Here is a 106,072-nt window from a genome sequence, read left to right as displayed (position 1 = left end):
AAGACTGCTATCATATGACAGGGATATCCTAGCATCTATTTCACAATCAATAAGGATAGATGGCAAACTTTGTGGCTAAGATTATTCTCAACAATTGACTCCTTATACACTCATGACTGTGTGGCCAAAGTCTGTTGTAACTCCATCTACAAGTTCTCAGATGGCACCTCTGTAGTTGACTGGATCTCAGTCAATGAGGCAGAGTATACAAAGGAGATGAGAGAGCTAGTGCAACATGTACAAGATGCTGGAGGAACTCAACAGGTCAGGCAGCATCTGTAGAGGGAAATAAGCACTCATTGGCTCATTATCTTGAAGATATTGTTGTTGCTGGTCTTGTTACAGGATTTAAACGTTTTTAAATTCCTAAATCCAAAATGCAATGCTTAATAACTGACCAGAAATGAGGAAAGTTGGGATAGACAAGTTTAAGTCTGGAGGGAGCTCAAATAGAGGTTTGTTATAATTTGGAGGACAGAGGAGAGTAAATGACTGAAGAGATTATTAAGCAGGGTAAAAGAAACTATTAAAGAGACATTGATAGGATGCAGAAGTGGGCTGAGAAGTGGCAGATGGAGTTCAACCCGGAGAAGTGTGAGGTGGTACACTTTGGAAGGACAAACTCCAAGGCAGAGTACAAAGTAAATGGCAGGATACTTGGTAGTGTGGAGGAGCAGAGGGATCTCGGGGTACATGTCCACAGATCCCTGAAAGTTGCCTCACAGGTGGATAGGGTAGTTAAGAAAGCTTATGGGGTGTTAGCTTTCATAAGTCGAGGGATAGAGTTTAAGAGTCGCGATGTAATGATGCAGCTCTATAAAACTCTGGTTAGGCCACACTTGGAGTACTGTGTCCAGTTCTGGTCACCTCACTATAGGAAGGATGTGGAAGCATTGGAAAGGGTACAGAGGAGATTTACCAGGATGCTGCCTGGTTTAGAAAGTATGCATTATGATCAGAGATTAAGGGAGCTAGGGCTTTACTCTTTGGAGAGAAGGAGGATGAGAGGAGACATGATAGAGGTATACAAGATAATAAGAGGAATACATAGAGTGGATAGCCAGCACCTCTTCCGCAGGGCACCACCGCTCAATACAAGAGGACATGGCTTTAAGGTAAGGGGTGGGAAGTTCAAGGGGGATAATAGAGGAAGTTTTTTTACTCAGAGAGTGGTTGGTGCGTGGAATGCACTGCCTGAGTCAGTGGTGGAGGCAGATACACTAGTGAAGTTTAAGAGACTACTAGACAGGTATATGGAGGAATTTAAGGTGGGGCTTATATGGGAGGCAGAGTTTGAGGGTTGGCACAACATTGTGGGTCGCAGGGCCTGTATTGTGCTGTACTATTCTATGTTCTATAAAGACATTAGATCAATGGAATATCCAGTTAGAAGAGAATGAATGTTAATTTTCTTTATTCTTTAATTTCCAACAGAGGGATTTGGAGGGTAAAAGAACTTCAGATCCTGGGAATGTGAGATATATAAGTTTAAATTGCTGATTATCTGAAACTGATAAAATACTTACAAAACGCAACTGCTGAAATATTAGAGCATTCATAGAGCTGAAAGTTTCTTTGAGCAGGGCTTTACAAGAGAATAAAGAGCCTCTTGAACCTGCTAAAGCCATTCTTATTAGAGAAATGGGCAGGGGTCTACAACTGAAGCTATCCATTGAATCCTCACCAATGGATTGGGTGTCCCTGGGCTCAAGAGGAGGGGAGGTCCCAAACACTACCTTGTTTCTGCATTGCTTGAAGTTTGCCCCACTGGTGGCTCCTGTCTCTGGTTTAGAGATTATAATTCAGGCCTAATATGAAGTGATGATTCCCAATCACTTTAAGAGCACTCACCATGAAGGAGGAGCATGCAGGTAAGTCTGTGCTTATCACTTGCTCCTAAAATGTGGTGAAGCATGGAATTTGGAATTTGCAGCATTTAGGCACACAATGCCTTGCACGCCATTCCATTTCCCCACGTCCTTTAGAAGATACTACGAGTCCAGTCTGCAGTAATTTAAATGCATGTCAGAAAGTCAGACTCATAGAATCAAACACAAGGAATTCTGCAGATGCCGGAAATTCAAGCAACCCACATCAAAGTTGCTGGTGAACGCAGCAGGCCAGGCAGCATCTCTAGGAAGAGGTACAGTTGACGTTTCAGGCCGAGACCCTTCATCAGGACTAACTGAAGAAAGAGTTAGTAAGAGATTTAAAAGTGGGAGGGGGAGGGGGAGATCCAAAATGATAGGAGAAGACAGGAGGGGGAGGGATGGAGCCAAGAGCTGGACAGTTGATTGGCAAAAGGGGATACGAGAGGATCATGGGACAGCAGGCCCAGGGAGAAGGAAAAGGGGGAGGGGCGGGAAAGCCCAGAGGATGGGCAAGGGGTATAGTCAGAGGGACAGAGGGAGAAAAAGGAGAGAGAGAGAAAGAATGTGTGTATATAAATAATGGATGGGGTACGAGGGGGAGGTGGGGCATTAGCGGAAGTTAGAGAAGTCAATGTTCATGCCATCAGGTTGGAGGCTACCCAGACAGAATATAAGGTGTTGTTCCTCCAACCTGGTGTGGCTTCATCTTTACACTAGAGGAGGCCATGGATAGACATGTCAGAATGGGAATGGGATGTGGAATTAAAATGTGTGGCCACAGGGAGATCCTGCTTTCTCTGGCGGACAGAGCGTAGATGTTCAGCAAAGCGATCTCCCAGTCTGCGTCGGGTCTCGCCAATATATAGAAGGCCACATCGGGAGCACCGGACGCAGTATGTAACCCCAGCCGACTCACAGGTGAAGTGTTGCCTCACCTGGAAGGACTGCCTGGGGCCCTGAATGGTGGTAAGGGAGGAAGTGTAAGGGCATGTGTAGCACTTGTTCCGCTTACAAGGATAAGTGCCAGGAGGGAGATCAGTGGAGAGGGATGGGGGGGACGAATGGACAAGGGACTCGCGTAGGGAGCGATCCTTGCAGAAAGCGGGGGGGGAGGGAAAGATGTGCTTAGTGGTGGGATCCCGTTGGAGGTGGCGGAAGTTACGGAGAATAATATGTTGGACCCGAAGGCTGGTGGGGTGGTAGGTGAGGACCAGGGGAACCCTATTCCTAGTGGGGTGGCGGGAGGATGGAGTGAGATCAGATGTGCGTGAAATGGGGGAGATGCGTTTGAGAGCAGAGTTGATGGTGGAGGAAGGGAAGCCCCTTTTTCTCCCTTTGTCCCTCTGACTATACCCCTTGCCTATCCTCTGGACTTCCCCCCCCCTCCCCCTTTTCCTTCCCCCTGGACCTCCTGTCCCATGATCCTCTCATACCCCTTTTGCCAATTACCTGTCCAGCTCTTGGCTCCATCCCTCCCCCTCCTGTCTTCTCCTATCATTTTGGATCTCCCCCTCCCCCTCCAACTTTCAAATCCCTTACTCACTCTTTCTTCAGTTAGTCCTGATGAAGGGTCTCGGCCTGAAACGTCGACTACACCTCTTCCTAGAGATGCTGCCTGGCCTGCTGCGTTCACCAGCAACTTTGATGTGTGGTGCTCGTAGAATCATATAGCACAGAAATAAGCCCTTCAAGTCCAATTGCTCCAGGCCGACCAAGGTTCCCATCTAAGCTGTTCACCTGTGATTAGCTCATATACCTTTCTCAACCACTTCCTGTGGCAGCTCATTCTGATCACCCTCTGGGGTAAAATGTTGCCCCTGAACCTCGTATTAAATCTATCCCCCTCTCCCCAATCCTGGAAAATGGACTATACACATTGACCCTATCTAAATCCCTCTATGAACCCCCAACATGTATATATAAATAGAGTCACATTACAAGGTAACAGAGTCTTCAGTCAATTAGGTCTGTGTTGGTCATCAAGCACTTATTGCCACTAATCCAGTACCAAAGCAGATTTTATGTTCCTCACATCTCTAACAATTCCCCACAGATTCTATCACAGCCCTACACAGATGGTGGCCATAAATCTATAGCATGCACATATTTGGAATGTGAAGGCTGGGTCTGGTGGGCAACCTGAGCCACTGGACGAAACCACTGGCGGTCACAGTGCGAACATGCAAACTTCACGCGGACAGCACCAGAGGTCAGGGTTGAACCTAGGTTCCTGGAGATGTGAGGCAGCAGCTCTATCAGCTGTGTGTCATTGTGTTGTGTGAGAACTTCCAGTCCATTGACTGCTGTAAGTACAGAGTTTCATATATTTAGCACAGATACAGTAATTTAAAAAATAACAATTTTGTCTCACAAAAAGTACAAATGAGCAAAATGTAATCCTCACTGTTTTGCAGTGGTGCAGCACCTGTGAAGTATTATACAGTAATGTTCAATAGTTCCATTTAAAATCAGAGAATGTATCTTGTTCTTCACAGACACCCACAGAAACAGAAGAGTTCCTCAATGAATGAGTGACTGTAAAAACTTTAGAACCCCAAAGTCCCCGACTCCTCCCTCCCATGCACAAGCATCAGCAGAGTATCAACCCAGCAAATAAAGCATCAGCACCATCCACCCACCAAAGAAGCATTAGCAAGGACCCCAAGATAGACCATGATCAGCAGTACAACAGAAACTAATCATTCTCCGGACAATTCAACATACCACAGGCTCTCTCTCTCCCTAATAAAGGCTCAGAGAGGTGTCACCCTCTTACAGCGAGTGAGGAGACCAACAGAGACAAATTGCTGGCTTTCTTTCCTGAGTTCAGCAAACTCTTCCGCACCAATGAAATAAAGAGAGTGCGATCCGAGCACAGAGCCCCCGACAGCTGATCCACTTTTCCCCATGTTCCATTTTCTCCTGCGATGCTTCAGTTGTTGGCACCAGCATAGAATCGGCTTGTGCACAGGGTCGCAAAGCTTCAGAACCCTGAAGGCACGCTCGTCTTCTAGATCGCGTACCTGCGATATCGAAAAGCAGCCGATCCGTGAGCCCCAGATGTGGGTTCCTTCAACACAATGAACGAAAGTTTGAATGTAGGTCTAGGTCAGGATCTTCAACAGAACCCCATCCACCTTGAAAAGGAAAAATGATAGAAATTAAGCTGTTTCTGCAGATGAGCTCAAAGAAGTCGCTGTCGAGAGCCATCGTATGAATTTTACATATCGTACATCGTACATATGAATTTTACTTAACTCCGAAGCTAATGACTCCAGGACAAGTTTGAGGAGCTCCATGAGCTCAGGAAACTCAGCAGCTTAAGTGTGGAGGTCGGAGCTAAATGCAACATTTAAGTACCTTTGCATCATAATTTGAAGGTCAGGATGTGTGGTAATGCTTTCTTTCAATCCCTTGAGTAAACCTGTTTCCATCCTAGCATTGGCTTCAGTCCCAAACCTTTCTACAATCCAAACTGTGCCCCCAACTATTAGAGTAATCCAGGAACTTCCATTTTACCACGTCTCATGATATACTTTTTTCTAGTTCATCCATAATCTTCTCCTTCTGCTTCCCTGCTTCCCAGATGTGGTCCAACAGCACAAGTCTCACAACTCCTATTCAGGATGGCAGCTAATCAAAGAATGGAGGGAAAAATCAAGGTACTGCCATTAAATTTAATAGGAGCTCCACATCAAGTGTATTTGCAGAATTTCCAACCACTGCAACCATATTCCCACTCTCTAACTTCGAATGACATAATATCTACCTTCTGCTGGTCGTTCCAGAAACTTGCAAAACGTCACTCAAAAATTTGTTTCTCTCAGTCTCTGTCTCTCAATTTAAACTTTTGTTCAATGCTGAAGTCAAATTATCTTTAAATGTGGAAAATCCCTAAACTCCTTCCTCACCTTTTGGTTTAGTTTTCAGTTGAAAGCAATGCCTTAAACTGGACTATGACTCCACAGATGGTGGAAGTCTGAAGGCACTCAGTAAAGAAAGCACTGCAAAGAGTGATAGGGAGAGGTCCACCTTGAATAATTAGAAAACAAACATTGCTGTACAATATGCCTGATACATGCAACACACAAGATGCCTGGAAAAAAAAAATTCTGTAACTGTAGAATAGAAAATGTCCATTCTCTTGCAAGGCATCTATATTTTGTGATATCCCACTGCATGACATTTATTTACTGAAATAAATATAAATCAATGTATTATAATCCAAAGACATTACATGAGACTATTTGGTTTTGTATTGTAGGAGTATCAATGGGGTGTAATGCTTCATATGTAGACAATTATGTGGAAGGAAGTCTACTCAAACGACATAAATGTAACAGACAGCTGAGACACACCTTCCCTATCAGAACACATGCAGTATGCACTCTTCAGTAGACTGCATCACAATGATCCGGCCGAAAATTGGCCGGAACTTCTGAGCAGAGACTGCTACTATGACAGTAACTCTTCTGTGCGGAATAGTACATGTATGCCACAGACAAACATGTTAACTGCCCAAAATGACAGACCTCCACAAAGAAATAACAAAAAGATCGGAAGCAGGCATCTGCAACTAATGCTTGAGGCTGAAGGATTTGTTTGCTTCTGCAATAAAATCTGAAATAAAATATTGTAATTTTAGCATGTTTCAAAAAAAAACACTATTTCATTTTTCAGTCATGTCGTTTTGTCTGTACATAGAGCTGAATACTGATATTAAAGGCTTTGAAGAGTAATATCACAGTTTCAATTGATCCCAAGCATCATAAAATCATAAAGAGATATATACTTTCACCATATATACTTTATACTTTATTGTTGCCAAACAATTGATACTAGAACGTAAATCATCACAGCGATGTTTGATTCTGCGCTTCCTGCTCCCTGGATTACAAATTGATAGTAAATATTAAAAATTTAAATTATAAATCATAAATAGAAAATAGAAAAATGGAAAGTAAGGTAGTGCAAAAAAATCGAGAGGCAGGTCCGGATATTTGGAGGGTACGGCCCAGATCCGGGTCAGGATCCGTTCAGTAGTCTTATCACAGTTGGAAAGAAGCTGTTTCCAAATCTGGCCATATGAGTCTTCAAGCTCCTGAGCCTTCTCCCGGAGGGAAGAGGGACAAAAAGTGTGTTGGCTGGGTGGGTGGTGTCCTTGCTTATCCTGGCAGCACTGCTCAGACTGCGTGCGGTGTAAAGTGAGTCCAAGGATGGAAGATTGGTTTGTGTGATGTACTGCGCCGTGTTCACAACCTCCTGTAGCTTGTCCGGTCTTGGACATATATATATAGCATGGAAACAGGGATTTTAGCCCATCAAGTCAAAGTTAGCCATCGAGCACCCACTTTTACACCTATCCTAATGTAACTCATGAATTCCTACCATTATAATCAATTCCTCCCAAGATTAACTCCACCAGATTCAATCACTCAGCTAAACACAAGGGGCAATTTACAGTAGCCATTTAACTTACTAACCCACACATTTTTGAGATCTTGTAGGAAACTGGAATAGCTGGAGGAAATCCATAAGGGGGAACATGTTATCTCCTGGCACTGATAGCAGCAGAGATTGCAACCAAACTGTTGGTGTGGGAGCTATGAGGAAGCAGATTCACCAGGTGTGTCACTGTACTGTCCTTGTGAACCATGTTAAGACAGTCAACTTTTTCTTCTAGGGTTTTAAGTTAGCTCAGAAAGTCTTATACAAAACTGTATCAGTTCTGTCATGAGATTGTAAGAACTTTAAAAAATATGAACAGGATTTGGCTACATGGCCCTTTGAGCCTGCTTCACCATTGAATAAAACTACACCCAGGTTAATCTTGGCCTCAGTTCCACTTTCTTGCCTGTTCACTGAAATGTTTGATTCCCAATAAACTACTGTTTATTCCAGTCTTGAATATATCCAAGAATTCAATCTCCAGTCCTCTCAGGAAGACAAATGAAATGTTGGCATTCATTTCAAGAAGACAGGAACAGAAAAGCAAGGCTTTGATGCTGAGGATTTATAAGGCATTTGTCAGACTGCACATGGAGTATTATGAGCAGTTTTGGGCGCCCCTTATCTACGAAAGGATGTGCTGGCATTGAAGGGGTCCAGAGGATGTTCACAAGAATGATCCCAAGAATGCAAAGGTTAACATCTGAGGAGTGTTCGATGGCTCTGGCCTGTACTCACTGGAGTTTAAAAGAATGCATTGGTATCTCATTGAAACATGTCAAATATTGAAAGGTGTAGATAGAGTGAATGTGAAGAGGATGTTTCCTACAGGGAGGAAGGGGTGTCTAGGACCAGAAGGCACAACCTCAGAGTGAAAGGACTTCTCTTTGGAACAGAGATGAGGTGTAAGTTCTTTAGCTAGAGGATAGTGAATCTGTGGAATTCACTGCCACAGATGGCTGTGGGGGCCATCATTGGTTATTTATTTATTGGCATACAATGTGGAAAAGGCTCTTTCGGCCCTTCTAGCTGTGCTGCCCAGCAAACCCCAGAATTAGTCCTAGCGTAATCACGAGACAATTTACAATGACCAATTAACCTTCCACCTGATACACCTTTGGACTGTAGGAGGAAACCGGAGCACCTGGAGGAAACCCACGTGCTCATGGGAAAAATGTACAAACTCCTTGCCAGAAGCAGTGGGAGTCGAACCCAGGTCGCTGGAACTGTAAAGCATTGTGCGAACCACCACACTATACTGCCGCCTGCTATCAATGAACATCAATGGAGAAGCTAGGAGACTGGGATTAAAAGTGATAATAAATAAGCTATAATGGAATGGCAGAGCTGAATGAATGGACTGAATATTTTCGTTCTGTCCCTATGATCTTACAAATAGCACTTGTGACACCCATGAAATGTACCTTCATCTGCGTAAATTCCATTTCCTGTGGCTGATGGTTAAAGACTCCAGCAATTTTTCAGTTTGTTCTTTTATACAGAAATTCGTATTAAAATTTATGAAATTGACTCAGTGCAGGCTGAAGTGACTTGTTATTCTTTATGTTTGTAAGAAGGTAAAGGACATTAGGAAATAGAAACATTTTGAAGTCAACACTAAATCAAGTGGCAAAAATCAAGAGCAATGTCACATGCTCTGAGATGCACCCCAAAAAAATTCTTAGGAAATAAAAGCCCTCTATCTAGATGAACACTAATGCACTAACCACCCAAGAAAGATACTGGTGAATGGCTGGCAACCACGTAACTGCACTCCAGCACCATGAGCATAAGAAAACTAGGGTGGATGGAATATCTCAAGAGAAAAGTCCAATGCTTGAACGAGTCTGCAACTGAAAAACAGAGTTAGAACAGTTCCTTGTTCTGAAGCCTTATGGTTTCATTTGGAAAGATCAGAAGCAGGAAATCTTTTGTCTGCCCATAAAGTAATAAGGATTCTCTAGCCCACCCAGTGGAAGAATGTATTCAACCAAGAAACAACATACTATCATCTGTTTCCAATGCGATTCAGACTACAGGAGTCTTTGGTTTTGAGTTTCCAATGAAGATCTGTCATATTTATTGCAGTAAACTGTTTACCAAGCACAGAGCTATATTAGGCAATGACCAATTAACCTTCCACCCGATACACCTTTGGACTGTAGGAGGAAACCGGAGAACCCGGAGGAAACCCACGCGCTCATGGGAAAAATGTACAAACTCCTTGCCCCATTTCACGTACATCTGCTCTCACTCCATTCTCCTATCACCCAACTAGGAATAAGGTTCCCCTGGTCCTCATCTACCACCCTACCAGCCTCCGGGTCCAACATATTATTCTCCGTAACTTCCGCCACCTCCAACGGGATCCCACCACTAAGCACATCTTTCCCTCCCCCCATCTCTCTGCTTTCCGCAAGGATCACTCCCTACGTGACTCCCTTGTCCATTCGTCCCCCCCATCCCTCCCCGCTGATCTCCCTCCTGGCACTTATCCTTGTAAGTGGAACAAGTGCTACACATGCCCTTACACTTCCTCCCTTACCACCATTCAGGGCCCCAGACAGTCCTTCCAGGTGAGGCGACACTTCACCTGTGAGTCGGCTGGGGTGATATACTGCGTCCGGTGCTCCCGATGTGACCTTCTATATATTGGCGAGACCCGACGCAAACTGGGAGACCGCTTCGCTGAACACCTACGCTCTGTTCGCCAGAGAAAGCAGGATCTCCCAGTGGCCACACATTTTAATTCCACATCCCATTCCCATTCTGACATGTCTATCCACGGTCTCCTCTACTGTAAAGATGAAGCCACACTCAGGTTGGAGGAACAACACCTTATATTCCGTCTGGGTAGCCTCCAACCTGATGGCATGAACATCGACTTCTCTAACTTCCGCTAATGCCCCACCTCCCTCTCGTACCCCATCCATTATTTATTTTTATACACACATTCTTTCTCTCACTCTCCTTTTTCTCCCTCTGTCCCTCTGACTACACCCCTTGCCCATCCTCTGGGTCCCCCCCCCCCCGTCTTTCTCCCCGGACCTCCTGTCCCATGATCCTCTCATACCCCTTTTGCCAATCGACTGTCCAGCTCTTGGCTCCATCCCTCCCCCTCCTGTCTTCTCCTATCATTGTGGATCTCCCCCTCCCCCTCCCATTTTCAAATCTCTTACTCACTCTTCCTTCAGTTAGTCCTGACGAAGGGTCTCGGCCTGAAACGTTGACTGCACCTCTTCCTAGAGATGCTGCCTGGCCTGCTGCGTTCACCAGCAACTTTGATGTGTGTTGCCTGAATTTCCAGCATCTGCAGAATTCCTGTTGTTTTAACTTCAAAGGGTGTTGAGTTAGAAATGCTTGGGCATTGAGTCACTGGAGAACACAATTGCAATGTTTTAAGAATCTATTAATGCAACATTTTAAATGATAAGCAAGGGAGATACCAAATCAAACAAAACATTAGTATGTACAAGAAAGATCAAAGGAAAGCCTGTTAATTACAAGGTGATGACTAATTGAAGGTTGAAAGACAGGACGGAGAAGCAAGCAAAGGAAGTCCTTCCTCAGATTTTGAACATACTGTGTACAGAGCAAAACTCTACTATACCTCTTCAATTTTCCAGATGATAAAAGGATCTCTGATCATGTGGATAAAATATTAAACCTCAATAACAAATATTGAAGTGTAGATATTATTGCAATGTTAGAAATCCATCAACCAATTTTAACAGGGCAGCCTCCAACATCAACAACATAAGCATGACTAGATAACCCATATATAAGCTGCTTTCAGGATGTTGCCTGAGGGGTAAATACAGTATTGGGTAGTGCACTGAGGACAACACCTCCAAAATAATGCCGTGTGAACATTCAGTTAGCAGATGAGGCTTCAGTGTAACTTCGATATTGCATAAGAGGGCCCACCGAAGTTGTTTTGTGTTCAGATTTTTGAAATGGGAGTTGAACCCAGGACAGGGTTAGAACGCACTCCTCTGAATGTGGAGTGTTTTTGAACAGTAGGAGGAGGGAAGAATTATTTTGATAAATATGTACCACACTATTTTATGTAGCTATCTCTTTCCTTGAGAATATGTATAATCTCACAAGAGTCAATTCTGTTCCCAATGACCATTCTCCCCCTGACTGTGTGGGTTTCTTCTTGGTGCTCCCATTTTCACCCACTGTCCAAAGGCACAGGCATTAGTAGGTTAATTGGTTACATGGATGTAATTAAGCAGCAATGGCTCATTTGCCAAGGAGTCCTGTTACTGTATCTCTAAATAAAAAATTAGATCAATGTTTACTTCTAGTTTTCTCAAAACTTACAAAACTCAAGCTCTAGTATCAAGACAGTTGTTTAGGAATAACAAATCATTTAGTTAAATTATGACTCAGCTGAGATAGTTTCTGACAAACTATTTTTCTCAATGGTGCAGGTCCTTCTCATCAGAAGACTCTCTCAGAGCGATTATTTGCTTCCTTGGTGCTTTAAAAATAGCGAGTAGTGTGATTAGTAAGAAGTAGCTCTAGTTGTGTCCATTGAGTACAGATCTGTACTTGTGCTGTCATTCATGTAAAACCTCAGAAGCCACAATGAACAAGCAGCTATTGAAGTACTTTCCTCATGGTGTCCTGTAATCCATTTATCAAAGTGGACTCTAAGCAAATCGATGATCATACCATTCCTCAGCCCAATAGCCTAGAGTTGAAGACACAATGTGTGGCTGATAAATCACAGAATCCCTATCACTGGGTTTAGAATTTACCTAGCCCGTTATAACCTACAGTAGCACCTTGAGATCTGTGAACAAAAAAACAGGAGTGACATTAATTGATACAATAAGAAGTTATAATTTGTAAAAGGATCTAATGCTTTTCCAGCATATATGACTAATAACCTCTTCTCAGGCTTCAAACTGGGTGCAGGTATTGATTATAACTGATATTTTGATGACAAACTCTACCATCTTCTTCAGGAATGATGCCTGGCATGTCTCAACCAGTGGTATTTAAACCTCTATAATCTGTCTCTCCTGATTGGTTAGTCCTCATCCAATCAAGTTTCCACTCTCCCACCTTGTTTACAATCAAATTCCAGTTCCTACTTAGAGCGAAACCTTTGTCTTTGTTAGAACTCTTTTGATCTAATTTTATTTTAATGACTTCTTTTACCAGGTGGTCCCAAAAACCATTGGCATGGCACAGTAGTTTTGTGCCGTCAAAGTCAATCCTATGGCCATTGTGAATGCCACGTTCTGCTACCACTGATTTCTCTGGGTAACCCAAACCTATACGCCTCCTGTGCTCCTTGATGCGGGTTTCCACCGTGCGTCCCGACTGGCCGATATATGCTGCTCCGCATTCACAGGGAATCCTGTAATTCCAGGTCATCTTTGATCCGCATCACAGTGACTTGAGATTCTTTCTGTATTTGTGGATTAATGCGATAAACCAACAGAGGTCTACCAACTCCTAGAGGAAGTTGCTACTCTTTAAATTGATATTGTAAAGATTGGGAGGAGAATGGAAAAGAAATACCCAGAGGAAACTGGGCAGATTGGTGAAGGGTAGTTTATATAACAGGCATGGTGGTCTTGAGATCCTGCTGGACTACAGTTAACTTTTCCAGGCAAGAAATTGCCATGGGGGCTTCTGTAAGGTCCTGACTACAGCATATGATTTCCACTTTGGGGAAACCTACCGTGGAGGCAAAGGGTCCCACTCGTTCTGCCTGTAGGAGAAGTAGGATGAAGTATTCTTGTCTATGATTATGAAATCTGGATGTACTCCATAATGTAATAATAAGCACTAAATGACAGCAGAGATGCAAAAACATCCATGATTGTGAGGCTAGGAAATTGGTAATGACTGTAACTCTGAGATCCACATTCGAAGCAGTCAAGGTTTACAAGTGAGATTATATCTGAAGTCATAGGAAGATGCAGATTTCAATAATAACTAAGAATCCCGTTTGAGTATTGGTACATTCAGTAGGATGGATCTTGAGAGAAAATAGGTGGGTAAGCTCCAACTGTTCTTTGAATAAATAAAAATGATCACTTACAGATGAATTGAATTCAAAATCTCACTGTAAGCAACTTCTACAATGTCGCATTACACCAGAAAAAATGCTATATGATATAAAAGTATAACCAAAGTATGAGGTGAATTTTCTGATGGGCATTAAGGTGTTCAGAAATGTATGTATAATTGCATTATTCTGTTCGAATCCACCTTCCAATTGCACAGCCCATCCTGCTGAAGGGTCTCGGCCTGAAACATTGACTCTACTCTTTTCCATAGATGCTGCCAGGCCTGCTGAGTTCCTCCAGCATTTTGTGTGTGTTGCTTAGATTTCTAGCCTCTGCAGATTTTCTCTTGTTTTTCTTTTGGTGCTTTATGACTGCAGTTATTGACCCAGAATGTTAAGGAAAACAATTAATTCTACACTCAGCTTACTCTAAGAACTGTTATTATTTGTTGCCACTCTGGATGCATTCTTGCTTCCCTGGGAGAACTCAAAAGAAAAGTATCAACAATATTCTTTGGCTGTTTTCTACTTTCTTCTTTTTTCTCCAAAGCAGAAATGGCCGATAGGAGAGGACATGATTTTAAGGTGATAGGAGAAAGGTTTTCTGGAGTGGGGGGAGGGAGAGGCATTCCGTATGTTTACACTGCTGGGGTGCAGCTATAGGTAGTTACATTAGAGGCATTTTAAGATAGGCACTCCTGCCACACTGGACACTCACCAATATGATTATCGGCAGAACCACTCTATGACAAATGCCATCGTATCTTTCATGCACCTGGCCCCAACACACCTAGAAAACGAAGGCACTTATGCCAGAATGTAGTTTCTGGATTTCAGTATGGCATTCAATACTATTGTCCCACAGCCCTTGGTGAACAAATTACGACTCCTCTGTCCAAGTACACCACTGCGCCACTGGGTATTGGACTTCCTAACCAACAGAACCTCCCCATCATCCTCAACATGGGTGCCCCCCCGCCCAGTACTGAATGACAAGCCATTTGCTGTATACACTGCTCACACATGACTGCGCGACCAAATATCTGGGTAATCACATTGTCAATTTGGTCGATGAGATGATAGTTTGCCTACAGAGAGGAAGTGGAAGAGCTTGAGGCCTGGTGGTAGATACTTTCTTACTCAATGACAGCAAGACAAAGGTGATGGTTATTGACTTTGGGGCAACTCTCAGCCATTCGTACCCTTCTTTATATCAGCTGCACAGCAGTTTCAAACTCCTGGGAGAACACATCTTGCACAACCTCTCACAGTCCCAGAACGCATCCTACATAATCACATTTCACGGAGACTGAAGAGAGCTGTACTATGCATGTCCATGCTAATAACCTTCTACAGGTGCGCAGTAAAGGGCATCCAAACATGCTGCAGCACTCCATGGTACGGAAACTGCACTCTGGCAGACAGGAAGGCTCTGCAATGGGAAGTAAAAGCTATATACCATCAACGAAAGGTACTGGCTTGATGAAGGATCCCACCCACCCTGCTCATGGAGTGCTTGTCCCACTCCCATCAAGCTGGAGGCAGCGTAGGTGAATCAGTCGTGAAACAGAAGGAACCCGCGAGAAGCACTAACTCGGAGTCCGCTTTAAATAATCACAGCACGCGGAAAACCCGTGCCAGTCTAAATAAACTTGACAAGATTAAACAGAAAGCAGAAGTGCTTAACGATTCTAGGTAAGACGGCATTTAACAAGCGCAGGTGCAAGGCCACCAGGGCCCATGACATCATTGGCACCAGCCTACCCGCCGCTAAGTACATTCAGTATATACAGAAAGGTGATGGGAAAGGACCAGTGACATCACGACGGATCCCACCCACTTGCTCATGGACTGTTTGTCCCTCTCCCATCAGGGAGGAGGCTACATAGTGTCTATGCCAGGACCACCAAGCAGTTAGGGCTGATCAACACCTCTACCCACTATTGCACTGCTCCACTCCCCACAACACCACTACTTTACCACTTCCTGTCAGCCATCTTGTGTACAGATGCTCCAGCATCACTTTATGGACATACAATAAATTTATGTATATAAGCTATCATATGTATTTATATTTGTAATCCTCTCACCATGGGTAGTGACAAACTTGGCTTGTCAGCCAACTCTGCTAATAGGCGCGTGACTCAGCGGTGAGAAGGCCCCCTTCGATAAACAGGAACGTTGGAATGTTCCGATGAGAGAACAAAAATTGTGGTGGATGCTGTGTAAATACTCCCCCATACAAAGCTATCAATCGCCAGGAAGTAACAGATCATGCACTGGCATGCAATTACAGTGGAAGAATATTTTCCAATATTTCAGCTTTAACAAACAGTTAACAGAAAGAGTAAAGAAAAGGAGTTAAAACAGTCCAAATATGACCTAAGTGTTGGAGCTCTTTTCTGTAGTAGTTGGTGTATTGTGTTACTTAAGGCGCTGAACTCACATCCCCGCCACAGGTCGAACTTCCTTCGAAGAATGTCCAGATGTATTGGCACTTCCTCTTTGAAATCATTTGTCTGAAAGAAACACTCCATGCAATAGGGTCTCCCCTTCAGGTGGGATCCTCCGAGCATCTTCCCTTGTGCTCTTCTCCACACCGCCTCACAAAAGGCCCCAAACCAGACTACTGTCCTGCAGAAATCTGATCCCACCCAGCCCTCTCGAATCTTCCATCGCATCCCACCAGGCAGAATGTTGCAACACGTTACCAAAATAAACCCGATCGGCTAACACAGCATTCCTAAATTGGGCAATTGTCTCCATATCTTTAGCTGAAGCCAAAATACTAATTTATGACACTTAACTAACAGAACACACTGTATTTGCAGAAAAACTGTAAAATAAAAATATTTCATAGCATAGCGATAGAAATATAGTAAAACCTATTCTAAACCAGGGCATTGCATTCTCCCCCCAACAAAGGGCCCTCCCGCCCTTAGTACTTTGTAACCTTTGGAACTTACCAAACTATTGTTAATAACACAGTAATCAAGTGAATTTTGTGATTTGAGGACCCCCAATCCATTTGAGAATGGAAGTAATATATCTGACCATTGGGATTGATGCAACACTCTGTTTCCAAGGTGCATCATATGCCAGGCTATCTGGAAGTTTCCAGAATCTCTGAGACCTCCTTATCTCATCTTCAGCTTCCTCGGCCTCAGCCACTCCTGTGACAGTTCATGTCTACTGGGAGATGCCTTCCCCATCTATCACTCATACCTTCTGGTGACTCAGATCCCCCTACCCCCGAATGAACTCAGTTTAATCTCCAATTGTGTTGGAGCCCTGTTTCCTTTCACTGTCTATCATCATGCCTGACTGTTCACAGGTGGTCGTCCCCACTATATCTGGGGCGGGACTGGGAGATTCAGATATCTCTTCACCAGTTCTTAGGATTTTGCATAAGGTAAAGCATACCACACTCCCATTTCCTCATTTTACAGCACAGTAGAGTCTGTACAGTATTCAGTGGTTGGATCCTTTCCACTGAAATCACACTATTGTCAGCTAGTTGCCTTTCTGTTCTCCTTCTTCGCAAAGAGCTCTTCTACTAGATGTAGGTTCTGTGTCAGACTCTGGGTCAACATGTACTTCCTGCCTTAGGGGAAAAAGATGATTCCAATAGAGAATTTTAACAGGACCATTCCCATCCTCTGGCTTCATTCGGAAAACTGGCACATTAGGAATCTGACTCTCCGCTACGTAAGGCATCAAAACCCAGTGGTTGGTCAACCTAGGCTTCCCTTGTATCCCCAAATTTCATATTAAAGCTCTGTCTCCAGACATCAGTTGAGAGATCCTGATCTTTTGATCATATCTCCTCTTGTTTCCTTGGTTTGTCTTGGTAGAAGAAACCACTGCTAGCTCATAAGCTCTTTGCAGTTCTTTCCTCATTGCCAAACACATACTTGAAATACTTCTTCTGCAGCAAGTCTTCGCTGGCAATTCCAAAACAAAGATCTTTCGGTATTTTGCTTTGCATTTGAACATCAAATAGTATGGTGAGTACTCAGTGGCTCTATTCTGTGTACAGTTTTAGCAGTGAGCCAAATAAACACAATGGTGGTTCCTCTTGCTCTTCTTGTTAGCATCCAGAGTTCCCACAAGAATAGAAGCTTCACCTTTTGACCAGATTTGGGCAGACCAACACTAGCTGAATTGACTACATTACTTACATCCTTCATATACATGAGGAGTAAAAATCTTTATGTTACATCTCCGTCTAAATCTGCAATGTGCAATTTATAAGTGATTTCTAATAAATAGCATGTACAACAGCATAGTCAATATAACATAAAAATACAATTTTATCGGCATGAATTAATCAGTCTGATGGCCTGGTGGAAAAAGCTGTCCTGGAGCCTGTTGGTCCTGGCTTTTATGGTGCAGTACCATTTTCCGGATAGTAGCAGCTGGAACAGTTTGTGGTTGGGGTGACTCAGGTCCTTAATGATCCTTTGGGCCCTTTTTACACACTTGTCTTTATAAATTAGGTTAGATTAGATTATGAAGACACTCTGTCCTCGTTTATTGTCATTTAGAAATGCATGCATTAAAAAACGATACAACGTTCCTCCAGAATGATATCACAAGGAAACACAGGACAAACCAAGACTAAAACTGACAAAACCACATAATTATAACATGTAGTTACAACAGTGCAAAGCAATACCATAATTTGATAAAGAGCAGACCATGGGCACGGTAAAAAAAGTCTCAAAGTCCTGATCATCTCACGCAGGCAGCAGAAGGGAGAAACTCTCCCTGCCATAAACTTCCAAGCACCGCCAACTTGTCGATGCAACACCATTGGAAGCATCCGACCGCAGCGGACTCTGAGACCGTCCGAAAACTCCGAGCCTCCAACCAGCCCCTCAGACACAGCCTCTCTGAGCACCATCCTCTGCCGAGCGCTTCGACCCCGCCCCGGCCACCAAGCAACAAGCAAAGCCGAGGACTCGGGGCCTTCTCCTCCGGAGATTCTGGACCACACAGTAGCAGCAGCAGCGAAGCAGGCATTTCAGAAGTTTCACCAGATGTTCCTCCGTGCTCTCACATCCGTCTCCATCAAATCAGGATTGTGCACGGCACCCTACTTGACAAATAACAGTCATCACCACTGGAGTGTCGCTGCGAACTGCACTGCGTCGCCATCTTCTCCTCCCACCATCCTGAATAATGGGAAGTTCACATCTACAGATGCGCTGGGCTGTCTGCACCACTTTCTGCAGAGTCCTGCGATTGAGGGAAGTACAGTTCCCATACCAGGCAGTGATGCAGCCAGTCAGGCAGCTCTCAGTTGTGCCCCAATCACTAATCTCAGCTACTTCACCTTCTTCCAAAAACTCCAGTTTCAATAGCAAGTAACCATCTTACAGGTAATCATAAGCATAAAGCTCCCAAATCTCAAGGGCACTGAGTTGCGTCGATGGTAAATGCATCAAATACCAGTTGTAAGAGGATCTTTAGAGTAAAGTAACTTGAGAACCTGTGAAAAGTATGGCTCCAGCATAAATGCCATCAATCTACATGGATACATCAGAGCTTGGTCCCTCTAAACCTTCAGGAATTGTGTTTTGCACTTAAGTATTTCCCTTGATACACTGTTTGGAACATGTTCTCTCTGAGACACCAGGTTGTTCCCTTACTGGTTTTCTCCAAAGTTTCCTTTTTTGTTTAAACAACTGCTGGGATACTTTCCAAAGGTTTTCCTGTCCTTCACACTCCCACTTGAAATGTCTATCCGCTCCACAGTGTAAGAGAAGATACAGGTCGCTTCCCCAGTCAAAAGACCCTTTTCAGTAGCATTCCTCTCCTTAGTAAGTCCTACAGGTGGGTTGGGTTTCCTAGCGGACGAGTCATATTTTGTTGCAGCATGAGCCGATGTCAACTGAGAAACCTCAGCTTGTAGGTTTTTCACTTTATTTTGCAAAACCCCTACTTGTGAGGCATCAGGGTTCACTTCAGCAACGGGGCATTACCTGACTGTTAGAAACCTACCACTCCTCCATCATATTCTCCTCCTCTCTTACTTTTCTAAGCTGCTCAGTAAAAGAGGGAGGGAGGCACATCTTGTGGTCATTTGAGCATAGAGCAATCACGTCATGTGACAGTGTGCCCCTTATAACTCGCCCCACCCGTAGCTGATTTATCTCAGCCAGCTGACCGGTTCCTTTACAGCACAAGCAATGCAGCTGTTTATCTAACCTGAAAAGGTAGGCAGAAAACTTCTCTCCTTCCTCCTGGAATGTGTGCCTAAACTTCATTATAAGATTGGTTGGGCTGTCCATCGTGCCAAAAGCATTTTCTGGAGTTTGCATATCGTTAACTGACAATACCAACAGGTTTTCTGCTTTAAAACCCTCACTCTATCAGCAGCTAGACCCTTTAAATGCTCTACCAGTCTCTATTTTTTCATATTGTCTGAACACTGTCATTCAGCCAGCAACTGAGATGTCTGTTCCGCTGAAGCCTCCTTTTCTTCTTCCCCATCCGGTGTGGGGTTGACTCGAGAGAACATTCTCAGCCTACGATAACTTTAGCTCTCCATGGGTACACTTTGGCATTTACCAACCTGTGATGTGCTAGCTGAAACCAGCTCAGAATTTAAATCATCCGCTGAAGGACCCATTAGACCTTTTACATCAGACACCCTCCTTTCACTCATTTCACAGAAAACAGAACATCTTGTCTTTAAAATCTTCTCACTCAGCTACATTTCCCCCTTCTCTAAAGATACAGACTGGCCATGGCCTCACCTCTCCAGGTGCCCCTATCCTATCCAGTAGTGTGTCTTCAGTCATGTCACTGGCAGTCTGGGTTAACAGAATGTCATTCATCAAAAAGCCAATCAATCAGTATAGCTTTCCTCAATACAGAACTCAGAACTCTAAGTAGAAGTTCATCGGGAATTTGGATGGCAACCCCACTTGGAACACAAGCATTACGTGAGGATATCCTCTCCATACCCACCAGACCTTAATCTCTGTGGCATCCATAATAAAATATCTTAATTATGACACACTTCATTTTCCACAAAACAAAAGCTTAAACACACAAATAAACTGCTTAATCAATCATTATACAGCATTCGATCCTGGACGGGCCCCCACAAATATAACCCTCTCAGCATGACTCATAACAAACTTGGCTCATTGGCCAACTCTGCTAATAGCCATGTGACTCAGCAGTGAGAAGGCCACCCTTAATAAGCAACACACGTCTAGGGTCGGTATGATTCAGGTTCAACCAAACAGGAACATTGAAAATTTCCGATGAGGGAACAAAAATTGTGGTGAATTCTGTGTAACTACTGCCCCATGCAAAGTTATCATTCACCAGGAAATAACAGATCGTACACTGACATACAATTACAGTGGGAGTATATTTTCCAATACTTCAACTTTAACAAACAATTAACAGAAAATGAAAAAAAGGTCCCATTGCAGTTAAATCAGTCTAAGTATGCACGTAAACGTTGGAGCTCCTTTCTGTAGTAGTTAGGTGTATCACTTTACTCACGGTGCTGAACTCCAATCGCTGCCACAGATTGAACTTCCCTCAAAGAACGTCACAAACAAACTGGCTAACTCAGAAGTTTTGGCACGTACTCTTTGAAACTATTCATCTGCACCAAACAGATGAATGGTTTCAAAGAGGGTGTCCCATTCAGGTGGGATCATCCAAGCATCTTCCCTTGTGCTCTTCTCCATACCTCCTCACAAAAGACCCCAAGCCAGACTACTGTCCCATAGAAATCTAATCCTACCCAGCCCTCCCAAATCTTCCATCACACCCCAATGGGCAGAGTGTTGCAACGTGTTACCAGAACAAACCCGATTGGCTGACACAAAACTTCTAAATTGGGTAAGTTGCACCTTACATTTAACCGAAGCCAAAACACTAGTTAATAAAGTTTAACTGACAGGACACACTGCATTTGCAGAAAAACTGCTGAAATAAAAATACTTCACAACATAGCAATAGAAATACAATAAAACATATTCTTAATCAGGGCATTACATATTTATTGTACTTTTTAAATATTGTTCTTTATCTTACTATGTTCTTTTTTGTTCTGCGTTAAATCCAGTGTAACAGTAATCTGTTCTCCTTTATACTTGTGTACTGGAAATTATATTAAATAATCATGGATCATGAATCACTTGAATGAAAGAAAAATGTGGGCCATGTGGGAAGAAAGGGTCATATTGATCTTGGTCAGCACAACATTGTGGGCAGAAGGGCCTGAAATGTTCTATGTTCTTCTTTATTCCAGGAGGCAATGAGACACATCATGGTGTGGGTTTTACTTGGCTTTCAAACATGAAATAGTCAGAAAACATACACATTTTTCAGTAGACATCCAATTCAAGGCCAGGGACAATTTTTGGGCTTTTGGGTGAGTCTTTTATTATGTTCATTAAGGGCCTTTAATCTTATGTCAATTACTCTGTATGGAATAAAGCAGTCAGACCTATCTCCAGCAAAATTATTTGTGGATGTCATTCAAAGATATGTCAGTTGATTTTTTTTTACTTAAAATTTTGTTGCAGAGTTGGAAAGTGATTCTTGATCCTATACACACACCACAGTACATCCAATTACCCACTTGAATCCTCCTACCTGGAATGACATGTGCTCCAGAAAGTGAGAGTATTAAACCAAGGTCTCGAGGCAAGCTGTTCAAAGATGTGCAAATGCTATTGATAGTCCACTATGATGATGTACGTGACTACAAAGAAATAAATGCCTGCAATCCCTAACATCTTACTTTGCCCTTAAATTGGTTTCACAGCCCTGAAATACAGTATGAACCTCCCTGATCATGTGATTCAGCCAGTCATTGTAATCAGGTATCTAACCACTAAGGAAGCAGAGTTAATTGATTTTTAAAATTTTAATCTACACAGATATATTGAAACAAATGCCAATCCAGATAAAAATCTTTAAAACTGACATTCAGAACCTTTGGCTTTATAGACCAAACCATTGATTGTAAAACTGAAAAAACATTAGGCGTAGTATTTATAAATTATTGTTTGTGTCCAGTCCCAGCTATTGCACTTCACAGGAAACATCAAGGTTTTGGAGAGAATGCAAAGAACACTTTTATGAGTACGTTGGTAGGACGGCTTCTTCACTTAATGGAGAGACAAGAAATCTGAAGCTTTTTCTGAGAGCAGAATTTAAAAGGGAATTTAGTATACTTTGAAGAAAGAAGAAACAGTCTGAACTAGTTTTTCATCGGAAGAAATAATTTTAAAGTGGTTGAAAAATGCAAATGGAGAACAAATACTATTTAACTTATTCTAAAACTCATTGTGTGAATTGTTGATGAATGCAGATTAAACTGTAAATTGTGAAAGAGCATTGTAAAAAGGAACTGGAATTGAACATTAACAAAAATGAAATAATAACCAACCATCTGCTTTAAATGTGGACTGAGGACCAAATGTTGTTCCCTAGAACATCTCTGTCTCAAAACTGAACATCACTTTGATTAGGGGAATAGATGCTTGACCTGACAGGACAGAAACGGTCTCACTTTAAAGTCATTTTCAAATTGCAAGGTTAATTTACTCAGGTATATTATAAAAACAATTAAAAATAAAACATTAAAAATCATAAACACTGTTACTCCCACTTTCTCCTTCCCCATCTCCTCCACTTTACTATTACATGGTACTTTTTTGGTTACTACATATCAAATTTATACTATAAATTTAGTCGTCAATTTTTGTTTTGTAATTAAAGTCAAAAATACATTTTTCGCAGGTAGTTTTGCTTTCTGCGGTGTTTCTTAGTTAAAAATTCATAAGGCATTGGGAGCAGGATTAGAAATAGACTATTCACTTTTGAACCATTCAACCTCTGCTGTTCAAGTGATTAAGAACAACCTGATCTTTAGCCTGAATGCACATTCCTGCTTGATTCCCCGATAAAACACATATCTGTCTATTTTAGCGATAAGTAGGCTTGATAACACATTTCAGACACAGGGCATTCCAATTATTCACAGCATTTTGAGAGAAGGAATTCCTTCTCATTTCAGCACTAACAGCCTCAGCTTATATCCTGAAACAACTTTGCTGAATTCTAAATTCCTCCCTCCAAGTCAAACATACTCAAAGCAACTTCCCCGGGTAAACTTCCTCAGAATGTTATGTTATAATAAGGTCACCACACATTCTTCTTGACTCCAAACAGTTGACAGTACAATCTTAAGTACAAAAGCAACACACACCAAATGCTGAAGGAACTCAGCGGGCCAGACAGCAAAAATGGAGGGGAATGAACAATCAATGCTCAGGCCAAGACCCTTCATCAGGACTGGAAAGGAAGGGGAAGGAAGTTATAGTAAGAAGGGAGGGGAGGGGAAAGAGTACGAGCTGGCAGGTGATAGGTGAAACTAAGTGAGGAAGAAAGTGGGTGGGTGAGGGAGGGGAGCTGAAGTGAGGATCTGGGAGTTGATAGGTGGAAGAGGTAAAGGGCTGAAGAAGAAGGAATTTGATAGGAGAGAACAGAGGACATGGAAGAAAGGGAAGGGGGTGATGGTCAGGTGAGGTAAAGAGAAGGGAAAGCCAGAAAGGGGAAACAAAAAAGAAAGAAGGGGAGGGAGAAGTTAGAGAAACCGATGTTCATGCCATCAGGTTGGAGGGTATCCAAATGGAATATGAGTTATTGCTTCTTCAACCTGAGAGTGGCTTATCATGACCATAGAGGAGACATTCGTCATGGGAATGTGAAATAGAATTAAAATGGGTGGCCTCCGTAAAATCCCAGCTTTTGTGGCAGACAGAGTGAAGGGGCATGACAAAGGAGTCCACTGATCTACGTAGGGTCTCACCAATGTAGAGGAGGCCACACTGGAAGCAGCAGATACAGTAGACGACCCAACAGACTCGCAGGTGAAGTATTCCTGCACTTGGAAGGAATGTTTGGGGCCCTGAATGATGGTGAGGGAGCAGGAGTAGGGGCAGGTGTAGCACTTGACCTGCTTGCAGGGGTAAGTACCCGAAAGGAACGAATGGAAAAGAGAGTCATGTAGAAGAGCGATCTCTGCAGAAAGCAGCAAGAGGAGAGAAGGGAAAGATCAGTTTACTGGTAGGATCCCATTGATGATGACAGAAGTTGTGGAAAGTTATGTGCTGGGTGTTGAAGCTCATGGGATGATAGGTAAGGACAAGGGGAATCCTATCCCTGTTATAATGGCAGGAAGATGGGATCAAGCTGGATATTTGGGAAGTAGAGGAGATGCAAGTGAGGAACAGATGATAGAGGAATGGAACCCTGCTGTTTGAAGATGGCGGACATTTTTAAAGAAGTTGTTGAGCAGATTGGCCTATATCACTGGAGTCTATAAGAATGAGAAATGATCAATATTTTCTGAGTAGCCTTGAGAGGGGATATTCTGAGAGGATGCTTTGCCTCATGGAGTAATCTAGAGCTATGTTTCAGGGCTGTCCATTTAAGGTGGAGATGAGGAAAAAACTCTTCTCTTGCAGGGCCATGAATCTCTGGAAACTTCTACTCCAGAGAGCTGTAGAGATGGAATCATTGCATAGATTCAAAATGTAGATTGGGTGACATTTGGGCCAAGGGATAAGGGAATAGAGTGGGCAAGAGTTGTTAAACCAAGATTGGACCAACCATAATCTTATCCAATAGGGTATCAGGTTGAAGGGGCTGGTTGACCTTCTCTTTGGTCCAATTTCTTATGTGGACTTTTTGCTGGTTGCTGAAGGCAGTTATTTAATGGTCTCAAGTGTTACTGCTGTGTGGCTTTAATTTAATGACATTTCAACAAATGGAGATGTTGGACCACTTAACAAGAGGCTTCTTTCTTTATTTGACTTTGGTTTTAAGGCAAGCATTTATAATGGTTTGAAAAGGAATTGCCTTTGAATAGGTGATAGTGGGTGACCCTCTTGAATTCCTGCAGTCCTTTTGGAGAATGTGCTACACAAGTACTTTGAGGAGGGCATTTCATCCTTTAGGCCCAGAGGCAATAAACAGTGTATCAAGTCCCTCCAAGTGGACCACAACCTTGTTGTTGTTTGAAGGTTTGTGACCTCAAAGACCCAGAGAGCTGTGTTTGCTGGAGTGAGGGCTTTATGCTTTGGCTGTTATAGGTTACCCACGACAAACGGATGAAGGGTAGAGGCTAGACTAAGAGTGGTCCACCACCCATCCAGGTTTGGGGGTTTGGCTCAGGGCTAATGATTCTGATTAGTAAAACAAAACTGTTACGGAAATAGCAAAAGATATATAGCAAACTTTTACATCTGAATGGCCAAGGACAGACAGATAGAGGATTTTCAATGCTACCCTAATAAGTAATAAGTAGTAAGTAAGTAAGTAAGTAAGTCAGGACACTATGCAGCTTGGTAGAAAACCTGCAACCGATGGTGTTCCCACACAACTGCTGCCCTTGACCTTCTCGATGGCTGAGAATGTGGATTTGAGAAATGTATTGGTGTAGCCTCAGTGAGCAACTGCAGTGAATTATGTAAGGAGCAAGCACTGCTGCCTCTGAGCCACAAGGGCTGTATAGTGGTCATTCCTACCTTTACTGTGATTTGCTACCAGTGGACTGATGAGGACAAAGTCAAAGAGGCTTTTCTCTCCTGTTGGTTTACTCACTCTCCATTGCACATTCCAAAGGCAGTTATGTTCTTCCAATTTTGGCCAGCTTGGTCTGTGGTAGTGTTACCAATCCACTTTCGGTGGTAAGCATTGAAGTCCCTAAACCAGGGTACAAGGTTCAAAATTCAAAGCAAATTTATTATCAAAGTGCATATAAAGGCATCCATTAGTCTTGTGAGACCATGGATCTATGCCTGGAAAGTCTTCACTCCTCAGGGCGCAGGCCTGGGCAAAGTTGTATGAAAGACCGGCAGTTGCCCATGCTGCAAGTCTCCCCTCTCCACGACACAAATATTGTCCAAGGGAAGGGCAAGGGCCAATACAGCTTGGCACCAGTGTCGTTGCAGAGCAATGTGTGATTAAGTGCCTTGCTCAAGAACACAACACGCTGCCTCAGCTGGGGCTCGAACTCATGACCTTTAGATCGCTAGTCGAATGCCTTAACCACTTGGCCACGTGCATATATGTCACCATATACAGCCTTGAGATTCATTTTCTTGCGAGCTTTCACAGTAAATACAACAAAACACTATAGGATCTATGAAAGACCACATCTAACAAGTCAGACAAACACGCATGAGAAAAAATTATAACAGAAATAAATAAGCAACAAATATCGAGAACATGAGATGAAGAGTCCTTGAAAATGAGTCCATAGGTAGTGGGAACAGCTCAGTGATGGGTTGAGTGAAATTATCCCCTTATTCAAAAGCCTATTCTTGAACCTTGTGGTGTGGATCTTGAAGTTCCTGTACGGTCCTCCTGATGGTAACCACAGGAAGAGAGCATGGCCTGGATGTTGGGGGTCCTTGATGATGGATGCTGCTTTCTTGTGACAGTGTTCCATGTGGATATGCTCAGTGGTGAGGAGGGTTCTCCTCCTGATGGAGTGGGCTGTATCCACTTCTAGTAGGCTCCTCCTTTCAAGGCCATTAGTGTTTCCATATAAGGCCATGATGCAATCTGTCAATAAATTCTCCTCCATACATCTATAGAAGTTTGTCAAAGTTTTAGAAACTTTTAAGAAAACAGAGGAACTGTTGTGCTTTCTTTGTAATGGCACTTATGTGAGGACTTAGTGGGCACGTGGCCAGGTGGTTAAGGCATCGGACTAGCGATCTGAAGGTCATGAGTTCGAGCCTCAGCCGAGGCAACGTGTTGTGTCCTTGAGCAAGGCACTTAATGACACATTGCTCGGCGACGACACTGGTGCCAAGCTGTATGGGTCCTAATGCCCTTCCCTTGGACAACATTGGTCTCGTTGCAGTATGGATAACTGCTGGTCTTCCATACAACCTTGCCCAGGCCTGCGCCCTGGAGAGTGAAGACTTTCCAGATGCAGATCCATGGTCTCGCAAGACTAACGGATGCCTTTTTTTATGTGAGGACCCAAGACAGAACCTCTGAAATGATAATGCTAAGGAATTTAAAGTTTCTGACCCTCTTCACCTCTGATCCCCCGATGAGGACTGGCTCATGGACCTCTGGTCTCCTCCTCCTGAAGTCAATAATCATCTCCTTGGTCTTACTGACATTGAGTGAGAGGTTGTTGCGGTGACACCTCTCAGCCAGGTTGTCAATCTGCTTCCTATATGTGGATTTGTTACCACTTTTGGTTTGGTGAACAACAATGGTGTCATCAGCAAACTTAAATATGGCATTGGAGCTTTGGTTAGCCTCACAGTCATAAGTATAAACCAAGTAGAGCAGGGTCTAAGCACACAGCCTTGTGGTGCAACTGTGCTGACGGCGATTGTGGAGATGTTGTTGCCAATCCAAACTGACAGGGGTCTGCATGTGAGGAAGTTGAGGATCCAGTTGCACAAGGAGATATTGCAGCCTAGATCTTGAAGCTTTTTTTCAGTTTTGAGGGGATGATAGTATTGAGTGCTGGGCTGTATTCAATGAAGAGCATCCTGATGTATGCATCTCCACTGTCCAGATGTTTTAGAGTTGAGAGAAGGGCCAATGAAAAGGCTTCCACTGCTGACCTGTTGTCATGGTAGCCAAATTGGAGTGGATCCAAGTTGCTCTTCAGGCAGGAGTTCGTAGATTTTATCACCATCCTCTTGAAGCACTTCATCACCATGGGTATAAGTGATACTGGGTGATAGGAACATTCTCTGCCCTTACTGTTTTCACTGATTTCTCCAGATGTTGTTTGACATGGAGGAACACTGATTCATCAGATGAAGGAGTACAGTTAGAGGGGGCTTGTTTGCTCCTTATTTGACCTGTTGCACGGCATCTGAAATCAACATCGAGGGCACCGAAGACGACTACCTCTTGACTATCAACCAGTGTTCCATCACTTCTGACAGGTCCTTCTTGCCGGTGGAGCAAGATTTGTCTAGAGATTGTGATGGGTGTGTGTGAGACACATATCCCGCAGAAGTGCTCTTTCAAGTTGCTGCTTGGCTGGTCTGTGGGACAGCTCTCCCAATTTAGACACTAGTCCCCAGGTGATTGTAAGGAGAAATTTCCAAGTTCAATTTGGAGCATCCAATCCAAGTCTGAGACTATTATATTAAACAATGCTGTAGGCCACTTCAAAGGACATCTATGAATCAACCACATAGTAGTGTTGGGAGTCACATGACCAGGCAGATTTTGTGCCTGAGACTAATAGTTTTATTTTGTTGTCAAATTCTAGATTATTAGCTGAATTTAAATTTCACAGCCACCATGATGGGATTTGAACTTGGGTCTCTAGAAGCTTAGGAATTTGGAAATGACCAAGAGCTGCAGAAAAGTAATTTGTTGCCAACACAACATAATGGTATAGTTTACTTACAGTAAGATGTAAAACCAAGTTATACTGTCACAATCAGACCGAAAGAAAAGCCTGTTAAATTACATTGTAATTTCAATATTGACATTTTTCATATACGGAATAATCTTCACTGTTCTTAGATTCAGTTCCTAGGTAATGGAAGCACACCAGAATGAATGAAGTTGAACAAACTGTGTGCTACTGTTCTGTCCTTGGCATAGCTATCTACGAGTCGTGATTTATCCAGTATCGAGTCATTTTGATTTTAAAAATGATCATTCTTCATATCTTCCAGAATAATCTATGGAATTTCACACTAAATGTCTAATACCCTGATCAATCAAAAATTATTTTACATAAATTACAAGCTTTTGCAAACTACAAATTCTATGCCAATTTCTTCATGTGAAAAAAAAACTTAGCAGGCTAATTATTTCCCAGTAATGAGGACGACTGGAGTAGAAACACAGACAAAAGACCAACTGCTGTTCAGGCGATTGAGAGCTACTGGAATACTGTACATTGTGATTTCACATGATGTTGTGTAAGATAGAATGTGCCTATTACTCTAGACAATTGACTGGTATGTCTGTAGAAGCAAAACTAACCCAAGATCAAAAGGAAACAATTGCCTCTAGTTTGCGACCACCATGGGGTTGTTATATTTGCATGACGCACCCTCAGCTCCAATGAAATGACTGTTCCAAAGAGTCAAATCCATAATTTTGATCCTTAATTAGCAATTAGCAAACATACGATCTTGAAGAGATGAACGTAAGCATACTCAAATGTAAGCTAAGCATTATTCAATGATATTCATTAGTCAGCAAAGATATGGCCTCCGCCAGTCCCAAGCTACAAACTGCCATGAAATAAGCAAGAATACGTAACATGCTCCCTTCACTTTTACCACGCCTCCACTAATGAAAACTAGTTACCATAATAAATGCACAATGCAGAATACAAAACAAATAGAGAATAGATACTTGGCTCTACAATGTTGAAACCCTGAGACCTAGGAAACTTTTGCAGGACAAAAAGAAGAAAATTGCAGGACAAAATTCTACAATGAGCCTATCATAGTAAACATAAAATTGTGTCATAATATCTTTTGGCTTAACCTTTGGAATGGCGCCTTTATTACATCGCCCTTATGTCAACACATTTAGTCTTTATTTATAACTTCTTTACACTCTATATATGTAAACTCTTGTTGTTCCAATCAGAATTCATAGACATAGAAGTACTGTATATACATAGAATCTCACTTTCACAGCTCACTGAATTAATTACAGTCTGCAAAATTGGGTAGTCTGCTTGTTCTTTTAACTTTCAGTAAATGGGTGACAGCTCCTTTTGTCTTGTCCTGTGATTTTTGCCTGTAGCTCGGCATTATGCAATCCAGTTGCCCAATACAATCTGAATAAGATCTGTTGTTCAATAGCTGTGTCACAGATTTATTAGTTGATGAAGCTATCCTTGAGCTTTCCCAACATTTTCACTTCTGCAAAGGGAGGTAGGTCAGTCAAGTGCAAGGAGATCAGAGAAGCTAGCAAGAAAATGAAATGCAAAGTGCTTCACAATGAGCTGCTGCTTTAAAAAAAGAACGAATCCCAGTGTGGATGCACTTGTAAGTCCGCAAACAGAACAATATATACTTGACTTTGATACTAACAGCAACTTGATGAAAGGTATCCAAGATTAACAGTAATCAACCAATCCCTTCATAATAAAGAAGAACATTTTATCCCCATACTAAAACATACAAAACATGGTATATTATTCCCCATTCCATTAGCTTGCTGCACCCATGTGTTGGCTTTCTGTGACTTGTATACAAAGACATTTTGATTGCTTTGAACATTAATACTATTCAATCCATCAGCACTGGATGGCATGGTGGCATAGTGTTAGCATAACTCTTTACAGTGATCGGGATTCAATTCTCAGTACTGTCTGTAAGGAGTTTCTACGTTCTCCCCCATATATGTGAGGGTTTCCTCCTGGTGCTCTGGTTTCCACCCATATTTCAATGACCTATAGGTTAGAGTTTGTGAGTTGTGGGCATGCTATGTTGGCACTAGAAGAGTGGCATCACTTATGGGCTGCCCGGCACAATCCTAGCTGAATTGATTTGATGCCAACAACACATTTCAAATAATTTTAAATCAAATCAGGTTTAATTATCATTCAACCATACATGGTACAGCCGAACGAAACAGCTTTCCTCTTGGGCCAAGCTGCAAAACATACACAGCACATTCAAAATAGCAAGCCAAAAAAAAAAAAAAATAGTCATGCAAAAACACAAACATCTAGTCCAAGACCTTGAGCAACATATCCTACAAATTGATGGTACAGTTCCCGGTACAGTTCACTGTATGTTTTAATATGCATATGATAAAATAAACCTAATTTTTACCATGTGAAACAGTATCCAGGTGGAAATCTTCACATTTACTCACATTATATTACGTCCGCCACTTTGTTGCCCGCACAGCTTATCTGTGTTCATTTAAAGCTCCTTTACATCATCCTCCCTCCCCACAATGAAACTTGCTGTTGTGCTACAAACATTTCAAAAGGTGATGTGCTCATTTGGGAATTAGCAGGTAAGTGAACGAGCTTGAAGAACAGGCATCCTGCTGAATTGAAAGGCAGGTCCTAAAAGCTGTCCTGCTTCGTGTTTCTATTTGTTATCTTCTTGCCAAATTTATTGAAGAGAACTGATAAGCAACTCTGCTTTCAGTTGCAGCCATATTTACTGTGGTTATAGGAAGTGTGTGATTGATGGAGTTGGGGTGACGTGGCTGTAAACCTGAAGATGGTGGTGTGTCTGGATCCAATCAAAGGTGTATTGGATCATCTTGTGTGTCTTATTTTAAGATCACAAGTCATAGCTGGATACTAACAACATCAAGTAATACAGGGCCATCAATTCAGTGGGTTGCTCGATAGTGATGGAGCTGGCTCGACTGCGTAACATTTTTGTGTTGTCACCTGGACTAGCTGTGTACTGTTGGACGGTGCACGGTCCTAAAAAAGGTGCGAGTATTCATCTTGGATGTTTTAATTGTGATCGCAAGACCCTGTTAGACATCGGTAACGTAGAATACTGTATGTCTGGTTCACTGGTTCATTGGCATGGCTGACGGCGGGGAAGCTGCGTTGTCTCAGTTTCGGCAAGGACTAGGCCTAGGTCATGCGGTCACCTGTTGCAGTGACCCAGTGATGCGGAGATGCTGCGGTGCTGTGGGAGCGGTCTCTCTGGACACGCTGGAATCCATTCTGGGTTGGCGGCTGGCCCCTCCCATCGGTGTTGCTCTGTAGTGTTCACTTGATGCTGCTCTCCAGTGTTGGCTCCGTGCTGCCCTCCGGTGTTTGCTCAGTGGAAGAACAAGCTGGACACTCGGAGACTCAGGGCTATATTCTTTGTTCGTGGTGATTGTATGTTTTTTTCTGAAAACATAGCCATATATTTTATTTGTGCTTTGTGCTATGTGTTATGTGCTATGTGCTGTGTGCTGTTGGTATTGAGCTTTGCGCCTTGGTTCTGGAGGAATGTTTCGTTTGGCTATATTCGTGTATGGTTGAATAATAATAGAGCTTGAACTTGAACGTGAAAATTATGGGAATGCCAAGGTCCTACCAAATTTAATGGAAGGACTTCACCATCACCATTTAATTCTGGTTTGCCGGCACAGCTGGCAAGATTGGTCATAAGGAGACACAAGAGATTGCAGATGATGGTATCTACAGCAACAAAAAAATTACTGGAGGAAACCGATGGGCTGAGCAGCATCAGTGGAGGGAAAGGAATCATCAAGATTTCAAGCCAAAACCCTTCATCAGACTGAAAATATAGAGGGAAGAAGGCTAGTGTAAAGAACATGGTGAGAGCAGTGAAGCAAGAGCCTGAGGTGATTGGTGGACTGAGAAGATGACAGGCAGTTTGCTCCAGGAAGGGGACGGTTGATGGCGGGTTTTCAGAGACAGTAGTGGTGGAACAAGCAATCCCTGCGCAGACAGCAGAGGCTACAACTAAATGCTGGTCCTAAAGCTATAAAACAGCAGCTTTACAAGCAGTGCACAATGCCTGTAGCATGAAGACCAGGAGAAGTTATGATACTCAATTTCCTTTACTAAATGATGCCAATTCTGCTCCACACCCAAACTCACGGCCCCTCCCTCAGCCTCCCACTTGTTTCTCCCTTTTTACAGCAGTCAGTCACCATGTATTAAGGTGTAGTGCGTCTACCTCTATTTGCTTTTGCAGTGTTCAGTTACTTTTGTAACTTTTGTATTTTTCTGATTCTGATATGGGTCTCTATTGTGGACTGAGAGTGAGAAGGAGGTAGAGAGAGGGGAATCATGGTTGGGGAAATGGGAATAGAGAGGGGAAGGAGCGGGAAGCACCACAGAGACATTCTGCAATGATCAATAAACCAAATGTTTGGAATCAAATGACCTGGCTTGGTGTCTCAGGACTGGGTGGGTCTGCACCCACGGCACCCCCTACCCCTGGCAATCCTTCTCTGCCATCTGTCCCACGGTGTTCAACCCTCGCCGTGCCCAACATCCTTTGCTCCCACCAGATTTATAAATTCGCTCTCCATTCCACATTGACAAATACAGTACCGTGCAAAACTCTTACGCACCCCGGCAGTATATATGCTCAGGACATTTGCACAGTACCTTATTTTGAAATACAAAGCTAAAATTAGCGGCAAACATAAAGACAGGCATAATGTAAAAGCAAGGTAGTGATTTACCTTGTCCTCACTTATTGTGTTTGGGGTTCTGGCACTATTCTCCTTAGTCCTTTGCCTTAGGTGTCAATAAAGATTTGTAAATTCCAGCTAATATAATTTATGCAAGCACTAACAAGAATTGTAGGTTTCTTTTGGTGAAATAGTCAGATTCAGATAGCAATCTACATGGAATCTGGAGCTGAATTGTTGAGAATAAAAACTTACTGTATATCTTAATGAGGCAATACCATAAAATGGTCTGACGGCATGGAGCCAGCACTAATTACGTATGAGGGAGTTAGAGAGCCAAATGCGATTAAAAGAATCAAACAGAAGAACAGGAGTAATAGTCCTCAGCTTCACAGATGCAACAGTGGGACATCATGCTTTGGGGCAGTTCACTTCTATTCAGCTCATTCATTTTGTTTTGCTTTCATTTCAAAAACAGCATGTAGCTTCCTTTGTCAATACTGGGTGCCTTTTTTAAAACCAAAGTAGAAATCAGGTTTAGGCAGTTAACTGGCTCTAAGCATTACATCAAATATTATGTTGATTTAAACAAACTAGGATATTGTTTGACCAATTTAGATTTACATCACATTTCATGTTAGGCAAATACCGGAACCTCAAAGAACATACAAATTCTGTCATCAACTGATGGCAGTTAGTATGGATATCAGCCTGATTATCATGCACAACACAATTCATATGGGGTTTAATTATAAATTATATATGGAATCTAAATTAAAATCTATATTCTCTGTCCATTGTAGTCTTAATGTTCAAAAAATATGTAATGTAATTACTTCATGCTACAAAATTAGACATGAGGAAGTGTGAACAGATTTCCTTTTTGGACAAGATGACAAACGATAGGAGTAATCCTTCGCCTTCTGACGGACGGTTAATATAATTGTGTGAACAGTAGGCTCTCCCTCTGACTGCTCAGCAGATGTCCTTCAAAATGCACATTCAACTGTGACTCTCTTAAGAATAACAATACATCATTCGATCTTATCTCAGGAAGAATGTTTCAGGGTGTGGTACATCTAAATTAAACTAAGATGTTCTCTTTGAAATAAGTGAGTAACAGGAAATGTTAACTAAGTATTTCTAAGAAGCACTCAATAAAAAAAAAGAGTAATTCCTTTGTTTTATTGGAAAAAGTAGTAACACTCCATGTCACTGACTGATCCAATTGTGCTATTCAGTGACTAATCTGAATTAACCCTGGTCACAGCTTTACTTTTTCTTCCATTACCCAAACCCTTGACTCACATATTCAATGACTCAGCCAAAGTGCTCTCTTGGTTGAGAATTCCGAAGATTCTCATCCCACTGAAAAAAGCAGTTCCACTCACAATCTGATAGCAAATCATTTAGAAGCTTAAGCATGTTATTAATTAAATGTGTATTCACAGGAATGTTATTAAATAAATATACTTAGTATTGCTATAACTTAATCAGTTGGAGAAGTCAAACACAGAATTCATTGAGTTTTTAATTATCAGTCTGAGAAAGACATATTATTCCACTTAGATAATTGACATGAAACTTTTTCTCTGCCTCTATGCAGGTGCCCAAAGATTGTTTCCAGCATTCTCTGCTTTTAACTCAGATATCCAGAATCTGCAATGTTTTATTTTCATTATTGTGGAAAACAAGAAGAAATAGTCTTGTATGATTATATTTTGAGTTTACAAAGTGTGGAGAAGGAAGGTATAAGAGTTTTATTAAAAGAAAAGAAATTGTCAGAAACACACTCCAGTTGCTGAAGAAACGCAGCAGGTCAGGCAGCATCTATGCAGAGGAATAAACGGTCATCAGGACTGGAAAAAAAGTGGGGAAGGAACTAGAGTAAAAAGGTGGAGACCGTAGAAATTGACAGGTGCTCTTCTTGTTCCATTGATAATTATTAAGTATGTTCATATGTTCATATTTATTTTAAATTTGATGATTGACATTTGGGCATGTGACCATTTTGCTAACTGTCAATTGTTCATGGCTGTTTGAACTATTGTCTTGTAAGTTGTTGATTGTGATAAGACAACTGCACTGCTCCAAAGAGCGCTATATGAGGTCATTCTTACCCTCGGCCATTAAGCGCTATAAAGGGTTAGCCAATAGCTAGGGAAGTGATGACCCCCCCCCCCCTTCTGTTAGACTGCTTAAGGTAAATTTTTTCAATTCTTACCTACTTCTCTTCTAATATTTGTATATTTGTATATCTGTGCACTTGCTGTGTTACTGTGACACTGTAATTTCCTTTGGGATCAATAAAGTATCTATTGTAAGGCATTGTCCTGTGTTTTATGCTTGGCACCAAACCATTATCAGTACTAATATGTTTCACATATTGGCAATAAAGTGATTCTGATTCTGAAACCAGGAGAGGAAGAAAGTGTGCGGGTGGGGGAGGGGCAATGAAACGAGAAGCTGGGAGGTGATTGGTGGATGAAGTTAAGGGCTAAAGAAGAAGGAATCTGATAGGAGAGGGCAGTGGACCATGGGAGAAGAGGAAGGAGGAGGGGCACAAGAGCGAGGTGATGGGCAGGTGAACGAAAGAGAAAGAGTAAGAGGGGAGCCAGAATGTGGAATGGAAAAAGAGGGAAGGAGGGGAATGGAGCTATTACCAGAACTTAGAGAAATAAATAATCAAAACATTAGGTTGGAGGCTACCCAAACGGAACATCAGTTATTACTCCCCCAGCCTGAGTGGACTTATCAGGGCCACAGAGAAGGTTATGGACCAACATGTCAGAATGGAAATGGGAAGTAGAATTAAAATGGGTGGCCTCTGGGTAATGCCACCTTTTGTGGCATATGGAGCAAAGTTTCTTGGAAAGGCAGTCACGCAATCTACATCAGATCTCCACAATGTAGAGAAGATCACACTGGAAGAACTGGATGCAGCAGATGACCATGACAGACTCTCAGGGACTTGTTGTCGCTCCTGGCAGAACCACTTGTGCTTAATAAGAAGTGGTGATTGTTGACAACCAGGGGTTCCCAACCTTTTTTATGCCATGGACCCCTACCATTAACCGAGGGCTCCGTAGAACCTCTGCAGCCAATGAAAATGTAAGTAATTACTGCATCAAGTAGAAACTTAAACAATACCATGAACTATTTGCTTTGCCTGTTGCATACAAATAAATGTTCCACTTATACTTTCTTAATGGTCAGTGTGCTGCAGAAAAGAGCACTCATCCAATTGTCTTTGGTATTTCAATCTGTCAAGATTTCCTTAAATTATTTTTGTCATGGAGTAAGCTACGTGTTCATAAAAGAGTAACATTAAAACAAGTAAAAATATAGTCAGAGACCATTCCATAAGACAATAAAACTACAAGATATAGGATCAGAATTACGTGATTTGCTCCATACAGAGGAGACAAAAGGATAAAAGGTTAAATAACAGGACAAAAATGTTTGATAACTGTTAAGTACAATTTTTACGTGTAACAAGGACAGACGATTGTAAAATTAGATGTGAACCAGGTTGTATCATATTCTACCTGCTGAACATATTGAATGACATTTAAGGTTGAAGATTAGCTTCATGTGTTACATGCTCATTGAAACATGCAGTGCAATGTGTCAACAACCAACACAATCCGAGGATGTGCTGGTGGGTTGGTGGGGGGGGGATTATGCAAGTGTCACCATGTGTCTGCCGCTAACATAACATGCCCACAACTCATTAATCCTTACTAACTCATAAGTCTTTGGAAAGTTGGAGGAAACAAGAACACCCAAGGGAAACCCATGCGGTCACAAGGAGAATGTACAAACTCCTTGCAGAAGGTATCAGAAATTGAACCCCGATTGCTTGCGCTGTAAGCATTATGCTAACCACTATGCTACTGTGCTGTCAAACCAGCCAGGAACTAATTGAGACAGCAACCCTGACATCCACGATCTTTTGGAGAAGGTAAAACCAAAAAAATGCTGTCTGCGCATTGACATATTAACACTGTTTGTCTTTCTCCCAATGCAGCCTGATCTGTTGAGTATATCTAGTGTTTCCTGTTTTTATTTTAGCTTTTTGAGTATTTGCAGTTTTCTTAATTTTCACATTTTGAATGAAGTGATCTTTAGAGGACAAAGAATCTGTAATTTCTGCCTCATCTTTATATACAAGATATTCTGCTGCATCAGTATATTTAATAATGACAATTCTCTGCATTGTTATACTCAGGATAGGGGAAGGATAAATGGAATTATTCCAGAATAAATCAATGGTCCAAGAAATCTTTATAATGACCTCTTTAGACAAAGTGATGGGCCTTTCTTTTTCATAAAGAAAACTGCAAAAACACCTTATGAATGTCTGATGGGTGGCTGTTCATGCTTTACACAATAACATAAAATAAATTATGTTAATGACAGCCCTATCTAATTGACTTCATTCGACAATTTATACCTTCCAATAATCTTGGAAAGCTGTCAAAAATTCTAGGGTGGCAGACAATCTAACTCTGTGAGGCTACCAGCTAACAAGCCTGAGAAATGAGGGGCCTGAAATTAAGCCTAAGATCATGACTGCTCCTTTTTACAAACATATAGACTTTAAAGATGGGTCCGTAGAGCCATACAGAGAGGAGCCACACTTTAAAACATACCCTGATGAATCTTCTTCACCACAACAGCCATCAAATACTGTACAATGATCAGTGATATGTTGCTTCAACACTTGAGTACCAAGTCCTTTCTGCATTTTCCTTCTTTATCACCTGGTATTTTTCAATCCCTCTGGTATCCAATCAAAACACTTATTTGTGTTGAAACATTTTCTGATTCTCTCCAAAGGAGTCAATTGTCTTTTATTATGACATTTCCACTTGGCCACATTTCTTAACCTTTTGTTATTCACAACTCTTCTTCCCAAAGTAAACTGATATAAATTGCAGTCACTGATAATGCTACAAATCTGTTTGTATCTGAGAAGACTATTGCACTTGCTCTTGACATTCTGAGTGGAATTTTCTCCGATTCTTGACCACTTGGAACTGACTTGAACATTATTTTATTGCTGATCAATAGCATTGTTTTAATACAATGATATTATTTATCAGCAATTTTATAATAAAAATTTGAAATTTTTGAAATGGTTCTGGCAGGTTGAAAAGTATTTTCATTAATCTGTCTACAACCAATGATTGCCTATATTGTTTTCTGGTCACCATGAATTTAAATGGATTTTCTTTGCTTGCTTTCATCTCCTCTCCCCAAACTGTAGTACCTCCAAATCTCCTCCCTACCACCTCACACACACTCCCAGTGCCCAAGGCATCATTTGTCCTCCAAACTTACAACCCACTGTCAAAGCCCAAAGAGTTTGGTCTTTCAAACACTTAATCATATGTTGAAGAAGGAAATTGCTGCAAAATGCTAATTTTCATGGGTTTATATCCTGGGTATGTATGCTCGTGGGAATCAACTCAAGCTTGAAGGACTGCTTGCAAACTACAGGTAGTAATGGGGCTACTTCACCTGCTGCATCATTGAACTGTTCCCACAACCTACAGCTTCACTTTCAAGGACTCTTCATCTTATGTTCTCCATATACATTGCTTTTTTTTGTATTTGCAGAGTTTCTTGTCTTATGCACACTGATTGAAAGCCCAAGATGGTGCAATCTTTCATTGATTCTGTTATGGTTATTAGTCTATTATGAATTTATTGAATATGCCCACAAGAAAATGAAGCTCAGGGTTGTATATGATGACATATATATGTACTTTCTGGTGGTAAGTTTACTTTGAACTTCAAATGGATGTGAAATGAGTTGTGAAGGGGCAGATTTAAGTGACTGATTTCTGCATTTCAACAATATATGCCAGTTGAACCACATTTGCCCATGTGAAACCTAAGAACACTTCCCTATACATAAAAATTAAATGCCAGATGTTAAGCACCTCATGACCAATGCCACAGATGATTAATATTACTAATAGATGTAAAACCATTGCAAAACACCACAAATGTTAGAAAAATGAAATAGAAACGGAAAACTGAATGTATTGAAGATTAAACATTATTTTATATCTCATGATGATTTTCATTATTCCTTGTGATGGATAGTCATCAACCTGAAGCGTTTGCTCTGCTATCTCTCCACTGATGCTATCTGACCTATTGACTATATTGTCCTTATTTAAATAAAGTTACATTTTTCTATACCTTATCTGACCATAGATGTCGAAATGATCTCGTGCTAAGTATTATGTATAGGTACAAGGGTGAGCCATACTACTGAGAAAAAAAATGAATTGTCATAGTAATTTTAAGGGAACTAACATTCTTCTGCCCTGACCAGAGGGAGTTCCCATTGACATTGCTGTTTCATTCAGTTGAGTAATGGGCAGGATTTCCCTTGTTGCCTCTGTCGATTTGTTTCCCTCTGTATCTATAAACAACGCAGAGACAGAAAGGGAGGGGAGAGGCTAACTGCAACCAGAGGAACTGAGTCACTGGTATTCCTGGATAGCGCTCTTTGCAATGATGCATCGCAACTGTGAGCGTTCCTGTGAGCGGGACAAGAACTTCTCCCAACAACTCACCGCAACACACCCATTATAAATTAACAAGTTTGTTATACTCATTCGTAAAAATCTAGGCTTTTTTATTTGCTTCATTCTGAGATGGGAATCATGAATTAAATCAGCAGATTCAGAGAAAATGCGCAAAAATGAAATATTCTAAGTGGGGTGTCGAATCCCGAAATGCGGCCGTTATTGGAGGCGTTTTGCACTACAGTCTAGTTTATGGCGAAGACGCGCGCTGCTTGCGTTGACTTTGCAGAGCTTGCTAAAACTGGCAGCAGCAACGCTGGCATTTCCTGTTTGTAGTTTGTTTGTGAGTCCTACAACCGCGGATGGTACAGTGGCCTGCCACCTATGGCTTAACAGGAGGGCAGCGCGAACGATGACGGGTGATCCCCCGGTAGCCGGCGTCCGACCCTCCTACCGCACACTGACGGGGATTGGAAAGTGGCTGTGGACACACCCCAAGCGCCGTGCGTAACCAGGGCGTTGGTCCCTACTAAAGAGGCCACTTCTTAGCCTCAAGTTTCTTTGACGGGACTTTGCTGTTAGCGTTGAGGTGTATCTGTCTCTCACACACGCACACATACACACTATTCGATTGTTAAGGATCTGTCACAGAGTAAGTTGGATCTCTGCTCTTTTTTCCGGATGAAAACGACTAAATATTTTATTTTCTTAAATTGAATGCATTCTTGTGTGTTTTGACAACTGTTGGAAAGTAAGTGTCAAGATCGTCTGAAACACCCAAACACTTTCATAGTGTTTGGTAGCTCATGTTCTTTCAGCCGATCGACTTTTTTTTTAATATAATGCGTTTTGTAAATCGAATCAACTTTGTGAAAAGCCAAGAAAGTTGGTGCGAATCTTTAATTATAGCCGCGCTTTTAATAGTAATCGTGCAGAGCACGACGGCGTGTGTAGGAGCAACCGAGTGAGCGGCAAGCAATCTTCTTGCGCCATAATTATTTTTGTGATATCTTAACATTCTTGTCTATTCATTTCTGTAACAATTATACATGTATTACTGGCTAACTCAAAGACGTCACTGTCATCCCACGAGTGGAATTTGAAATGACTTTCCAGATGTTGATGCGTTTTGCCACATGCTGCGATTTGTTTATTTAACGAATTGGTCGCTGGCTCCATGCCATCAATCGATTATTGATTGTAAAACGCCATTAGAGTTGGAGGTTAGCGGCAGAAGGTTGAGAATTTTTACCTTAATGCTAGGTTATGATCACCCGCCCTTGCTCGTTCTAATCGGCACCTAAAGTTAGGTATCAAAAATTGACTTGTTCTCTGACTGAATGGCGCCTTTGTGAATAGCGCACTGGGTTTTGGACTAAGAAAAACACGGCCCCTGAAACTGGCACCGCCGAGATCCTTCTCTTAACCGTTATTTTTCCGTTTCATTCACTCTGCATCCGTTATGGACTGAGAGCCACCAGCTTTTTTAGAAGGCTCACAGTTGGAAGGTTAAGTTAACCGTAACTGGTGGCTTATTTCGTTTAATTGATTGGATCAACACAGTCTAAAATAGATATTGGGATTCCTATGATCAAATTGTAGAGAAGGAACACGTTTACATTGGTAATTCCAATACGCCGTATATTTGGAATTTAGCTATTTGTTCGATCTCGTTTTACATTTAGGAGGATAGTAAGCTTTGGAATATTGCATATACAAATAGAAAATGTGTAGCTTTTTTAAATTATTTGACCTTCTTGTCCTGGAAATTTTTGTACCATCTTGTGTTTTTTTATAGGCATTCTTATGTTATGAACAACATAACCACAGCCGATGCAAACTTTCGGCACAGTCAACATTTTTAAATACTTACAGTTTGTATAAAGATTGAATTGTTTAAACAGTGCAAGTGACTATAGTCTACTCCCAATCTAACGGTGCCCGCAATGGGATCGGGGCGTCCTCTGTTGGGCATTCCGTATCCTGCCTTGTCGACACGCCCTAGTTTTAATAAGATCACTGCAGTGAACAGAAAACGCCAGAGATCGTCGCAGTTCTTTCGGGGCAGTTCGCAGGCAACTCACTCCCCTCTTTCTTGGTTCCCTCCTTTTTAGTTTTCAACTTGAAAAAGCATCAAAATGATCGTGTTGTTGGCGGGTATCATTGTGCTTCATCTGACCGTACTGGTTTTGCTGCTTATTTCTACTATTGTTAATGTAAGTACAGCCGAAATTTTCTCTTGGTTTAGGCTGACAGATGTGTATTACAAAAGCGCACTTCGTGTCCTGTATACTCTCGGCAAGGCTATTATGTAGAATTTGTTTTCGGTTTTAAAATCATGCAGAAGGTCAGATTTAATTATTGATTTACCTCGAAATATAATTTTTAACGCGGTGGAACGTATGGTATAATTTCGTTAAAGATTATTTGTTTCAGAAATTTAATTCCCACAATAGTTGCTTACAATTTCCAAGTGGAGATAATTTCGTAGTGACATGAATATCCTATTTCAGTAAAGTAGAAACTTAGTTTAAAAGTCTTTTTTAGTTACCAAGTCTAATGCATTTCCAATTAAGAGCTCCATATGCTGAATTCATGCTGTTCAAAACTAAATCTATATAGATCCGAACGCTTTCGTTAAATTGACTGGAATTTCATCTTCTGCAGAAGACATGTTTGATCTAGTGTGATGTTTGTTTTTTTTTTGGTATAGTCCTGGTGGTATTACAGCGACATCCATAGTTTAGATATTTGGCAGAATTGCACATGGCTTGAAACTTGGAACTGCACGCCCTATACTACGAACGGTGAGTGAGTGTGTTCTCTTCCAATCCAGTGTAAACGTTTACAATCTGCTCGCTTTAAGTAAAGGCAAGTCTAATAACTGGAAACAAACTTGGGCACTCAGCGTTTGTTTGTGCTTAAAGCTTGGTGATTAGAACGAGACGGTGCAGTGCACAGCTCAGTTGCAACCAGTTGGTTCAGCTCTCCTGGACAGTGTTTTAAGGTGGAGGCATCATGTGGGCGCGGTCTTGCGAGATTTCGAAGTGTGGGGGACGCCTAGTGGTGGAACTACGAAAGTGCAAATCTTGGCAACGCCCGCTGCTACAGAGTCAGCACCACGCAGAGAGGGCTGGGCTGGGATTAGACAGCAACAGCGCAACGTAGGCAGATTTCTCTCATTCATTCAAGTCCACTCAGTTCCAATTAATTTTTTCCCTAACGTGTTGCTTCTGTACTCTCGTCTGTTACTCTTGGCAATATGACATGATGTTCCAGAGTCAGGGGTTGACTACTCAAATTTAACTGCTGAAGAAGTAATTAATGACAGTCAAATCTATCAGTTAAAATAATTCACTTAGTTTTTATTCAAAAGAATTTTAAAACATTTTTGTCAATAATTCTTACAAGTGGAACAAGCTGTTCTTATTGAATATTCGAGATTTTTTAAGCTTGACGTGCTGGGGGGGATAGAAACAGTTTAGCTTTGAATATTAAATTACTGCTTGTGATGTGTAGATGCAAATAATTTTTAAAGATTGGTCAAATTAGAATGGGTGAGCTTGCCAATATCTGTAAACTGCATGACAAGTAAAGTTTGTTTCAGTGATGCTGTGTCATGGTAATTTCTGGAGGCTTGGCATGTTCAAGATGTCCATTTGTCTAGAACAATAGTGTCGTAGGACACTACAGTACAGAAACAGGCCCTTGAGCCCATCTAGTCCATGCAAAACTGTTATTCTGCTTAGTCCTGTTGACCTGTACCTGGACCCTAGTCCTCCATACCTATTCATGTAGTTGTTCAAGTTTCTTTCAAATGTTGATATTGAACATTGACCACTTGCGCTGGCAGCTCATTCTGCACTCTCACCACCCTTTGAGTGGAAAAAGTACCCCCCTCATGTTCCCCTTAAACATTTTACCTTTCACACTTAACCCATGATCTTTAGATCTAGCCTTATCCAACTTCAGTGGAAAAAAGTATGCATGCTTTTACCCTCTCTATACCCTTCATAATTTTGTACACCACTATCACATCTGCCCTCATTTTTCTACACTTTAGGGAACAAAGACTTAACCTATTCAACCTTTCCTTAGAACTTAGATCCTCCAGACCCAGAAACAAACTTGTAGATTTTTCTCTTCACTCTTTCACTCTCATTGGTATCATTTCTGATATCTGCAATGGCTGTATTTCACAATTATTTTGTTAATTCAAATCCTTTTAATACCGGTTGTCAGAAACACACCAAATGGTTATTTTACGGCCATTTTGATTTCTCTTTCATACCCATAGATTGCAATTGGCTTTGGAATTAGAAATCTTGAATAGCAAACCACTTCATCAATTTGCTGTACTAAAAGTTTAATAACTGTGCATGTTTAAAATTATACCACACCCACTTAAAATGAAACTCAAAAATAAATTGCAAACAAAATAATTGTGGTCAGTTTTATTTCCAAAGCGTTCTTGCACTGAAATTGGGTCCTATTTTGCAGCTGTTCATTTCATAGTCCACTATGAGCATCATAATTTGAAAATTGGGTTTGTGGCAGGTAGAGTTGAAAAACAACATATATTAAAGACTTCAGTTAGTTTCATGACATCAAACAGTCTCCCTGCTTTGAGAATGAAAAATTCATCGTGGTTGGTGACAGAGGGATACGAACCAGCTGTAGAAATAATGTAGTTTCAGCATGCTGATATTCCTTAAGAATAAAGAGTGGTCCAGTCTGTTTTAAAAATTGAGCTGACAAAAATTGGAATTGGTATTTTTGATTTTGCATTTAAAAAATTGCTAAATCCATTTCTTCCAAGATTAATATCCAAGTAATAATACAGGATTATGTTGAAACTTTGCTTAAAATAATTAGTATTCCTTGGAAAAATGCATTTTCTTGACAACACAATGTTCAGGAAAACTGGTTTTAAAAAAGTGCAATTCTTCAAAGTGGTTAAGATTTGCTTAGTTTTCTTTCTAACTGTCAAGAAACGGTAGGGTGACACTTAAAACCCATTAATAATTAATACTGTAGCAAATACATTATTACAGATATTCTGTTGCATGCCCTGCGTGAATAATTACCAATTAGCCCAGTAGTTTTGGTTATTCTTTGTTGCTTAATGCCACTTGCTGCAGGTTGCATTCCATTGTCTGCCTCCTCATTTGGCTGTCAGAAGCTTTGCATATTATTGGGCAGAATGGGTGGGAGGCAGAGTGACTACGCAAGCCATTATAAGAGTTAGACTGGCACCATCGGAGGTGGAAATAAGAATCTACTGTGACCTTTAAAAGTAGAGAATTTTTGTAACTAATCTGGAATACCAATTGTTGATACAAACAAGGGAGAGATTTCTCAATGTGACAAAAAAGTTGTCATTGCTCTGATAAAGGCTAGTTCACATTTTGTTTAGAGTCTCCTCACCAGAACATTAATCACTGTTCACTGCATCTGTAATCCATACATATGTGACTTTGAACACACTGCCACCATCAGGAAATGATTGATGCTGGCCTGGATTTGAGTATTCTAAGCTCTAAATTGTAATCAGTGATTCACTTTTTTTTTCTGAGCCATTGTTGCAAAATACCAGTGCCATTTAGTGCAGTAACAGAAAAGAATAAAAGAATTTGATCTGGCACCATTTTTAATTAAAGCAGCAATAATTGGTAACTATTGAATTTTAGTGGAACCTAATCACTTTTTAATGTATGTTTTGATTCTGAGACTCAAATGATTGAAACAAAATCTGCTGAGCAATCACCTGTTTAGTTCTGACAGTGCAATGTATTCAAATTCTGCTGTGTTAGCCAACAGACTGAAGCTAAAAGAGCAACCAAACACTTGTGCATGGGATTGCATTTTTTTTAAATATAAAAATGTAGGGCTGTCGTAGGTGGAACCTTAACACAATTTAACTTTGAAATCTCACCCTCCAATAAACTGAAAGATCTCGGGGCAGTATTTTATTCTCAACACAGGGTGAGCACCACCTTTTGAATGTTGGCACTGCTATTGCCCCTCTGTGTTAAAAGTTCTAACCCCAGAGATGTTGGGTGCATAACTCAGGCTGGTGTAAAAAAACTTTGAAGGTGGTGACCTAGATCCCACTTGGTTATTTGCCTTGGGCGTAAAAGGTCCCACAGAACTAATCGAAGAAAAAGATGGGTCTCCTCTAAGTCCTAGCCAACATCTATTCTTCAAGCACTTACGATGGAATTTCTGTATCCTACATTGAACATGGAGTAATTTTGTGCAGAAACAGATCCTTCATCCAAGAATGTGCCAGATTAACATAATGATACCTAATTAAACTAACTTCTGCCTGCACACGGTCCATACCCTTCTATTCTCTGTATATTCGTGTTTATCCAAGAGACTCTTAAATGTCTCCTTTGTATCTACCTCCATCACCACCCTTGGCAATACATTCCAGTCACCATCTTCCCCTTTGTGCAATGGAATATTACTATCTTTAAATCGGTTACAATGATTCCCCAAATTTGAAAATAATAATTAGAGGTCATGAAGCGGAAAATGAAAACCAAAATGGCTGTTGTTGGGAACATGTCCCTTGTGGCAAACTGATTTCAGCTGGAGTTGGGAGTGGTGCTGATGGTCTGTGCTCCTTCAGTGCCCGGATTTGAAGAACACAACAGGCTGTTGGATGGGGAAATGAAGTAGTTAGTTAGCACCAGTTAATGTAAACATGTGACATTTCTGCATTCACCATTAGTGCAGGCCAAGCATTGGAACCCGCAGAAAATCAGACATAGTGGGAAAGAAACAGTAATTTTTTGATCTGGGAGTTTAGTTAGTACCAGCTGGCACTGATAAGGATGTCATACCCTTTATGTTAATTTGTTCCTCCTCGAAAGACAGTAGAGGTTGAGTTGTGGAATTATTTTTAGGCAGAGTTAAGTGGTCTCCTGATGAGCAAGACAGTAAAACATTAGTGGTGGTAAGACTATGTATGCACTTTAGGTCACTGATCAGCTATGAACATGTTGAGTGATAGAGCACGCTGAACAGGCTAATCTCCCTATTCCTGCTCTGAATTTGCCATTTTGAGTTTCAATTTTGCAATTGTTCAGTGGTGCATTCAATTTTGCAATATTGCATGCTCCAATGTAGATATCCTAATATTAAAATGGATGTTTATCTTTACCACAATATTTGCAGAATTGTAAAGGAGTGAGACTATTCGGAATTAACAAAAAAATTTTGTGTTGCCCTTTCTTTACATTGTAACGTTCTTCCTTTTGCCCTGTATTTTCAGAATGGCTGCAAGCTGTTCAGGCAATGATGATTCTTTCCGTCATCTTCAGCTTTCTCTCGGTGATTCTGTTTTTCTGCCAGCTATTTACGCTCCAGAAAGGAGGTCGTTTTTACATCACTGGAATCTTTCAGCTACTTGCAGGTAAGCTTCAAAAGTTACCATTTATACTTTCACTATGTCCATGCAGCAGTGACGGTTAAGTAAAGCAGCTACTCCCTTGTTTTGTTGTTGGAAGAATTTTTCTTGTTGTGTACAATTGTTCTACAATAGTAAACGTGGTCTCTTAAGTTACTGGGTTGTACATTGTGAAGAATGAAACACACAAATCACTCACCTGGCACTCCAGATAGATTATCAGTACGTCATCCGCTTTGCTAAATATTGGCTCATGGTATTTGTAACTTGCTTCATCCTCTTGGCTAACCTCCCTGAATAAATTGGGTGGTGGACAGCAAGGAATGCTGTCGCAGCTCTGCTCTGTGCTCTGTTCAAACAGTGTGAGATCGATTGACTTTAAGAATCGTGTGCCAAAACAGGTTCTACTGAGAATTTTTTTTTTAAGGCAGAGGACTTGAGAGTTTGGTTGGAGTGCGCAGTTCTGTGATAGATGAAAGATACCGGTTTGTCCATTAAGACTGACCCTGAATAAAACTAAGGGCCACCCATCACTGGCTTCCATTGCATTTCTTGGAAGGGCAAAAACATCTCGCAGAGGCGATCAATGAAGAAAGAGCCTGAGGCTGGAGCTGGGATTTACTCAAGTGTTTTGAATCTTACAGCTGATGTTCTGGATATTTAAATATGTAAAAGATTGGTCAACTAGCACATAGCTTCTGCAGTCTAAATTATGTGCGCTTAGAAATTCATTTGTGCGGTGCATTGTGGGCTGGAGTGGCGGTCTTCCACCGGTTTAAATGTCTGAATCTGCAGTCATGTCTGCTAAGCTCAACGTGTACAGGGCTGTTGTCCTCACTATTCTTCCATATGGCTGCAAAACGTGGACTGTATACAAAAGGCAACTCAAACTGCTGGAGCACTTCCACGTGCGCAGCCTGAGATCCATTGTGGGCATCTGCCCGCTTGACCACATCACAAACCTGAAAGTACTCAATAGGGCAAAGGCAACCAATATTGAGGTCATGACCCTGAGAGCACAGCTTCATTGGACTGGACATGCTAAAGGCATGGAGGACCCCACACTCCCTAAGCAGCAGCATTATGGCCAGTTATCACGAGGAAGAAGAAACTGTGGTAAACCTCTTTAGAGATATGAAGTCTGTGAGTGAAAGCCAGCATTGCTCCCCAGCATCTGGAACATAGGATCTGAGAACTGGGTGGCATTCTGTGGTTAAACTTGCTCACAGCAACTTACGAGACAGGTGTCATATGGACCTGGAGACAGCCTGACAGAAGAGGGAAACGTCAGCAGCAATGGCCATGCCTGCAGAATCAGGACAACTTCCTTGACTATGTCATTCAAGAATTGGCCTCTATCGTCGCCTCCAAACACACATCAGATCATCTGCATGAACAGCATTGTCATCGTCAAAATCGACAGACAGACATTATAACCAACCAACGCATATACGGCACGGGCTACCCTGGAATTTGAAAAGTGGCTCCAGAGTGGATGTGAAAGCAGGCACTAATGGAAGCAGTTGTTAACAAGATGGACCTTGCCTGACTCTCATTTGGGTGTCTTCTATGAAAAGCTAACATTTGTTTAGCTGTACTGCTTTAAAAAGCAGGGATTCCCTGAACTTTGCTAGTGAGACCTTCCAATTTGTTATAGTGGGCTCAGACCATTTTGATCTTTGGATGTGCATCTTTGCATTGAGATATCCAACCAAGCAGGAAAGAAGCAAGGTAGCTGCTTCCACATCTCCCTGGAATCCTTGCGTTGGATCACGCAAAAGAACCAGCTCACTTTTACCGGTGATTGCAGCTGAGGACCTCCAGCAGGTAAGTTAGCACTCTGCATGTGACCCGGACCTGTGAGCACTTGAAGTGCAACTGTGCAAAGAAGCCATGACTGGCATCCTACATATGCATGAAGAATTGGAAATTATTTCCCTGAGTCAGGTTTAAAAATTGCAGTCTGTTCCCCTTTCGGCACCATTTTAGTTATAGTCATAGAACACTATAGCACAGAAATGGGGACCTTGGCCACATAGTTCACGCTGAACTATTAATCTGCCTAGTCCCATTGACACACACCTGGACTACAGCTCTCCATATCCTTCCCATCCATGTACCTATACAAATTTCTCTTAAACGCTGAAATTGAACCAATATCCACCACAACTGCTGGCTGTTCATTTCCCACTCTCATCACTCTGTGGAAGAAAGTTCCTGCTCATGTTTCTCTTTTACATTTCGCTTTTCACCCTTAATCTAGGACCTATAGTTTGAGTTTCACCCACCCTCAGTGGAAAAAGCCTGCTTGCATTGAGCCTGTCCATACCCCTCATAATTTTGTATACCTGTATCAAATCTCCCCTCTTTCTCCCAGGTTCTAGGGAGTAAAGGTCCCAAAGTATTCAACCTTCCCCTATAACTCAGGTCCTCAATAGTGTAAGTGCTGCACTGCTTTTAGCCCTCATCTCTTCATATATTTTAGTGCCCATTTTAGAAAACTGCCGCAGTAACAAGCTGCGCTTGATAAACTGTGTTTGATATGAAAGCATTAATAATAGTTTTCTTTGTATATTTTCAGACTGGTTTCCTCTGAGCTCTCGGTAATAATAGTGTAGAAATTTTAGCCTTGCCTGATCCTGAAAATCACTAATCTCAAACAAGGAAGCTGTTTTTGTCAGATGAGTAACATTTGGGTCAGACAGTTTTAATTGATGAATGTCGTTTCCTTTTACGTTTTAAAGATTTCCAGGAATCATCTGAAGTTAAACTCAAAATCAATCATCCTGTGCTTGGTGTTCTTTTATCTGGAAATTGCATGATTGACAGCTGAGATGTACTGTAGAATAAGTGCAGAGCAGATGTCTAATGTTTTAGATCTCAGAATAGTGCGAAGTGCCATGGTAGGGCACGCGCTAAATATCACTTACTCATATTTTTATGTTCTAGTGCAACAAGTATATAGGAACTCTGTTGTACTTTGTGATAGCCAGACCTAGAGCAATTTATTTTGAAATTGAGGTATTTTTTAATGTGCTCTACTGTGGAGAGTTTGCGCACACATGCATGGGTGGGATAGCGGTATGCGTGGAGAGATGGTATGGGGAGTGAGAGACTGCTATTTGAAGAAGGTCACTTGTTCTGAAATTTAATAAGTGAAGAAGCATCCTTGAATATTGCATAATTAGTTTCCTTTTATTTTGAAATGAGAATCACTGCAAAGAAGTTGAAGTTTATAGTTGTGGAGATCTGAAGGTTGAAGTATTTGGACATGCAGAAGATGAACTAGGGATAGAATTAGTTGGTTGGCATGCAAGATTCTGCTTTAACTGTTAGTAAGCTGACCTAGTTTTAGTAGTATGAAGAATGGCTAGGCTTAAACAAAAACTAGATATGCTGGAAGAACTTAGGTAGTCAAGTAGAAACTGTGGAAAGAGAAACCAGTTAATGTTCCAGGCTAAAAAATACACTTCACCAGAACTGAAAAAGAGAGAAAGCAAGTTAAACAGAGCAATAGAGAATGTTGAAGAGTGGAATTTTGAACTGCCCTTAACCGTCCATTATGGACGGTTTGGCCCTTATTGGCTTGTTATGATAAGAGTGTTGCAACAGGCTTAATTATCAATAAAGGACAAGTGCAAAGCTAATTCTGATGTTAAAAACTTAAATTAGGTTGATGTGGTCTTTAGTTTAAATATTGTTGTTGCTTCAGTAGATTCGTTGAACACTTGGATCCAGCAATTTATAAATAGGTCTGCTATGCCTAATAGTTAAAGGTCAGAAGAATGGCATTAACTAGCTGGATTCTGAATTAGAAGAAAAAAATTGACCTTATCTGAGTTGTGTGCATTTCTACGCTATATAACAGGAGTAATTATGGTGGTCCTTTTATTAAGGGACTGGGGAGAATGAGCTCCCGCTGCAGGGGATGCAAGAGAGTTGGATCAGCTGCTTTAAAAATGCTGGAAAAAAGTTGACCATTTTCCCATTTTCTTTAAATCACTTTCCTTTGCTAATCGTTAACCCGTCCTTGAAGCATGGACATCATTATCAAAAATAAGAGAGAAGAGGTGGTAGATCTTCTTAGGAAGCTCTTTGGGATTGAGGATAGCCGCTACCTTTTGTGGTTCTGAGGGGCACAATGAAGCCATAGTAAAAATAGTAATCCCATTCTTAGATGGGGTAGGGAGAGCTTAGCAGGGTGAATACTTTACTAATGTGATTTCACAAGACTTCCTAATAGCCTTGGGGTAATGAATATGATTCTGAATGGTGCCTCTTTGGATGAACTAGAGGTTCACAGGAGTTGGTAGGAATGTTGCATTTTTCAATAAGGCTTTAATCACATTGAATATTCTTCTCTGTACATCTGGTAATCTCATCCTCCTTAATAGAGACTCTGCTTCAGGAGTTCATATCAGGCACGGGAGGTGACTGGCCAAACTCTGCTGATGGATTGTAATCAAGGCCCCTAAGAAGAATTTGGTCAAATTATCAGTGTTGTCAAATAACACTAGAAGCAAACCAGTTTAATTCTGGAGTTCAGTAAAGAAATGTTAATGATTTCAAGTGCCAAGAGGTAACCCTTAGTGTCCTGAGAGTGTTCAAAAAAAGAACAAATAGATGAAGATATGGATTCTGAAGTCTTCAGAAAGAAACTGAAGATTACTCTCAAATACAAGAGTTATTGTGTTGACAAAGTGAGTTGAAAGTAAAGATGTGGGAAAAGCCAGTCTCCAAAGAAAAATCAGGAACTCAAGCATTGTTGATCTTTGAACAGAACAAGTAAGTATTCAAGAAAATGGGAGCAAGAGTAGGCCATTCTAACCTGCATGCCGTATAATGTGATTATGACCAATCCATGTTGGCTTCAACTCCTCTTCTGTGCTGTTTCTCCATACCTTTCTACTGTTCAATTTGTCAAATACTTATGCAGCTTCTCCTTAAATACTTAGTGATCCAACTTCCACCGCTCACTGAGACAGAGAAAGCCAGGTGATTCACTATTCCCTGCAAGAAGAAATTTCTATGTACTTTCCTTTCAACTAACCAGCCCCTTGTAGTTAGGTCCCCTTGTTTAACACTCCCAGTAGTGAAAATATCTCAATAATATTTCTGTCAAACTCCCTTTGGATTTTGTATATTATTTCCAAGGATACAGACTCAAATTATGTGGTTTCTCCTTGTAAAATGACCCAATCTACAAGGAATTAGCCTGATGAATAAGTCCTTTGTACAGTCTCCAATATTACCATGTCTGTATGGTAACGATGGCCAAAACTCTACGCAGTATTCTGAGGAAGGCCTCGCACTTCTTTAGAATTGCAACTAAATTTTCCCGTCTTTAATTGCAACCCCTGTGCAATGAGGGGCAAAATTACATTAGCTCTCTCAACTTCTTGTTGGACCTGCTGGCTTTTTGTTTGTAATTCATGCAATTCATGTAATCCGTCTCCACTTCACTCACTTGAATGATAAAGATAGTGTATGAGGTCTTACCATATTAATTAGAAGCAAAGATCAAATCTTCAGTTGGGAAGGTTTAAAAAGAACATTAGTAACGACTTCAACATTGGAATCACTTCAAACAATCTGATTTTGAAATGGCACAGATTTCATTTGTAGCTGAATGCTCAAGATCTTGGGGCACAAGATCTGAGATGGATTCAGTTTGCTATTGCGAGTAACAATTGTTTACTTTCTCTCCTTATCTTCAAGCTCCAACTTATCAAGGTTTGTAGAGTTTGATTTCATACCTTTGAATGGAGTAGTATCTCACTTGAATGTAGAATTGACACATAATTGAGTTTCTATATTTATTAAGAATATTGAAAGAAAACATTGTTTCAGTTGTACATTTTGGAAACTGCAATTGAATCATTTGAATACTGATGTTTACCTTGGTCATAGAAGTGAAAAGAGTTGAGATGTTTTTAAACAGAAGACTGAATGGCCTGCAGCATTGGACAACATCTGACAAACAGCTAAAGTAAAAGCAAAAGAGAGGGCATACAAGGAAGCCAAAGTCAGTGGGAAGATGGAGAATTGGGAAGCTTATAAAAACTTGCAGAAGGAAACTAAGAAGGTCATTAGGAAGGAAAAGATAAATTATGAAAGGAAGCTGGTGACTAATATTGAAGGAGATACTAAAAGCTTTTTTATGTATATGAAGGATAAAAGAGAGTTGATGGTAGATATAGGACCAATAGAAAATGACACTGGAGATACTATAATGAGAGACGCAGAGATGGCAGAGGAACTGAATGCGTATTTTGCATCAGTCTTCACAGTGGAAGACATCTGCAGTATACCGAACATTCAAGAGTGTTAGGGAAGTGAAGTATGCGCAGTGAAAATTACGACTGAGAAGGTGCTCAGGGAGCTTAATGGTCTGAGGGTGGATAAATCTGGACCTGATGGAATGCACCCTCAGGTTCTGAAGGAAGTAGCTGGAGAAATTGTGGCGGCACCGACAATGATCTTTCAAGAATTGATAGATTTTGGCATTGTACCAGATGACTGGAAAATTGTAAATGTTAATCCGCTATTTAAGAAGGGTGGGAGGCAGCAGAAAGGAAACTATAGACCTGTTAGACTGACATCAGTGGTTGGGAAGTTGTTGGAATCAATTGTTAGGGATGAGATTATGGAGTACCTGGGGGCACATGGCAAGATAGGCCAAAGCCAGCATGGATTCCTGAAAGGAAAATCCTGCCTGATTAACCTACTGCAATTTTTTGAGGAAATTGCAAGCAGGGTGGACAAAGGAGATGCAGTAGATGTGGTGTACTTGGATTTTCAGAAGGCCTTTGACAAGGTGCCGCACATGAGGCTGCTTAGCAAGATAAGAACCCATGGAATTACAGGGGAGTTACTAGCATGGGTGGAGCATTGGCTGATCGGCAGAAAACAGAGAGTGGGAATAAAGGGATCCTATTCTGGCAGGCTGCCGGTTACCAGTGGAGTTCCACATGGGTCGGTGTTGGGACCGCTGCTCTTTTTTAATGATGTATGTTAATGATTTGGACTATGGGATTAATGGATGTGTGGCTAAATTTGCCAATGATACAAAGATAGGTGGAGGAGTGGGTAGCGTTGAGGAAACCTCCTGCAGAGAGACTTAGATGGTTTAGGGGAATGGGTAAAGAAGTGGCAAATAAAATGCAATGTTGGAAAGTGTATGGTCATGCACTTTGGTGGAAGAAATAAATGGGCAGACTATTATTTAGATGGGGAGAGAATTCAAAATGCAGAGATGCAAACGGTCTTGGGAGTCCTTGTGCAGGATACCTTAAAGTTTAACCTCCAGGTTGAGTTGGTGGTGAAAAAGGCAAAGCAATGTTGGCATTCATTTCTAGAGGTATAGAATATAAGAGCAGGGATGTGATGTTGAGGCTCTATAAGGCACTCATAAGACTACACTTGGAGTGTTGTGTGCAGCTTTGGGCTCCTTATTTTAGAAAGAATATACTGATATTGGAGAGGGTTCAGAGAAGATTAACAAGAATAATTCCGGGAATGAAAGAGTTACTGTATGAGGAATGTCTGGCAGCTCTTGGGTTGTATTCCCTGGAGTTCAGTAGAATGAGGGGGGATTTCATAGAAACATTCTGAATGTTAAAAGGCCTGAACGGATTAGATAAGGCAAAGTTATTTCCCATGGTAGGGGAGCGCAGGACAAGCAGGCACAACTTCAGGATTGAAGGACATCCAATTAGAGCAGAGATGAGGAGAAATTACTTTAGTCAGAGAGTGGTAAATCTGTGGAGTTTGTTGCCATGAGTGGCTGTGGAGGCGAAGTCATTGGGTGCATTTAAGGCAGAGATAGATAGATGCTTGATTAGCCAGGGCATCAAAGGGTATGGGGAGAAGGTAGGGGACGGGGGATGACTGGAAGAATTGGATCAGCCCATGATTGAATGGTGGAGCAGACTTGATGAGCGGAATGGCCTACTTCAGCTCCTATATCTCGTGGTCTATTGTGATTTCAGCCTGAGAGCTTTAAATTCCTAGGTGTTGTTTTTCAGGGGACTTGTCCTGGGCCGAGCTCGTGAGTGCAATTAAAAAGAAAGCACAGCAGTGCCTCTACTTCCTTAGGAGTTTGTGGAGATTCAGAATGACATCTAAAAGTTAGACATCGCGAGATATGGAGTGGAGTGTGTATAGACTGACTGCATCACAGCCTGGTATGGAAACACCAGTGCCCTTGAATGGAAAATCCTACAAAAAGTTGAGGACAAGGCCCAATCCATCACGAGTAAAGCCCCCTCCCCACCAGTGAGCACATCGACATGAGACACTGTCGCAGGAGAGCAGCATCCATTAGCAGTGACCCCCACCATGCAGGACATGGTCTCTTCTTGCTGCTGCCATCAGGATGAAGGCACAGAAGCCTCAGGCCTCACACCACCAGGTTCAGCAACAGTTATTACCCCTCAACCATCAGGCTCTTGACGAAAGGGGATAACTTCACCCAACTCATTTGCCCCATTATTGAAATGTTCCTCAAATGAATGGATTCACTTTCATACGCTTCGTCTCATGTTCTCAATATTTCTATTGCCTATTTAGTTATTACTCTGTACTTGCAGAGTTTGTTGTCTTCTGCACTCTCTAGGTGGGCGGCGTTTCATTAATTCTGTTGTGGTTATTATTCTATAGATTTGTTGAGCTTGCCCATGAGAAAGTGAATCTCGGGGCTGTATGTGGTAACAAGTATATACTTTGATAGTAAAATTCACTTTGAACTTTGATATATAATAAATAATAAATTTCAGGTGGTTGAATTATATCTGAATATACAGTACTGTGCAAAAGTCTTGGGCACATATGTATAGCTAAGGTGCATAAGCCATTTACACAGACTATAGTAATTTTAGGTATTGTACTGCTGCCGCAAAATTTAACAAATTTCGTGATGTATGTGAATGATAAACCTGATTCTGATGTCGGTCTCTATTGTATATTGAGGGTGGGAAGGGGGCAGGGGAGAGGGAAATATCATGAGAAGAGGGGAGGGAGAGGGAAGCATCAGAGAGACTTCTTGTAATGATCAGTAAACCAGTTGTTTGAAATCAAATGACCTTGCCTGGTGTACTTAAAAAAGAGAAAGGCTCTACATTGATTACTTAAATGTAATAATACCTATCTACCTATCAATCAGGTCGCTGAGGTAGTGGTTAAATTGCAGTATGTTGGAACATTGCCTCATAAGATCAGTTCACAATTGAAAGGAACAAAAAGAAACATTTTCTGCAAAGGCTTTTAAGTCTGCAAACAGCACTGCTGATACAAAGAAGTCTAGCACTAGGATGCTTTATATTTTTGCACAGTACTGTGTCAACGTGGAGTTGGGAGCAAGTCTGTAAATCCGGCAGGAGCCAAGGATGTTGAGGGTGGAGCACCATGGGAGGGGTGCGGAACAGGTGGCGGAGAAGGATTGCCAGGGCCTCAGGCCTGGGTGTGTCTGCACCTGTGCCAGCCTCCGCAACGGCAGTCCTTCTGTGCCACCTGTTCCGCACCCCTCCCATGGTGCTCCACCCTCAACATCCTTGGCTCCTGCCGGATTTACAGACTTGCTCCCAACTCCACGTTGACAAACACAGTGCTGTGCAAAAATCTAAGGCATCGTAGTGCTAGATTTCTTTGTATCAGCAGTGCTGTTTACAGACTTAAAAACCTTTGTAGAAAATGTTTGTTCTTGTTCCTTTCAATTGTGAACTGATTCTATGAAGCAATGTTCCAACTCGAGCATTACCTCGGTGGCATGATTGATAGGTAGATGAGTATTATTACATTTACATAACCAATGTACAGCATTTCCTTTTTGAAGTGCACCATTAACTTTAAAAGGTACTAATGTTGGTTTTGCAATAAGCTGGATAGCATTTACCCTGGTCTTTTTGAGACCCTAAGTATGTATTGTTCATGCACTCAAGGCACTATACATTCTGTTGTCGATAATAATGCAGGCAAACAGGAAAATAGCAACTGTGGCACAGCAAAATGCACACTGTTGATACCATCCCAGGCTAGGATTCTAATTCAAATTATAATGAATTCAGTGAAGCAACAAAATAGGGTGAGCCTGAGCTGCTGCAGAAGACAATCATAGTAATGAGATTAAAATAATTCCGATGATGCAGTTATGTTTTCTGTTGTTATGGAAATGTAAAGATTTAAATTTGAACAGAAAACCTAATGCTGTACAGATTCAAGAAGTAGTTTTTATTACAGACTGCTTCCTACATGATGGACAGTGTGTGGGTGTGGTTGCTTTCAATTGGTTGAATTACCTTGGAACATGTTTTTATATGCTTTTAATAAAAAAAAGGATTTCATGATGTTGCAGTGTTCATTTTGTTACATTCCAGAGTTCTTTCAGTCTCTGTTCGTATTTGAGGTCTTGAATTTTCACAAGAATTACCTTTTTTGGAGATTTTCTAAGAAACAGTAGTGTATCTTCTGAAGATCTGTTAATAAGAGATTTGTTATATTAAGATGTACATTCTTGTCATGTGCAAGGGTGGTTATGAGGAACATTGCTGCTTGTACTCTTAAAAATAAATAAAAGATTTAGTTAATAGCTTTTCTTCAGAACTGACTTGATGGCTTTATGGACCAGGTGGAATACAGTAGATGTTCTTTGAGGTTATAGAGTCCATTGTTATATTTAGTCTGTAACACTGTTCCCAGCCATAATGTGTCCAATTTGCATCAGTAGCTGCAGCAGAAATCTAATCTTCCCCATGCCACATGCCCTCATAGATTTGCTCTAGCAGGTTAAAATTTTCATAATTGGAGTGTGCAAAAAGCATTTTGTCTGTCCAATGATGCAAATTAATAAAGAAGACCCCTTGAGCCATTTCTGAATCCACTTTATTGCTCTGTTGCTACTTTTTATGCACGGGCAATGTTGAGGAAGTGTGCCGGGAGTCCCTTCATCAGAGAGGCTGACTCATTCTCATTGAAGTAAACTTAGGTTCCGACTCAGATTAACAATAACTTCATCTTTGGTGCAAAGATTTGAGAATAATTTTAACCAAAACTATTCATTGATGAAACAGGAAAGTTCAGGTTCTGTGCTAGTTTTAAACATCGTTCAGTTTTCTTTGCTTCAAGTCATAGCTTTATACAGCATCGAGACAGGTTCTTTGTCCTTCTGCTTTTGCAGCACTCATGGACCACCTATTAACACGAAAACAAAGGTTAAAAATGCAAGAAAAACAGCAGGTCATGCTGTATCTATGAAAAGAATAACCATTAGTGTTTCAAGTCTGATTCTTCTTCCCTCAGGACTGGAAAAGAGAGAGAACAGGTTAGAACTATGTAGCAGAAAAGTTAAGGAATGGATGGTAGCATGCAGAGAATATCTTGGGTAGGGTGAGGCCAGATGACTACATATTGAATAGTTGCTAAAATATGGTTAAGCTTGGTTGTGAAATGGTTAGGCTGTAGTACATACCCTGCAGGCTAGGCCATACAGTGGCATCCCATTTTAGATCAGATTAGCTTTTATTTTTCACATGTAGATTAAAGCATACAGTGAGATGCATTGTTAGTGTCAAATCAAATCAGCTAGGATTGTACTAGGCATCCCACAAGTGCTGCTATGCTTTTGGTGCCAGTATATGCCCACAACTCACTAGTCCAGACTGTACGTCTTTGGAAAGTGAAGGGAGCCTGGAGTTCCACACGGTCATGGGGAGAATGTATAAACTCTGTACGGCCAGTGGGCGGGATTGAGCCCAATCAGTGATCCCTTGCTGGGGTAAAGCGATGTTTTAACTGCTGCAGTACCTTGCCGTCCCACATCCCCATTAACTTCTATTTTCCCCACATCCCCATCATCGTTCATACTTTGTCTATAAATGGCCAATTACTCTGCCAGCCAGCATGTCTTTGGGATGTGGGAGTAAAGGGAGAAATATCGGAGAAAACACATGAGGGACCTACAAACTCCACAAAGTCAACAGTGGAGGTCAGGAATAAAACTGCAACTCGTGAGGCAGCAACTGTGCTATCAACGCCAAGCCAATATGTGGAGCAGCTTGTAAAACTGGGTTTATTCCTGGGTGGGGTTACAATTGTGATGTTCGCCTGAGTCTAGCAGTTTTTGGTCTCTCTACACACAAACTTTGGTTGTTCCATCCAATGGGCTTCTGGTCATATCCTGCATAGTTTGAAGGATTAAATGTGTTTATGGTGTGTTTTCAGCTGTTAATCAATTTTAATCCCAAGGCATAAAGTAACTTTACAAAGTAAATCAGACCATAAACAAAACTCTTGTTATTTTTTCAGGCATTTGTGTGATGAGTGGAGCTGCCATATATACGGTGCAGTACCCGCACATTCACAAAGAACGCTACGATGGGAGCTATGGATTTGCCTACATTTTGGCGTGGATTGCATTTCCCTTGGCCCTGTGCAGCGGAATCATCTATGTCATTCTAAGAAAGCGTGAATGAGCTACCATAGATCACCACAATCTGTATGATGCCATCTTTAGAGGAATAAAAAAAACATTACTGTTTTAATTTGAAGATGTATATAGTATCTATGGTTTAAAACCTATTTATAACACTTTTTACATATATGTACATAGTATTGTTTGCTTTTTTGACAGAAGCTGTGTTTTGCAAGCTAATTAAGTGCCTACAGAACATTCATTTTTAACAGTTTACGATTAAAAAAATATTTTGCTGAAGCCAAATTCTGCAACAAAACTTTATTTTAAATAGAATATGTTAATCAAAACGCATGTAAAATTATAGCTAGTAAGCTGTTTTTTAATAAAAAAAAGTGTAGCTTGAGTAAGTAAATTGCTAATAGCTTACAAGTTTGAATAGTTTACTCATGTAGATATAAAACTTAAAATTTTCAATGGTGCTACGTATTTACCATTCCTTGTCATAACCTATAGCCATCTCACTGGAGAATTACTATTTACAACAAGGTAAAATAAATGCTTTAATTCTGCAGGATTTACTTTGTCTAAATATTTCTGTATGGATGGAGTTTTTTTTCTTAGCATTAATGTGAAGGTTTGAAAGTTAATGGAGCTAGGGGCAGCAATACTAGGACAGGTGTGAGGGGTGATTTGAATGCTCACCGTCAGATACTGTCTGCGGCTTACTGAGGCTTCAATTGTGAGGGGCAATTTGAATGCCCACCCTTAGATAGTGTCTATAGCTAAACAAGCCTTCTGATGTGCGTCCAGTCTTGTAATCCAGTCCTGTGCTGCAGGCATTCCCCTTTTTGGTTTGTGGTCATCCCTGATTCATACCTGGGTCTTGTTAACAGTGACCTGAAATTTCCTGTGTGGGTCTGATTTATTGCAGTGTGAAAGTATAATGCTTCAAGTGCAGCTATTAACAGTCGCTGTTTCATTGCTGTGTGAAGTCTAGAAAACTTATCCAGTATGCAAAGCTTCAAACAGCATGTAATACTGACAATATCCGCAACAGTTCTGTTTTGATGGTGGTAGTAATGGGCAGTGGACAGCAGCAAATCAGTGTGCTGGGTGCATGATATCACCACCACACTGCAACCTGTCCAAACAACAGCAGTCAAAGCCAGTGTCCCAGAACCAGCCTCCTATATTCCTCTTCAGTTTCTAAATGCAGAGGCATTGCCTGATTGTAGTGTCGAATGTTACTCATTTTCATTATACTATTACTGAAGGAATCAGAAAACTAGTACAGATAGGCTTTGTTCTTTACATGTTCGAAGAATGCTATAAATGTATTGAAAATCTTAGTGTGCCACACTACATGCAAATATATTGTCTGGAATTAACATGAACTACAGTTTGCTAGAAATATGAAGCAAAATGCTAATATTTCACTGTATTGATAAGCGTTCTGCTACTGAACAGTGACACAAGTTAGATAAATGCAAAGGGGACCACAAGTAGAAAACTGTAATGAAAAATGGAGAAGAAGGTGTAGTGGGGGGGGGGGCAGGGAGGGGAATAGAAATGATTCCATGCTAGAAAAGGTTAGAATGAATTTTCTGGATCATAAATACATGAGGAGGTAACATTTTACCATCCTGTGGTAAAAATGAGCTGATAGAAAACAGCGTCGTCTAAATTCCCCTAGAATACTTTCCATGATCTTCCTAACTCCAATAGTTAAATTTTACCGTGTTCATAGATTAGTTATGGTTGAGTATATTGTAGTCAGCTTTTACTGTAAGTTCACTGGCCATATTTTTCTACTTTTGAAAGAATCATTAGCATTGCCCTTCAGGGACTGAAGTAGCTTCTCATCTTAAAAACAGCTTTTTTTTTACACGATTGATTTGATAATATTAGAAATGGCATGGAACTTGAATATTTTCTCAGTAGTCTAAAATAGCTATTGACTTTGCGACAAGCTTAAAATACAATGATATGTGGCCTTTTGTTGAGATTGTGGGGATGTTCAATGTGAAATGATACGTTATCTTTTCTGTTCTAAAGCTGCAGGACCTCAATGGGGCAATAGTCATTTGAAATCAGTAGCTGGCATCTTAAAAAAGAGGAGGTTCAAAGTGAAGCCTATAATAATTCTCTGAAAGAAACCTTATTTAACAATGGGAAAGGTGCCTCACTTTGGATGTTCTATGTATAAATATTATCTCCGTGATATTACCTACACAAAGCCTTTTTATTTTAGACAGGCACGGCTGCACAAACTGCAGGTATCATGACATAAGTACAGCAGATTTCACGAGCAGTTTTATCATCACTGTATGTTGTGAAATTGCACTGAAATCACTGAACATGCAGTTATGACTCAAAAGTGTCCCCCCCCCCAAAAAAATACATGGTGTAGCAGGCTGGAGATAACTTTAATGGTCGAGCACTGTTCCAAATTACTGAATTTAAGTAAGAATGCTCAGCTCCAAATGGCTGAATGTTTTTCTTCATGGTTGGTTGCTGAGAGATCATTCGTGGGTCACTGCAGCTTTAAGCAGGATATTTATTACTGTGCAACACCAGAGAAAAGCCTTCTCATCAGTGTGGTTCACAACCACCATCCTACACCAAAGCTAACCACTGTTTTGAAAGAGTGAGGGGTAATAAACAGATTTCTGGCACTACTCAAGCAAAAAGAAAATTATATACTTGTGGCTGTATAGTTTTTTGATGTGATGAAAAAGCAAATAGTTTGCTAAATTTATTATCCCTTTTGAAATCTGTTCTTGTTTACATAGTACAGTATAAAGAAATATAACATAGTTCTTATCCTGTGTGCACAGATCCCCTGCAGAATTCGTTGCGCAACTTCAGTAAGGTTTCGGGGGTGGGGGGGAGGGGTGGGTTGCGAGATTTGTTTTTTTATGTTTGCTAACAGAAAATGCCTTATTGCATATGAGTGCAGTCATATGTTTGATGTACTTGAATAATGATGAAAATAAATAATACTGGCTTATCTGTGCAACAAATTGTCCTTTGTTTCTCTTGTAATCAACTATTCTGAGGTGTTCAAGATGTCAGAATAATTTTTTTACACTTCCTTTGGTCTGTTAATCCTCTCAGATTGGGTTCTTGTGTTGTATTGTAATGCCCTCGGGTAAAAGAGATGTAATGGTGATTCCCTCTCTTGGTGTCTTGGACCCCTGCCATTGATATGTATCATGCAGTCCTTTACGTGTGGGCAGTGTTGATTGTTTCCCATAAGAATAGTGCATCAGAGCTTTATATTTAGTGCACATCTGAATTAAAATTGATTTAAATATTATTTTAGAATTGGTGCATTCTAAATTGCTGTGATTTTAATTTTAATTACCTCCATGAAGAGACAAATGAAAACCACCTTCCATCTGATTCTTGACTCCGAATAGTTTAATGCAGGGGTTCCCAACCTTTTTTTCAAAGCAGTGGATTTATACCATTAAGTAAGGGGTCTGTGGGCCCCAGGTTGGGAACCCCTGGTCTAATGGAATATTTAACAGTCTTAATATTCATTATATAATAACTCCAGACCATATTCATCAGACCCACCCATCACTAATTGTTGCCACGTATGACTGTTGTTATCTCAAAAGTAATATTGGATGAAATCAGAAAGCAAAAAGGGTTTAAAATTGTCTCATAGTGATGAGCAATCAGTAACGATGTGTAGCTCTGAAATATTACTGTTCAAAACACTACCAGATTACCCCTGAGTCATCCAGTAAGCAGTAGGCTTCAATGTTAAGTTTAATGAAATTACGCAGCAATTATTTTCTTCCCCTGTGAGCACTTACTTGAAGTAAGTAGAGGCAAAGTCAGTCCTGCTGAAAGTATGAACTTGTAGATTCAGAGGAAGTGAAAGGCCGCTCAGTCCTTAAAATTATTCTGCAGTTAATAAAGTTTCAACAAGAGGACCAGAACCTTGTAGCTAAGAGGATGCAGGGTGACTCGGACAGGTTAGGTGAGTGGGCAAATTCATGGCAGATGCAATTTAATGTGGATAAATGTGAGGTTATCCACTTTGGTGGCAAGAACAGGAAAACATTATCTGAATGGTGGCGGATTAGGAAAAGGGGAGGTGCAATGAGACCTGGGTGTCATTATACACCAGTCATTGAAAGTGGGCATGCAGGTACAGCAGGCGGTGAAAAAGGCGAATCATATGTTGGCATTCAAAGCAAGAGGATTTGAGTACAGGAGCAGGGAGGTTCTACTGCAGATATACAAGGCCTTGGTGAGACCACACCTGGAGTATTGTGTGCAGTTTTGGTCCCCTAATCTAAGGAAAGACATTCTTCCCATACAGGGAGTACAAAGAAGGTTCACCAGATTGATTCCTGGGATGGTAGGACTTTCATATGAAGAAAGACTGGATCGACTAGGGTTATACTCGCTGGAATTTAGAAGATTGAGGGGGGATCTTATTGAAACGTATAAAATTCTAAAGGGATTGGACAGGCTAGATGCAAGAAGATTGTTCCGGATGTTGGGGAAGTCCAGAACGAGGGGTTACAGTTTAAGGATAAAGGGGAAACCTTTTAGGACTGAGATGAGGAAAAACTTCGTCGCACAGAGAGTGCTGAATCTGTGGAATTCTCTGCCACAAGAAACAGTTGAAGCCAGTTCATTGGCTATATTTAAGAGGGAGTTAGATATGGCCCTTGTGGCTAAAGGGATCGTGGGTATGGAGAGAAAGCAGGTACAGGGTTCTGAGTTGGATGATCAGCCATGATTATACTGAATGGCGGTGCAGGCTCAAAGGGCCGAATGGCCTACTCCTGCACCTATTTTCTATATTTCTATGTAGGTTTGGAGGCTTGCGTGCCTCAATGAACTAAAGAGCTATGTTGGCTGGAGTCAAGGCTTTATGCTTTGGATTTTGGTAGGGTCACCTATATCAAATAGGTCAAAGGGTAGAGGTCAGACTAATAGTGGGTCCATCGATCCTCAGGCTTCGTGGGTTCAGCTCAGGACCAACAACCCTGACTGGTAAAACAAACCTGTTATGGAAACAGCAGTGAAAATTCCTTTTACATCTGAGTGTGATGGTATTCCTGTGTCTCTACCTGAGACTTGAATGACTGACAGTAGCAAAAACCACAAGGAATCTATTGGCGCGATGAAGGAATTCCTGAACTCCCCCAGAGGTGAAGGTCTTTCATTGCTGCCCTAAACACCAGTGGTGTTAAGGGAAGTAAGTTATTAGGTTGTTGCTGATCCTACTGTAACCTCAACTTTGCATTCTGGTCAACCTCCGGCAACCTTTCACCCACTTGCTTATCAGGTACTTATCAAATACCCATCTAACTCTGTCTAGCTGGTTGTTCCCTCAGCTGTTAAAACATAGTTTTGAAATCTGTGAATGATCATTTCAAGTCTAATCAAAATAGCTTAAGTATGTTAGATCCGATACAGATTTATTTATTACGTGCACATCAATGCATATAGTGAAATGCATTGTTTGCGTTAACAACCAACACATCTGAGGAGGTTCTGGGGGCATCCTGCAAAAGTCGCGCCCACTTAGTAAGCCCACAACATTCAGCAGAACAAGTAATAAACAACAAAACAGCCTTTCTCACCCTCCATCCCACGCACCCGCCAATTCACGTGCACAGATGGGCCTCCAATTCCACAGACAATCCCCAAACAGTCTCTTCACCTCACAATCAACTTTGTCAAGGATTTATTGTCTGCCAGAACAGCCCTTCCCCTAAGTGTACTGCTTTATTCTGCGTTCTGTTACTATTTTTCCTTGTGCTACCTCATTGCATTGTTGCAATGAAATGTTCGTATGGATGGCATGTGAAACAAAGTTTTTCACCACCTCGGTACATGAGAGGATAATAAACTAATTTATTTACCAATTCACGAGGCTCTCCAGGTTCTCGGAAGTTGAGAGAGGCTCAGCTGCCACCAGTGCCTTGGGCAGGGCCAGATTTAAACCCTTATCTCGGGGAAATTTCCCCTGTGAACTTACTACTGTCACTTTAAACCCAATAATTATTTTATAGTCCTTATTCAGTACTAGGACTCTTCCTCCTTTGATTGGTGGAATTGATTGAAGAAGACCGAATCTGATAGGAGAAGACAGTGGACCATGGGAGAAAGGAGGAGGGGCACCAGAGGGGGGTGATGGGTAGGTGAGAAGGAAGCCAGGATGGAAAAAGAGAGAAACGAGAGCAGAGATAAATTACCATAAAGCTAGAGGAATCAATGTTCATGCCATCATGTTGGAAGTTACCCAGACACAGTATGAGGTATTGCTCCTTTAACCTGAGTGTGGCTCACTATAGCAGTAGAGTAGGCCATGGACTAGTATGTAAAAACCCTCTAGCTTCTTATTTCATACCCCCAACCCCACCCACCACCTTCACCCTCACTTGATCTCCCCCATCACCTGCTGTCTGGTACACCTCTTCGCCCCCAACTTCATAATCCAGCATTTTTCCCCACCCTCTCCAGTCCTGATGAAGAATCTTGGCCTGAAACATCAACTGTATGTTTTGCTTCATAGATGTTGCATGACCCTGCTGGGTCTCCCCTATTAACACATAAAATACGTCATTAATGTAACGCCCATTGATACTTTAAGGGCATTAGAAATAGCCATTGGATGTAGGATATTTTTGACTTTAACTGCACAGTGCAAGGTAATAAAACTTGTTAATCAATCCTCATTCAAATTGTTTGTTTCTGACTTAGATAGTTCTCAAGAACAAAACCCTTAAGTAACTCGGGGACTGTCGGTACTTCAAAAATCTAAATGAGGTAGAAAAATGGATCGTGTACAAATGATCTTTGCTGTGGTTATTGAGTCCACGGAAAATGTGAACCATGCACTGGAGTTTATTTCTGGAGTACTCAGATTAAAAAATAAAGATGCTATTCATATGTTGTATTTAACCTTGGTTAGATACATTAGTGCATACAGCTCTAGTTGATTTTCTTTAAAAATATACATGGAATTACCACTCGAGGTGGAAAGAGGATTTATGAAGATATTTCCAGAAATCAAAAGACATAGCTAAGAGAAAGAAAATAAATTGGACGGGGTCTTGAAAAGCCGGGTGTGACGTTGCACAATAGATGGTTTTAAAATTAGGAACAATTTTCTGAGAGAAAACACAGACAAGTTTCACTTGTGATCAGAATGAGAACTGAGAGGCTTCAGTATAAATTAGACACCAATAAATCAGATAGAATGTGCACATAGAAGATCCTGTTAGTTATCTCCTGTTCTGCTTCTTGTTCCAATGTTCAATATCTATTTTGTTGCATCTTATCAAAGGTCTTTTGGAAATACAGATACAGTACATAACATCTACCACTTCACCCTATTCTACTCCCTTACCATGTTATTGGTTAAATGAGGACAGGTGAGAATATAGTGATAGAATTTAAGAATATAGAAACATTTAAATATATGAATGAGCAGGCAAAGTTAGTTAGCTAGAGTTCGATGAAGAACAAAGGAGGACTGTCATTTGTAGCCTCAACATCAGCATGGATTCAGTTTTATCGTTATATGTATTTTATTTCCATCATTCAATAATAGTTTCCAATTAGTTTTACCCATTTCAAAGTAAATCTAGAATCTGTGGAAACAACAGGAATTCTGCAGATGCTGGAAATTCAAGCAACACACATCAAAGTTGCTGGTGAACGCAGCAGGCCAGGCAGCATCTCTAGGAAGAGGTACAGTCGACATTTCAGGCCGAGTCCCTTCGTCAGGACTAACTGAAGGAAGAGTTGTACTAACTCTTCCTTCAGTTAGTCCTGACGAAGGGTATCGGCCTGAAATGTCGACTGTACCTCTTCCTAGAGATGCTGCCTAAAATCTGTGGCTTGAGTTTGTAGCTTGTTCAATTTCTCAGGGTGTGTTCAGCTAGTAACTCAACTCAGAGATGCAGAATATATTAAAAAAACTTGGTTCATTTCTTGGAATTTGGAAATGATTGAAAACATGAGCACAACACCATCGGGTCAGAGAGTAAAGACCATCCGGTCAATTGACAATCACATTTCAGATGAGCTTAAATTTATGGGCTTCATCTCAGATAAATAAATTTTAAATCGTTCAGTCTAGAAAAAGGATAACCTAACTACTTAATTTGGAAGGTGTAAAGTAAGCATGTTTAACAGTATGCTTTTTTTGCATAGCTGAACTCCATGATTACTTAAATTAATTTAAAATTTCTAAGAAGGAATCTGGGAGAAAGAGACTTTTCTATGTGGTCTGTGAGCCAAACCTAACTTCGGTGATTCCTGATTTTGTTAAGAATGAGTATTTTATCATTCCCATTGAATTTGCTAACTGAATAAAGAAGCAGAGCACTCATGACCTGAGGGGCAGAATTTTCACAGTGAGGTTGGTAGGTATATGGAATAAGCTACCTGAGGAAGTGAGTGATAGAGGCAAGGGTAATGTTGCTAAGACATTTAGACAGGTACAAGAATTGTGAATGTTGAGAGTGATATGGGCCAAGTTCAGGCAAGTGGATCTAGTTCAGGTAGACTATATGGTTGACATGAAAATGTTGAACCAAAAGACCCTTTTGCATGCTAAGTAGCTTTATGAGAGACTTTGTTACAGAAAATAGCTATTCAGCCCATCAAGTCTATAATTACTCTCCAAACAAACCTATTATTCCATTACCTTATTCATATTCCCTGTATCCTTATTGTCACCAGGTTTCTGTCAACTCCCTCCTGACTACCTACACCCAATGGGTAAATTACATGTTTGGGACGTGGGAGGATACCAGGACACTTGGTGGAATACCATCCGGTCAATACACACAGATATCACCAGCCATCAAAATCAAACCCAGGACACTATTGCGTGTGACGCTACAGCCCCACTAGCTGTGCCACCGCACTAGCAGTAGAGAGGGAAGTGCAAAGATTCATTGTCCTGTAAGTGAAGATATTTCTGATAATCTCAGTCGTAAATGGCTAATCCTGAGATTATGTTTTATAGATGTGGACTCAGCTGAACAGAGCAACAATTCAGCATCTACCCTGTCAAGTCTTTTGAGTTTTGATAAAGGGTCTTCAAATTAAAACATTAATTTTATTTTTCCTTCCACAGATGCTACCTGACCTACTGAGTGTTTCCTGCATTTTCCGTTTCTATTTATCTCTGCTGTGCATTTGACAGAAGTTCGCTGAGATGACATTCTACACTCCAGTGAATGTAGGCCCATTCTACTCTGGTGAAATAAGGAGAGAATTGTGAATCTTTGAAATTCTCTGTTCAAATTCTACAGATATTATGGACCCAGGAAATCTGGAAGCATAGTAACCCTGCAGGAACATGAGGATGACATGGAGGATTAGTCATGCTGCTGAACGGCAGAGCAAGTTTACAGATCGCCTTGACAGAACCCTGCTTCTATTTAAGCAAATTTGAATGTTTTATTCTTAGGGTGCAATACTTGTGCAATGCACACAAAATGCATTCAGCTGGAACTTAGTTGGTCAGGCACCGTATATGGAGGGGAATAAACAGTTAATGTTTCCAGCTGAGACACCTCATCAGGACTGCAACCACAATGATACCGTTACATTGCATATCTATTAGCCAAATGTCAATCAGTATTAGGCCAGTGACCTAAACCCACAAATGTTGGGATCAAAATTCATCCTTAGTTATTTATGCCATATCTCCAGTTATAAAAGATCAAACTTGAGCTTCAACACGATTAACTCTTTTTTTCCTCAGTGGGATTGGAGGCACAGTACACCCGGCACGTAGACCATTTTTAACATGAAATACAGAAAGTATGTCTACACTTTATTACAACTTTTATGAGGCCAATTATAATTTCAAAAAATGTATTTCAAATTCTGAAGTCCAATTAAATATTTCAAGAGAAATCTCTACTTGAAACAGTTGTTCAATGTGAATGAACGTTTGATGTTTAGTATAAAGTGAAAGAGAAATAGTAGTATCTGTTCATTGTTTTTTGAAATTCATTCCTCTGTCATTTAACACGGGGACTGAGATCAATTAATCTTACACAGGTTAGTGATCAAACCTAGTATTGTCCTTGTCTGCTTGCTCACTATTATGCTGTGTAGTGGTTAATTCAAGAATATTTTTTATGTGAAACTTCTCCCTCTGATCTCAAATGATTAAAGGGATACTTTTCAATCAGCCATCTCGTTAGTGACATTAATTTACTTCTTGACAGTTCAAAGGTTGTGTTAAAGTCTATTATTAAATGAATCATCAAAGTGGTTGTGGCACTGATCCAAAGCAGACAGCTACATCTCAAAATTTCAGGCAATCCAAAAGTTCAATTTAAGGTACATGCAGAAATATTTTTCAAAGAATTCCTCTTCCTGTGTGGCTCTGCACAGAATTCTCTTATCTACTGGGATAAATCTGATTCCAAGGATTTCAACTTGAGAATAATCATTGCTTTCTGTGTCAGAGGCATTGGCCAGCAATTTCACATGCAATATTTTCCATTCTGTTTTCATGGCAGAGTCTTCAAAGATCTATTGGGATAATATGCTTGTTAGAACTCCTCCAGTAACATCCTTTACTGTAACGTAGCAAGTACAAGGCAAAAACAAAATCTTTTTATCGAATTAATGTTGATGAATTGACTTTTCATGTGATAGGATGTGAAGGAAATCACTGACTTGAAACATTAATTTTGCACCTCCATCCAAATGTTAATTGGCTCGGTTGGTATTTTGATCAGTATTTTTGTGTCTTCAAATTTCAGCACCTTTGATATTGGGCTTTTCAGAAAAAGTCTGTGAAGGAACTTGGTTGCAGGTTTGTGAAAGAAAGAAAGAAAGACTTATATTTACATCATTTCCCAACTTTGAGACGTCACAAATTGCAGCTAATTGCACTTGTTGCAATATTGGAAGAGCACCCATCTCAAATTAACATGGCTCAGGCTAAAGGGGAGCAGAACTTTAAGAAGCATTTGTTCAAGAACAGATTGGGGTGAAAGCAATCAGTCATAGAAGATCAATTAAGAATCCCCATGGCTCACAGGGATACAGAGCGAAATAACAGAAACTGGCAGGAGGGAGGGGATGGGATGTAATTCACTCTCCCAATGATAATCTTGATAGTTCAGACGTTGGGTCCACTTTGTAGTTAGCCATTTTAACTAAATTTTCCAGTACATATTCTATGCTTGTTGATGCTCTCTGGATTATTCCTCTTTACGTTTCAGCCCTGCAACCAAATTTACATCATTCATCTTCCAGGTGATGATATTTTGGTAAGTTGTACTAAATCACCTCTGGCTTTATTGCAGTTTCTTTCTGAATTAAAAAAAATCTCTCCCTTTATTCTCATTTTGCTAACTTTAGTAAACAACATCCATTGGGCCACTGACAATCTTTAGATGTCAAAACCAGATGGGATTCAAAAGGCATTTAATGCTATCATTGAGTATTGAGTTTCATCATGCAGTCTATGCAAAGTTGTGGCAGCTAGGTGACTGATGGACAGGGGATGATTTGTATTGCTGGATATTAGTCATGTGCGTAACTAAAATTGTACTACAACCCACAAGTTTCAACCAAATTGTTGGGACAGTCCATTCAGGGCAGGTGACTGATATTTGGAGCTTGTCTGATGGCATACGTTGGTGGATGCTAAACGAAATACATCTTTTTACAAGTGTAAGACTGATAGAAAGGAAAACTGAACCTAACAACATTTATTTTGATTGCAAGCTAATAGAAATTGATTTTAGTGAGGTAGTTGTTTAACGCTAAACTTCAGCAATTCTTGTGCATTAAATGCTTCTCTATCATCATCAGGTGCTGTGCCCAGTTTGAGCTTTGACTGCCGTGGCCCACACACTATAGTTGCACAATATCAGCACTTAAACCAGCTGAGATCTGAATAATGACAAGATAGTCTGGGTTTATAAATGTTTTTCTGTCTTAATTAATATGGAATCAGTGATCAAAAAATAGAACCATTGATCACAGTACTTTTAGATTGTGAATTGGCTTTTACCATAGTGATTAGTGTAACCCTATTCCAATGCTGCTGCAGTCTGTAAGGGGTTTGTATGTTCTCTCCGTGCCTGCATGGGTTTCCTCCAGGTACTCTGGTTTGCCACCTACATTCCAAAGACGTTCTGTACAGTTAGGGTTAATGTGTTGTGGGTATGCTATGTTGGTGCTGGAAGTGTGGCGAAAATTGTGGGCTGCCCACCAGATCCTTGCTTACTTGATTTGAATGAAATTATGCATATTGCTGTATGCTTCAATGTACATGTGAGAAGTAAAGCTAATCTTTATCTTTCTACTCATTGAGAGAGAGAGTGAGAAGTGTGGCGTGGAAATTGCAGGGCCACTGGGAAAATACATTGAGTGGTTGTTGGACTGGCTGGGAATTGGCATTGACCTGATGACGCATCTGGACTCCTTCTGTGTTATAATGAGTAACAATAAACAAGCAGCTCACGTTTGCATATAATGAACCAGATCTTGTTAGAAAATGCTAGTGGTTTTGTGGTGAACTCTTGGCATTCAAGTGCTTGCAAAGTCACCCATATCTTGATCGAGTTCTGATGGACTTCACATGGAATCCCAATGGTTGAGTACAGACCTACTTCATTTCTAAATGCTTATGATGAGAATCTGGAACAGGAACACAAACCTATTTATTTGAAAGTTGATTTTACTAGTATTGGAAAGAAAAGTAGTATCAAGTTCAGTCACACTTCTGTTAATTGTTTTCATTCAATTTTAATTATTTGTAAGTATGTTTAAGAGTTGAAATGATTCATTTAGTTATTTTTAAAAATATACAGCACATTAAGCTTTAAGTTTATTGATTTCTCAATTGATTTCTATTTTTTTAAGAACTCTTCTGGTAGGATCTTTCTATCCATCAGGATAAGCCTCATCTGCAAACCCGAACTTTGTCAATGCAGTTATCTCCCAGTATTGCACAGATGATATTAAACCAATTTAGAAGTTCAAGAGGAGCAGGACGGGTCTTAGCTTCACAAATGATTGACTCAAAAACCTGAAAGGAATGAATAAACAAAGCTGATGTTCCAATAAAGCTAGCAACCCAAAAGCATCCATATATGAACATCAATATAATATTGTAGAGTGCCAGTAGCTTTAAATAAACAGCTTTCAGGAGAACGGATTTAGAGCAGTTATCATAGGTAGATCTGCAACTGAATAACTGCATCATTAAATCTTATAAATGAGCATTATAATTGTAAGGTGGATGATAGCTCTAATTCCTATTGCACTTAAGCTTCCTTACATTTGGAGATGGGACTTGAATTATAGGAGACATATGTGGGCACGTGGCCAAGTGGTTAAGACATTGAACTAGCGACCTGAAGGTTGTGAGTTCAAGCCCCAGCCAAGACAACGTGTTGTGTCCTTGAGCAAGGCACTTAATCACACATTGCTCTGCAACGACACTGGTGCCAAGCTGTATGGGTCCTAATACCCTTCCCTTGGACAACATTGGTGTCATGGAGAGGGGAGACTTGCAGCATGGGCAACTGCTGGTCTTCCATACAACCTTGCCCAGGACTGTGCCCTGGAGAGTGAAGACTTATCAGGCGCAGATCAATGGTCTCGCAAGACTAACGGATGCCTTTACTTTAATTACGGTTTTTAAAATAATGTACAACTAAACCCTGTTCTGATGAAGAAATCTCTTTATAAAACTGATTGTGGTGGTAATGTTAGCACATTGACAGGATAAAAATGCAATTATATTGAAGCAAATGTTAATTTAAGTGGTAACTTTGTACAGTACTAAAAATCGATTCTGTGATAAATTTGATCAATAGAAAGAACACATCAAAGTGAAAATTGAGACACTCTAAAGTAAATCTATTATCAGTTCATTGGAATTAAGCAGCCATGAACTCTGAGCACATTATGTATGGATTTGTGATTTCAGTTGGAGTTAAAACCATGATTGTAAATCAGTGCTTGGTTGCCATCTAGTGTATGGTCTGGGACACAACCCTGCTCTCTCAACCCAAGGGTTGATCCTCTGAAAAACTGGCACGTCCTCTTGTATCTGCTGGCCTTTGCAGACTTAGCTGAGTGAAGGCTTGGAATCCAATGCAGGCTAAAGTCCAGTTTTCTGCTCTAGGTAAGTGAATGTCCACGGGACACTTGCGCCGTGCTGGTGGATCCTCAGTGGCGTAGCTCAGGCTCCCTCACGTTCCCCAGCTCTCAGGATGAACTTCACAGTACCCATCAGAGACCCTGAGAACCCGTGAGAATGGTTACTGTTCCTCACTCTAAAGATCCATTTTCAGAATGTGTCCAGACCTAAAAATAAAATCATCAACTCCAGGAAAAGGTTAATGAACCCAGTTTTACTGTCAAAATAATCGTGTTTCATGATGCCACCACTATTTATGCGGATATGCTATAACTTTGGACAGGAGCTGGATATACAGCAAAACCCTGATAACAGTTTCTATCTGAGCTCCAGTACTCTGATGTTTGCATCACCATTGTACTGAATGCTGAGAAGTTGCTGCATTTAGATGTTGAATATGAGCTAGATTTGCTACACTTCTTTCAGATTATAGATCGGCAGTACATGGTCCCATTAAATAATGTAAGTTTTCATTATCAGGTTGTAGGGTCTTGGCCCGAAACAAGTATTGATTATTCCCTCCATAGATGCTGAGTTCCTCCAGCATTTTGTGTGTGTTGCTCAAGATTCCTAGCATCTACAGAATCTCTGATGTTTATGCACCCAGAAAATTGCTTGAATTTTCAGCTTGAAAACTGTAGCATCATGTTTCAGCCACATGGTGGGGCTGCTGATCAACAGCTGGTTAGTAGCAGTTCCACAAAAATATATTGATGAAAATACAATTAATCATAATTCTAATGAATAATATACCACATAGAGTTTTTCTTTGTTAAAAGCTCCCACATAGATTCTTCACTTTTGACAATACAGAATGTACCATGAGAGAGTTGATGTCTTAAACTGGAAAGTAATGGCAAATGCATTGCATGTAAAAAGAGAAAGAGAAAGGTATCCTGGGGTGAATATTTCAGTAAGTTCTGTCAATACCTGGCAGAATGTAAAAAATACCTTTGCTATTCTAGTTGTTATTTGCCCATCTTAGTGCCCTGTAATTTTAAAGATGTTCCATTGCAAAGCAAAATTATCTTCACAATTTTGACCAATTACAAGATAAAAATGGGATCTATCAAATGGGATGGATAAACTAGAAAAGTATACAGAAAATAAAAATATAAACTATAAAAATGCATTTCACATGCAAGTTTAATGTTATAGCTATCAAGTTACTAAGCAAATGACTCACAGTGCAGAACGCAATATAAATAGAGCTCCAAGTTTAATTCACTTTTCCTTTATATAAAATCAAATTAATGTGACGCTGTTGGCAGAACATTGCGGGAATGAGCTTTGATGAAGTAAAACCCAAATCCAAAACTTATTCATTGCAGGCTAAGGCTTTGTACTACCAATGTAATACTTATTTTTTCCAAGATTTTCACAACCCGTTTTATTCTCAATAGTAGCTTCAAAGGCTTGTATTTTAAAGTTTATATATGCATTGAATTGAAGATCATATTTGCTCAAATAACGAGATATCATTTAATGATGTTCATTATTATTTGTTTATAAGTAGACAAATTAGTTTGTGGTGGGATGTGTTGCCACATGAATTGTGAGTTATCATGTGGTTAGATAAATGTGGTAAATTGTCATTCACCTCATATAACTTTCAACCTGCTTCTAATGTTCTTACTTGTTTAACGAAGTTAATAGATTTGTACCTTACTTGTCTAATAATTGTATATTAAGAGGTCATGGAAAAGATATGAAAATGGTTTACAAGCATAATATCACTCTGGGAAGACATAGCAAGAATGCTCATGCCATAACCTGGGAATTTTTCTGCCTGATTATCTTGCTATCACATTCATCAGTACATAAATAACACTGTGGACAGAAATGGAAGGATCTCATTAATGTGTTGAATGGACAGGAGAAGGAACATCTTACTTCCAGTAAGATTGCAGCATGCTTGGACGCAACGGTGTCTCTGGGTCCATCCACAGGTGCGATTGTTCATCCTTAAAGTCTTTTTCTTGATTACAAGTCACTGCTGGTTATCAAGAACATCACATACTTCAGGTCAACTCTACTAGTGAGTTGCTGGATAGTGGCAGAGCTGAACTCGTTGTGTACCTTGTTGCAGCCTGCTTCAGCCACTCAGAAGTTCAAAGTTCAAAGCACATATATTATCAAAGAATGGATAAATTATACAACCTTGAGATTTGTTTGCTAACAGGTAGCCACAGAGCAAGAAACCTGAAAGAACCCATTTAAAGAGAGAAAAAAGATGACCAATACCTGATGTGCAAGAGAAAGGGAGGAAAAACACAAATCATGCAAACAATTGAAATGAACAGCAACACTCTGAACAAAATTGGGTCCTCAGATCCGAACCCCAGAGCAGCCTCAATTATCAGTACATCATGTTAGCAGGCATGGAGCACAGCAACCGGGCAGTCTTCATAGCCTCAACACCATGGAGAGAGGAGTGAACATCATAGAGAGCAAGCACCATTGACTCTTGCCTTGGATCCTGACTCCCTGTCTTTTCAGTCTATCTTGGTCTATCTCTGAGTGCGCAGTCCAATAAACAGCGCAGATGATTGCCCTGTTCGTTTTTGTTGTGATCCATAAGACCCTGCTGGACGTTTGTAATGTAGAATACTGTAAGTCCGATTTACTGTTTCATTAGTGAGACCAATGGTGTGGCAGCTGTGTAGCCTCAGCTGTGGAGTGGACCAGGCCTCATTCATGCCTCGGGGTCGCCTGTTGAGGCTGCCCGAGAAGGAGATACTGGAGCTGGCTGTGTGCTGCTGGGTTCTGTGTGAGGCTGGTGGATGCAGCCCTCCAGTGTTCACTCAGTAGAAGACAATCTTGATTGCATTCAACTGTTGCTACACTGTGCTATATGAGGAACTGCTGTGGGATGTTCCGCAGAAAATTGACTCCAGAGCAACATCCCTGCACCATCAATCTACAGGGTGTGTCACTCCGTCACTTGGGCTATATTATTATCATTATTGATCTTTTCTCAGCTCGAGCTGGTAAAAGCTGAGGTACAGGCATAGCCAAGCACACTCATTTGTCAATTACTAGGAAATTTTAGACTATTCTAGTGGCGTTCAGTATTGTGGCTTTTTGAAGATTTACATAGTTATTGCTGTGTAGCCCTGGTTGTTTAATGTTATTGTGTAGTGCCTTTGGGATGATATTACTATCAGGACAATGTTCATGTTCATGTTCCATAGTCTTTCAATTTCCTCTTTTAATTCATCATATTTCTGGTATTTTTGACTTACTGATTTCTGTATGTTATGTGTGTTTGGAATGCTATTATTATTATTATTCTTTTTAATATTTTAGTAACTATGTTTCTCTGCTATCATAAGTAAATATGTTGTATTGCTGTGCGTGACTGTTGGTTCTGTGTTTTGTGCCTTGGCCCGAGAGGAACATTGTTTTGTTTGGCTGCATGCATGTGTATGGTTGAATGACAATTAAACTTGAACTTGAGAACCAACATGAGAAAGTTATACCTCTAAGCTGGAGGTCTTCTTCTTAGAAAGCAGAAATTTGAAGTATCACCTGATAGATATAATTAAAATTTTGAAAAGACTTGGTGGTGCACGTGGGGCTGGCCTTAGGGTCCTCGATCTGAAATATCAACTGATTTTCCTTCTGCAGATGCTGCTTGACGTACTGTGTTTTCCAGAGTTAACCAAAACACAAGAGGAATTCGGCAGGTCAAGCATCATCTATGAAAATGAATAAGCAGTTAATGTATTGGGCCGAGACCCTTCGTCAGGACTGAAAAGGAAGGGGGAAGACAGCAGAATAAAAAAGTTGGAGGGGGGGAAGGAAGACAAGCTAGAAGGTGATAGGTTATGCCAGGTGTGTGGGAAAAGTAATGGACTAGAAAAGAAGGAATTTGATAGGAGAGGAGAGTGGCTATGGGAGAAAGGGAAGGAGAAATGGCACCAGAGGGAAGTGATAGGCAGTGAAGAAAAAATGTAAGAGGCCAGAATGGGGATTAGAAGAATAGGGAAAGGGGAATAGTAAAAAAAAGAGAAAAAGAAAATTACTGGAAGGAGAAATCAAAGGTTCAGAGGTTCATTTATTATCGAAGTATACAACTCTGAAATTTTTCAGTTTTCCAGGTAGCCATGAACCAAGAAAGAAAAGAAAGGCAGCATGATCCTCAACCCACAAAAAAAATGAACAAAAACAGAACAGACACATCATCCCTGAACAAAATTGGTGTCCATGCCATCAGTTTGTAGGGTACTTTGACAGAATATGAGGCATTGCTGCTCCACCATGAGAGTGGCTTCATGGTGGCAGAAGGGGAGGTCATGGACTGACATGTCGGAAAGGGTAATGGGGATAGGAATTACAACAGCTGGCCACTGGAAAAATCCACTTTTGGCAGATGGAGCAGAGGTGGTCAACAAAGAGCCCCTCCCCCCCCCCCAACTTATATCGAGTTTCACCAGTGTAGAGGAGGCCACATTGGGAGCATTGGATACAATAGACCACCCCGACAGATTCACAGGTAACGTGTTGCCTCCTTTGGAAAGTCTGTTTGGGGCCCTAAATGGAGATAAAGAAGGAGGTGAATGGGCAGATCTAGCATTTCTCTTGCTTGCAGGAATAGGTGCCGGGAGGGAGATTGGTAGTGAGGGACAAATGGACAAGGGAATCATGGAGGGACTGTTCCTGGTAGAAAGCATGGGGGAGGAGAGGTAAAGATGTGTTTTGTGCAGGGTTTGGTTCCGGCATTTTCTGTTTTTGTGTTAACTATATGGTATTCTCTCATACATTCAGGTACCTAATATTGTGGCCACTGAGTGTATGTTCATGGTCTTCTGCTGATGTAGCCCATCTACTTCAAGGTTTGATATGATATGTATTCAGAGATGCTCTTCTGCCCACTATCATTGTTTTTATTTGAGATACTGTTACCTTCCTGTCGGCTTGAACCAGACTGGCATTCTCCTCTGACCTCTCTCATTAACAAGGAGTTTTCACCCACCAAACTACCATTCACTGGATGTTTTGGGTTTTTTTTTTGCATGATTCTGTGTAAACTCTAGATATTTGAGTGTGAAAATCCCAGGAGGTCAACAGTTTCTGAGATACTCAAACCACCCTGTCTGGCACCAACAATCAGGGTCACTTAGATCATATTTCTTCCCCATTTTGATGTTTGGTCTGAGGAACAACTTAACCTCTTGACCATGTCTGCATGTTTTTATACATTGAGTTGCTGCCACATGATTGACTGATTAGATATTTGCATTAACGAGCAGGTGTACAGGTGTACCTAATAAAGTGGCCACTGAGTATATGTTATTACTCTGCATAAATTATGGACATTGCTTTACTCCTACATACATTACACACATTATGACAATAGGGGTGTAAAATGTAAAAAGAAATACCTCAGACATGTCTATTTCTTGTTTTAACAGATGAATGATGGGGGTAGCAAACAAATGGCCTTCAAGGGATAGAACATTAATTTGAATATTTGATTGAAGCAGATTGCTTCATCATTTATTTGTTTCCACTTAGTCTGGTTTACAGGAGCTTGCTGCCTTTGGAAAGGTAGGATCTAGGGGAAATGAAGGATGTTTTACAGAAGAGTTGAATGTTCTTTCAGCATCTCTTGTTCAGCAGAAAGACTAGAAAAGCTTCCCCTCTAAATATGTCTACTTCACCTCTGACAAGTTGTGCACGTTTAAAGCTCCACAGAAACAGAAATTGCTAGTGTTGCTGGGGTTTGCAGCTTTCGGCTTCCGTCACTGTGATACAGTAAAATCAAGATCCAGAGTCTTAAAGCAGAGCGATTTCAGGAATACTTCAATTCATCATGTTGCTTGTAGCATACACATTGATCCCTTAAAGTTGAAAGGTTTATTTAAAAGTAAAAAGAAAGATGTAAAATAAGAGTGGAAATGGTTTCTTTTCCAAATGGAAATTTGAAACGATTCTACACTGGCGTTTTACTTATGGCCACATCATGTTGTTAAGGGCTATTACAGACCTGCCTGAAAACTCTCAGTAGTCATCTTTGAGTAGTACAGACATTTTGACTAAGAGGTACAAGAGGGCAGATCTATTTATTTATTTAGAGATATAGTATGGAGTAGGCCTTTCTGGCCCTTTCAGCCACGCTGCCAGCAACCCACCGATTTAACCCTAGTCTAATCACGGGACAATTTACAATGACCAATTAACCCACTAACTCATACGTTTTTGGACTGTGGGAGGAAACACATACATTTCCACGGGGAGGACGTACACAGTCCTTACAGAGGACGCTAGGATTGAACACCGAACTCCAACACCTGAGCTGTAATAGCGTCACACTGACTGCTCTGCTACCACGGCACCCCTGTTCTTCCCCCATTCTGAAATCACGGGCTGCCTGTCCCTAAGCCGTAGCATTTCCTTCGTCAGACTGGGCCAAGTTTTCTGCCTTTTCGTATTTTAACACAACAGGCTTAAGTTCAGTGATTGACTTCCTCTTCAGGTTGCTCCATTGATTTGTCTAGGTGTTGACGGCCAGCTTTGCTGACAGAATGGTCATGAGGCTTCATGCTCAGGCCAGCCCATTGTCAAGGCCCTTACTGTTATGGAACGTTATAGCAGAGAGAGAGCAGAAAAGATTTATAAGGATGTGGCTGTGGCTGGAGAGTTATCACTATTGGGAGAGACTGCCCAGGTTGGAATTGTTTCTTAACAATAAATGAGACTGAGGGAAGGTGCAATTGAGCTACATAAAATTATGGAAGGAGTGGAGAGAACAAAGGGAATAGCCAAGTCACCAGTTTGTGTGTTGTAGAATTCTTTGACAAAATTACAAAATAACCTAGGTCTATGTAGTTTGAGAGCCATACTACTGTCCCAAGGTCATTTTCTGCAACAGCTCTCCCTCCCCAAAACCAATCTACAGACAAAATAAAATGTAGGTGGATGTGGCAACCAGATGTCCGTAACTCTATGTAATAATGGAAAACTACTGATGGATATAGACAGCTATATGTGAAGGATACTTATTCATTTTCTTGTTCAATTCATTATCTCTAAAGTTAAAATGAATCAAAAGTAGTTGAACCATGTAAATTCTCTTTTGTTCTGGGTTAACTGAAAACAGATAAATGCTTTATTCTAGTTCAGAAATTGGATTACTATTAACTCTAAAGATAGATCATCCCCCAATTACTGGCATGACTTTCATGGTGAGAAAAACTACAATCCAATAATTGAAGATTAGGGATTATTCCATCATTCCATCATTGCGGGAGGAGAAGATGGCGACGCGACGCAGCGTGCGCAGCTCTCCGGTGAAATGATATTGTATTTGTAAGTAGGATGCCGTGCACAATTCTGATTCGATGGAGACAGACGTGAGAAGCAGAGGAACATCTGGAGAAATCTCTGAAATGTCCGGTTCACTGCCGCTGCTACTGTGCGATCGAGAATCTCCGGAGGGAAGGCCCCAAAATCCCCGGCTTTGCCTGCTGCTGGCAACCGAGGCTGAGGTCAAAGTGTTCGGCAGAGATGGTGCTCGGTACTTGGTGTCGGAGGGCTGATCAGAGCTTGACGTTTTCAGATGACTCAGAGTTGGACTGTGGTCGGGCATGGCAGGGAGAGTTTTCTTCCTTCTTTCCTCTGCGTGAAATGTGGGACATTCGAGAGATTTTGAACTTTTTTACTGTGCCATGGCCTGTTCTTCATCAAGTTATGGTATTGTTGCACTGTTGTAACTATATGTTACAATTATGTGTTTTTTGTTAGTTTTTCAGTCTTGGTCTGTCCTGTGTTTCTGTGATATCACACTGGAGGAATATTGTATCATTTTTTAATGCATGCATTACTAAATGACAATAAAAGAGGACAGCGTGTCCTCATAATCTAAATCTAAATCTAAATAATCTAAATCCTGAAATGCCTCAGAATGATCTTTTATATTGGTAGCATAGTAGTAAGCGCAACGCTTTACAGTGCAGGTGACCCAGGTTCAATTTCCACCATTGCCTGCAAGGAGATTCTTCCAGTGACTGCGTGGGTTTCCTCCGGGTGCTCTGGTTTCCTCCCACAGTCCAAAGACACACTGGTTAGCAGGGTAATTGGTTATTGTAAATTGTCCTGTGATTAGTCTGGGGCTAAATCAAGTAATAGCTGGACAGCACAGCTCGAAGGGCTGAAAGGCCTGATTCTGTGCTATTTCTCAAAGATAAGCAATAAATATACATGGTAATGTTGTTGCTGCCTTTGCTGTAGCAGAGAGAGGTTCTCTTGTTTCAAACATCACTTTTTTGCTGCCCCAAAGCCTCATCTGAGCCCTTTAGACTTTAAAACTACAATTTAGATTCACAGTTTCTTTTCATTTAGTTGCGTGGCTGCTTTTGTGTTAAGATATTCCTCAGTTATCTTGGGCTGAGGTGGAAAATGTCAGCCAGATTTCCCCGAGGATTATGTAGGAAAGTGAATGGACTCTGGGTGGCAGCAAGTACGGAATCACGCTTAGCTGCAATGCTTCCACGATAGGTTGCTCAATGCCTCCCACAGCCGAGGATCATACTTGAAGAAGGGACAACTTGGCTAAATGCCAGATGTCGCTTGCTAGACTCCAGTTCTTTCTAAAGAGTACCATTGCCAAGAGAAACAAAAATAAATGACCCATGGTGAGCTCCCCATTGAGAGTTCAACTAAAAACTAATTACATGAGTTACAAACAATATATATTTGTGTGTGAGAGTCAAATCTACACTTTGGATATTGTGAGGTGAGAAGTTGTTCTCCTATTCCAGATGTCCAGATTAAAGGCACGGTGGCATTTACACGTCAGTACTAAAGAGCAAAGGAGAATTCCACAAGCCTAGATCCAGATGATCTCATTATATTTCAATTTCTGATCCTTTCACAGATATTTTGGTCATGAAACATCCTGCTTATATTTGAATTCCTTATTTTTATTCATTGGTTTAGATGAAAAATGTATTTCCAGTGAAAGGATAGGTTTAGCATACCCCTGATCAGTAAGTGGGGTAAGATTTTTTCAAGAACATTCTAATACTTCAGTACTTCTAGTCACTTAATCAATGTGTAAGTTTCATAAGCTTAACAGAATTTTAGAAATTGGACCTATATTCATTTAAAGAAAACTTAATTCACTTGCAGCAGGCCACATGCAGATAAAATAACTTTTCTGACACTAAGTAGGAAGTTTAAAAAAAATCACAGATATGTTAGACATTGTGTTGTTACATCTCAGTTCAATTTACGTGACATTTTAAAAATCTAGAATTTAAATAAATTCATATAATAACTTTAATTTAAAATTGGAATGGGCTACATTAGACCTCGTGTGTAATGAGACAAGGTTAATTAATAATATAGTAAGTCTTCTCATTATATTTTAATTTCTGATCCTTTCACAGACATTTTGGTCATGAAACATCCACAATTCCACAAACTTTAATAGAAGTTTCCATGCAGATTGAAAGAGTCACAGATCATTCAGAATCTAAAGTCTTAAATAAAGTCTATTATGTAGTTAAGTGCAACATTGTAAAATTATTGAAAACTGTTTGCTTGCTGATAAGCAATAACATGTGATTTTAAAAAAATTCCAAAATTCCCATGTAATGCATTCCCCTGAGAATCAAAAATCCACAAACAATCCGCCAATGGGGATCCAAGGCAGTTAAAGCTATCTTTAGATCAAAAAAGGTGTATTAGAATTTTCCAAGATGAAGGAAAATTGATCAAGTAAATGAAGACAGCAAATTTTTATGAGATTTGTAAAAATGTAAGAGCTTCTACATCGATGTGAAAAGGGAGTTGCAAAATGAGTATTGCTTTCATAGGTACAATGAGATGCTAAGTGGTTATTTTGCATCTGCCATCTCAGCAGTAGACACAGAATGGATCTTTGAGTGTGAATTAGAAGCTGCTGGAATGTATGGTAGTTGTGCATTTACTTGGTTCACATCTGAAAAGCTGAAGTTATTAAAAATGTTTGGACCCAACATAATGAGGTTCTTATATAATTATACTATTGTGCAAAAGTCTTAGGCATGTATATATAGCCAGGTTGCCTAGACTTTTGCATAATACTGTAGTCATTTTATGAATTGCACTGTAGTTAAATTACTGTAGTTAAATACCCAAAACATGGCAGTAAAAAAACCTTAATTTTGGGTGAGTAAGAGGGCAGGAGGTAAAAGGAACAAAATTTGAAAATTGCGAGGTGATGCACATCAGTATGATGAACAGAAAAATAGAATACTTGTTTAAGTAGTAAGAAACTACCGAATGCTGGTAAATATAAATATTTCATATGTTGGTTCTTTATATACAGAAAATAAACACTCAGATACAGTACATGAGTAACTTGAAAGAGAAATCATATCTTGCAAGGAGATTGGAATGTGAAGGTAATAAACTCATTCTGAAATGGCAAAGGCGTTTGTAGACTACACCTGCGTGCATTGGGTCCAACTGCTCGCCTGTCGATCACATACAGCACTAGGAGCTGTAGCTGAACGGGCTATGGAGCATCCAGGATGTAGAAAATGCCACTGAGAGTATGTTTATTGGATTGGTCATAGCACAGGTACAGAAAGAAAGCAGATAGGTGGCCTCCAGGAAGGGCAGCAAGGATTGTTTTGGATACCATTGTGGGGTGGGAATGGCTTCACAGAGGAAAGAGGCAGTAACAGCTAGGTCATTGGCACTGTGGTTGGGTCTGATGGAGGGAAGAATCTAGGTGAGAAACAGAAGTAGGGAATTTCTTAGTGAGGGGAACAGACCCATTCTTCTGGTGCCTTGTGTGAGACTCCAGAATGATCTGTTGGCGTCTGGCTCACAGATATCTCAGGTTGGCTGCAGAACGTTCTGTTGGGGGAGGCAAAGCAGCCAGATGGTGAGGAACATGCTGTGGAAAGAGAGATGAAGTTCTGCAGAAGGTCAGAAAGAAGAATCCCAGGATTAGATGATGTGCTATATGCTAGCGAGAGGTTTAAAGGGAGAATTTTTTTTAATATACAGAGTGTATTTGAAATATGTATTTCAGAGTATTTCTGAAATTCATTGCCAGAGAAGGTGGAGGAATCAGATTCAGGCATTACACTTAGGCAGACCCTTAAATCGACAGGGCATGCAAGGATGCAGACCTAGTGTAGGCAAATAAGATGAGTATAGATGGGCAAAAAAGTCAGTATAGAGGTGCTTGGCTGAAGGGCTTGCCTGTGCTTTACAACTCTATGATTCACTCTGAGTCTTAATCAAGGGTCTTGGCCTGAAACATCAACTGTTCATTTCCCTCCATCACTGCTGCCTGACTTGGTGAATTCGTCCAGCACTTGTATGTGTTGTCTACTTGTAGGATTCTGTATACTTAAGACCCCCTTACCTAAAAGTTGAGACACTTGCTTTGGGGTCAGTATGGCGAAGGTTTTCAATATCAGTTCCTGGGATAAAAAAGTGATTGCCTAAGAATGAAATTTACTCACCGGTGCTTACAAGAATGAAGGGTAATTACATAGTGCTGTGCAAGATGATGGGAATAGCTGGCTGGCTGGGGGGTTATTTACCTTAGCTGGAGAGCCTTGAATTGGGAGATAGTCTCAGGATAAAAATCTCAGCTATTTAGGACTGAAAACATAGGAATTTCCTTTACCGCAAGGAGCTGTATATACACCATTACTGATCAATGTTCAAGGCTGAAATCCAATAGATTTTCCAAGAGAATCGGAGATTACTGGTAACAAAGTGAATAAGGAGCTGGACCTGTCATGATCTTACTGAACTATAGAGCAATCTTGACAGGTCTACGATCTACTCTTCTTATTCCTCAACTGACACTCTTCAGAAATAGGATTAAGACATTGAAACCTCTTACCAACACAATTTTCCAATGTCTTTATAAACTAGCAGCAGTTCTGTATGGATTAAGGACCTAAAATCAGAATATATAAGTTGTCAGGCTAGGTATGAGCCACAGGATCCACCTGGTAAGAGGTGCTGGGCCTGTAACACTTTGTCCTAAACCAGTCAACACTTTGAACATCCACTGAGTACCAGTGAACTGATAACGTGATTGACCTCTGTAAAATATTCCAACTTGCAGCTCCAATAACTATAACATGAGCCTAAATTTTTCCACAGGGAACACATTTATTTTATATCTAAATAAATTTTATTCATAATAAAAATATGCAAGAATAAATCAACAAAGCCTTTTCATTTGAGGACAATACATTAATAAGAATTAACTTACATTTTAAAAATTGATAGAACTGTGGCTACTCAAGTGACACCTTGGCTAAGCTAATACTGACTAATTTATTTAAAAAGATATCTAATGCTAATGCATTTAATGAGCTTTGCCTCCTTGTCCGGTAGTGGAAGAACCTGGGACTCTGGTCTTTCCCTATGAGCCCTTACATAGGCTGCTCTGAACTTCAGTCCGTTCCTCAGCTCAGACTCCTGCAACTTTGAATGTGGCAGTCTTCTACGGACATCTTGATGTGTTGGGAGACTGATCTGGGTGTTTTTCACTAACATGCTTTCATATGTACCATCACTTTCAAGTTTTCCACCAAATTACTCCTACCTGTGTTGGAAACAAAATCACTATTTCACCATTGTCATACGTCAAATTCCCCACACAATAGCGGAGTGGAGGCAAAATAACCAGAAAGAAACAGCAGTTCAGGAATACACCTCATTGTCATCTTCTCATGGGCAATTTAAAATGCTGCTCCACCAGTAATTGTCTGAATGAAAACAAAAGAATGAATTCTGGAGCTCACAGATGTATTTACTCAAAATGACTCATTGTTTTACCCAAAGCCCATTCACTCACCCATATCCACAAGCAGCTGAGGAAGAGTTATCTAAACCCACTTCTGATTGTGAAAATATAGTCCTAGATATATCTAGAACAGGGTTTTGGATGAAGCTGGAGTTGGGCCACAGTGACTTTTCTGTTATTATATAAAACTACAATTCCAATTCGTATTTTTATTATTTTATCAAACTATTATCTGTACAAATGTTAATTTAATGAAGAATTTTAAATTACTTATTGAAACATATTGTACAGTGTATTGAACTAACTTGTAGATGTTTTAAGGTTATTTACAAGTTTTGTTTAGATATATAAAGGATAGTTTATATCTGTAGGAAAAGAAGGTCCACATGTAATAAAATAAAACTACTAGTCTAAAACTCCAACAACTCCTCACCCCTACCCCCCTGTACCACATACCCTGTGATTGAGAGATATTCAAAAAGGATGGTAGAAATGCACGAGAAAAATTCTTACAAGATAGTATTTGATTTACGTATTGTATGTTCATTGTTTTGCTTGCTCCAAATTGTTACCCAAAGTGTGAAAAATTGCTGTAGGTTTGTATGCTGTTCGCTACACCATTATAAAGGTTAAACTTTCAGCTGTGATGAGTTGTTAAAGATTATAACCCATTAACATATCGACATCTTTCCCCACCTCACACTCTACTTGGAACCAAAATGAGAAAGGTGGTGTTGCTATGACAAACCAGCTAATGAGAAAGTTATCATGGGACACTGAATGCCTTATGTATTTTCCACTTTATGGGACAGAAGACAACCACTTTGTTCTTTAAACAAAATCTCTATTTATATGTCTATCAAAGAAGAGCTACAAATAGGTTCTCCTTAGCTCTAAATCCATTCAGATTGATAGGTAACAGCCATTACAGGGGTTAGCTGAGAAAGCTGCAATAAGAGGTGAGTTTATGAGCCTTCCCAAGGGAAATAACATTTTCCTTTAAAACCAGTGTGCAAATCACTCTTTTAAATATCTAAGAACACAGTATTTCCAGTTGCATCCCCAGAAACTGCGGAATGTAATTGTAGATAATTGCTGACCTTTGGAATATAACAGATATATAGGTCCATTACTCATTCCTAAACACTTTTCCTTTATTTGTCATCCTTTGGTTGCCTCTGCTCACCTTGAGCAGTTGAAATGTTATTTAGATCCTGGTTGTACTGCAGACCGGTGTGTATTTGTTTTTGCAAGGTTTCTGTTAACATTTCAATCAATCATTTTTCCAACAAATTCAGTTCTGAAAGTTAGAAGGGTTAAAATATTAATCATTGACGTGGAATTGGTGAGTTCTGATTTTAAAAAGATTTTCTAGCAAACACACATACCCTCTTGATGAGTTCTACACAATTTAAATACTGCATTACTTTTTAATTAATATCTTATGGCAAGGATTTTCCAAATGAAATAAAGGATCTTCTATTCAATAAACTCCATAAACACCACCAATTGCAATCAAGTCACCCAAAAAACTAAAGTGAATTTGTCTATTCTATGAAATAACGATCATTTTTTCTATTTCCAAGCTATTAGATACTAGTGATAAATTTCCAGTCTTTGTTTCAGCAACAATTGTATCCCAGTAAACACTAATCACATCACGGTTCTTTTAGCTGCTAAGAAAATTAATTTATTTGTCTCCTTGATTAGGCTCGTAAAATAATATTCTACCAGCGTCACAATCTGAGAAAATGCTCTGAGGAAAGAAATGTCATTCATAATCATGACCCTTCCTCACAATTTCCTTCAATGCCATGCTCCATAGCAGTGAAATTTTGGTGGTAATATTTGATTTATATTTTCTTTGAAACTTACAATACAGATAATATATTAATGAAGTGGTGGGAGATAAAAGCAATAGTTCAAGGTCAGAGGTGTAATGGGATAATTAATTTCAGCTGATCTTACATATTTTATAACTTTATCAGAACACCTATCGGAAATTAGTGATGTTATTCCCACTGTGCTATTTAAAATATTAAAAATAAGTTTTATTTTGGTTAAAAATACAAATATCAGTATAACATGACAGTTAATTTTATTCACATTGATTCACATAATTTATAGAAAATTTATATTTAATAATACCAAATAAAATACTTAAAGGACAGATTAATATGTTATTAAAGAGTTTCCACTGCATTTCTATATGGCATTGGCTTTGTATCCAATCATACAAACTGACTGGGTACCTTGCTACCGCCATATAGTTCAAAAATGGAGGACTTAAAGTGATGTGCCACAAATTCAGTCCCATTGGGCTCTTGTTTGGATGATAAAATGCTGAAATGTGATCTGCACAACCCTGAGTTGTTGCTCCTTGTGTTGCTGCTTAAGGCAGAAGATTGGGGCTGAGAGGAAAATTGGTGGAGCAGACTTGATGGGCCAATGGCCTATTCTGCTCCTATATCTTATCTTATAACTACACAGAGTTGTGTATTTGGTGCTGATGAGCTTGTTTTTAATGACCAAAATAGTGGCTGGTACCCAGGACATCTTTAGGGAGCGGTGTCTCAGAAAGTCAGTGTACATTACTTAGGACCTCCAGCACCCAGGGCATGCCCTTTTCTCACTGTTACTATCAGGTAGGAGGTACAGAAGCCTGAAGACACACACTCAGTGATTCAGGAACAGCTTCTTCCCCTCTGCCATCCTATTTCTAAATGGACATTGAATCTTTGGACACTACCTTACTTTTTTTTTAATATACAGTATTTCTGTTTTTGCACGGTTTTTAAATCAATTTAGTATAGGTAATTGATTTACTTGTTTATTTATTTATTTTTTCTCTGTTAGATATTGTATTGCATTGAACTGCTGCTGCTAAGTTAACAAATTTCACATCACATTCCGGTGATAATAAAACTGATTCTGATTCTGTAATGACTGAGCAGTCATGTTACTCTGGTGAGCACTTTGGTACAACCACAACAAAGAACTGTGCAGAGTAGGCAACTCTTGACAGCAAACTATGTACAACACTGACTTTGCCAATGAGGACATCATTACTTCAGCCGGAAATCACTGGAGAGAATTCTTATGGATAGACTTTATAAGCACTTGGGAAACCATGGACTAATTAGGAAGATAGGTGACAGGGTGGAGACACGTCTCTAGTAAAGCAGGTGTAAGGTGCTCCTTCCCTCTGCTAGCCTGTAGGTCAACCTTGGGCAAGGTGTAGCACCTGCTTAGCCCACCCAATCAGGGTCACATGAAGCCATGGGAGCAGGTGGTGGATAGTTGTATGAATTGAATTGACTTTATTGATCCTTCAGGCCCTGTTTACACAACTGTCTTTGTAAATGTCCTGAATATTGGGAAGTTTACACCTACAGAAGCGCTGGGCTGTCCACACCACTCTCTGCAGAGTCCTGTGATTGAGAGAAGTACAGTTCCCATTCCGGGCAGTGATGCAGCCAATCAGGATGCTCTCACTTGTGCCCCTGCAGAAATTTCTTAGGATTTGGGGGCCCATACCAAACTTCTTCAACCGGCTGAGGTGAAAGAGGCGCCGTTGTGCCTTTTTCACCAGACAACCCATTTGTACAGACCACGTGAGATCCTCGGTGACGTTTATGCCAAGGAACTTTGATCCCCAGATCCATTGATGTCAATAGGGGTTAGCCTATCTCCATTCCTTCTGTAGTCCACAACCAGCTCCTTTATTTTTGTGACATTGAGGGAGAGGTTGTTTTCTTGAGCAGCTGGTGCAAATCATAAGTCGTGGTTATGTGACCACTGACACCGGGCAGAAAATCTCTGAAGAGAATTGATAATGGCTGGGGTCACCTGTCTTAGAAAGACATTGCTCGGAAGAAGGTAATGGCAAACCACTTCTATAGAAAAATTTGTCAAGAAAATTTGCTCATAGAAAGACCATGATCACCCACATCATGCGACATGACGCATAACAAATAAATGAATGGATTAGAGAGAGTAATATGGCTTTGTGCAGGACAAGTCATGTCTTAATAACTTGATTAAGTTTTTTGGCAATGTTACGAGTGTGATTAATGAAGGTAGAACTGTGGATGTTGACTACATGGATTTTAGTACGGTGTTTGATAAGGTCCCTCATGGGAGGCTCATCTTGAAGATTAAGATGCATGGAATCCATAGTGAATTGGCCAATTGGAATCAGAAGTGGCTTGCCCATAGAAGATAAAGGTTGGTGGTCGAAGCTGGAGGTCTGAAGTGGTTGGTGGGCTACAGGGATCTGTACTGGGATCTCTGCTGTTTGTGTGTGTGTATATATAAATGACCCAGATGAAAATGTAAATGGGTGGCTTAATAAGTTTGCAGATGATACGAATATTGGTGATGTTGCAGGTTGTTTAGAAGGCTGGCAGAGAACACAGTGGAATTAAGATCAGTTGTGGATTTGGGTGAAGAAATGGCAGATGGAGTATAACCTACACAAATGTGAAGTGTTGCACTTTGCCAGGTTAAATGGAAAGAGACAGTACACTGCTAAGGGCAAAACCCTTAACAGTATTGATGAACAGGGGGAACTTAGGGTCTGAGTTCATAGCTCCCTGAAGCGGTAGACAGGTTGTTAGAGTGGTTAAAAAGGCAGATGGCATGCTTACCTTTATTAGTCAAGGCATTGAGTTCTAAAATCAGGAAGTTATGTTGCAGCTTTATAAATCTCTAATTAGGCCACATCTGGAGTATTGCACACACATCTGGTTGTCCCATTATAGGAAGGATGTCAAAGTTTTGGAGAGGGTGCAGAAGAGCTTTATCAGGATGATGCCCGGGTCAGAGAGCATTGCTATAAAGAGAGTTGGAACAAACCTGGGTTGTTTTCTCTGGAGTGGCAGAGGCTGAGTGGACATCTGATATAGATTTATAAGATTATGATAAACATAGAGTAGACAGACAGTATCAGTTTTCCACTGTTGAAATGTCTAATACCAGAGGGCATGCAATTAGAGCGAGAGGGCATCATTTCAAAGGAGATATGAGGGGCAAGTATTTTACACAGAGAGTGGTGGGTGCCAGGAATGTGATGCCTGGGGTGGTAGTACTGGCAGATACATTAAAGACTTATAAGGGGCAATTAGATAGGCATATGAATGAGAAAAGTGGAAGGATATGGACATTGTGGAGGGAGGGAAAATTAGTTTAGTTGACCATTCTATTACTAATTTAATTGGATCAGCACAACATTGTGGGCTGAAGGGGCTGTTCTGTGCTGCACTGGTCTACGTTCTATGTACGTGATTAAACATATAGGAATTTTACACCCTTTAATGCTATTTCAAAGCTGCTTGTCATTGATTTTTCATTTCTATAAATTATATATTTTACAGTTACTGCATTGCAATAATTCAATCTAGAATAGTGTACCTGTGCAAACAAACTTATATTCATATTTAAGACATTTACTGAAACAATTTACTCCTGGGTATGGTGCAGTGAGGGAAGACATTACCATGAAAAGCGGTATAGTTGGGACAGATGAGTTGAGAAGGGTTTGGTTCTAAAAAGGACAGCAGATGAAGGGGTGCCATAGAATAATCGCTCTTCTTGGATGTCATTGTGTACGGTGTCAACATCATTGTAGTCATGGAAGTTGTGACCATCCCATACTGGTGCTTGGAGCTTTGCAACATTGTGCACTTGTGTCCTTTAATGTTGCACAGTTTACTAATCCTCTCCATTTAGAAAGAGATGTCTACTTTTCATTCTTACTTGGCTGAGCCTGGCAGGCGGTGTAGGCACAGTTTTCCAAAGTTTACTTGGGATGCCATCAGTCGACAATGCTGGAATTCCATTTTCTGAGACTGCACTTACGTATAAAAGAAAAGTGACTCGACATCCACAATATGCAAGTAATATGCAGCAAATAAAGTGACAATTGCTGGTAAATGTCAATTATATTCTTTAACTAGATACCCTGCAGATATTGTGGCTCAGGATCTTGTTCTGAGGGCCATGCCCACAAGAGGAATGTGTATATCGTGCTGCCCTGCGCTCTGTGATTGGGGGCATAGTCTAACAATGATCCTGCTGCTTAGATTGCACTGGATGGAGCCCTACAGCATCGAAACAGTTGTCAAGGACCTCGGCCTGCTCCACCCTGCACAAACATGCTATCATGTTTAAACTAATTTGGTAAGGGGAAGGGAGTGATAGGGCTGAGGATAGGACAGTTGGTAGAGTATACATAAATGCAGTACGTAGTAAGACTGTGAGGAGGAACAGGCAGATGATAGGTCAAAATTGCTTTCAGTTGGATAATTTGGAGTGTTACATGGGGAAAAATTGAAAATGGTGATGAATACAAGATTGACAGTGTTGCATTTAATACACGTAGTACACCAAGTAAGATAGTTTGTTGGTGATGCCAAGTTTGGCAGAGTTATGGATACTGTAGAAGACTGGCAAAGAATACAGCACAATGTAGATCAGTTACAGATGTGGGCAGAGAAATGGCAGATGGAGTTTAACCAAGATAACTGTGAGGTGTTGCACCTTGGTGGAGAAAATGCAAGGAGACAGTACACTGTTCAGGGCAAGATCTTTATCAGTGTTGCTGAGCAGAGAGATCTTGGAGTCCAAGTTCATAGCTGATAATCTTATAGTACGGTTATAGATTGGCAGGTATGACATTGTGGGCATCACTGATTCGTGGCTAAAAGAAGATCATAGTTGGGAGCTTAACATCCAAGGATACACCTTGTATCAAAAGGACAGGCAGGTAGGCAGAGGGAATGGGGTGGCTCTGTTGGTAAAAAATGAAATCAAATCCTTAGAAAGAGGCGACACAGGATCGGTAGATATAGAATCCTTGTGGGTAGAATTAAAATGCTACAAGAGTAAAAGGACCCTGATGGGAGTTGTATGCAGGCCTTGAACAGGAGCTAGGATATGGGATACAAATTCAATGAAAGATGGAAAATGCATGTAAAAAGGACAAATTTATAATAGTCATGGGGATTTCAATATGCTGTTAGATTAGGAAAATTATGTTGGTGCTGGATCCTAAGAGGGGGAATTTGTAGAATGCCTAAGATGACTTTTTAGAGCAGCTTGTGGTTGAGCCTATTAGGGGAAAGACAATTCTGGATTGGGTGTTGTGTATTGAACCAGACTTGATTAGGGATCTTAAGGAAAAGGAACCCTTAGGAGGCAATGATCATAATATACCCTGCATTTTGAGAGAGAAGCAAAAATTGGATGTATCAGTATTTCAGTGGAGTATTGGGAATTACAGAGGCATGAAAGAGGAGCTGGCTAAAGCTGATTGGAAGGGGACACTAAAAGGGATGATGGGAGAATAGCAATGGCTGGAGTTTCTGAGAACAATTCAGAAGACACAGGGTAGATACATCCCAAAGTTTTCCAAATGGAAGATGATACAACCACGGCTGACAAGGGAAGTCAAAAACAGCATTAAAGCAAAAGAGGTCATATAAAATAACTTGACCCCAATCCCACTTTCATGCAAATTTCATGTTTAACTTTTCCTGTTGTTGCTCTTTGTAAATGCTGCACAATTAAAAGCCAACACAAAATAAACATTTTGAATCAAATATACATATCAAAGAACTCCAACATTCATCGACCTGTCAATTAATCCCACTTGCATGTTCTTGCTATGCTCATCATCTGCATGTCTCTATCTTGTGCTCCTATGCAGTGCTTCCCCAGCAGATACAGTACGACTGATGGAAGGCTATTGACTTACAGTGAAGCTGAATCCAGACGACCTCAAAGCAGGACCTCCACCAGCAACTTTGGGGCTCAGCTTCAGGTCACAACTTCACAAACTTCGATGCAAATAATGCGATCTCAATCCCTCCTCATTTGAGTGGCCTGGTAGCGTAGGGGTTAGCACAACAGCTTCACAGTGCCGGCCAGCGATCGACACTTGGGTTTCAATTCCCACTATTAACTGTAAGGAGTTTATATGTTTTACCCGTGACTGTGGAGCTTCCTCCCACTTTCCAAAGATATGTGGTTAGGGTTAGTGAGTTGTGGGCATATTATGTTGGCACTGAAAGTGGGGTAATGCTTGCGGCCTGCTCAGCATAACCCTTGCTAGTTTGATTCGATGCAAAACGACATTTTGACTTACATGTGACAAATAAAGCTAATTATTATATTGGCGAGACCTGGCGCAGACTGGGAGATCGTTTCGCTGAACACTTATGCTCTGTCCGCCAGAGAAAGCAGGATCTCCCAGTGGCCACACATTTTAATTCCACATCCCATTCCGATTCTGATATGTCTATCCACGGCCTCCTCTACTGTAAAGATGAAGCCACACTCAGGTTGGAGGAACAACACCTTATATTCCGTCTGGGTAGCCTCCAACCTGATGGCATGAACATTGACTTCTCAAACTTCTGCTAATGCCCCACCTCCCCCTTGTACCCCATCCATTATTTATTTATATACACACATTCTTTTTCTCTCTCTCCTTTTCTCCCTCTGTCCCTCTGACTATACCCCTTGCCCATCTTCTGGGTTTTCCCCCCCTCCCTCTTTTCTTTCTCTCTGGGCCTCCCGTCCCATGATCCTCTCCTATCCCTTTTGCCAATCACCTGTCCAGGTCTTGGCTCCATCCCTCCCCCTCCTGTCTTCTCCTATCATTTTGGATCTCCCCTCCCCCTCCCACTTTCAAATCCCTTACTCACTTTTCCTCCAGTTAGTCCTGACGAAGGGTCTCGGCCCGAAACGTGGACTGTACCGCTTCCTAGAGATGCTGCCTGGCCTGCTGCGTTCACCAGCAACTTTGATTTGTGTTGCTTAATCTATTTTTTACTAGTTTTCTGGCCTTCCTTGTAGTTAGGCAACCACAAGGACACTGGTTGAGTGGGAGGGCAAATGGCATCTTCTTGAGAAGGGAAAGCACACTGATGCTCTACAGAACCATGAACACTCCCACACCAATCATACAGAAGGGACAGCCCACACTAAACCAATGTGTGTCTGTACTGCAAGCAATGGTTTGCTTCACTGTGTGAATAGGTTATCAAAGCCTCCTATGATAAACCAGCGTGCTTTTATTAAATGCTGTTAAGTGGCTGACTGATTGTTGTTGAATTTTATACTGAGACCTGGAGTAATGCTAGAGCAGCTTATTCATTATAAATAATGAACATTTAGATTGCCTGGAGTTTTATCCTGTGTCAATAACAATGCACAGCAGTGACAGAATGTCAGATACAGGCCCTGAAGTTGAATCCATTGATTTTAATTGAACCAAATTTTAGCTGTGCAGTAAAATGGGCTGTTGTTATAAAGCTTACTTAACAGGGTGTGGTCATCTCTGCAAGGCCAGTATTTAGCTTTACTCCTATGAGGCCTTACTATAGTGGGCTTCATGGCTGTCAGAAGTGTTCATGGTCGTAGGGAACATGAATTAACTTCTACATTGTCAATAGGTGCAAGAGACAATTAATTCATGAAGAAAGGGATTAACTGCAATTGATGGTTTACTTGAGAGCTTCAAGCAAGAAACAACAGATGATCTGCTGGAAATTTTGAAATTCTCCCATTAAACATATGGGTATTAGGAAGCAGTGATTGGTTTTGAAACCATAAGGTGCAGCTGTGTAAACAGAGACCATTCTCAATGAGAAATAGCAGTTGCATTGTTACAGCAGGGCGCCACCTGATATGAGTGGTCTGGAAATGTATACAGACATTCATTGATTCCACAATGTGTACACATATATAGATACACTCATTCAATATTAGCATGGCCATAAGAAATTCGGGATGACTTACCAAATGCAGACGGAACTCTGTGGTCCATGTGGAATCAATTGAGAGAAAGGGCTCTGTTGATTGGATTCCAATCAGCTACTTGAGACACACTTTAAGCCATGACATGCTGATAAATCAGGATAAGGGAGATCCATGTATATGGGGGCGGGGTGTTGAAATATACCATATGCTTGAGAACAGCCATTAATACAGTGAAACAAAGGACAAATGAAATCACAAGATGTTTTTGAGTAAAGCTATTTTGCACCAGTGAAACATGTGCTCTGTGTCTTAGACCTCTGCTTAAGACCATGTAATGTTCCAAATGTCTACCTGGGCAGCTGAGCTGTCAATCACATCTCATGTATTAAATGCATCACATGTATTAGATCTAAAATGTTTAAAACTTGATGTCTTTGAATTTTGGGGAGATATTCCTAGCTGATCTCGCCTAAGTAGATGCTTATGTGGAAAAAATTAGACTAGATCTATTTCTGGTTCCGGACAGACGTAACTAATACACAAGATTGCAGTAACACTTTTTGAAGATCTCTTCACTATTTTCAAATGTTTCTCAGCTTGCCAGTTATCTATGAGTCAATAAATTTAACATTGTTATAAGTAAACAAATTGGCTCATAAACCATAAACACAACAGATTCAGCAGATGCTAGAAATCTTGAGAAAAACACACAATGCTGCTTGACATGCTGAGTTCCTCCAGCATTTTGTATGTGTTGCATCATAAACAGATAGCATGAGAATTTTAAAATACATTAACAACGCAAGCATGACTTGCAAAGATAGAATTATAAATCTAATCCATTATCAGCTAGCTTCAGGCTCTTGCATAAATGAGAAGCTTCAATAAACAGGATGCACATGACTTTTTTACCACTGTAATAAAAAAAATTAAAGTACAAGAGCATAGTTCAAGAAATTGCTGTACGCCACTGGAAGCCCAAACCCTTCAGTTTCTCAAAGTCAATTGAGAACATAAAAGGCTACTCACTCCATCAAAAGATGTGGGAAAGAAACTCCTTGCATTACCTAATTTGCTGGCCCGTCTGTGTCCAGCATCCTGTTGCAAATCTACTCCCAGCTTTACCCTACAACTAAAAAGTTGTTTTATCACCAGTTTTCAACATGTAAATTCTGATGAAGGATTATCAATCTGAAATGTTAACTGTTTCCCTCTGGACAAATGCTGTGTGATGAGATGAGTATTTATAACACTTTGTTTCAACATGATCATCAGTAGCAAAACCTGAGAAAAAATAACTTGCTCTACATTTCAGAATTTCCAAGGACTTTACAACCCTGCAGTTCCTTTGAAAATGTGGATTGTAGTTATGGAATATCTAAATTCTTTTGTAATCCACTTTCTGATGTCGAGACCAGGAGTTCAGTTATTTCTCATGCTCCAGCACAATTAAAAAGTTACAATGAATGATCACTTGTGAAATGTGTATTAAATTTGTGAGAAATGTTTAATTTTTTTTCTCAGAAGGGAAGTCATCAAGTGATACAGCAGGGACAAGGGCCCTTCAGCCCAATAAATTCCTGACTACCATGGTGTCCACACAACTACTTTCTGAATTCGGCCCATATCCCTCTAAGCCTTGCCTCTCCAAGTACCTATCCAAGTGCTTCTCAAATGATACTATTGTATCTATCTCAAGCACTTCTTCTGGCAGCTCTTTCCCTATACTCACCACCCTCTTCGTGAAAAAATTGCTCCTCAGATCCCTTTTAAAATTATTCATCTTTCACTCTGTCTATGCCTAGTTTTGGATTCCCCTACCCTAGGGAAAGGACTGACAGCATCCATCTTATCTACGTTTGTCATAATTGTGAACATTTTTTGCGGTCACCCCCCCCATTCTCCTACTTCCAAAGGAATAAAATCCTAGTCTGCACAAACTCTCCTTGTAGCTCAGGGGCGCTAGTCGTGGGCACATCCTTGTAAATCTTTTCTATACTTTCCAATAACACTGTGCAAGTGCAGCCTCAGCAATGACTTACATACCTGCAACAAACTGTCCCAACTTCAATGCTCAAACGCTCTGACTGATGAAGGCCGGCGTGCCAAATGCCTTTCTCCCCGCCCTGTAATCCGTGGAAATGTTCTTCGTGGCAGAGATTTTGGGCCTCCTGCCTCAGACTTCATGAGGTGGTTCCTGCGGGTATCCTGAAAACAGATAAACAATGGAGGAAAGTCTACCCATTGGTCTAGAACATCAGTGCGGACAGGCTGTGACGTCAGGGAAGAGCTCAGTCTCTGATGTCTCAGGAGAGCTGAAACTTGAGACACTCTGCCAGTTCATTGGCTTGAAGCCACAAAGTGAATGGATGAGAATACTAGCAGGGAATCCAAAATGCTTCTCAGGAAGTAAAATTAAAGATCTACTTATCTATTTGCATTAATTGTTCTCCAGGGAAAGGCAAAGGATGGTGGGCACAGTGATGCAGCTGGTATTGCTGCTGCCTGACAGATCCAGTGATGTGGACCCAATCCTGACCTCTGCTGCTGACTGAATGGCACAGGCATTCACTCTTGCTGTCACTGTTTCCCCTGACTTACTCTCAAAGACCTACGGGTTGGTAGGTTGATTGGCCACCATGAATTGCCCTCAATCTGTGTGTGAGTAGAAGAATCTGGGAGATTTGATGGGGATGTAGTAGGTTACAGGAAAAAATTGTTGGGAACCGGTTTGCTCTGTGAGCTGGGAAAGAATCACTGCAGCAAATGGCTCCTTCTATGATGCAAGTAAAATAAAGGGGAAATACTTCTTTCCTCATCACCTGCTGCAATAGCATACACAAGGAGATATAGTTTCCTCTGGTGAACATATCTTCCTCCACCAGCAGTAGATATGGGTTTTTATTGTAGTGACACTTCTCATTGTTCATAATAAACCTACACTGAAAGAATTAAATCTCAACCTGCTGGCATTCTAATGTGGCCACACATTATAATTCCACGTCCCATTCCCATTCTGACATGTCTATCCACAGACTCCTCTACTGTAAAGATGAAGCCACACTCAGGTTGGAGGAACAACACCTTATATTGCATCTGGGTAGCCTCCAACCTGATGGCATGAACATCGACTTCTCTAACTTCCTCTAAGGCCCCACCTCCCCCTCGTACCCCATCTGTTACTTATTTTTATGCATACATTCTTTCTCTCACTCTCCTTTTTCTCCCTCTGTCCCTCTGAATATACCTCTTGCCCATCCTCTGGGTCACCCCCCCCCCCCCGTCTTTCTTCCCGGACCTCCTGTCCCATGATCCTCTCGTATCCCCTTTTGCCTATCACCTGTCCAGCTCTTGGCTCCATCCCTCCCCCTCTTGTCTTCTCCTATCATTTTGGATCTCCCCCTCCCCCTCCCACATTCAAATCTCTTTCTAACTCTTCCTTCAGTTAGTCCTGACGAAGGGTCTCGGCCTGAAACGTCGACTGTACCTCTTCCAACAGATGCTGCCTGGCCTGCTGCGTTCACCAGCAACTTTGATGTGTGTTGCTTGAACTTCCAGCATCTGCAGAATTCCTGTTGTTGGCATTCTAATGATAATGGTGCAGACAGTAACTCAACCAAAATAATGGTTCAGATAGTAACTGAAGTAGCAGATTTGAAGTCTTGATCAACGCCCTGGATGATTATAAAGACACTGGAAAAGAACTCAAGCAAAGAAGTAGGAAAGCCAGGAGAGGCCATGAAAAGTCCTCGGCAAGCAGGATGGAAAAGAATCCAATGTATTCTATACATGCATCAGGAACAAGAGATCAAGTTCAAGTTGAATTGTCATTCAACCATACTTGAATATCCATGAATACAGCTAAATGAAATGGTGTTGCTCTGGGATCAAGATGCAAAACACAATACCAGCAGTCATACACAACACAAGGCACTTATAACGCATACAGTATAAGATAACAAGCATGTATTGACCTGTGTAGCCAACTTCAAGGAGCTATGAACTTAGACGCCAAGATCTTTCTGCTCAGCAATACTGATAAAGATCTTTCCCTTAACAGTGTACTGTCTCCTTGCAGTTTCCCTGTCAAGGTGCAACACCTCACAGTTATTTGGGTTAAACTCCATCTGCCATTTCTCTGCCCATATCTGTAACTGATCTATATTGTGCTGTATTCTTTGCCAGTCTTCTATACTATTGACAACTCCACCAAAATTGGTATCATCCACAAACTTACTAACTAATCCACATACTTCACATCCAAGCAAACATTCCCCCCTCCCACTTTTGAGTGGTCCCATCCTCTCCCCAGTTAGCAGTAAAATAAAGATGCACACAAAAGATATATAGTCCAAGTCCACAAGTCAATGAATATTACAGCACTTTGCAGCCGAGCACAATACAGCTCGTCTTATTTCAAGTGAACACTGGGAGGGGGGCAGCACCAACTCCAACTTGGATGCTGTGCTACACCGGCACTGGTGGAGATCGCCGATTCTGACACCTTTCTCCTGGGCAGCTGTAAACAGGCAACACCACAGCTTGAGGCCTAGTTGTTGCTATGAATGAGGCCACTCTGCTTCCCCATCATCCATGCCCACTGTCTGCCAATAAACCAGTGAATTGGACTTGGGATAATCACTCACTGTTGAACTACATACTGCCCATCCCTCTCTGACACAGGCAGTAGCATGGTCCACACCAACTCCAGCTTCTTCAGTTTCTTCACAAATGAGCAACTCGTTGATAGAGTGGACCTGCATTGTTTTATGTTCTTAATGTCTAGCTGATCATAGGAAATACATTTAAAAAAGACAACACCTTTGCTCAGCCCCATAGAAGCTGCTGTGTCCAAGCACACCACCATCTCACAATCTTAGGAAGATAACTAGGGAAAGGGAGGGACCACCCAAAGATGGGAGGGGGGAATGTTTGCTTAGATGTGAAGTATGTGGATTAGTTAGTAAGTTTGTTGTTGATACCAAGTTTGGTGGAGTTGTGGATAGTGTAGAAGACTGGCAAAGAATATAGCACAATATAGATCAGTTACAGATATGGGCAGAGAAATGGCAGATGGAGTTTAACCCAGGTAACTGTGAGGTGTTGCACCTTGGTGGAGTACACTGTTCAGGGCAAGATCTTTATCAGTGTTGCTGAGCAGAGAGATCTTGGAGTCCAAGTTCATAGCTCCCTGAACTTGGCTACACAGGTCGATAAGATCGGTTAAGAAGGCTTATGGAATGCTTGCTTTTAATCGAGGCACTGAGTTCAAAAGTCAAGAGGTTATGTTGCAACTTTATAAAACTCTGGTTAGGCAACATCTGGAGAACTAGAGTATTGCCTATAGTTCAGGTTGCGCCACTATAGGAAGGATGTTGAAGCTTTGGAGAAGGTGCAGAAGAGGTTTACCAGGGTGTTGTCTGGTTTAGAGGGCGTGTGCTATCATGAGAGGCTGGATAAACTTGGGCTGTTTACTCTGGAGCACCAAGGGCTGAAGGGAGATCTGATAGATGTTTACGAGATTATTAGAGGCATAGATAGAGTGGACAGAGAGTATCTGTTTCCCAGGGTTGAAATTAGAGCGATATGGTCGTTGTGTAGGCATAAGGGATTAGTTTAGTTGGCTATTTGATCACTGATTTATTTGGTTCGGCACAACATTGTGGGCTGCAGGAGCTGTTCCTGTGCTGTACTGTTCTATGTTCTAAGACAATTTCCTTTCAAATCGCATTTATTTAAACCAGCCCATTGATAATAACAACAAGTCTCTGCAGATGCTAGAAATCAGTTGTACCACACACAATATGCTAGAGGGGCTTAGCAAGTCAGGTAGCATCTATGGAAAAGAATAGTTGACTTGAATCATTGTCCTGAAGGGTCTCAATCTGAAACGTTGACTGTTTATTCCATTCCATAGATGCTGCCTGACCTGCTGAGTTCTTCCTGCATTTTGTACGTGCCCACTGATAGTAGTGTAATCTAATGACTCAAATCATTACTTCAGTCAGAAGTGAACTATTCTGGAAAAAGGTACAAAGGAACTCAAATTTTCAACCATCCAGTTCTTGTATTGATCTTCAGCAACTTTTTATCTTCCTTATAAAATACTAAAGTGTTGCAGTAAGTCCTTGGGTCTGAAATAAAATAAATTTAGCAGCAACTCATTATTATTAGCAGGAACATCAATGAGATAATATATTTGGCTGTGGGTAACGTATTTGGCTACATCTGCTGCATAAAGCAAATACAGGAATCAACAAAAAAAAAACAGACTTTTGGAAATACTAATCACTTTTAAAGAAAATTCTAATGGAACTCAGTTCCACCCTATTTTTGTTTGGTTGGCTCATGGTTAAGAATCTTGCAAAGGAGAATCCACCATTTTACAAGCAATTGGATACAGAGGCTACCATAGTTAATCTGCTACTGGGAATGCCTGAGATTTCTAGCTCAGTTGCACTTCTCTCCATTGAGAGTTCCATTTTCCACTGAGAAATACTTTACTTGCTGCAGGCCGTGACTGACTTGCCTTCACATAACCATTTTGCCTGGTTCCATTTCTTCCCTCTTGTCACTGTAGAAGTTTACATCTGTGTCTCCCCCGAAGTTAATTATTCAAAGTAAGTGCCTTCTGTACAGACAATCTGAGAAGTGTTTCTATGTGTAACCCAATCCCTCACATTGCTTTTTTATTCTATAACCTTTGGCCTCATAGAGTGTCCCTCTAATTGACCATGAATTGCTCCAGGGCGTTACAATGGTCAAACAGCTGCCCTCATTTTTCTGGAGTGTCCCAGAGTGCCCATTATTCAGAAAATTAACTGCATGGTATTAATACTTTGGAAGGTCAAATAAGCAATAGAATGAGTAATTTCCTGTCTTGAATTCGATTGATGTCTGTTAATATGATCATTGATATTGTAAAAGCAAAGCTCACCTTGTTTAAGCACAATTAGAAATTTTATTTTATCTGTATACCAATCCACAATTAATATAAATGCAGCTAAGTAATCATGCAACAAATTCTAAAGTTACGTCAATAAAATTTTATTTTGTAATATATAACCTAAAGGATACTCTAAAAACTTCTACTGACCTTTCCACAGATATACAAGTTGATTCAGTTCCCGTCATTATAGTTCCAGCTGCTTTATTTTTAGATCTGTGTTACTCACAGATATCTACCAGTGAGAAAAGCCAGAAGCCACCACTTGAACAGTGAATACACAGAGTGCATTTACTGATTAAAAAAAGTGACCACAACCCCTCTGCTGACTCATCTGGCTACTAAGTCATGCACATCAGGGAAGTTTTCGCCTCCACCCTTGGTCTACTGTTGATTAGGCTGTTGTTTTCTACTGTATCAAAGAGGGTGGAAAATTCACTCAGTGTTTATTCCTATTGCAACATGGAAAACCTGACGAGAAGTGTAGGTCAAGGTGAAGGGATGACTTGCTTCATGACACCTCTCAGCTTTTAGTATGAAAGGCAGAAAGGAAAGAAAGCTGATAGGAGAATAGGGAGAGAGGGAGAGAGTAAAAACTGTTTAATGTTTTATTAAGTTTGCTTATGATCTAATTCTACACTCCATGGCCACTTTGTCAGGTAAACTTGTAAACCTGATCATCACGTGGCAGTGATTCAATACAGAAAGCATAGAGACATGGTCAGGGGGTTTAGTCGTTGTTCACATTAAAAATCAGAATGTGAATGAAATGTGATCCAAGTGACTTTGACTGTGGAATGACTTTCAGTGCCAGACAGGGTGGTTCAAAGTTCAAAGTTCAAAGTACATTCATTATCAAAGTACATATATGTCAGAATATACAGCCCTGACATTCATTTCCTTGTGGGCATATACAGTGAATCCAAGAAACACGACAGAATCAATGAAAGACCACACCCAACAGGACCATACGTGCAAAAGACAACAAACAGTGCAAATACATGTCGCCCCCCCCCCCCCCCCCAGCCAGCCTCAGGGTCGCTCGGCTCACTGTCGTCTAGGGAAACAGCTCTCGGCCCTGCCAAACTGGGTAATAGTTTGAGTGGATGCTGTGTGACGTACCCCACCCCACCCAAGTAACAGACAATACACCAGATACGATTAAATGATTCACAGTTTTGTAGATATTACTGGAACAATATAATGAATAGAAATATAAAAGGAAAATAAAAGGCGCCACACCTATCAAAGTTCAATCTCTTCGTGCACAAACAGTTGGAGCTCAGGACCCTTCTGCTTCACCCTGAGACCCCTCGGACCATCTCAACTGGCCGCCTGGGACCGCCTGGCATACAAAAGAGGAGAAAAAAGCAAAAAATATCAAGAACATAAAGATGAAGAGTCCTTGAAAGTGAGTCCATAGGCTGAGTGAGGCGAATGAAGTTGAGTAAAGTTACAGCATGTCCTCTGGTTCAAGAGCCTGATGGTTGAGGGGCAATAACTATTCCTGAACCTGGCAGTGTGGATCCTTGATTGTAGCAATGAGAAGAGTATATGTTCTGGGTGATGGGCATCTTTAATGATAAATGTTACCTTCTTGAGGCATTGCCTTTTGGAGATGTTGTGGATGCTGGGGAGGCTAGCGCTCAAGATGGGGCAGGCAGAGTTTTCCAATCCTGTGCAGTGGCCCCTCCATACCAGACGATGATGGAACCAGTTAGAATGCTCTCCATGGTACATCTGTAAAAATTTGTGAGTGTCTTTGGTAACGTACCAAATCTCCTCAAACTCCTAATGAAATATAGCTGCTAGCATACTTTCTTTGTAATTACATCAATATGTTGGACCCAGAATAGATTTTCAGAGATGTTGACACCCAGGGGCTCAAAATTGCTCTTTTCCACTTCTGATCCCTCGATGAGGACTGGTATGTGTTCCTTCGAAATACCCTTACTGAAGTCCACAATCAGTTCCTTGGTCTTACTGACATTGAGTGGAAAAAGATTCTGTGACACCACTCAACCAGCTGATCTATCTCACCCCTGGATGCCTCCTTGTCACCATCTGAAATTCTGTCAACAATTGTTCTGTCATCGGCAAATTTATAGCTGGCTTTTGAGCTGTGCCTAGCCACACAATTGCCGGTGTAGGGAGAGTAGAGCAGTGGGCTAAGCATGAACTGCGGAAACTCAGACACAGCAAAGCATTGGGAGCGGATGGTGTGAACCCCAAGGTGCTGAGCAACTGTGTGGAGTTCTCCAGCACATTTTCAATCTGAGTCTCAGCCTGGAAAGGGTCCCAACTGTGGGAAACATCATGTGTGATCCCAGTACCCAAGAAGGGCCAAATGAAAGTCTTGAATGACTATCATCCAGTGTCCCTGACCTCACACAGCATGAGGGCCCAAGAGAGGCTGGTCCTGGCTCACCTCCAACCCCTGGTCAGATCAGCCCTCGATCCCCTGCAGTTTGCCTCCCAGGAGCACATTGGAGTCGACGATGCTTTCATCTATCTGCTGAACAGAGCCATCTCCCA

The 106,072-nt window shown here is 40.8% G+C and overlaps 1 protein-coding gene and 1 long non-coding RNA gene across 3 annotated transcripts; one reads left to right on the top strand and one right to left on the bottom strand.

The window, feature by feature from the left end:
• The first annotated feature begins 40,417 nt into the window (after positions 1-40,417).
• pmp22b (peripheral myelin protein 22b) lies at positions 40,418-62,898 on the top strand. The gene is made up of 5 exons (XM_072242093.1): positions 40,418-40,701; positions 42,164-42,265; positions 42,763-42,856; positions 47,332-47,472; positions 59,767-62,898. The coding sequence occupies exons 2-5, from the start codon at positions 42,188-42,190 to the stop codon at positions 59,931-59,933; spliced, it is 480 nt and encodes a 159-aa protein (XP_072098194.1). The 5' UTR covers positions 40,418-40,701; positions 42,164-42,187; the 3' UTR covers positions 59,934-62,898.
• On the bottom strand, positions 58,360-103,791 carry LOC140187124 (uncharacterized). Of its 2 annotated transcripts, none has more exons than XR_011883005.1 (3): positions 103,688-103,791; positions 98,638-98,799; positions 58,360-58,653 (listed from the first exon to the last, which is right to left on the bottom strand). It is a non-coding gene; the product is annotated as an uncharacterized lncRNA (long non-coding RNA). The 2 variants fall into 2 exon arrangements; XR_011883006.1 differs by lacking the exon at positions 58,360-58,653 and adding an exon at positions 74,141-74,218.
• Positions 103,792-106,072: the final 2,281 nt, after the last annotated feature.

This window comes from Mobula birostris, chromosome 24, assembly GCF_030028105.1.
Source record: "Mobula birostris isolate sMobBir1 chromosome 24, sMobBir1.hap1, whole genome shotgun sequence".
Classification (NCBI taxonomy): Eukaryota; Metazoa; Chordata; class Chondrichthyes; order Myliobatiformes; family Myliobatidae; genus Mobula; species Mobula birostris.
The sequence above is the reverse complement of the archived record's forward strand: the minus strand, read 5'-3'. Positions and strand labels throughout refer to the sequence as shown.

Coding starts and splice junctions, on each gene's coding strand:
- pmp22b (XM_072242093.1), top strand. CDS start 42,188: ATGATCGTGTTGTTGGCGGGTATCATTGTGCTTCATCTGACCGTACTG. Junction 42,266..42,762: donor TTATTTCTACTATTGTTAAT/GTAAGTACAGCC, acceptor TTTTTGGTATAG/TCCTGGTGGTATTACAGCGA. Junction 42,857..47,331: donor CACGCCCTATACTACGAACG/GTGAGTGAGTGT, acceptor CTGTATTTTCAG/AATGGCTGCAAGCTGTTCAG.